The sequence below is a fragment of the Puma concolor genome, chromosome B3 (assembly GCF_028749965.1).
Source record: "Puma concolor isolate L17-30 chromosome B3, mPumCon1.1.hap2, whole genome shotgun sequence".
In the NCBI taxonomy this organism is placed as follows: Eukaryota; Metazoa; Chordata; class Mammalia; order Carnivora; family Felidae; genus Puma; species Puma concolor.
Genome location: NC_141672.1, coordinates 806,863 through 926,674, shown reverse-complemented (window position 1 = coordinate 926,674; position 119,812 = coordinate 806,863). Strand labels below are relative to the sequence as shown.

The following is a 119,812-nucleotide window of genomic DNA, read 5'->3' as shown; positions in this document are numbered from 1 at the left end:
AAATATATGATTTCATTCATATGTAGAATTTAAGAAACTTCAAATGGGAAATGGGACAAAGAAGAGAGAAGAGCTACACCAAGAAATAAACTTTTTTCAATGTTTTTAAATTTATGTTGAGATAGAATGGGGGGAGGAGCAGAGGAAGCGGGAAGGAGAATCCCAAGCAGTCTCTTCGCTGTCAGTGCAGAAACCAAAATGGGGCTTGATCTCAGGATCCATGAAATCAAGACATGAACCCAAATCAAGAGTCTTAGGCTTAACCCATGGAACATATAAACCCAACAAAACAGATTCTTACCTATACAAAACAAACTTATAGGTACCAGAGGTAAGGTGGGAGGAGGTTTGGGGAAGTAGGTGATGGGGTTGCAGGGCCGCAGTCATAATGAGCACTGGGTGTTGTATGGAAATGTTGAATCACTATATTTTACACCTGAAAGTAATACTACATTGAATGTTTACTATGTGGAATATGAATAAAATCTCAAATGATGTATTTACAGTGTCTGCAAATGGCCTTGTTGGCATACAGCCCATGAAGAAACATTTATTCCAGAAACTATACTGACAGACGGAAAAGCTAGAATTTTGAGCTAAGGTATGTGCCTTTCCTTCCCCACCCCAGCTCAGCAAATGGAAACTCCAGTGCAAGGAGCTGGGACTATAAGCATGTGCCACTGAGCCTGGCTGCAACCTCCCCTCCAGACTGTTGCAACCAATACCAGGGTTCCTGGTGACCAGCTCCTGTTCAGAGGACTCTTTCCCAGAGGGACAGGATGTCAGTGACCCTAAGCTGTTTGCTGTTGAGGCCAAGCCCCAGCAGGTGCCACTGAGATGTGGGACTCACTCATTGTTTGCAGCCCCACTCCCAGGATGGAAACTCTGCCCTGGGCACAGTCCACTAGGGATGCTGGGAGCCTGGTCGCCCCAGACCTGACTTGTACGGCAGGGGTCTCATGCCACCAGGACAAGAAAGCCTCAAAGAAGTGCAGCTGCCACTCACCCCTAAACTGAGCCCTTATTTTGTCCCCACCTGCAGCTGCAGAGTGTTGACCAGGGCAGGGGGGAGCTGGAGCAATCCACTAAACCAAGGTGCAGATCTGTTCTGGTACAACTGACTTCATTTACAGTTGAGGGTGAGGAAGTTCTGGGCCTCATATTGTGGGAGAGTCAGGTGCAGGAGACAGATGGTTTCAGTGGAGGATTCCTAACCTACTCCTCCTCACCTGCAGGAGAGAGCCAGAGCCAGGGACAGTGGAGGGAACGGCTCCTGTCAGAACACATGTGAGATTATGGCCTGAACAACTCTCCATTCAGAGGGGTCCGAGGTTGTAGGGTTTAGTCTGTGGAGAGTTGAAACATCTTGGTTACAATATTTAAAATTTCAACGTGACTAGGTTTTAGGTCATTTCTATCTGCAGTAAGGGTTTCCTTCATGTCTCCTATTCTTTTCTCAAGCACAGCAAGTATCCTTATGATAGTTTTGAAAAATTCTATTTCCTTGTGAGAGTTTTTAGAAATTCTGTTTGAGGCATATTAGTTATATGTGCTTTAATAATATCCCTGGCAATGACCTTTTATCGTTTTTTCTTTTGGGATGAATTCCTCCATCATGGTGTATGTCTATGTCTCTGCTTTCTTAAGTGTTTTAGAAAATCCTGTTTTGTTTTCTGCTTCTGGAGTAGTGTCTTTATTGAGACGTGTTCAATTGCTGTTGAGGGCTTGACACTTTAGGAAGCATTTGTTGCATATTCTGTGTGCACTGTGCTGTCGTGTATTGGTTGCTCTGTCCCTCAGCTAAGTCCTCTGCAGAGTTTCTCTTTGTCTCCAGTGATGAGTGTTTAGACATTGTCCACAATGTTGTGAGTTTTAACCAGGTGAGTTTGTTCTGCCTGTTAAAAGAGGCTAATTCCTATTTCCCCCAGAGGTGAAGCTATGCCTCACTATATGGTCAGTAGACTTGGTGCCTTTGTGGGTATATGTCGTCTTTTGAGGGAGGGGCGCGGTGCTGATCTGGTTTCCAGGCCCTCTTTCTCTAGTAAGGAAGCACCTGAGGAAGGCAAGGGGTGGTATAGCTTGGTGTCAGTGGCTCAGCTTCTACTGGGAGGTTCTGTGCTGCTCACTGAATTCTGTGCATGCTGATTGGTGGGAGGTAATATTGGCATCACCTCCCTGTCTAGTCCCTTGAGTTGGAGTTCCCAGCCTCCCCTGCTCAGGAAGCCCTCACACAGAGAGAACACTTGTGGGTCCCAGGCTTCCATCAGAATTTCTTTCACCCTGTCTGCGTCCAAGCCATTGATCCATCTGGTGGCACAGAGCTCTTATGTTTTATCTCAGGAGCTCTAGCTGGGTTTGAAAACTCCAAATTGTGTGAATTCAATATGACAGGGACTCCACTGATCCTCTGGGGAGGGTCTTGATGTGCTGTGCCTGGAGCTGGTTTACCCCAGATGGGCAGTTGCATGAACACTAGGGGCTTGGAGTACATGGTGAAGAACAACCAGAAGGCAGCGTCCAGCTAGCTGCTCTCAGAAGAGGCTCCTATGCTAATGATCAGGGAATTTTAATGGTGCCTGTCAGCTCTCCTGTCCTATGAGAGCCAATGTCCCGTCTCCCAAATGCACTCCATGAAGGGAATTGTCTCTCCCCATGCGACCCAGGGGATACTCAGACCACAGTTCCCCTTATGGGCCTCTGTCCTCCTCCACAGGAGCACTGCTGTGCCCACCAGACTCCACCCCAATGATGGGATCGACTTTTAAATCTTCAGTCTTTGAGCTCCACGTTTACAGGGGGTTGACTTGTCATGATTAACTTCATGGGTTATCTTGACTGCGTCATGGGTGCCCAGATTCACCACTGTTTCTGTGGATGTCTGTGATGTGTTCCAGAAGAGATTGGCATTTCCATCCATGGCTTCTTTCTGCCTGGGCACCACCCATTCCATTAAGGTTGTGACTAGAATCTGATGCAGATGGAGGAGGAATTCCCTCATTTTTACTTCCCATGTGCTTGTTTGAACTGGAATATTGGTCTCCTCTGGCCCTTTTTCTGAGAGTTACATCATCAGCTCTCCACGTTCTGAGACTAGACACTAGTCAGAATCAGACAAGAATTACATCACTGGTTTTCCTGGGTCTTCAGCTTGTGACAGTACATCATGGGACTTCTCAACATATTTAGTTATGGAAACCAATGACCTTTGGGTTGTGTTCCTCAGGGGAATCTTGACTAATACATGGAGATTGTTTGTCTCTCCTTTAGAGTAATTGAATAAAGCTGTAGCTCATTTAAAGTCCTGAGTAGCAAAGGGCTATGAAGAAAGTGTCACGGTGTTTGGCTGGGACAAGGGCTGGGTGATGTTAAGGAGGAGCTGTGGGATCCTGTGGTCCTGGCTGCACAGGGAGCACATCTGGGAATCCTGTAAAGGTGCAGCTGTTGTGCCTCAGGAAATCTGTAATTCACTCATGTTGAGGGACCGGTGTAAGCAAGTGCAAACAACTGTGTCTTTGTGCATGTTAGTCTAGTTTCCCTATGACAACCCAGTTGCTAATTCAGAGAGTTAATAGGTAAACACAGAAGCATATAACCAGGGAGGCTCCCTGGGGAAACTGCTGTGTGGAGAGGAAGCCCCAGACCCTGACAGGAAACCCTCCTGTAACCTCCATCTGCACCTGCGCCTGGGAACACAAAGGAGAATTGTGCATAGTGTGCGCCCCCTGGTGGTGCTGATCCCCTCCTGCAGGGAGGTTTGTGTGTGGGCTCCCAGTGATGTCCCCTCACTGTGTCTCTTGCACAGTAATACGTGGCCGTGTCCTCAGTCTTCAGGTTGTTCATCTGCAGATACAGCGTGTTCTTGGCGTTGTCTCTGGAGATGGTGAATCGGCCCTTCACGGAGTCTGCGTAGTATGTGCTACCTCCACTCCTACTAATTACTGCGACCCACTGCAGCCCCTTCCCTGGAGCCTGGCGGACCCAGTTCATATCATAGCTACTGAAGGTGAATCCAGAGGCTACACAGGTGAGTCTCAGGGACCCCCCAGGCTTCACCAGGTCTCCCCCAGACTCCACCAGCTGCACGTCACACTGGACACCTGCAGACACAAGACATGTTGGTCAGGAAACTGTCACACATCCACTGTTTCACTCATATCCATTCACAGACTCAGTGTCCCTCGTTCACCATGAATTACCTTTTAAAAGAGCAACCAGGAAAACCCAGCCAAGCACAAACTCCATGGTGAGGTGTGTGTGTTCTGTGCTGATCACGGAATGGGAGCACCTGGGACTCCTGGGGCTGGGGCTCGTCTCCCAGCTTCACGGTCGGGCTGGGTTGGTTTTATCAGCACAGAGAGGGCCCCATTTGCATGTCTTCTGACATATATATCAAGCTCCAGACTTAGATTTGATTGTGTAAATGTGAATGACAGGGTTAGGGACGCACTTCTACATTAGTTTGTGTGGATGGCGGTGTGACAATATGAAGAATTCTTTTTTTTAGTTTTGGATTTTTACCTTTATTAATGGAGGCTTCGGCATAATCTTTAAGAAACATTTACCTCAACAGCATGATCACGCATTATTTTCTCTTACAATATTTTAATTTTTTTATTATTAATTAGTATTTATTTTTAGTTTTAAAAATTAACATCCAAATTAGTTAGCATATAGTGCAACAATGATTTCAGGAGTAGATTCCTTAGTGCTCCTTACCAGTTTAGCCCATCCCCCCTCCCAAAACCCCTCCAGCAGCCCTCTGTTTGTTCTTCATATTTATGAGTCTCTTACGCTCTGTCCCCTCCATGTTTTCATATTATTTTGGTTTCCCTTCCCTTATGTTCATCTGTTTTGTCTCTTAAATTCCTCATATGAGTGAACTCATATGAGTTTTGTCTTTCTCTGACTGACTCATTTCACTTAGCATAATACCCTCCAGTTCCATCCACGTAGTTGCAAATGGCAAGATTTCACTCTTTTTGATTGCCAAGTAATACTCCATTGTATATATTTACCCCTTCTTCTTTATACATTCATCCATCGATGGACATTTGGCTCTTTCCATACTTTGGCTATTGTTGATAGTGCTGCTATAAACATGGGGGTGCCTGTGTCCCTTTGAAACAGAACACCTGTGTCCCGTGGATAAATGCCTAGTAGTGCAATTGCTGGGTCATAGGGGAGTTCTATTTTTAGTTTTTTGAGGAATCTCCATACAGTTTTCCAGAGTGGCTGCACCAACTTGCATTGCCCCCAGAATGCAAAAGAGATCCTCTCTCTGCATCCTTGCCAACATCTGTTGTTGCCTGAGTTGTTAAGATAGCCATTCTGACAGGTGTCAGGTGGTATTTCATTAGGGTTTTGATTGGCATTTCCATGATGATGAGTGATGTGGAGCATTTTTTCATGTGTCAGTTGGCCATCTGGGTGTCTTCTTTGGAGAAGTGTCTATTTATGTCTTTTTCCCATTTCTTCACTGGATTGTGTTTTGGGTGTTGAGTTTGATAAATTCTTTATAGATTTTGGATACTAACTCTTTATCTGAGATATCATTTGCAAATATCTTCTCCCATTTTGTCAGTTGAATTTTAGTTTTGCTGATTGTTGCCTTCACTATGCAGAAACTTTTGATTTTGATGAGGTCCCAGTAGTTCATTTTTGCTTTTTTCCCCCTTGACTCTGGGGACGTGTTCAGTAGGAAGTTGGTGTGGCCAATATCAAAGATGTTTTTGCCTGCTTTCTGCTCGAGGATTTTGATGGCTTCCTGACTTACATTGAGGTCTTTCATCCATTTTGAGTTTATTTTTGTGTATGGTGTAAGAAAGTGGTCCAGGTTCATTCTTCTGCACGTCGCGTCCAGTTTTCCCAGCACCACTTGCTGAAGACACTGTCTTTATTCCATTGGATAGTCTTTCCTGCTTTTGAAAGATTATTTGGCCATACATTTGTGGGTCCATTTCTGGATTTTGTGTTCTGTTCCATTGATATGAGTGTCTGTTCTTTTTTTTTTTTTAATTTTTTTGGCATTTATTTATTACTTTTCAGAGACAGAGCATGAGCGGGGGAGTGTCAGAGAGAGAGGAAGACACAGAATTCCAAGCAGGCTTCAGGCTCTGAGCTGTCAGCACACAGCCTGATGTGGGACTCGAACTCACGAACTGCCAGATCATGACCTGAGTCAAAGTCGGATGCGTAACAGACTGATCCACTCAGATGCCCCTGAGTGTCTGTTCTTGTGCCAGTACCATAGTGTCTTGATGATTACAGCTTTGAAGTACAGCTTGACGTCTGGGATTGTGATGCCTCCTGCTTTGGATTTCTTTTTCAAGATTTCTTTGGCTATTCCGTGGCTTTTCTGGTTCCATACAAATTTTAGGATTATTTTTTCTAGCTCTGTGAAGAATGCTGGTGTCACTTTGATCGGGATTGCATTGAATATGTAGATTGCTTTTGGTACTATTGGCATTTTAACAATATTTGTTCTTCCTATTCAGGAGCATGGAATCTTTTTCCCTATTTTGTCTTCTTCAATTTCTTTTATAAGATTTCTATAGATTTCAGTGTAAAGATTTTTCACCTCTTTGGTTAGATTTATTTCTGGGTATTTTATGGTTTTTGTGCTACTGTAAATGGGATAGATTCCTTGATTTCTCTTTCTGTTGCTTCATTGTTAGTGTATAGGAATGCCACCGATTTCTCTGCGTTGATTTTATATCCTGCCACTTTGCTGAATTCATGAATCAATTCTAGCAGTTTTTTGGTGGGGTCTTTTGGGTTTTCCATATAGAGTATCATGTCATCTCTGAAGAGTGAAAGTTTGACCGCCTCTTGGCCAATTTGGATGCCATTTATTTCTTTGTGTTGTCTGATTGCAGAGGCTAAGACTTCCAATACTATGTTGAATAACAGTGGCGAGAGTGGACATCCCTGTCTTGTTCCTGACCTTAGGGAGAAAGCTCTCAGTTTTTCCCCATTGAGGATGATATTAGCATTGGGTCGTTCATAGATGGCTTTTGTGATCTCGAGGTATGGTCCATCTATCCCTACTTTCTTGAGGGTTTTTATCAAGAAAGGATGTTGTATTTTGTCAAATGCTTTCTCTGCATCTATGGAGAGGATCATATTGTTCCTGTGTTGCTTTTATCGATATGATGAATCACGTTAATAGTTTTACACATATTGAGCCAGCCCTGCATCCCAGGTATAAATCCCACTTGGTCGTGGTGAAGAATTTTTTAATGTATTATTGTTTCTCGTTGGATAATATCTTGTTGAGGATTTTGCATCCATGTTCATCAGGGAAATTGGTGTATAGTTCTCATTTTAAGTGTTGTCTCTGTTTTTGGAATGAAGGTAATGCTGGCTTCATAGAAAGAGGTTGGAAGTTTTCCTCCCGTTTCTATTTTTTGAAACACTTTCAAGAGAATAGGTGTTAACTCTTCCTTAAATGTTTGGTAGAATTCCCCTGGAAAGCCATCTGGTCCTGGACTGTTGTCTTTTGGCAGATTTTTGATTACTAATTCGATTTCCTTACTGGTTATGGGTCTGTTCAAATTTTCTATTTCTTCCTGTTTCAGTTTTGGTAGTGTATATGTTTCTAGCAATTTGTCCATTTCTTCCAGATTGCCAATTTTATTGGCATACAATTGCTCATAACTTTCTCTTATTACTGTTTTTATTTCTGTTGTGTTGGTTGTGATCTCTCCTCTGTCATTCTTGATTTTATTCATTTGGGTCCTTTTTCTTTTTGATCAAACTGCAAAGTGATTTATCAATTTTGTTAATTCTTTCAAAGAACCAGCTTTTAGTTTCATCGATCTGTTCTACTGTGTTTTGGTTTCAATAGCACTAATTTCTGCTCTAATCTTTAGTATTTCCTGCCTTCTGCTGGTTTGGGGTTTTATTTGTTGTTCCTTTTGCAGCTCTTTAGTCATAAGGTTAGGTTGTGTATCTGAGATCTTTCTTCCTTCTTTAGGAAGGCCTGATTGCTATATACTTTCCTCTTATGACTGCCTTTGCTGCATCCTAGAAGTTTGCATTGCAGTGTTATCATTTTTATTGACTTCCATATACTTTTAATTTTTTCTTTAACTGCTTGGTTAGCACATTCATTCTTTAGTAGGTTCTTCAGTCTATAATTATTTGTTACCTTTCCAAATTTTTTCTTGGGGTTGATTTTGAGTTCATGGCATTGTGGTCTGAAAATATGCATGGTATGATCTTGATCTTTTTGTACTTACTTAGGGCTGATTTGTGTCCCAGTATATGGTCTATTCTGGAGAAAGCTCCTTGTGCACTGGAGATAATGCATATTCTGTTGCTTTAGGATGAAATGTTCTGAATATATTTGTTAAGTCCTTCTGGTCCTGTGTGTCATTCAAAGCCATTGTGTTCTTGTTGATTTTTTGATAAGGTGATCTGTTCATTATTGTGAGTGGGGTGTTGAAGTCTCCTACTATTATGGTATTCTTCTCGGTGAGTTTCTTTATGTTTGTGATTAATTGATTTCTATATTTGGGTGCTCTCACAATTGGCGCATAAATGTTTACAATCGTTAGGTCTTCTTGGTGGATAGACCCTTTGATTATGAAGGATGTAATGCCATTCTGCATCTCTTGATGCAGTCTTTATTTGAAAGTCTAGATTGTCTGATATCACTATGGCTATTCCGGCTTTCTTTTGTTGAACATTGGCATGATAGATGGTTCTCCATCCTCTTATTTTCAATCTGGAGGCGTCTTTAGGTCTAAAGTGGGTCTCTTGTAAAAAGCATATAGATGGATCTTGTTTTCTTCTCCATTCTGTTACCCTATGTCTTTTGATTGGGGCATTGAGTCCATTGACATTTGGAGTGAGTACTGAAAGATATGAGTTTATTGCTATTATGATGCTTGTAGAGTTGGAGTTTATGGTGGTGTTCTTTGGTCTTTCTAATCTTTGTTGATTTTGGTATTTATTTATTTATACAGATATATTTTCATCTTTTCTCCCCTCAGAGAGTCTCCCTTAAAATTTCTTGCAGGGCTGGTTTAGTGGTCACAAACTCGTTTAATTTTTGTTTGTATGGGAATCTTTTCATCTCGCCTTCTATTGTGAATGACATCCTTGCTGGATACAGAATTCTTGGATGCATATTTTTCTGATTTAGCACACTGAATACATCCCGCCACTCCTTTCTGGCCTGCCAAGTTTCTGTGGATAGGTCTGCTGTAAACCTGGTCTGTCTTCCCTTGTAAGTTATAGACTTTGTTTCCCTGTTGTTTCTATGATTCTCTCCTTGCCTGAGTACTTTGTCAATTTGACTATGATGTGCCTTGTTGATGGTCCGTTTTGGTTGAATCTAATGGGAGTCCTCCGTGTTTCCTGGATTTTGATGTCTGTGTCTTTGCCCAGTCTTAAAAGATTTCCACTATGATTTGCTCACATAACCCTTCCACCCCTGTTTCTCTCTTCCACTTCCGGGACCCCTATGATTCTCATGTTGTTCCTTTTTAATGAGTCACTGATTTCTCTAATTCCTAAATCTTGCTCGTTTGCCTTAATCTCCCTCTTTTTTTCTGCTTCATTATTCTCTATAAGGTTGTCCTCTATAACGCTGATTCTCTGTTCTGCCTCATCTATCCGTGCCACCGCTGCATCCATCGGTGATTGCAGCTCAGTTATAGCATTTAAATTTCATTCTGTCTATTTTTATTTCTTTTATCTCTGCAGTAAGAGATTCTAATCTATTTTTGACTGCAGCTAGTATTCTTCTTATTGTGATTCTAAATTCTGGTTCAGAAATCTTGCTTATATCTGTGTTGGTTAAATCCCTGGCTGTCGTTTCTTCGTGGTCTTTCTTTTGGGGAGAATTCCTTCGTTTTTTCATTTTGAAGGGAGAAAAGGAATTAATGAGGTCGCAAAATTGAAATAAAAAGATAAAATTACAAAAATATTAAAATTAAAAATTAAACAAAAGCAAATTGAATGGAATATGCTAGATCCTAGGTGTGTTTTCTTCTGGGTGTTAAAAGTGGTTTCACAGATTAGAGAAAAAAAATGGGAGGGGGAGAAAAAAAGGAAATAATTTGAGAATTTGAAAACATGAATACACTGAAGTAGACTGAAATGAGATGGTGGGAGTAAAATATAGTTTGAAAAAATATAAAGAAAAGTAAAGAATATAATAGAAAAAATATAGGAAAATATTTTTAATAAAAATTAAAAATAAATGTGATTTTTAAAATTTTTCTGTATTCTATAAAAAATAGAGGAAACAAAAAAGAGAAAAAAGATAAAAAAAGTAAAAAAAGGAAATCATTTGAAAATTCAAAAATTGAATACACCATAGTAGACTACAATAAAATGATGGAAGGAAATTAGAATTTGAGAAAACTTACATAAAAGCAATCAATTTAGTAAAAAAATTAAAGAAAAATATTTTTAATAGAAATTGAAGGTAAAATCAATTTTTTCTCAGTTTGCATTCCAGAAAAACTACAGAAACGAAAAAGAGAAAAAAAGAAAAGGAAAAAATAAAAAGGAAATTGTTTGGAAATTTGATAACGGGAATACACTGAGGTAGAGTAAAATAAAATGATGGAAGTAAAATAGAATTTGAAAAAAAATACAGAAATGTAAAAAATATAGTAATAAAAATTAAAGAAAATATTTTTTAATAATAATTGATAATAAAAATAATTTTTTCTGTTTCTACATTCAAGAAAAAGAAAAGTGTAAAAGAGAAAAAGAAAAAAAGAAAGAAAATTGACCAGATGAATCGGCTAACAGATTGAAGTAGGACTGAAATTACTTCTTTATCCCTTAGACGTCAGTCTATGTAGCTCTTTATAGTCCACAAAGTAAGTGGCAGTGAGACTTGTGTTCCTGAAGAGCCCTCTTGGCCCAGTTGGGCGGGGCTCAGTGTAATGGCTCTGCTGTCCACTAGATGGCGCTTTTAGGCTCCTGGGGTGGATTGTTGCGGTGCTTGTAGGTGCGAATGCACATGCGCAGGAGAGGTGAAAATGGCACCACGCAGGGACCCAGTCTGTTCTCCTGGATCAGCAATTGCGCACCTATCCTCTGTCTTCAGCCCTTGTCCACTCCCCGCTCCTTCACTCTCCGTGACCAGGCCCCAGGCCACACCTCTCTCCCAAGTTTTGTCACAGACACGGCTGTTTTCTCCGGTCCCTTATGTCCAAAGGACCGTGGCTTTGACCTGTTCTGCCCCTCTGTGGGAGGGTCTCACCAAGCAATGGCCGAATGAGCAATGGCCGAATATTGGCTGCACCTAGGAACGCTTGCTGGATCCTGTTCTTGTCGGTGCCCCGAGACTTTGGCCAGGTGCCAGCCCGCCCCAGAAAAAGTTCGCAAGAGAGTGTAGCAGCAGCGTTTCATGGATTATGGAAAATCACAACACACGTCTGGCATCAGGCTTCACCCTAAATGACCTTGTTCCAGCACCAGCGAATGTGGCCGTTTTCCGGGGTCTGCTGGGACCAGATGGCTTTGGCAGTCTCCTCCAAATGTCCTTCCAGCAGTGCAGCTGCCTCTCCCCATGTGGCCTGAGAACATCCCGGACCCCACTCTGTTCCTGGGATTCTCCCTTCCCACCAGAGCACCTCCACGTATCGAGTAGTGGAGTTGCAGCCTTTGCACTCCCCTTGTTTACAGTCTTAGTGGAATTTACACACTCTCCGTTCTCCTCTGTCCCTTTTTAGTTTAGTCCCTGTGGCTATTTCCAATTTTCCACGTTCTCTCCAGCTGCTTTTTGGGAGGGGTGCTTTTCCTTTATTCTCCCCCACTCCCCAGTCTCCTTCCTCTCTCCGCCTACAAAAGCACCTCCCTTCCTGCAGCTTCTTGCTCCCCAAGGTCCCCTCTCCACGCCACGTACTTGTTGAATTCTGTGGTTCAGGTTGTGCAGATTGTTGTGTTAATCCTCAATCAGTTTTCTAGGTGTGTAGGATGGTTTAGTGTTGGTCTGGCTGTATTTCATGGACACGAGACACACAAAAATCTTCCGTGTTGTTCCACCATATTGTCTCCTCCCCCATTGACTGCCTCATTTTCATTTGAACATTTGAGGATATCATGCCACTCCCTTCTTTCCTGCAGGTTTCTGTGGACACTTCTGCCATAATGTTTTATCTTCCTGTATTCGTTAGCAAACTCTTTTGTCTTCATGTTTATAGGTTTTTGTAATCTGTGTATTTTGTGAGTTTTACTATGTTATGTCTCAGAGTCGGCCTGCTTTTTTTTTCTAATTTTAATGGGAGTTCTCTGTGACTCATAGATGTGGATGTCTGTTTCCTTCACCATTTAGTGGAGATTTTCCACTCTAATGCACTCAGACAAAACCTCTCCCCTTTTTCTCCCTTTCTTCTTCTTCTGGGACTCCTTTGAAAAGAATTTTATTACACTTTATGAAGTTGCTGATTCCTTAAGTATATGTATGTGATGCAATGTTTTAATTTTCCTCTTCTTTCCTGCTTCATTTCTCACAAAATTTTATCTTCCATGTCACTTACTCATTCATCTGCTTCTTTCTGCCTTGAGTTCATTATATCCAATCAGGTTCACATCTCGGTTACAGCATTTAAAAAATTTCAGCTTGACTGGGTTTTAGGTCTTTTCCATCCGTAGTCAGGGAATTCTCATGTCTTCTAGGCTTTCTCAAGCATAGCTAGTATCCTTATGATAGTTTTTAAAGGTTCAGTTTGCTCATGATAGGTATTAAATTCTGTTTGAGGCTTATTATTAATATGTGATTTAATTATATCCCTGGCAATGTCATTTATGGTTTTTTCTTTTGGAATGAATTCCTCCATCACTCTGTATGTCCTTGTCTCCGCTTTCTTAAGTGTTTTAGGAAAATCCTGTTATGTTTTTTGCTTCTAGAGTAGTATCTTTTGAGAAATGTTTACATACTGTTGACAACCTGACATTCTGGAAGCATTTCTTGCATGTGCTGGGGGCACTGTGCTGTCATGTATTGGCTGCTCTGTCCCTCAGGTCAGTCCTCTGCAGAGTTCTCCTTGCCTCCAGGGGAGAGTTTTTCAACTTTGTCCATAGTGTTGTGAGTTTTAACAAGGTGAGTTTGGTCTCCTTAATAAAAGAGGATAATTCCTATTTCCCCTAGAGGTGAAGCTATGCCTCACTATATGGTCAGTAGACTTGGTGCCTGTGGGGGTATATGGTGGTCTTTGGAGGGAGGGGTGCAATGGTGGTCTGGGTTCTAGGTACTCTTTCCCTAGTAAGGAAGTACCTGAGGAAGGAAATGTGGGTATAGCTTGGTGTCAGTGGCTCAGTATCTACTGGGGGGTGTTGTGCTGCTCACTGAATTCTGTCCATGATAATTGGTGGGAGAAAATATTAGCATCAACTCCTTCTCTAGTCCCTGCAGTTGGAGTTTCCAGCCACCCCTGCTCAGGAAGCCCTCACAAAGAGAGAATAATCTGTACACATGGGTCCCAGGCTTCCTTCAGAACCCGGCCTTCACCCTGCCTTTGTCCAATGCACTTTCACACCTGGCAGCTCAGGGCTCTTATGTTTTATCTCAGGAGCTCTAGCTGGGTGTGAGTACACCAAATTGTATGAACTCAATGCGACAGGGACCCCACTGATCCTCTGGGACAGTGTCTTGCTGTGATGGGGTTGGAGCTGGTTATCCCAGAAGGGCAGTTGCATGGACACTAGGAGCTTGGATTTAATGGTGAGGAAGAACAAGAAGGGAGCGTTCAGTTAGCTGCTGTCAGCAGAGGCTCCTATGCTAATGACCTGGGCAGTGCAATAGAGCCTGCCAGCTCATTTCATAGCTGCTGAAAATGAATCAAGAGGCTACACAGGTGAGTCTCAGGGACCCCCCCAGGCTACACCAGGTCTCCTCCAGACTCCACCAGCTGCACGTCACACTGGACATCTGCAGACATTAGACATCTTGGTCAGGAAACTGTCACACATCTATTGGTCTCACTCATATCCACTCACATACTCGGCGTCTCTCGTTCACCATGAATTACCTTTTATTTTTTTTTTAATTTTTTTTTTCTTTTTCAACGTTTTATTTATTTTGAGACAGAGAGAGACAGAGCATGAACGGGGGAGGGGCAGAGAGAGAGGGAGACACAGAATCGGAAACAGGCTCCAGGCTCTGAGCCATCAGCCCAGAGCCTGACGCGGGGCTCGAACTCCCGGACCGCGAGATCATGACCTGGCTGAAGTCGGACGCTTAACCGACTGCGCCACCCAGGCGCCCCATGAATTACCTTTTAAAAGAGCAACCAGGAACTCCCAGCCAAGCACAAACTCCATGGTGAGGTGTCTGTTCTGTCCTGATCAGAGAATGGGAACACCTGTGACTCCCGGGCTGGGGGCTCTTCTCCCAGCTGCAGAGTCTGGGATGGGCTGGTTTTATCAACACAGAAATGACCCCATTTGCATGTGCTCTGACATATATATCAAGCTCCAGTGTTAGATTTGATTGTTTAAAAATGAACGACAGGGTTAGGGACGCACTTGTAGTTTAGTTTGTGTAGATGGTGTTGTGACAATTTGAATAATTGTATTCAGTGAGTACAGGTATATTTGCAGTCCTGTGTGCATTTTTACAGGTCTTTCATCCACATAGATCATTTTCACTCTACAAGTATTTTGCATACTGTTTGAAGTTTAACCCAAAATACTTTATTCTGTGCCATTTTCACTTGTATAATTTTGTTATTTATTTTGCATGTATTTTCATGCTGGTGTGTAGAATCACAGGTGGTTTATTTTTATTTATTTTCTTTGTTCATTTGGCATTCTGCTCTTTTCCTCATGAAAAAACTTCTTCTAATATTTTTTGTGGTATCTCTAGGGTTTTGTTATGTTTGAGATCAATGTCACCTGCAAACTACTAATTTTCCTTCCTCCTTACTGATTTAAATGTCTTTTATTTTTTTTATTCCCTATTTTTTTCTGGTTACGTCTTCCAGTTGTAGGAGAAGAAAGCTTTTCCCTTCTTTTCTTCTGGGATTTAGCCAGTGTAAGGATTCAATTGACATAAGACATATCTACAGGAGAGAATAAATTTCATTTTGCAAGTGCCTGGCCTTCCTAATGATATGACACCCAGAGAAAGGACAAAGCAGGTGGCACTTGTGTCTTTCAGAAACAAAACATTGGATTTGGCAAGAGTTAAGTTTGGGGTATTATGTTAGTCACCAAGTAAGTAGGTTTGTTTGCACAGCCTTCTTGTCCCTGTGTTCCTTATTCTGGTGCTAACGGTGGTTCTTCCCTCTTGGTACACGGGAGGGAGATTTATATCCTTTGGTCAAGGGACGATGGCGAGTCTGAGTGTACTTGGACTATTTCTCAAGTGACTTTCATCCAAATAAGCAGTGTGACAAGATGACATAGTTTGAGGTGGAATATGTATTCTTCATGTTACCATGAGGAATACTTATGTTAGGGGTGACCATCATTGCCTGGCTCCTGATTTGACAAGAAAGCCTTCAGCATTTTACCGTTCAATATGCTGTCAGGTGTGGGCTTTTCATAGTGGCCATGAGCATGTGGAGGTAATTTCCTTCAGTTCCTTTTTAATTGGGTTCTTTTTAAATGGTGAACATGTGTTGAATTTTGTCTAATGTTTTTTTGAATCAATTAATGATGGCTTTGATTCAATTATTCCCTCTGTTAATGGAGGACATCACATTTATGCATCTGTGTATGTTGAAGGATCCTTGCATCCCTGGAGTGAATCACCCTGGATTATGTTGTATGATGCTCTCAATGTTCTGTTGAATTCAGTATGCTCAGATTTTGTGAAGGAATTTTGCATGTATGTTCATTTGAGATAGTGACCTGTAGTTTCCCTTCTTGTGGTGTCCTTCTTTGGTTTGGTGTGAGAGCAATGCTGTCCTCACAAATTTTATTTGGGAGTGCTGTTTTTTTTTATCAGTGTTTTGTAATAGTTTGAGAAATATTGGCATTAATTCCTCTTTAAATACTTGGTAGAAGTTTTAATAAAGCCATGGACTCCTATGCAGATTTTTTGGAGGGTGGGGTTTTAGATAGAGAAATCTTATTAATTTTTCTTTTGTTCAGTTTGTATTTTTCCATGAAACAGTCTTGGTGGACTACATTATGGCATAAAATGTGTAATTTGTTCTTGGTGATCTACTTGTTGGTCTATAAATACCTCAGTTTTTCTTTAATGATCCTTTTCATGTCTTTAGTTCAGTTATGTCTCCTCTTTCAATTCTGATTGCATTTGTTTGAGTCTTCCCTATTTCCCCAGGCTACCTATTTGTTTCAAATTTTACTTACTTTTCCAAATACAAGTTTTTATGTAATTGATTTGTTTCTGTATTTGTGATAATCTCTATTTTCTCTCTGCTTTATCTTTTTATGTTATTTTTATGTTTATCTTGTTATGTCAATAAAAATGCCAATGAGTTTTTGAAGGAACCTGAGAAATATACAATTCATATGAAAGCACACAACACATGGAAGCAACAAAACAATCATGACGTCGAGAGAACCTGGAGACATCACACTTCTCTCTTTCTAAAGATATTGCAGAGATGCATTAACCACAACAGTGTGCTGCTGGCATCAAATGAGACATTTAGACCAGTGGAGCTCCTTACAGAGCCCGGAAGTAGAAGTTTGTAGATGCAGTCAGCAAATCCTCCACGAGATTTCCAGCAATGCACAGTGGGGGTAGGATAGTGTCTCTTAAACATGGTGTTGACTAGGGGCACCTGTGTGGCTCGGTAAGTTAAGCATCCCACTTCCCCTCAGGTCATGATCTCACGTTTTGTGGGTTCAAGCCTCACATCAGGCTCCTGCTGAGAGCTCAGGGCCTGGATTCTGTTTCTGCCTCTATCTCTGTGCCTCCCTACTCGTGATCTGTCTCTCTCCCTCAAAAACAAAGTAAAACTTAAAAAATAGTATTGATATATACATGCAAAATAGTAACATTTGGCCATAACCTTGCTTCATACATATACGTCGACACAAAAAAAATCTCAAAATGGATGAAGGATTAAGAAGAACACTTGAACCTAAATGCCTTAAAAGAAAACATGAAAGATAAACGTCATGACATTCACTTGAGAGTGATTGATTTGAGATAAATGCAAAGTCACAGAGAACAAAGCAGGCAAGGGGGGCTATACCATACTAGAAAAGGGGCAAGCAAATATTTGCAGAGATAGAAGGCAGTCTATGGGAGGGTAGACATTACAATAAAAATGTTGAAAAGGAGTTAATATCCAGAATGCAGGAGGGACAATAAGGTATTCTCATATCCCGGCCATCAGACCACTCCTCAAGCTTTTCCCTTTCCCTAATGGAGACCCACCTCCATTCAAAGTGCTCCTCAGAGGATGAGTCTTAAAGATGTGCCCACTAGTGTCTGGGCCTCACATGCACAAGAGGATGGATTGCCCCCAGTGCAGAGCCTGTGCTCAGGGTGCCTGAGAAAGGAGCTGCCCCCACCCATCAGTAGCCAGATGCCCTGTCTTGCTGCAGAGGGAGGACCTGACCCTGTGATAGACTCTGTTACCGCAGGATGTTCTTGCTTTACCTCCTCACCATGTAACACCCCGATCTTGTGAGTAAAGAAAGAACAGAATTTGATTCAGAAGGCAAAGCTACTGATTTGTACAATGTAGGAACCATAAAGTCTTTTGTCATCTATTACCCTCCCTCCCCATCTTTTGTGCCTAACCGGGCTGCTGCTCATGTCTCAATTCCTGGTGATGAAGATGCATTACTGGAATGAACATCTGCTCAACTTTCTTGTCAATACCATTGCACTCTGATTCACAAGTTCTCTTTTCATGTATGCTTGGGGGAGGCAACTAAGTTGGGCTCAATATTACTCCACGTTCTTGAAGCCAACTTACATTCTGTGCCTTCACCCAAGGCTGAACTCTTGTTTAGTATGTCCGTGACTTGTCACTCTATTACCAAAGGAATCAGGGAGCCCTTGCAGACTCGCCACCCTCCTAAAGCACCAGGAAGACAGGGCATACACCCTCCTGTCTTCTTAATGTCCACAGTTGCAAACAGCTACTGCCAACGAGGACTATGTCACAGTGCTTCAAAACTCCCCACAAAGTGTCTTGTCAGTTTTTCACATCCCTCTCACTGGTACAAAAATGCAGTTGCATAACCTTTTAAGGAAACCTGCCTACTGCTTCCCAAGGACCCCTAACTTCACTGCCTTTGCTCTGTCTCTGTGAGCCCCTCACCCCTACCTGATGCTGCCACAGATTTCTTTTCGTGGCTTTCAGAGTCATTAACCTACTGTAAAGTGTTAATATTAGCTCTGTGCACATCCCAAACTCTCAGCTGTCTGAATATCAATAACATGTTTCACCTCTCATTCCATGGAAATGGAGTGGCTGCAGGTATCCTGCGACAACCTGTGCCTCTCAGATATGTCCTATAACTTTCTTCCCATGAAAATTAGACCTTAGGCCATCAGGCCCCACTGCATGCTTGCACCCCCACAACTGCTGTCTGGATACATTAGGATCCCCACTCACCTCTGTATTCCTCTCTGACAAGTTTGTAATTTCCAGGCCCACCACCTACCTACCAGCAGACCACTGACCAACCCCTCCATCATTTTGTGTCATGTTAACAGTTAAAATCGGGCTATACCAATCCCCTCCCTAAAAAGGGAGAACCAGGGCAACTGGGTGGCTCAGTTGGTGGGAATCCTACATCAGCTCAGGTCATGATTTCGTGTTTTGTGAGTTTGAGCCCTGCATCGGACTCTGTGCTGTCAGCTCAGAGGCTGGAGCCTGCTTCAGATTCTGTGTCCCCCTCTCTCTCTGCTCCTCCCAACTCACAATCTTTCTTTCAAAAATAAATAAACATTAAAAACATTTAAAAGGGGAGACCCTACTTCATTCCACACAATTGCCATCAGCTACAGGAATGGTTTCTGGGACATCTGGTGGTCAACCCTGAGTTCTGTTTAAAAAAAATTTTTTTTCTTTAACATTTCTTATTGAGAGACAGAGAGACACAGAGCGTGAGCACGGGAGGGGTAGAGAGAGAGGGGGAGACATAGAATCTGAAGTAGGCTCCAGGCTCTGAGCTGTCAGTCCAGAGCCCTATATGGGGCTTGAACTCACAACCTGCGAGATCATGACCTGAGCTGAGATCCGTAGCTTAATCAACTGAGCCACACAGGTGCCCCGCCCTGACTTCTATTTTGTGACAGCTTCTGTATGTGGGGAAACATAGGAACCACTCAGGCCAGTGTCCCTACTAGACTCCAGGCATCCTCTCTGCCTGCTGTAAAATCAGTCTAAGCCACTGCACTCCCAGGTTTTCCCAAGCTTGCACATCTGCAAAGGGAACGACTGCCACTATTCACAGGCCTTCCAGACGTGCCCTGGAGTCTTCATGGCTGTTGGCACCCTCTGGAAATCCCACAGGTCCTAACCTCATGAGTACCAGAGGACAGAGGACATTTTTCCAGCCTGCCTATAATTGCTGCCCTATTATACGCAACTGATCTTTCTGCTAAAATTGCTAACAGTCACTCTCCAGCCCAAACCGTGAGGAGACTGTCACTATCTCTCCAGCGACTGACAAGCTCACAAGGCTGTCAAATACACAGCCAAGATCAGAGGCCCCTGTCCTTTCCTTCACTTTAGAAGCCTGCCTTTTTCCCTGACTTGGACTATTGTTTATCATGTAAGTTCCTCACAATGGGAAAAGACAGGTGGACAGATAATGATCAGATGGGGTGTACATCGGGGTTGAGTGGGCCTCCTGAGGCCCCTTTCTTCTCTCCTTTGGTCTTGCACCAACCCCATTAGATGGGATAAGTAAGAAACTGAGAGACAGTGGGTTCTTCCCAGGCATCCACTAAACCCCTGACTAAATTATTTCCCAGGGCACTACTTGTAAATCTCTCCAAGATTTGTATAATATCAGCAGGCCCCAGGGAGTCCCTGTAGCCCCTCCCTGCCCACTGGGGCTCTCCAGATGGATTTGACAAATTGGCTTCCTCTTTGGTTAATGGCTGTATGTTTGGTGGATGGACTGATTCTGTCTGACTGGACATGCCAATGCCACGACTGTGGTAAAGAATGTAATGCCTGAGATGGTTCCTGGATTTGCCATTCCATTATGGATTTAGCCAGACCAAGGAACTCACTTCAGCACATAGACAAACTACATACTTGCAAAGACTGGGGGTGATAATTAGAATTTCATACCACACATCATCCTTAATCATCACAGAAGAGGATGATGAGGATATGTGGATTAGGGGAACAGATATGGAACATGAAAAACTAGACACAAAATTCCTTCAGGAAAAATCCGCCTGGAAACTGGCCTGGAACATCCAGAATCATTGTCCTTGGCCCTTAATGAGATTTGGAATGCTCCAAATAGCAGGCAAGGACTGACCCCCTTTGCAACAGTATTTTCGAAAAGAATCCTTAACCCTTTCTTTACTGATTGAGTGAACTTCATGATAACTTATATGACCAAGTTGATGCCATGCATAGCCATGTCCAAGAAGTAACTGGTACACTTGGGTCATATCATCCACAGACAATAAGAACATGGCCTCTGCCACTGACTAGACTTTCCACCCTTTCTAGAGAATATGGGACAGTCATCAGGTCTTCAGAGAGCACCGAGGGCCACCTCACTGAGAAGGACCTTATGACGAACTCCTAACTGACTACACTGCCATCAGAATTAGGGAAAGATTCTTCTGGATTCACGCAAGCTGCCCAAAATAGTTCCAGATCGCCATTGTCAAGACCGTGGATGACCATCCCCATGATGACCATTGGTAAGGATTCCCAGAGCCAATTCCCAGGCTCTGGAAGCACATGGCATCACATAGTAGGTCATGGATCAAAAAACTGCATTTCCACCTAGTTTCATTTTCCGGCTCTTTCCTGTCAGGAAAAAAATTTTTTTTTTTTTAAATAGAGCCTACCCTTTCCCCCACTATTAAAAGACTGACTACATTTCCTGCTCTCCCTCTGTTCCTCTACAACTGTCTGTCTTCAGACTGCATCTGCCCCATTCACCTGTGTAGTTATCTCAGCAGGTCAGACACAGACCCTTACACCAGTTTTCCAAGTCCCATCTACAGTAAATAATCAGTCTGATTGTCAATTGTTTTGACATCAGGATAGCAAGTAAGCCCCCAAAGTAGTGTTATTTCCTGCCAATGCAAGCAGGTGAACGCACCATGTGGATGGACAAATGGAAGGGTGTGGTATCCACAACCAGCACGACAATGTCACTCTCCCTTTCCTTCCACTGCATTGATTGGGACCACAACTTTGATGGAAGCTTCAGGATGGTCCTTTGCTCAGGTGAAGATTGGGAGAGAATATTTCCCTTTGTATGAAGACAGTCATGGTTCTGGGTTCTCTCTCTTGGTGACATAGCAAGGCAATCTGGTGCCAGGTGGTCACTAGGTGCTCTAGCATAACCCCCATGGCACAAGACTTTCCAGATCCCAAAATGTTTCATTGGCACTCAGACTACCCGTGCATCAACTGGCATAGCTCAGCCACTTCCAGGTAAGGCTGCCTAAATGCACAAGTCATGAAAGTAGACCGAAAATCTGGAGTAGCTCAGTCAGGTGACAAAACCCACCTTATAGCTGCTGAAGGGCTGCAGGCCTCCCATGTCTCACAAACGTTCAGGAATGCATGATAATTGACCAGTGACAGTGACCCTCAATTGCCCAGACCAGTGGGAACTCATGACAGGCTCTACATGAGCTGGTCAGCCTAACATCTTGGCACTGTTTGGACTGTTAGGAATTCCCAAGGCAGCAGGATAGAGATGTACAGGTTGAGAGCAGACTGTGGCTGGGACTCCTTGGTCATCGATGCTGAATGGGACATACTGGCTAGCTCAGTCATGACAGAGTCTCCCCTGTGGTCCTTGAGATACCCTCAACTGCCTAGACAGTCTTGGGAATGTGAGCCATCTTATGGACAGCTGGGCATTTACATTTCAGTAGTCAACTGTAAAGTGCCACCTGTTAGGAGGGGGCTTTAATGCTCCTCAAGTGGGCAGACTGAAAGGAGAAATGGTGTGTTTAATGCCCCCGCTCCTTCACTAAATCTTGAATTATGGGGTGCAATTACTCAGCCCTCTATTGCACACAATATTGATGTACATATACTGTCTTAATTGGATGTTGGGGGGGTGCAATTTGCAGTCCTACAGACTCCTGATATGTAGCTCCCCCCAGGAAACCCAGGCACTGGGTTTGTTCCCACTGGCCTTGATGGCATGTGAGGGCATCCACATCATTAACAAGACAATGCAGGGTCAAAGGGGCCACCTTTGCTAAAAGAGATTCAGTAAAGATTCTTCCAATAGTGACATGAAAGGGATGTTGAGACCCTTCTACTATCCCTCCCTTTATACCTGGTAAACTAAAGGACACCACACTTATATTTGGAGGGGTTCCTGGAAAGCACTGTACCTTGGCTTCAGGGTCAATGAGAGAAATAAAGTGTTGTCTGTGTCTGTGTCCTACATGGTAATTACAGAAGTGTAGAAGCAGTTGTCCCAGGAGGAAGGACATACTCCACAAACCTCCGGGTCCCTAGGCAGGGGCCTTGGCATCTCCCCACCCACTGGGATCCCAGCTCCCCACTACCAGGGCTGTCATGTCCAGAGAAGTGATGGCACCCACCCGAAGGGTAGGAACAGCATTCTCTCGAAGATCCCAAAGAGTCTGATCAAAGTTTCTAACTTGTGTTCAGGCTGCCCATGATCAAGTCACTAGGGACCCCTCTTCTCAGAGCTGTGCATAAAGAGAAGTGCGGGCATCATCTCTAGAGCAAGAGATCTGGGTTGAAGTTCCACCCCTTGAATGGGGCACTGCTGGGACCCTCCTGTGGGCTCCTATCTATGGAGGTGGTGATCCCATCAGCATTTGCAGCAAAGAAGTCTTGGGCTTCTTGAAAATTCTCCTTTTCACATCTGACTATGGCATGCATGCTAATGCCTGCTACACTAAAGCTGGTATTTCCATGAATTGTATTGGACAAGGCTTAAGATTAGAGTGGTCCTTCAAGAAGAACTCCTTAGATTCTGATGTCAAGTGCCTCTCCTCCAGATGGAAATGGACAAGGGCTCATGGGCACATGACATAAGGCAAAAACAAAACAAAACAAAACCCAAAACCCACACCCATTGAATTGTCCCCATTCTATCTTAGAGTTGGATTGCATCACGTGGGCTTGACCTCTCCCAGTGGGCCTGTGCTGTCGTGCCATAAAAATCCAAGTCCGGAGAATCAGAGCTTCTTTCTTCCTACCTCTTTGGGCTCTGGGGCCCTAGGGAGCCTCTTCCTAAGAGCCTTCCCCTTTTTCCTTGGTGTGTGTCTCTTGCCATGTGCCTTGGGGTGATTGTCATAGCCTTTTGATACAGTGAAAAGACTGGAAGGTCCGTAGGTTGTCTCTAAGTAAACAGGCCATTGATACCTTGAGCTTTTCAGTGATTTATGAATCTGGAGGACTTGGACCAATCCAGACAGCTGTAGTATGTCAAGCGCTTAAAGCAACAGCTTGGAGCCAATTGTGAGGACCCACTAGAGCCAATCAATGTCCTTGTCTCCCTCCCTTTGGACAAATGATTCCAGGAAACCTTGCATTTTCATGATGGTGTAGTGCCTGTCACCATTTCTCTCTTTCACACTGGTCCGTGGATATATTGGTGTAGTGGTCTTGACAGGGAGAACCTGGGATAGAAGTTAGCTCTTCCCAGACACGTGTGCTGAGGCCTCCCACACTGAGGTGTCCCCCACAACACCTGTTAAATAGAGAGCCATTGTCAGCAGCAGTGAGGAATGCAGCCAGTAGGGGTAGGTTGCCTTGGTCATGTCCTCCGCCCAGGGAGACATGATGCTCCTGGTAGAGTTGCCTCTGTCAGTAGGTAGGCATGGCTAAGCAAACACAACACCAGGGTACTGGTTGCAACACAGTGGACCCAGCAGCTGGCGTCTTCTTCGACACTAATCTAGGGAAATGGTCCTTGGTGTCCAGCAATATCTCACTTGGAGATGAGTAGGAAATACACACCTCTGGAACCCCAGGATGGTGCCTGATTGTTGGTCTCTGCAGGGAGTCTGACCTTTTATGGCACTGATAACTTAGGATGGGGGTTTCTGGCAACACCTGGCATCAGCCCAAAGCAAAGCTACAGACCACCAGCAAGGTCCTGCTCCTTCCCAGAGCAAATGAGATGTGGGGGTGAGGAATGAGTCAGCCATTCTTAGTGTTAACACATTGTTGGAGGGCACCACCTAGGTCCCCAATCCCATCCCTGGGGACAAATATGTTGGGGACCACAGCTGTTGTACAAAATTAAGAACATGTAGACTGTATCCTGCTGAAGGAATAGGCAAGAGCCATTGCTCAGGGGGTGGACAGGCGGCTCCCTAGGCATCTGAGTTCTGGCTTTGGATACATGAGATGCATGGGGCCCTCCTGACTCAAGGTGGCGTTTCAGTGCACCCCCAACAAAGGAAATGGAGGCACAGGATTTATGACTCACAGGGCCCAGAAGCAAGGGTACACAAGGACCTTGGGAAGGGCAGGCCTCCTTTCCACAGTCCAGGTGATCAAGACATAGAAAACAGGGTAGCAAGTACCTGATTACTTGAGAATGGATGGGGTTGAAGTACCTAACTTTTCACAGGCTCACCTCCGTGTGGTTATTCGAGAAGGCTCTCAGAAAACCCAAGTGGGAATCCTAGGCAGATCCTTATCTAAGGTTAAACTCACTGAAAAGTAGGCAAGAGAAAGAGAGCAGGGATTCACATTCATCAGGCTCCAACTGGATGCCAGAGTCATCCATAGGCACTTGTGCCTACCTTTCTGATTCATTTCATTTGGTGCTCCTTAAACCTCATGGTCTCAGTCTCCCACATTTGGGAATTTGCTCTCCAGTGAGGCACAGCTTGTGCTCGGTGGAACCTAATGCCAGTCCCCTTCCCTCACAGCCCACAGACACCCCAGTGTGGAACAGGCAGTTTGGGTGGGTGGTAGCCCTCCATTATCCTGAACCCACATTGGGACTGGGGGAAGACAGATTACCTGGAGAATGAGAAAATGTTCAGTGTGCAACCGCACAGTTTTGGAGACAACTCATGAATTTGTCCCTGAAAGAGCTTGTGTGAACGTCTCTTAATTCTGGAAGCATATACCTCAGTTCAAGGCCCAGATGCTGACTCAGGTCCTCTGCACATAATCTCGGGCTCAGTTTCAGCTCTTGGAAGCTTAGATATATATGTAGAGGCCACAAGCATGCAATTTTTAAGTTTTATTTCAGCGTTCTGGTCAGTGGGCCATGAGAGATGTGTGTCAGAGCCATGATGTGACTGTGGACCCCTGTGTCTCCTGGAGACCCCCGGAAACGTGGTGTCAGCTCTGCAGCCTCATTACTGTATTTTCAAACATGTGCCAGTTGGATTGTCTATAGTTGTCCAGCAGTCAGGAGGCTAATTACAGATTGTCGTCAGCAACAATCAGTCCCTTAACTTTCTTGGGGTTGATAATTTGACATTTGTGGCGACACCACAAGGAATGCAGCTATTATGGCTTAAATGGGACCAAAAACCACTCTGAGATATAACAGGGATTCATGAGTTGCCTGACTGGCCGCATTCTTCTTGGAGGGGTCCACTGTCTGTGCTCCCACCAGTGCCTCATCCACTGCACCATGGAGGATCCCAGCTTATGTGGCAATGGCAGTTCCTGTTATTGTCGCACGACCCTCTGTGACTGCATTTCTCTGGGATACAGTCATAATTCAGCTGAGCCACACTGCCAGTGCAGTAGGTGTCCTGACAGAGCTTTCCAGAAGCGTAGGGGGTACCAGTTCTCACATGACCAATCTCGGTTGTTCCTGTGCTACTATGTGAATTCAGCCGCAAACACCAGAACCATGAGATCTCATATGGATGGAATCCAACATGCTCTTGCGGCTGAGGGAGATGTGTGACAATCTTACTGCAGCCTTCCACATGGCACGTCTGTGTGGGAGCAGGGTTCAGCGTTGAATTACCTGGGATATTCTGCAGTGCCCATGTCGGCTGCTTTTTTGACTTATGGCATAGCAGACATCTTCACCTTTCCAGAATTTTTGCAAATATTTCTTGGCAGTGCATACTGCGGTCAGTGCAGTTCCCATGATAGCAGCGGCCCTCTTCAGTGCACGCGGTTCCATCTTGCATACGGAAGGCATCAGGGCATGACAAGGACACCCCACGGCAGGACTCTGGAAGATCACATATATTTTGGATTGGCCTGCCAAGCGTCCCAGCATCGAAATAGGTGCAGTTTGTATAGCATCTGCCTGTATTACATTTGTCCCCAGGGGTAAAATACAATCACTCATACAGCATAGATTGCTATAGCACTGCTCCAAGGAGCTGCAGTCACAATGCTTGCCTGGGTCAGCTAAGTAGTTTCCGAAATGATTGTGGGTCAGGCTTTTATTTCAATGCACCATTTAGATGGGGCACCTGGGTGGCGCAGTCGGTTAAGCGTCCGACTTCAGCCAGGTCACGATCTCGCGGTCCGGGAGTTCGAGCCCCGCGTCAGGCTCTGGGCTGATGGCTCAGAGCCTGGAGCCTGTTTCCGATTCTGTGTCTCCCTCTCTCTCTGTCCCTCCCCCGTTCATGCTCTGTCTCTCTCTGTCCCAAAAATAAATAAACGTTGAAAAAAAAAATTTAGATGTTGAAGAGGCACTTGCCTAATCTGCCACTGATTATGTAGAGCGTATGAATGAAGGAACACTTCCTGAAAGCTTCAGGTATACAGGAGAATTGGGTCCTAATGCAGTTGGACCTTTTCTGGCAAGCATATTCATCAGTGTAAACCCACAAACCAATATATTTTGTGATCTGATGTGTTGCTATGACAGACAAGAGTAAATAATATCTGCCTAAATAACCCATCATGACGGTGCTTTGTGGATGGCATATAGTACATACAACTGGACTGAAATTAACTTCATGGGATCTATCTCAAATCGCAACTAAGGATGAATGTGGTTTAAGAATTCGAAAACCCTTGGACTCATAGTATCAAAAAAAAAAAAAAAAAAGGACTCTGATGCAACACATATTTGCCCATGTTAGCTAGATCTCTCCCATAAATTATCATGAAACCAATATAGTAACTTACACGAATCCCATGAAACAATGAGTCAATTAAGCTAACTAGCCTTATTAAGAATTGGGCACATTTTGACACCTGGTTGACACGTGGTTGAACACACTGTATATTGTTTAGGGTCTGAGAGCAAAATTCCGTGATGGGATGACTACATCTTACTAAAAATCCTGAACACTGCACTGGTATTTGCTTGAGGAACAGGGGTCCCTATCCTCCTTATATCCCAGGTTATAAGTAGGTCCCGTTGCATTGGTGTCTGCCACTCTCTGAGAAATAATGTGTTCAAATGTTAGGAATCGCTGATGTGTCTGATTTCATAGGCAAGGTCATCCAACTTCATGATACCTTCAAGGCCCTGATAGCACATATCCATGGAGACCATGGAAAGAGGAATCTCCTCCAGATAGCCGAGGTAGTAACAGTCTGGAGGCATGGAGGGATAGTCCATCTGAAAGGCACCTGATCATCTTGAGTCATCATCAGCAGATGTATGGGCCAAAAGGGTGTCTTGTGCCGCATGTGGATAATGTGTCTCTTGGCCCCAAAACACAGGCTACAGGACAGCAAGCCAGGCATCTGAATGCCCTTGCTGTTGTGCAGCTCCTTCTTTGTAATTACCACCTGAAGGAGATGTAGAGCCATGAGGGACGACCTTGAGAACCCTGGACAGGAGCAGCACTGCCCAGAGTGCAAACTGCGAGAGGGACGCCCTCAAGGTGACCTGGCCCTCTGCCACCCTCATGCCCCTGCTCAGAGACATCTGCCAGTGTGAATGGATAAATGGAGGATCCTCAGCAAAATGAGGTCTAGGCCATCTGACAGAACAGAGGGCTGTACCGGGTGGCCAGCACCCTGCACCTGGGATTCACTTGTGGGGTTAGGTAACAGTCCCAGGGTGTGGCATTGTGTGACCCTGCACAACAGTTCAGCTGGGGTGGATGTGAGAGAAGCAGGTGAGCCAGTTCAAGCGTGCTCACATGGACATAGTAAGGACTCGGACCCAGAGACATGGCTCTATTCAACACATTCCATCTTTCCTCCAGCTAGTGAATATGGGATATGAAATTTTAACACCCTGAACTTCTCTACCAATTCCATGTCCTGTGGTACTGCTGGGTCACTTTCTATGGACGACTGCTTTTCCTGATTATGGAGACCAATGCTTCCTACTTCCTTGGGATGTCGAGGTGGACATTTTCAATTTTACCTTTATAGGTGACTCAAAAATTAGCTTTGTCGTTTTCCATGTCTCATTCTGGTTAGACATTAGTTTTCAAGCCATTTGATCCTTTTGGTTTTTGGTTTGAAGCTTCCTCTGAGTTTACCGAGGAAACATTTCCCAGTATTCTGTCATGATTGGTGAAGTACAAGGTTGTATTTTAGTATTTTTTTTATGCCAGCTGGGGAGAACAGAAAGTACTGCTGACCATGTGTGAGCCCCAGGGGTTTTCTGCTCTAATCCCTTATTGGGCTCTTTCCTGGCCTCTGGCAGTCTCCTCCCATGCATGTGTGTTTCCCTCCTCAGCTGGAGATGCCAGGGAGTTGAGGTAACTTTGGCAGCTTGCACCGTGGAGTCTGCACATGATGAAAACACGTTATCAACCATGGAACTCCCTTGTTTGATTAAATATGCTCTACTCCTTAAAACCCCCTGAGTCAGGGAGAAACCTCAGAGTTGGCTTTTGGACAGGAGTCTGCATTCTCACCAGTGGCTGGCCTTGTGCATAAAGCTAAAATTCCTTTCCTACCAAAACTAAAACTTGAACGTTGACCTTTCCAGCAACAGGCAGCTGAATTTGGGTTTTGATAACAATGAAATGGAGAGTGGAGTGGCAGTTGCCAGGGGCTGGCAGCGAGGCGCAATGAGGGTTAGATATCAAGGGGTGTGATTTTCTGTTATGGAAGACGACTAATTTCTAGAGGTCTTCTCCACAACATTACATGTGTAGTTAACAATATTGTACTGTACGGTTAAAATTTAGTGAAGAGTGTGGATCTCAGTTTCAGTGAGATCTTACCGCAATACACGAGTTTTGCTTCAACACAAAGTATGCATGGACACACACTCTGTACTGATAAGTGAAAATAATTTTAAAAAATTTACATACTTTGGATCCTAACCCTGAATATATGCCATTTATAAATATCTTCTTCCATTCCATAGGTTGCCTTTTAGTTTTGTTTATTGTTTCCTTCACTGTGCAGAAGCTTGCTATTTTGAGGTACTCCCAAGATCTCATATATGTATGTATTTAATTTTCTTGTAATATTTTAAATTTAAATACAAGTGTGTTAACCTACAGTGCAGTATTGATATCAGGTGTAGAATTTTGTGATTCATCACGTACATATAACACACAGTTCTTATTTCAACAAGTGCCCTTCTTAATGCCCACCTCCATTTTAGCCCACCTTACCCCCCTCCCCTTGGTTTGTTCTCTGTATTTAAGAGTCTCTTCCAGTTTCCTATTCTTTGTTTTTATCTTATTTTATTTTTCCTTCCCCTATGTTGTGTTTCTTATATTCCACATATGAATGAAATCATATGATATTTGCCTTTTTCTTACTGACTTATTTCACTTAGGTTAATACGTTGTTGTTCTACCCACATTGTTGTAAATGAAAAGGTTTCATTCTTTTTGATGGCTGAGTAATATTCCGTTGTATATATTTACCACCTCTTCTTTATGCATTCATCTCCTGATGGATATTTGGGCTCTCCCACAATTTGCTTATTGTTGATAGGGCTGCTGTAAACATTGGGGTCCATGTGCCCCTTCGAATCAGCATTTTGGTATCCTTTGGATAAATACCTAGTAAATCAATTGCTCGATCACAGGATAGTTCTATTTTTAATTTTTTTCAGGAATCTCCACACTATTTTCCAGAATGGCTGCACCAGCTTGCATTCCCACCATGTTAATTTTAGCCATCCTGACAGGTGTTATCTCATTGTGGTTTTGATTTATGTTCCCTGACGAGGAGTGACAATGAGCCTCATTACACGTGTCTTTTCGCCATCTGGAAGTCTTCTTTGAAAAATGTGTATTCATGTCTTCTGACCATTTTTTCACCAGATTATTTGTTTTTTTCAGTGCCGAGTTTGATAAGTTCTTTATAGATTTTGGATACTAAGCCTTTATCTGATATGCCATTTGCACATATCTTCTCCTATTTTGTCAGTTGCCTTTTGGTTTTGTTGATTGTTTCTTTGCTGTATAGAAGCTTTTTATCTTGAGTCCCAATAGTTCATTTTTGCTTTTGTTTCCCTTGCATCTGGGACATGTCCAGTAACAAGTTGTTCTGACCTTGGTCAAAGAGTTTGGTGCCTGTGTTTTCCTCTAGGATTTTGATGGTTTCCTGTCTCACATTTAGGTCTTTCATCCATTTTGAATTTGTTTTTGTGTATATTGTAAGAACGTGGTCCGGTTCCATTAGAGTTTCCTGTTGCTGTCCAGTTTTCCCAACACCATTTGTTGAAGGGACTGTCATTTTTCCATTTGATACTGTTTCCTGTTTTGTCGAAGATTAGTTGACCTTTTATGGGTTTTCTACTCTGTTCCATTAATCTATGTGTCTCTTTTTGTGTCAGGAGCATACTGTCTTCATGACTACAGCATTGTAATATAGCTTGAAATCCAGAATTGTGATGCCTCCATTTTGTTTCTTTTTTAGGATCGCTTTGGGTGTTCCAGGTCTTTTGTGGTTCCATGATAATTTTACAATTATTTGTTCTAGCTCTGTGAGGAATGCTTGTATTATTTGACAGGGATATTTGCATTGAATTATTTGCATTGAATGTCTAGATTGCTTTGGGTAGTATCAGCATTTTAACAATGTTTTTTGTTTTAATCCATGTGCATGGAATATTTTTCCATTTCTTTGTGTCTTCTTCAATTTGTACCATAAATGTCCCAGGTTTTTCAGAGTAAAGCTCTTGTAACTCTTTAGTGAGGGTTATTTCTAGGTATCTTATGGTTTTTGGTGTAATTGTAAATGGGATAAATTCCTTGATTTCTCTTTCTCCTGCTTCATTGTTGTTGTATCGAAATCCACAAATTTCTGTATGTTGATTTTGTATGCCACAGCTTTACTGGTTTATTATATCAGTTCTAGTGGGGTTTTTTTTGTTGGAGTTTTTCAGGTTTTCTGTATATAGTATAAAATTCACCTCCAAAACTGAATAATCCTATTAAAAAATGAGCAGAAGACATGAATAGACTTTCCAAAATGCAACATACAGATGGGCAATAAACACATGAAAAGATGCTCAACATCACTCATCATCAGGGAAATATAAATCAAAACTACAAGGAAATATCAACTCACTCCTGTCAGAATGACTAAACTCAACTACACAAGGAACAACAGGTGTTTATGAGGATACAGAGAAAGAGGAACACTTTTGCACTGCTTGTGGGAATGGAAACTGGTGCAGCTTGTCTGGAAAACAGCATGGGCGTTCCTCAAAGTGCTAAAAATATAAGTACTTTATGATTGATCAATTGAACTACTAGGTATTTACCCAAGCGATACAAAAATACTAATTTAAAGGGAATTGCAATGCTATGTTTATAGCAGCCCTATCAAAAACAGCCCAGCTATGGAAACAGTCCAAGTAAGCATTGACTCATAAATGGATAAAGTATATGTGGTATATCTACACACACACACACACACACACACACACACACTCATACTCGTAAACTGGAATGTTTCTCATCCCTGAAAGGAATGACATTTGCCATTTGTAATGATATGGATGGAGTTAGAGAGTATTATGCTAACTGAAACAAGTGAGAGAAAGACAAATATATGATTTCATTCATATGTAGAATTTAAGAAATTTCAAATCGGAAATGGGACAAATAAGAGAGAAGAGCTACACCAAGAAATAAAGTTTTTTCAATGTTTTTAAATTTATGTTGAGATAGAATGTGGGGAGGAGCAGAGGAAGCGGGAAGGAGAATCCCAAGCAGTCTCTTTGCTGTCAGTGCAGAAACCAATGGGGCTTGATCTCAGGATCCATGAAATCAAGACATGAACCCAAATCAAGACTCTTGGGCTTAACCCATGGAACATATAAACCCAACAAAACAGATTCTTACCTATACAAAACAAACTTATAGTTACCAGAGGGAAGGTGGGAGGAGGTTTGGGGAAGTAAGTGATGGGGTTGCAGGGCCGCACTCATAATGAGCACTGGGTGTTGTATGGAAATGTTGAATCACTATATTTTACACCTGAAAGTAATACTACATTGAATGTTTACTATGTGGAATATGAATAAAATCTCAAATGATGTATTTACAGTGTCTGCAAATGGCCTTGTTGGCATACAGCCCATGAAGAAACATTTATTCCAGAAAATATACTGACAGACGGAAAAGCTAGAATTTTGAGCTAAGGTATGTGCCTTTCCTTCCCCACCCCAGCTCAGCAAATGGAAACTCCAGTGCAAGGAGCTGGGACTATAGGCATGTGCCACTGAGCCTGGCTGCAACCTCCCCTTCAGACTGTTGCAACCAATACCAGGGTTCCTGGTGACCAGCTCCTGTTCAGAGGACTCTTTCCTAGAGGGACAGGATGTCAGTGACCCTAAGCTGTTTGCTGTTGAGGCCAAGCCCCAGCAGGTGCCACTGAGATGTGGGACTCACTCATTGTTTGCAGCCCCACTCCCAGGATGGAAACTCTGCCCTGGGCACAGTCCACTAGGGATGCTGGGAGCCTGGTCGCCCCAGACCTGACTTGTACGGCAGGGGTCTCATGCCACCAGGACAAGCAAGCCTCAAAGAATGCAGCTGCCACTCACCCCTAAACTGAGCCCTTATTTTGTCCCCACCTGCAGCTGCAGAGTTTTGCCCAGGGCAGGGGGGAGCTGGAGCAATCCACTAAACCAAGGTGCAGATCTTTTCTGGCACAACTGACTTCATTTCCAGCTGAGGGTGAGGAAGGTCTGGGCCTCATGTTGTGGGAGAGTCAGGTGCAGGAGACCGATGGTTTCAGTGGAGGATTCCTAACCTACTCCTCCTCACCTGCAGGAGAGAGCCAGAGCCAGGGACATTGGAGGGAACAGCTCCTGTCAGAACACATTGAGATTATGGCCTGAACAACTCTCCATTCAGAGATGTCTGAGGTTGTAGAGTTTAGCCTGTGGAGAGTTGAAACATCTTGGTTACAACATTTAAAATTTCAACATGACTGGGCTTTAGGTCATTTCTATCTGCAATAAGGGTTTCCTTCATGTCTGCTATGCTTTCCTCAAGCACAGCAAGTATCCTTATGATAGTTTTGAAAAATTCTGTTTCCTTGTGAGAGTTTTTAGAAATTCTGTTTGAGGCATATTAGTTATATGTGCTTTAATAATATCCCTGGCAATGACCTTATATCGTTTTGTCTTTTGGGATGAATTCCTCCATCATGGTGTATGTCTATGTCTCTGCTTTCTTAAGTGTTTTAGAAAATCCTGTTTTGTTTTCTGCTTCTGGAGTAGTGTCTTTATTGAGAAGTGTTCAATTGCTGTTGAGGGCTTGACACTTTAGGAAGCATTTGTTGCATATTCTGTGTGCACTGTGCTGTCGTGTATTGGCTGCTCTGTCCCTCAGCTAAGTCCTCTGCAGAGTTTCTCCTTGTCTCCAGTGATGAGTGTTTAGACATTGTCCACAATGTTGTGAGTTTTAACCAGGTGAGTTTGTTCTGCCTGTTAAAAGAGGCTAATTCCTATTTCCCCTAGAGGTGAAGCTATGCCTCATATATGGTCAGTAGACTTGGTGCCTTTGTGGGTATATGTCGTCTTTTGAGGGAGGGGCGCGGTGCTGATCTGGTTTCCAGGCCCTCTTTCTCTAGTAAGGAAGCACCTGAGGAAGGCAAGCGGGGGTATAGTAGCTTGGTGTCAGTGGCTCGGCTTCTACTGGGAGGTTCTGTGCTGCTCACTGAATTCTGTCCATGCTGATTGGTGGGAGGAAATATTGGCATCAGCTCCCTGTCTAGTCCCTTGAGTTGGAGTTCCCAGCCTCCCCTGTTCAGGAAGCCCTCCCACAGAGAGAACAATCTGTACTTGTGGGTCCCAGGCTTCCATCAGCACCCTGCTTTCACCCTGTCTGTGTCCAAACCATTGGCCCACCTGGTGGCACAGGGCTCTTATGTTTTATCTCAGGAGCTCTAGCTGGGTTTGAAAACTCCAAATTATATGAACGCAATATGACTAGGACCCCACTGATCCTCTAGGAGAGGGTCTCACTGTGCTGTGGCTAGAGCTGTTTATCCCAGGAGAGCAGTTGCATGAACACTAGGGGCTTGGAGTTCATGGTGAGGAAGAACAAGGAGGCAGCATTCAGTTCGCTGCTCTCAGCAGAGGCTCCTATGCTAATGACCATGGCAGTGCAATGGTGCCTGGCAGCTCTCCTGCCCCACGAGAGGCAATACACCCTTTATGAAATGCACCCCGAGAAGGGAACTGTCTCTCCCCAAGTCTCCCAAGGGATTATCAGTCCACAATTCTCCCTATGCGACTCTGCCCTCCTTCTCCACAGAAGCACAGCTATGCCCACCAGGCTCCATGCCAGTCATGGCATGGACTTCTAAATCTTCAGTCTTTGAACTGCACATTTACAGGAGGTTGACTTGTCATGATTACCTTTATGTGTCATCTTGACTGCATCATGGGTGCCCAGACTCCCCACTTTTCTGTGGATGTCTGTGAAGTATTCCAGAAGAGACTGGCATTTCTATCCGTGGTTTCTGTCTGTCTGGGCATCACCCATTCCATTAAGGTTCTGAATAGAAACTGATGCAGAAGGAGGAGGAATTCCCTCAGTTTTACTTCCCATGTGCCTGTTTGAATTGGAACATTGGTCTCCTCTGGCCCTTGTTCTGAGAGTTACATCATCAGCTCTTCACGTTCTGAGACTAGAAAGTAGTTCAGAATCAGATGTAAATTACACCACTGGTTTTCCTGGGTCTCCAGCATGTGAGAGTGGAATGTGGGGCTTATCAATGTATTTAGTCATGGAAACCAATGTGCTTTGGGTTCTCTTCCTCGGGAGAATCCTGACTAATACATGGAGATGAATTATCTCTTCTTTAGAGGAATTGAATAAAGCTGTTGCTCATTTAATGTCCCGAGTAGCAAGTGCCAGGAGGGAAGTGTCACGTTGTTTGGGACAAGTGCTGGGTGAAGATAATGGGGGTCTGGGGGCTCCTGTAGGCCTGGCTGCACAGTGAGTGCATCTTGGACTCCTGTAAAGGTTCAGCTGTTGTGCGCCAGGAAATCTGCAATTCATTCATACTGAGTGACAGGAGTAAGGAATGCAAACAACGGTGTCTTTGTGCATGTTAGGGTAGTTTTCCTATGACAACACAGTTGCTAATTCAGAGAGTTAATAGATAAACACAGAATCCTGTGACCAGAGAGGCTCCCTAGAGAAACTGCTGTGTGGAGAGGAAGCCCCAGACCCTGACAGGAAAGCTGCCTGTAACCTCCATCTGCACCTGCTCTTGGGAACACAAAGCAGAATTGTGCATAGTGTGCGCCCCCTGGTGGTGGTGATCCCCTCCTGCAGGGAGGTTCGTGTCTGGGCTCCCAGTGAGGTCCCCTCACCCTGTCTCTTGCACAGTAATATGTGGCCGTGTCCTCGGTCTTCAGGCTGTTCATCTGCAGATACAGCGTGTTCTTGGAGTTGTCTATGGAGATGGTGAATCGGCCCTTCACGGAGTCTGCATAGTTTGTGCTACTTCCATCATCATAAATGTATGCGACCCACTGCAGCCCCTTCCCTGGAGCCTGGCGGACCCAGCTCATTGCATAGCTACTGAAGGTGAATCCAGAGGCCACACAGGTGAGTCTCAGGGACCCCCCAGGCTTCACCAGGTTTCCCCCAGACTCCACCAGCTGCACGTCACACTGGACACCTGTAGACACAAGACATCTTGGTCAGGAATCTGTCACACATCCACTCTTTCTCAGTCATGTCCACTCACATACTCAGTGTCTCTCGTTCACCATGAATTACCTTTTAAAAGAGCAACAAGGAAAACCCAGCCAAGCACAAACTCCATGGTGATGTGTCTATGTTCTGTGCTGATCACAGAATGGGAACACCTGGGACTCCCGGGGTTGGGGCTCCTCTCCCAGCTGGAGGGTCGGAGCTGGACTGGTTTAATCAGCACAGGGAGGGCCCTATTTGCATATCCTCTGACTATATATCAGGCTCCAGACTTAGATTTGTTTCAAATTTAAAACCAGTGTTTGAGAGGCACTTCTAGATCACTTCTTGCAGAAGGGACTGTGACAGTATAATTCTAATCTGTGAACACAGTTATGTTTTCATCTGTGTTTGCCATTTTACATGTCTTTTTCCCAACAGGTCATGTTTGGTATGTTATTTTACTTTTTAATGAAATTTAATCCTAAATACTTTATTTTGTGTCATATAATTTTAATATGTGTTTATTTTTGTGTGACAGAGAGGAGAGAGAGATCAGAGAGAGAGAAGGGGACAGAGAATCCCAAGCAGGCTGTAAACAATCATTGCAGACCCTGCCTCAGAATTAAACTCAGGAACCATGAGATCATGACCTGAGCCAAAATCAATAGTAGGCACTTAACGGATTGAGCCACACAGGTGCTCCATTTTCTGCCATTTTCAATTGTGTGATTTTGTTAGTTTTTTCATATACTATGTTTTTGGTGTGTGGAAATACAACATATTTGTATGTTGATTTGTATCCTGAACTTTTCCTGAGTTTATTAGTTCTGATACTTTTTTTGTGGAGTTTCTAAGGTTTCACTATATGTAAGTTCGTGTGATTCTCAAATAATTTTCTTCTTACTGATTTACATGTCTTTGTTTCATTTTCTTACCTCATTTTTATGGGTACATCTTCAACTTGTAGGAGCAGAAAGCTTTTTTCTTCTTTGCTTCTGTGTTCTTTGTCTGGTCTAAGGATTCAGTTGACATAAGACAGATCTACAGAAGAGAATAAATTTCATTTTGCATGTGCACAAGCTTCCTAATAATATGACACCCAGAGAATGAAGAAAGCAGGTGGCACTTGTGCCTTTTAGAATAAAAAACAATGGATTTGTGAAGAGTTAACAAGACAGAGTTAACTTGGGTTTGGGCAAGTCAATTAGTGAGGAACTAACAAGGCTTGTTGGCACAGCCTTCTTGGTGCTAAGTTCCCATTTCTGGTGCTAAGGATGGTTCTTCCATTCTGGTATAGGGGAAGAAGTTTCCCAGGAGAGATTTATTTCCAACTCTCAGGGGGACAAAGAAGGGTCACAGTTTCCTTAGACTAGCTGTTACTCAAGTGACTTTCCTCCAAATAAGCAATGTGACACAATGACGTACATTGGGTGCCATATTTTACTGGTCTTCATGTTACCATGTGGAATACCTATGTAGGGAATGAGCATCCTTGCCCGGCTCCTAATGTGACAGGAAAAGCTTCAGTTTTTCACTGTCAAATATGCTGTCAGGTGTGGGCTTTTCATCTATGGCCATGATTTTGTGGACGTTATTTCTTTCTTTCCCTCAGTTGCTGAGATTTTTTAATAATGACAATTTGTTGAATTTTCTCTAGTTTTATATGCATCAATAGATGGTGATATAGATGATCAACAGATGTGACTGCATTGTCACAAATGACCCTTTCATTGTGCTGTTGCTTTCACTATGCTAGGAGTTTTGCATGTATGTCCATCTGAGATATTGGCCTTTAGTTTCTCTTCTTACGGTGTCTTTCGATTTTGCAGCATAGTAAGGTTGGTCCTGTAGATGAATTGGGGCATATTCCTTTCTTTTCAGTTTTTGGTAAGAGTCTGGGAGGTATTGTCATTAAGTCTCTTTTATATTTTGATATGATTCATAGATAAAGCCCTGTGTTACTAAGCTGACTTTTTTCTTTCGGGGTGGTGAATGATTAGATTATAGATTGAATTTTATTTGTTTTCATTCTGTTAATTTTCTATTTATTCATGTACAGTCTTGTGGATTAAATCTAGAAATTGCCTAGTTGCCCTTAGTTATCTAATAATGGGTATATAATTATCTAGGCATTTTTCTGTCACTGTTTTTCACTTCTTTGGTATCAGTTACGTCCCCTCCTTAATTCTGATTGTATCTGTTTGAGTTTTACCCATTTTCCTTTTTTTTTTTTTTTAACTATTTTCCTAATAGAGATGGTTTTTAAAATTTTTTTTAACGTTTATTTATTTTTGAGACAGAGAGAGACAGAGCATGAACGGGGGAGGGTCAGAGAGAGGGAGACACGGAATCTGAAACAGGCTCCAGGCTCTGAGCGGTCAGCACAGAACCCGACGCGGGGCTCAAACTCACGGAGTGTGAGATCGTGACCTGAGCTGAAGTTGGCCGCTTAACCGACTGAGCCACCCAAGCGCCCCTAGAGATGGTTTTTAAATTGCATTTAGCTTTCCAGATATACATTTCAATTTGTTAATTTTTTGTATTATTACACTTTTTATTCCTTTTATCTGTTCTAATAATTTCTAATATTAGTTGAGTTAATAAAAATGCCAATGAATGCATCTGGGAAATTCTTATTTATATGGTACCACAAAGCACACAGAAGTGAGAAAACAATCCTGAGAAAGAAGAACAAACCTGGAGACAGCACACATCCTTCTTTCTAAGTATATTGCAGAGGTACATTGTCTATAACACGGTGCTGGTGGCACAGAGTCAGACACACAGACCAGTGGAGCAGATTACAGAGACCAGAGTGAAATGTGTCTGGATGCAGTCAGCAAATCCTCCATGAGATTTCATAGAATTAAAATTAGGGAAAAAATGGCCTCTTTCACAAATGGTTTTGAATTCCAGTGAGTAAAATAATGACATTTGGTGCTTATCTTATACCATACAGATATGTAGACCCCCATTCAGCCCTGTCCCTGGAGTCTGGCAGACCACCTCATCAATTAGCTACTGAAGGTGAATCTAGAGACTGCACAGGAGAGTGTCAGGGACACCCTCCCCTGCCAGGCTTCTCAGGTCTCCCCCAGACTCACCAGCTGTACGTCACACAAGACATCCACAGATACCAGTCAGGAAACTGTCACACATCCACTGTTTCTCTCACTCATATCCACTAACATAGTCAGTGTTTCTTGTTCACCATGAATTATGGTTTAAAATAGAACCAAGAAAAAGCAAAGTGAACCCTAACTCCATGGTGAGATGTCTGTGTTCCGTTCTGATCACTGAATGTGAACCCTTAGGGGCTGGGGCTCTTCTCCCAGCTACAGTTTCAGGGATGGGAGGGTTTAATCAGCATACAGATGTCCTTTGACAATATAGCAAATTTTGCAATAGAATGCTCAAGAAGCCAGTGGCCCTTGGCAGGTGTAAGGGATGGGGCAGTGTTTGGTGTCACAATATCTTTCAGGACATTGTGATTTATTAATTTGTGATTTTGCTGCAGTGATTATAAGTACCCATGATAATCCTTATTTTCACATATGCACCCAAACACTTGAGGTAAGAATCAGTATACCACCATTGTAATGGTTAACAGATACACTGCAGCAGAGACAGAGTGTGTGAATGTCCAAGATCACGTATGAGGTGAGACTAGTCCCAGTATCTGAACCTGTGCTCCCCATCAGAGGACCCACCGGCCTCCTGAACCACATGCAGGACAAGGCTGGACATCCCAGTGAGGTTTGCAGGTTCCTGACCTTCTAGAAGTCCCAGGAGAGTGATGGATGGAAGCCAGGTCTATTCTGTCACAAATTGGAGAGAGTGAGAAGCCTCGACAGAGACTCACAGAGCTGATGGAAATTCCAGGGGTTTTCTACAAACACAAGGGGTCATTTACACATGAGCTCTATGTGGACATCAATGGAAACCCTCCATATGGAGCCTCTGGGTGGCTCAGTTGGTTAATGTCTGATTTTGACTCAGGTCATGGTCTCACAGTTTATGAGTCTGAGCCTTGTGTCGTGCTCTGTGCTGACAGCCCAGAGCCTGGAGACTGCTTCATATTCTGATACCATGTCTCCTCTCTCTCTCTTCCCCTTGCCCACTCATAGTCTGTCTCTCTCTCTCTCATAAAAATAAATAAACATTAAAAAAGAAAGCTTCAATAATGTTCAAATGGTTGAATTTTATTGAAATATGTTGAAGGCAAAATACCTGAGTTCAGGAAGGATGATGTTAATTAAAAATATTTCTTCATCTATGAAATGGAGATCATTATTCTTCTAAACTCTTGTTAATGTGAGAATGATCAAAGATGTATTTATCCCAGTGTCTGACCCTGGGAAAATTTGTGTATTCCTGTTATCATGGTTTATTTAAACAGGGAGGACACTTGTGTGTTTCCACAGCTTTTCCAAACTCTTTGCTGTGTTCGTGTCAGAATAAGTGTGCAGAGCCTGGATCTGAAAGCCCTTGAGAGGAGACCAGTCCTCAACCAATCTCTTGTCCTGGATCATGAGCTCCCTGGTCTCTGAGTTCCCCCTGGTGGTTGTGATTGCCCCCGATGGTCCCCGTGCTCCTGTTGTTTCACAGACCCCTGCAGAGATACAGTGACTCCTTTATTCCCCTCCCCATTTATGCAACATGCAAAGGTGAGACCCTTCCATCATGAGCACTGCAGACCCTTCTGTTCACAGGATGTCTCCTCCTACATATTTTCCATCTTTGAACCCTTCACTCTGCTTCTTGCCTATAAATATACAGTTATATTTCCTTAAATCACTGGTGAGCAACAATCTTGAATAGTTATCCTTATCAGCTGGCAAGAGTCAGAAGAACTTTTCATTTGATAATCGAGAGAACAAAAGAAAGATTTTTGGGCTCATAAATTCTACTTTCATGAAACTGGGATAAATGTGCTCAGCTTCAGATATGTACCACCTTTAAGAAAAAAGGAAGTGTCAATCCCAGAGACAAGTTGGAGTCTGAGATTCAGAGCATTCTGTCTTTGAACCTAACGGGTTTCCCCAGATTGATAATCAAATTGTTTCTTGTTGGTGATGCACTTCTCAATTACACTGTATTTCTTCTGGCATAGGAATGTCAGTACCTGTTATGTTATGGTTACCATGCAGAAGCATTCAGAAGAACAAAAATGGTTTTCTAGAAATGCAGGTCGGCTGATGGAGAGAGTTTCACCCCCGGATGGAAGGTACCACAGTCTCACCCTACCCAAGCTACATGGTTACATTTGGGGTTTTAGAGGTAGTGAAATTTAGGAACGTTTTGGACTTGACTTAATATTTAATGATTTGACATGTTGGAGGATTTGGGGGCATGGTAATGTGAGTGTCATGTGGGATGGAGGTGAACTTTCCCTGACATCAGTGTGGACTGTGGTCATCTATGTCATTCTTGAACCTGTGTAGAATAACTTATGTGGCCAAAGGGACTTGTCACATGAGATTAATTTTGAGACATTGATATTACTGCCATGTGTATGAGTCTGGGGATGGAGTTCAGGACACAGATGGGCAGTCACCAAATGTCCGTCTCGGGACTGAAGATGAGTGGGTCCTGAAGACAGCACATCTGTGGGAGGGAATACCTTGAGAATTGTGGGATGAAACCCCTCATCACCAGGCACAGACACTTTCTTGCATGAAGTCCATGTCTCCTTCTGGGTCTGAGTGTCTAACCGAACCCAGGTGGATATGCATGGATGTCCCCAAAATACTCTGAGGTGAAGAGAAACGGTAATGAAAGAAACATGAAGAAAGACAGATAACAACAAGGAAAGACACATAAAGGAGTCATTGCCATTGAGAGAGGACTTCTGGGGTTGACATGCATCCTGTTTTCTGCAGCCTTGATCATACGATGTTGAACACTAGCCAGTGGAGGTCGATGGCAGCCATACAAACTGGGCTCTGGGATATAAGACCAGAACCACAGCCACCCTCAAAGCTGACTGTGTTGTAGACAAGTGACATGACTCGGGAGGTCCCTCACCTGAGGGTAAAGAGATGTTCTGGCCACCCTGTGGCCCCTCCACCCTCTGAGGTCAATCCCTCCAGATGTTATACATTCACAGCTTCTATTGTATGTGAAACGTACCCTCTGTCAGTAAGGTGATGGTCCACTGCTGGTTCTCAGAGGATCCGTCCTTGTGACCTTGTCTCTGGTATAAACCTCTTCGCTGTCTTCTAAGAATGAAAGCAAAGTTCCCCTTAACATGCAGCTAAAATCCAATATTGTGCCCTCACTTGGATCCAATTATTTTTTGGTGTAAATCACTAGTGAAATTGTCATCTGTTTGGAAATTCCCTTCAGAAGCAAGTAGTGGAATACATGGGTGGTGTCAGGTGGTGTAGACCAGTGGAACAGCACATGGTAACCATGCATCCTCAAGGCTGAACTTGTTCCCTAGTGAGGAACGGGAAGTACAAGGAATGCCAGCTGACACTAGTCTGTGCTTTCTGAGTACCCAGCAGACCTGGGTGAACGAGGAGCAAGGTGAACCTGGTCCAGGAGCAAGGACGTCTACACACAGGCAATACATAGATGCCAGTTGTCTAGACAGACTGCCCATGAGATGTGGTCACAGAGGAGCTGGGAAGGGCAGCTGGGGTTTGAATTCCAACTCACGTGGCACCAACATTGGGAATCATGAGTATGTTTGTTAATGAATGTCCACTACCAGTTAGGGATAAAATGGGTAAATGCAAGTAGTTAGACTCACTGCCCTAGATCCCATTGGTTATGACCATTTGTAACATAATTTGTCCCCTTCCTTTTTTTCCCCTGTTTTTTAATGTCTGAAGATTTTATTTATTTACATCTTTGTTAGTTAACATATAGTGTAGTTTTAGTTTTGGGAATAAAATTTAGTGATTCATCACATACATTAACACCCAGTGCACGTCACAACAAGTGACCTACATAATCGCCATCACCCGTTTAGCTATTTGAATCAGAATTTTTGTGTCCTTTGTGTAAATACCTTGTAGAGAAATTGGTGGGACATAAGGTAATTCTATTTTAACTTTTTAAAGTCTTCTCCAGTGTGCTCACACCACTTTGCATTCCCACCAAGAGTATAGGAAGGTTCCTCTGTCTCCACATCCTTGCCAATATCTGTTGCTTCCTGAATTGTTCATTTTAGCCATTCTGACAGGTGTGAGGTGGTATCTTATCATGATTTTGAATTATTTTTCCCCAATGATGAGTGGTGTTGAGCATCTTTTCATGTGTCTCTTAGCCATCCAGATGTTTTCTTTGGAAAAGTGTCTGCTCATGTCTTTTGACCATTCACTGGATATTGTTCTTCTGTGTTTGTTAAGTTCTTATAGATTTTGGATACTAACTCTTACCATGTATGTCATTTTCAAATATCTTCACTCCTCTGTCAGTTGCCACTTAATGTTGTTGATTGTTTCCTTCACTGTGCAGAAGCTTTTTATCTGGATGAGGTCCCAATAGTTCATTTTTTGCTTTTGTTTTCCTTGCCTCTAGAGGCATGTCTATTAAGAAGTTGCCGAGGTCAAGGTCAGAGGTTTCTGCCTGTTTTCTCATATAGATGTTGATGCTTTTTGGTCTTACATTTAGGTTTTTCATCCATTTGGAATATATTTTTGTGTTTGCTGTAGTAAAGTGTGCCAGATTCATTCTTCTGCATGTTACTATCCAGTTTTCCCAGCACCATTTGCTGAACAGACTGTTCAGCAAATCTGGTTCTCTATTCTGTCCCATTCACGTATGTGTCTATTTTTGTGCCAGTACCATGTTTTCTTGATGATTACAGCTTCATAATACAGCTTGAAGTCTAGAATTGTGATGCCTCCAGCTTTGGATTTCTTTTTCAACATTGCTCTGCCTATTCGGTGTTTTCTGGTTTTATACAAATTTTAAAATTCTTTGTTCTTTTTGTGTGAAGAATGTTGGTGTTATTTTGGTAAGGATCACATTGAATGTGTAGATTGCTTTGGGTAGTATTGATATTTTAACAATATTTGTTTCCCAATCCATGACCATGGAATGCTCTTCCTTTGTGTCTTGTGTAATTTGCTTCATAGGCTTTCTATAGTTTTTAGCATACAGATCTCTAACATCTTTGGTTAGGTTTATTCCTATGTATGTTATGATTTTTGGGCAATTGTAAATGGGACTGATTCCATAATGCCTCTCTTTTCTGCTTCATTTTTGGTGTATGGAAATAGTGCCAGTTATTTGATGTTGTCTTTGTATCCTACAACTTTTCTGAGTTTTGTTATGGCCCTAGAATTCTTTTGGAGGAATCTTTGGAGTTTCCACATAGAGTACCATGTAATCTGCAAAGAGTGAATGTTTGACTTATTCCTTTCAAATGTCTATGCTTTTTATTTCTTTTCATTGTTTGATTGCAGAGGCTAAGCCTTCTAGTTCTACGTTGAACAAAATTAGTGACAGTGGATATCCCTGTCATGTCCCTGACCATATGTGGAGAGCACTCAGTGTTTCCCCATTGAGGATGATGTTAACAGTGCGTGTTTTTTATATGGACTTCATGTTGTTGAAGAATTTTCCATCTATCTTTACTTGCTTGATGGTTTTTATCAAGAAAAGATAGTGTAGTTTATCAAATGCTTCTCTGCATTTATTGAAAGGGTCATTTGGGTCTTATCCTATTATTGATATGGTGTATAACTTTGATTGATTGTTAATATTGATCCATCCTTGCACCCCAGGAATAAATCTGACTTCATCCTGGTAAATGATTCTTTTAATGTACTGTTGGATTCAAGTTGTAAGTATGTTGTTGATAATTTTTGCATCCGTGTTCACCTGAGCAATTGGTCTGTAATTCTCCTTTTCTAATTCTTCCTGTTGAAATTTTGGTAGTTTACATGTTTCTGGGAATTTATTCATTTCTTCCAGATGGCCTAATTGGTTGGTATATAGTTTTTCATAATATTCTCTTATAATTGATTGTATTTCTGGTGTTGGTTGTGATCTGTCCCATGAAATTCATTATTTTGTCTCTTTCGGTCCTTTTTCTTTTCTGTTTGAATAATCGGGTTCAGGAACATCCATTTTATTCATTCTTTCAGAAAGCAACCTAAAAGTTTTGTTGATCTGTTCTACTGTTTTTGTTTCTTTCTATGCCATTTATAGGTACTCTATGATTGTTTACCCTCCTCGTCTGACTTTAGGCTTCCTTTGCTCTTCCTTTTCTAGCTTCTTTAGGTGTAAAGTGGTTGTGTGTTTAAAATTTTATTTTTATTGTGTTAGGCCTGTACTGCTATATACTTCCATCTTAAATCTGCTTTTGCTGCATCCCACAGGATTTGGACGGTCAACGCTAACATTTTCATTTGCTTCCATGTATTTTTATTTCTTCTTTAGTTTCCTGGTTAACCGCTTTATTCTTCAGTATGATGGTCTTTTACTCCAACTATTACTGGTGTTTCCAAATTTTTCCCTGTCGTTGACTCCAAGTTTCATAGTGTTCTGATCTGAAAATATGCATGCCATAGTCTCAATCTTTGTACTTGTAGGGGCTGATTTATGACCCAGTGTGTGATCTATTCTGGAGAATGTTCCATGTGCACTCGACAAGAATGTATCCTGCTGCTTTAAGATGGAATGTTTTGAATATATCTGTTAAGTCCATCTGGATGTATGTCATTGAAAGCCATTGTTTCCTTCTTGATTTTCTTCTCACATGATCTGTTCATTGTTGTAAGTGGGGTGTGAAAGTCCCCTACTAGTAGTGTATTATTATCAATGAGTTTTTATGTCATTAATTGCTTTACCTTTTTCAGTGCCCCAATTTGTGGTCATAAATATTTACAGTTGTTAGTGCTTCTTGTTGGATAGACCACTTTAGGATATAATGCTCTTCTTCATCTCTTTTTGCAGTCTTTGTATTTTAAATCTAGGTTGCCTGATATGAATATGGTACTACAGCTTTCTTTTTATGTCCAGTAGCATGATAAATTATTCTGCAACACCTCACTTTCAATCAACAGGTATCTCTAGGTCTCAAAGGAGTCTTTTACAGGCAGAATATACATGGATCTTGTTTTTTTAATCCATTCTGATACCCTGTGTCTTTTTACTGGACTTTTTAGTTCATTTACATTCACACAGTGATTACTGAAAGATATGATATTAGTGTAATTGTGTTATCACAGTGTTTCTGTAAAGTAATTTTTTTCTGGAGATTTTCTCTGTTCCTTTCTAGTGTTTGTTCCTTTTGGTCTTTCTTTCCCACTCAAAGAGTCCCCTTTAGTATTTCTTGCAGGGTTGGGTTAGGGGTCACAGACTCCTTTAGATTTTGTTTGTCTGGGAAGCTCTTTATCTCTCCTTCTTCTCAATGACAAACTTCCTGGATAAAGTATTCTTGCCTGCCTATTATTTTCCCATTCTCTTGCTGCCTTTAGGATTTTTCCTTTATCTCTATATTATGTCAATTTTCTATGATTTATCTTTGTAATGGCCTGCTTTTGTTGATTTTGATAGGAGTTCTCTGTGCCTTCTGGTTTGGATGTTCATTTCCTTCCTTGGGTTAGGGCAACTTTCAGCTACAATTTGCACAAATAAACTTTCTGTCCCTTTTTCCCTCTCTTCTTTTGGGACTCCAATGAAAGGAATTTTACTACACTGTACAGAGTGGCTGAGTTCTCTAAGTCTACATCCATAACCCAAGAAGTTAGTTTACCCTCTCTTTTCTGATTCCTTATTTTCCATAATTTTATCTTCTATATCACTTAGTCATTCCTCTGCTGCTTACACCGATTATTATGTGCAGTAAGCATCATGTCTCTTTCATAGCATTTTTAAATTTCACCGTTGACCAGCTTTTATGTCTTTTATCTCTGTGGTATGCATATCCTTGATGTCTTCTTTGCTGTTCTCAAGCCCATCCATTATCCTTGCTATTGTTGTTTTAAGTTCTGTTTTAGGCCTATTCCTTATATCTGTTTTGATTAGATCCCTGGATATGATCCTTTCTTGTTCTCTCTTTGGGGATGGATTCCTCCATATTCTCATATTGTCTAGGTCTCTGTCTTCTTGTGTGTTTTAGAAAACCTGTTATGTTTTCAGCTTCTGAGAGTCATGGCTACATTAAGAAGAGTTCGTATGCTGTACGGAGACTGGCGCTTCGGGAAGGGTTTGTGGTGAGTCCTGTGTGCATTGTGTTCTTGCGTTTTGGTGTCTTGGTAAGTGGGCATCACCCAATCCATTAAGGTTATGAATAGAATAAAAATAAAAGTGAAGCAAATTCTCTCATTTTTACTTCTTGTGTGCCTGCTTGAGCTGTAACATTGGCTTCCTCTTGCCCTTGGAGTGAAAGTTAAACCATCAGGTCCCCACATTCTCAGACTTGACACTAGTTTGGAATCAGATGAGAATTACACCATTGACTTTACTGGGTATCCAGCATGTGATAGTATATCATGGGACTTCTCAGTCTATTTAGTCATGGAAGCCAATGTGCTATGTGTTCTGTTCCTCAGGATTATCCTGACTAATACATGTAGATGCTTTTTCTCTTGTAGTTACAAGTATTTGAAGAAAACTGTAACACATATAAAGTTCTGAGAAGCAAAGTGACATGAATGAAGTGTCATGGTGTTTGACTGGGACAAGAGCAGGGTGACGATAACGAGGAGCTATGGGATCCTTTGGTCCTAGATGCAAAGTGAGCACACCTGGGACTCCTGTAAATGTTCAGTTGATGTGTATCAGGATACGTGTAAACCATTGATATTTAGTACAAGGGTAAGCAATTGTAAGAGACTCTATCTCTTGTTCATGTAAGTATAGTTTTCCTGGTAAAACAAACTTTGTAAACCAGACCCAAGTAGGTAAGCACAGAATCATGTGTCCAGAGAGGCTTCCTGGGGGAAACTGCTGTATGGAGAGGAAGCCCCAGGCCATGGCACAAAACCTTCCAGCAACCCCTACCTGCACCTGCTCCTGGGAACACAAACAGAATGTTGCATAGTGTGCACCCCCTGGTGGTCCTGATCTTCTTGTACAGGGCGGTTTGTGTCTGGGCTCACACTGACAACCCCTCACTGTGTCCTTGCACAGTAATATAGAGACCTCAGACTGCTCAGCTCCATGTAGGCTGTGTTTGTGGATGTGTCTGCTGTCAGGGTGAGTCTGCCCTGGAACTTCTGTGCATAGCTTGTAGCACCATCTTCAGGGTCAATTCTTCCCATCCACTCAAACCCTTGTGCAGGAGCCTGTCGCACCCAGTGCATATAGTAATCAGTGAAGCTGTATCCAGATGCTTTGCAGAAGATCTTCACTGATGCCCCAGGCTTCCTCACTTCAGCCCCAGACTGCACCAGCAAAACCTGGGAGTGCACACCTGTAGAGAGGGGACAAGAGTGGATGAAATCAATGTTGACTGGTCCTGGTCCTCTCCTGTGTCCAGGGACGTGGCTGACCCTTACCTGTAGCCACTGCCACCAGGTAGAGGATTCTCCAGCTCCAGTCCATTGTGAGGGGATGTGTCTCAGGGTCTCCGGTAGAGAATGGTGTTGTATGGTGATGCTCTCAGGGCACAGACACACCCATACTTAACCTGGTGCTCTCAGGACTATTTGCATAGTTATGAGACACAGTATTTCATACACAGGACCAGAACCATCTGGAGACGGTCCCAGAGACCGTGTACATTGGGACTCAGAGAGCACCAGTCTAATCCTTGTTTGAGGACATGGGTCCTTGGCCAGGTTCCTGAACTGTGTGCAGACTGAGCTCCTGCCACTGAGTGATAAGACCTTACAGAAAATTCTCCCCCTTGTGGACCAGTGTTGAATGGGGCAGAGACCACCTGAACCTGTTGTTGGCTCTGATATCTGAACGTCTTATTCCTGGATAAGCGTGACTCCAAACTGCTGCACAAAATGGGGTAATAAATGCATCCTGGCTTCCATCTCTTAGATGAAGATATCTAAAAGCCCTGGACTAGCAGCGTCTTCAAGTGTCTTCTCACTGCCTGAGTTCATTAAATGCTCTGATGGAACAGGATATTTAAACACCCTTTAGCATCCCTCATCTACTGATAGTTTAGATTGCTTTCTGGAAAAGGAAACACTGGCTTCTGACAGGAAAGCCTTCCCCACCCCTTGTGCACCTACTCACCTGGGGTATCAGCCTGATGCTGGGTAGTACTGAAAGGCCCCTGCAGTCTAGGCCCGGCCCTGCAGGGAGGTTCCTGTCAAGACTCACAGGACATTTATTCCAGTGTCTCTACTCCAGCATTACATGGTGGAGGGGAGCAGAATATGCCACCCCAAATATGCCACTGGAATGAAACATGCTTGAGAAACAGCCAGTGCAGAGACACACTGACCATCCTTTGTTCCCTAAACAGAATATAAATCTCCATGTGAAATACACCCTTTTTGTACCAGGAGGGGAGAAGTGTCCTTAGCAGCAGAAAAAGGAATTTAGGCCCTAGAATGCTGTTCAGAGAAACCTTAGTTCTTCACTATTGTAGTAACACTAAGCACATTGAAGCTCTCAGTTTTTCCCCATTGAGGATGATATTAGTGTTGGGTAATTCATATATGGCTTTTATGATCTCGAGGTTTGCTCCTTCTATCCCTACTTTCTTGAGGGTTTTTATCAAGAAAGGATGCCGTATTTTGTCGAATGCTTTCTCTGCATCTATGGAGAGGATCATGTGGTTCTTGTCCTTTCTTTTATTGATGTGATGAATCACGTTAATTGTTTTGCAGATATTGAACCCGCCCTGCATCCCAGGTATAAATCCCACTTGGTCGTGGTGAATAATTTTTTTAATGTATTGTAGGATCCGGTAGGCTAATATCTTGTTGAGGATTTTTGCATCCATGTTCATCAGGGAAATTGGTCTATAGTTCTCCTTTGTAGTGTGGTGTCTGTTTGTTTTGGAATCAAGGTAATTCTGGCTTCAGAAAGAGTCTGGAAGTTTTCCTTCCATTTCTATATTTTGGAACAGCTTCAAGAGCAGAGGTGTTAACTCTTCCTTAAATGTTTGGTAGAATCCCCTGGAAAGCCATCTGGCCCTGGACTCTTGTTTTTGACAGATTTTTGATTACTAATACTATTTCCTTACTGGTTATCATTCTGTTCAAATTTTTATATTTCTTCCTGTTTCAGTTTGGTCGTGTATATGTTTCTAGGAATTTGTCCATTTTTTTCCAGCTTGCCCATTTTATTGGCATATAATTGCTCATAATATTCTCTTATTATTGTTTTTATTTCTGTTGTGTTGGTTGTGATCTTTCCTCTGTCATTCTTGATTTTAGTTATTTGCATCCTTTCCTTTTTCTTTTGATCAAACTGGCTAGTGGTTTATCAATTTTGTTCATTTTTTCAAAGAACCTCCTTCTGGTTTCATTGATTTGCTCTACTGATTTTTTGGTTTCGATAGCATTAATTTCTTTTGTAATCTTTATTATTTCCTGTCTCCGCTGGTTTTGGGTTCTATTTGCTGTTCTTTTTCCAGCTCCTTAAGGTGTAAGGTTAGGTTGTGTATCTGAGATCTTTCTTCCTTCTTTAGGAAGGCCTGGAATGCTATATACTTTCATCTTATGACCACCTTTGCTGCGTCCCAGAGTTTTGGGTTGTGGTGTTATCATTTCAATTGACTTCCATATACTTTTTAACTTCCTGTTAACTGCTTGGTTAGCCCATTCATTCTTTAGTAGGATGTTCTTTAGTCTCCAAGTATTTTTTACCTTTCGAAATTTTTTCTTGTGGTTGATTTTGAGTTTCACAGCATTGTGGTCTGAAAATATGCACAGTATGATCTCAATCTTTTTGTACTTACTTAGGGCTGATTTGTGTCCCAGTATATGGTCTATTCTGGAGAACGTTCCATGTGCACTGAAGAGGAGTGCATATTCTGATGCTTTAGGATGACATATTCTGAATATATCTGTTAAGTCCATCTGGTCCAGTGTGTCATTCAAAGCCATTCTTTCCTTGTCGATTTTTTGTTGAGATGATCTGTCCATTGCTGTGAGTGGGGTGTTGAAGTCTCCTAATATTATGGTATTACTATCGGTGAGTTTCTTTATGTTTGTGATTAATTGATTTATATATTTGTGTGCTCTCCCATTTGGCGCATAAATGTTTACAATTATTAGCTCTTCTTCGTCTATAGACCCCTTGTTCATGATATAATGCCCTTCTGCATCTCTTGATACAGTGTTTTTAAGTCTAGATTGTCTGATATAAGTATGGTTACTCGGGCTTTCTTTTGCTGACCATTAGCATGATAGATGGTTCTCCATCCCCTTATGTTCAATCTGAAGGTGTCTTTAGGTCTAAAGTGGGTCTCTTGTGAACAGCATATAGATGGATCTTGTTTTCTTATCCATTCCGTTACCCTATGTCTTTTGATGGGGGCACTGAGACCACTGAGGTTTAGAGTGAGTACTGAAAGATATGAGTTTATTGCCATGATGATGCTTGTAGGGCTGGAGTTTCTGATGATGTTCTCTGGTCCTTTCTAATCTTTCTTGCTTTTGATACACACACACACACATTATAAATATATAAATATATATATATATATATATATATATATATATATATATATATATTCATCTTTTGTCCCCTCAGAGAGTCCCCCTTAAAATTTTTTGCAGGGCTGGTTTAGTGGTCAAAAACTCTTTTAATTTTTGTTTGTCTGGGAAACTTTTATCTTTCCTTCTATTTTGAATGACAGCCTTCTTGGATAAAGAATTCTTGTCTGCATACTTTTCTGATTCAGCACACTGAATAGACTCCGCCACTTCTTTCTGGCCTGCCAAGATTCTGTGGATAGGTCTGCTGCAAACCTGATCTGTCTTCCCTTGTATGTTAGGGACTTTTTTTCCTTGCTGCTTTCATGATTCTCTCCTTGCCTTAGTATTTTGTGAATTTGACTATGGTATGCCTTGTTGCTGGCCAGTTTTTGTTGAATCTAATGGGGGTCCTCTGTGCTTCCTGGATTTTGACATCTGTGTCTTTCCCCAGGTTAGGGAGTTTTCTGCTATGATCGGCTCACATAACCCTTCTACCCCTATTACTCTCTCTTCCTCTTCTGGGAACCCTATGATTCTGATGTTCCTTTTTAATGAGTCACTGATTTCTCTAATTCTTAAATCATGCTCTTTTGCCTTAATCTCCCTCTTTTTTTCTGCTTCATTATTTTCTATAAGTTTGTCCTCTATATTGCTGATTCTCTGTTCGGCCTCATCCATCCTTACCACAGCTGCATCCATCCGTGATTGCAGTTCAGGTATAACATTCTTAATTTCATTCTGGCTATTTTTTTTACTTCTTTTATCTCTTCAGAAAGGGATTCTAATCTATTTTTGACTCCAGCTAGTATTCTTATTATCGTGATTTTAAATTCTGGTTCAGACATCTTGCTTGTACCTGTGTTGTTTAAATCCGTGGCTGTCGTTTCTTCGTGGTCTTTCTTTTGGGGTGAATTCCTTTGTTTTGTCATTTTGAAGAGAGAAAAGGAATTAATGAAGTAGAAATATTGAAATAAAACAAAATTTCAAAAATATTAAAATTAAAAATTAAACACACACACACATACACACACAAATCTAGTAGTTAATGCTAGATCCTAGGTGTGTTTTGTTTAGGTGTTGAAAGTGGTTTGACAGATTAGGGAAAAAAAGGGGGCCAAGTAAATCATTTGAGAGTTTGAAAAAATGCATACACTGATGTAGAGTAAAATGGGTAGATGGGAGTAAAATAGAATTTGAAAGTAATATAGACAAAAGTAAAGTATATAGTAGAAAAAATTAAATAAAAATATTTTTAATAAAAATTATGAATTTTTTGTTCTGTATTTAAGAAAAAAAGTAATGAAAAAGAGAATAAAGATAAAGAAAAGAAAAAAAGAAATCATTTGATAATTTGAAAAAGTGAATATACTGTAGTAGACTAAAGTAAAATGATGGAAATAAAATGGAATTTGAAAAAATTTACATAAAACTAAAAAAACATAGTAATGACAATTAAATTAGATTATTTTGTAAATATGAAATTTATTGTCAAATAGGTTTCTATACAACACCCAATGCTCATCGCAACAGGTGCCCTCCTCAATACCCATCACCCACCCTCCCCTCCCTTCCACCCCCCATCAACCCTCAGTTTATTCAGTTTTTAAGAGTCTGTGATGGTTTGACTCCCTCCCTCTCTAACTTTTTTTTCTTCCCCTTCCCCATGGTCTTCTGTCAAGTTTCTCAGGATCCAAATAAGAGTGAAAACATACGGTATCTGTCTTTCTCCATATGACTAATTTCACTCAGCACAACACTCTCCAGATCCATCCACGTTGCTACAAAAGGCCACATTTCATTTTTTCTCAATGTCAGGTAGTACTCCATTTTGAATAGATACCACAATTTCTTTATCCATTCATTAGTTGATGGACATTTAGACTCTTTCCATAATTTGGCTATTGTTGAGAGTGCTGCTATAAACATTGGGGTACAAGTGCCCCTATGCATCAGCACTCCTGTATCCTTTGGGTAAATTCCTAGCAGTGCTATTGCTGGCTAATAGGGTAGACCTATTTTCAATTTTTTTAGGAACATCCACACTATTTTCCAGAATGGCTGCACCAGTTTGCATTCCCACCAACAGTGCAAGAGGGCTCCCGTTTCTCCACATCCTCTCCAGCATCTATAGTCTCCTGAATTGTTCATTTTAGCCACTCTGACTGGCATGAAGTGGTATCTCAGTGTGGTTTTCATTTGTATTTCCCTGATGAGGAGAGACGTTGAGCATCTTCTTATGTGCCTGTGGGCCAATTGGATGTCTTCTTTAGAGAAGTGTCTATTCATGTCTTCTGCCCCTTTCTTCACTGGATTATTTGTTTATCAGGTGTGGAGTTTGATGAGTTCTTTATAGATTTTGGATACTAGCCCTTTGTCTGATATGTCATTTGCAAATATCTTTTCCCATTCCGTTGGCTGCCTTTTAATTTGGCTGATTGTTTCCTTTGCAGTGCAGCTTTTTATCTTCATGAAGTCCCAATAGTTCATTTTTGTTCTTAATTCCCTTGCCTCTGGAGATGTGTCAAGTAAGAATTTGCTGTGGCCGAAGTCAAAGAGGTTATTTCCTGCTCTCTCCTCTAGGGTTTTGATGGTTTCCTGTCTCACATTCAGGTCCTTTATCTGTTTTGAGTTTATTTTTGTGAATGGTGTAAGAAAGTGGTCTAGATTAATTCTTCTGCATGTTGCTGTCCAGTTCCTCCAGCACCATTTGTTAAAGAGACTGTCTTTTTTCCATTGGATATTCTTTCCTGCTTTGTCAAAGATTAGTTGGCCATACATTTGTGGGTCCAATTCTGGAGTCTCTATTCTATTCCATTGGTCTATGTGTCTGTTTTTGTGCCAATACCATGCTGTCTTGATGATGACAGCTTTGTAGTAGAGGCTAAAGTCTGGGATTGTGATGCCTCCCACTTTGGTCTTCTTCTTCAATATTTGGCTACTCTGGGTCTTTTGTGGATCCATACAAGTTTTAGGATTGCTTTCTCTAGCTTCGAGAAGAATGCTGGTGCAATTTTGATTGGGATTGCAATTTTATTGTGTAGATTGATTTGGGTAGTATTGACATTTTAACAATATTTTTCTTCCAATCCATGAGCATGGAATGTTTCTCCATTTCTTTGCATCTTCTTCAGTTTCCTTCATAAGCTTTCTATAGTTTTCAGCATACAGATCTTTTACATCTTTGTTTAGGTTTATTCTTAGGTATTTTATGAATCTTGGTGCAATTGTGAATGCGATCAGTTTCTTTATTGGTCTTTCTGTTGCTTCACTGTTAGTGTATAAGAATGCAACTGATTTCTGTACATTGCTTTTGTATCTTGCGACTTTTCTGATTTCATGTATCAGTTCTAGCAGACTTTTGGTGGAGTCTATTGGGTTTTCCATGTGTAGTATCATGTCATCTGCAATAAGTGAAAGCTGACTTCATCTTTGCCAGTTTTGATACCATTGATTTCCTTTTGTTGTCTGGTTGCTGATGCTAGCACTTGCAACACTATGTTAAACAACAGCAGTGAAATATCTCAATTTTTCCCCATTGAGGATGATATTAGCTGTGGGCTTTTCATAAATGGCTTTAATGATGTTCAAGTGTGTTCCTTTTATCCCGAGTGTCTTGAGGGTTTTTACTGAGAAAGGATGCTGAATTTTGTCAAATGCTTTGTCTGCATCGATTGACAAGATCATATGGTTCTTATCTTTTCTTTTATTAATGTGATGTATCACACTGATTGATTTGCGAATGTTGAACCAGGCCTGCAGCCCAGGAATGAATCCCGTTGATCATGGTGAATAATTCTTTTTATATGCTGTTGAATTCGATTTGTTAGTATCTTATTGAGAATATTTGCATCCATATTCATCAGGGATATTGGGCTGTAGTTGTGTTTGTTGCTGGGTCTCTGGTTTAGGAATCGAAGTAAAATGGCTTCATAGAATGAGTCTGGAAGTTTTCCTTCCCTTTCTATTTTTTTGGAACAGCTTGAGAACTAGAGGTATTATCTCTGCTTTAAATGTCTGATAGAATTCCCCAGGGAATCCTGGTCCTGGACTCTTGTGTGTTGGGAGATTTTTAATGACTGATTCAATTTATTTACTGGTTATGGGTCTGTTCAAATTTTCTATTTCTTCCTGTTTGAGTTTTAGAAGTGCATGGGTGCTTAGGAATTTGTCCATTTCTTCCAAGTTGTCCAGTTTGTTGGCATATAATTTTTCATAGTATTCCCTGATAATTGCTTGTATTTCTAAGGGTTTGGTTGTAATAATTCCTTTTTCATTCATGATTTTATCTATTTGGGCCATCTCCCTTTTCTTTTTGAGAAGGCTGGCTAGAGGTTTATCAATTTTGTTTATTTTTTCAAAAAACCAACTCTTGGTTTCATTGATCTGCTCTTCAGTTTTTTAGATTCTATATTGTTTATTTCCACTCTGATCTTTATTATTTCTCTTCTTCTGCTGGGTTTAGTGTGTCTTTGCTGTTCTGCTTCCATATCCTTTATGTGTGCTGTTAGATTTTGTATTTGGGATTTTTCTTGTTTCTTGAGATAGGCTTGGATTACAATGTATTTTCCTGTCAGGACTGCCTTTGCTGCATCCCAAAGCATTTGGATTGTTGTATTTTCTTTTTTTTTAATGTTTATTTATTTTTGAGAGAGACAGAGGCAGAATGCGAGTGGGTTAGGGGCAGAGAGAGAGGGAGGCACAGAATCTAAAGCAGGCTCCAGACTCTGAGCTGTCAGCACAGACCCGGACGTGGGGCTCGGACTCACAACCTGGGAAATTGTGACCTGAGCTGAAGTTGGAATCTCAACCGACTGAGCCACCTAGGCCCCCCTGGAGTGTTGTATTTTCAATTTAATTTGTTTCCATATGTTTTTAAATTTCTCCTCTAATTTCCTGGGTGACCCATTCACTCTGTAGTAGGGTGTTCTTTAACCTCCATGCTTTTGGAAGTGTTCCAGACTTTTTCCTGTGGTTGATTTCAAGTTTCATAGCATTTTGGTCTGAAACTGTGCATGGTATGATCTGAGTTCTTTTGTACTTATGAAGCGTTGTTTTCTGACCCAGTATGTGATCTATCTTGGAGAATGTTCCATGTGCACTCAAGAAGAAAGTATATTCTGTTGCTTTGGGATGCAGAGTTCTAAATATATCTGTTAAGTCCATTTGACCCAATGTATCATTCAGGGCCCTGTTTCTTTATTGATCCTGTGTCTAGATGATCTATCCATTGTTGTATGTGGGGTGTTAAAGTCCCCTGCAATGATCACATTCTTATCAATAAGTTTGCTTATGTTTGTAATTATTTTATATATTTGGGTGGTACCATATCCGGTGCATAGGCATTTATACTTGTTAGCTCTTCCTGATGGGTAGACCCTGTAATTATTATATAATTCCCTTCTTCACCTCTTGTTACAGCCTTTAATTGAAAGTCTAGTTTGTCTGATATACATACGGCTACTCCAGCTTTCTTTTGACTTCCAGTAGCATGATACCTATCCATCCCCTCACTTTCAATCTGAAGGTGTCCTCAGGTCTAAAATGAGTCTCTTATAGACAGCAAATAGATGGGTCTTGTTTTTTTATCCATTCTGATACCCTATATCTTTTGGTTGGAGCATTTAGTCCATTTACATTCAGTCTTATCGAAAGTTATGGGTTTAGAGTCATTGGGATATCTGTAGGTTTCATGCTTGTAGTGATGTCTCTGGTACTTTGTGGTCCTTGCAACATTTCACTTACAGAATCCCCCTTAGGATCTCTTGTAGGGCTGGTTTAGTGGTGATGAATTCCTTCCATTTTTGTTTGTTTGGGAAGACCTTTATCTTTCCTATTCTGAATGACGGACTTGCTGGACAAAGAATTCTTGGCTGCATTTTTCTGTTCATCACATTGAAGATTTCCTGCCATTCCTCTCTGGCCTGCCAAGGTTCAATAGATAGGTCTACCACTACTCTTATGGATCTCACTTTGGAAGTTAGAGCAAGTTTATCTCTAGCTGCTTTCAGAATTTTCTCTTTATCCTTGTATTTTGCCAGTGTCATTATGACATATCGTGCAGAAGATCGATTCAAGTTACATCTGAAGGGAGTTCTCTGTGCCTCTTGATTTCAATGCCTTCTTCCTTCCCCAGATCAGGGGAGTTCTCAGCCATGATTTGTTCAAGTACACCTTCAGCCCCTTTCTCTCTCTCTTCCTCTTCTGGAATTCCTATGATACAGGTATTGTTCCATTTGATTGCATCACTTAGTTCTCTAATTCTCCCCTCATACTCCTGGATTTTTTTTATCTCTTTTTCTCAGCTTCCTCTTTTTCCATAATTTTATCCTCTAATTCACCTATTCTCTCCCTGCCTCTTCAGTCCATGCTACGGCCATCTCCATTTTATTTTTCACCTCATTTACAGTATTTTTTAGCTCCTCATGACTATTTCTTAGTCCCTTGATCTCTGTAGTAATAGATTCTCTGCTTTCTTCTGTGCTTTTTTCAAGCCCAGTGATTACTTTGATGACTATTATTCTAAATTCTTGTTGTGTTATAGTGCTTAAATCGTTTTTGATCAATTCGTTAGGTGTCGCTACTTCCTGGAGTTTCTTTTGAGGCGAGTTCTTCCATTTCATCATTTTTGGTAGTCCCTTTGGTAGCTCCAAACTGCAGGGCTCTTCCCCTGTGCTGTCTGGTGTAACTTGTGTTGGTGGGCGGGGCTGCAGTCAGACCCAATGTCTGCCCCCAGCCCACCGCTGGGGCCACAGTCACACTGGTGTGTACCTTATCTTACCCTCTCCTAGGGGCAAGATTCACTGTGGAGTGGTGTGGCCCCTGTCTGTGCTGCTTGCACACTTCCAGGCTTGGGGTGCTGCTTTGATAGGCTCTGGCATATTAACGAGGGTGGATCTGCAAGGTGCACAGTGGCGGGATGGGTAGGCTTAGCTCGCTTTGCCATCAGTGGTCCCCTGTGGTAGGGGCCCTGAAGCACCAGGAGGGAGGCAGACCCGTCAGAAGGATGGATCCACAGAAGCACAGTGTTGGATGTTTGCGTGATGCAAGCAAGTTTGGTGACAGGAACTGGTTCCTTTTGGGATTTTGGCTGGGGGATGGGAGAGGGAGATGGCGCTGGCCACTGCCTTTGTTCCTGCTGAGCTGAGCTCTGTCTTCCGGGACTCATCAACTCTGCCTCCAGGTGTCCTCTTACTCTCCCCACTATCTGAGAGCAGAGCTGTTGACTGTTAGCATCCCAGATGTTAAGCCCTGCTGGCAGTCAGAACTCACAGAGTCTGGCCCCTCCGCTTTTGCAAGCCAGACTTTGGGGGTTGTGCCTTGCCGGGCTGTCTCCCCCTCCACTGCCCTGGCTCCCTCCCTCCCGTCTGTATAGCATGCGGCACCTCTCTGCCCTTCCTACCCTTTTCTGTAGGCTTCTTGTGTGTTCTTGGCTCTGGAGAGTCCATTCTGCTAGTCTTCTGGAAGTTTTCTGGGTTATTTAGGCAGATGTGGGTGGAATCTAAGCGATCAGCATGATACGATGTTCTCCTAAGCCTCCATCTTCCCCTCTCTCCCCAAATAAGAATATTTTTAATAGAAATTGAAAGTAAAAATGAAGTTTTGTCTCTTGCCCCCCAAACGCAGGCTATAGGACAGCCAGGGAGGCATCTGAACGCCCTTGCTGTGGTTCAGCTCCTTCTTGGGAAATACCACCTCAGAGGAGATGTAGCGCCATGAGGGACGACCTTGAGAAACTTGGACAGGAGCCAGCAATGCCCAGAATGCAAACAGCAAGAGGGATGCACTTAGGGTGACCTGGCCCTCTGCCAGCCTCATGCCTGTGCTCAGGGACATCTGCCAGTGAGAATGGATAAATGGAGGATCCTCAGCAAAGCCAGATCTAGACCATCTGACAGAACAGAGGGCTGTGCTGGGCAGTCAGCACCTTACACCTGGGGACCACCTGTGGGGTTAGGTAACAGTCGCAGGGTGTGGCATTGGGTGACCCTGCACATCAGTTTAGCTGGGGCACATGTGGCAGACGCAGGCAGGCCCTGTCCAAGCATACTCACATGGACATAGTAGGGACTTGGACCCAGAGACATGGCTCTATTCAACACATTCCATCTTTCCTGTAGCTACTTAAATACAGATTATACAATTTTAACACCCTGAACTTCCCTACCACTTCCATGTCCTGTGGTACTGCTGGTTCACTTTCTCTGGATGACTACTTTTCCTCATTATGGAGACCACTGCTTCCTACTTCCTTGGGATGTGGAGGTAGACATCAATTTTACCTGTGTACGTGTTGAAAAACATTGCTTTGTAATTTTAAATGTCTTATTCTGGTTGGCTATTATTTTGCAAGCCATTTGATCCTTTTGGTTGTTACTTTGAAGCTTCCTCTGAGTTTACTGAGGAAACATTTCCCAGTATCTGTGTCCTGATTGGTGAAGTACAAGGTTGTTATTTAGTATTTTCTTATTCCAGCTGGGGAGAAGTGAAACTACTGCTGACCACGTGTGAGCCCCAGGATTTTTTTCCCTCTAATCCTCTATTGTGATTCTTTCCTGGCTTCTGGAAGTCTCCTGCTATGCTACTTCCAGGAGACTGTGGTTCCCTCCTCAGCTGGAGATACAAAGGGGCTGTCTGCTAGTGCCCAAGTTGAGAGGAAGAGTGAATGTCCCCACTAGTTTTAAAATGCCCGCCTTCCTTTTACACAAAAACCAGATAGGGATACCATAACACACCTAAAAACTACATGGGCAAAAATCTCCTTGACCTTGGCCTTGGAAATGATGTTTTGGATATGACTCCAAATGCACAGTCAATGAAGACAAAAATCAGTGAGTGAGAACACATCAAACTAAAAATCTTCTGCTTAGGAAAAGAAACATTCACCAAAGGAAAAGACATTTTACAGGGATGGAAAAAAAATTGTAAAACGTGTGATATGAGGTTCATATCCAAAATTTAAAAAAAGCTTGTTTTGCTGAATATTATAACAAGCAACCCAATTTTTAAAAAAATTGGGGAGTAGAGGACTTGAAAGGGCATATTTCCAAAGTCCATGTACAAACGTCCAGCAAGTGCATTAAAAGGTGCTCAACATCACTCATCAGCAGAGACATGCAAATCAAAGCCACAGTCCCATAACACTTCACACCTGTTATTATGGCTGTTACCATCAGACAAGAGATAACAAATGCTTGTGAGCATGTGGAAATAAGCAAACCTGGTACACTGTCCCTAGGAATGTAAACTGCTGAGGTTACTACTGAAAAGAGTATGGAGAGTTCTCAAAAAATTAGAAACAAAAGTATGGTTGTGCCCAGCGATCCCATTTCCGAGTGATATGTACAGGGGATGAAGTCACTACATCAGAGATATGTGCACCCCATGTTCATTGCAGTATTCTTCTCCATAGCTGAGACACTGAAAAGACCTAACTGCTCATCAAGGGATTAATAGATAAAGAAGATGTGAGATTAGATAGATAGATGGATGGATACAGAGATAGATAGATAGATAGATAGATAGATAGATAGATAGATAGATAGATAGATGATAGATATCATCCATATAAAAGTTAATCGTGCCACTTGTGACTACATGGATGAAGCTTGAAGACATTATGCTAAGTTAAATAAGTCAGACAGAGAAAGACACATTCTGTGTGATCACACTTACATGTGGAGTCTAGAAACATCAAATTCACAGAAACAGAGTGTGCAATGGTGGGTTCCAGGGACTGAGGGGCAGGGAAAATGGGGGGGGGCATTGCTCAGTGTGTCCAAACTTCCAGTTAGAAGATAGACAAAAAGCTTCCATGGGTCTAATGTACAGTAAGATGACAATAATGAATATACATATTGTATATTGCAAGTTGCTTTATGTTCTTACCATAATTAGCTGAAGAATGTATTGACTCACTTCAACTTGGTAAACATTTCGCATTATATACATGTATCAAGGCATCACATTGTACACCTTAACCTTACATAATGTTATATGTCGACTATCTCTCAATAAATCTGGGGTCAAAAAAAAAGGTATTCCTAGAAGACATTCCTATACACATTTGGCTAGTAATAATTTAACTATGCATGGACATGACTGCAAATCATACAATATGTGATATTAACCCTAAAGATGTTTATGCACAGAGAAGATTTCATACAAGTGTGCATGTGTCTGTGTTGGTGGGAATAATTTCATGTGATTCTGTACACTCATAGAAACAACAGCCATAACAACAGGTGTTAGGACACTGGTGCTAAGTAGAGATCGTGGCATTTTTGAAGAAAATTAAAGGCATTATGGCCAGGGGATAGATCATGAGCAATTTGGGATGTAAAACAAAACAAAACAAAACAAAACAAAACAAAACAAAACAAAACAAGAGAGGTGAACACTTTTCCTCATTGTGATTGGAACATAACATAAGATCTGTGTTTTCTTTCTACATCTCACAGCTTTTGTACTCCATTTCCCATATGAATGGCTTCCTTTGTGCTTAGTTGATATTTTGCAGTGACACATTTTCATTTTCTTCTTTGTTCCTTTTGTGCACATTCTTTAGATAGATCCTTTGGGTTTACCATGCCCTTACACAAAAGACTCTAAAGCCATAACAGTCTATTGTCAACTGATAACTACTTAAATTCAATCCCATGGACAAGTACACTTTAACGGCTCCACACCACTCCCCACTCTACTGATGTCCCAGGTCACATCTGTATGTATTGTGTACCCATGAGCATTGATTTATAGTCACACTTGATGCTTTTGTCTTTTGAATCTCACAAAAGAATTGGAAGTGTAGTAGAGGGGTAATGTCAGCCTCATAGCAGCCTAAGATGACCCTGTGTTGTCTCTCACACCCATCCAAAACTTGGCATCCATCCACAAACAAATGTGCATTTTTCGGCCCTGTGGGATCCAGCTCCATATGCCAATGGACCCCTGAAGAGTCTTCCCTACACATGCATAGGTGAACATACCTGAGTGTGGCTATGGACTCTACAGTGACCCCTGAACCTGCTCCACCTTTCTTGTCTGTGGTCGCCGAGGTTCTGGGAAACAGTCTCAGTTGATCACACAGGGACTGGAGTCTTTGTGGAAGTCCAACTTTCCAAAGAAAGTGAAAACTCTAACTTTAAATGATATCTTCATTCCCCCCACCCTTGTGCATTGTAGCATTATTTACAAGAACCAAAACACCCTATGTGTCCGCAGACAGAAGAATGGGTAAAAAGAAGTGTGGCCTGTATGTACAGTGGAATTCTATGATTCGTCCATAAGAAAGAAGGAAAATTTGCCCTTTGTGACAACATGGGTGGATCCTGAGGGCATCAGGATAAGTGAAGTAAGTCAGACATGTGGGAAATCAAATAGGTATGTCCTGGTGTAGGACATTACAGGGAACACATCGCAAAGGAGAACACTGCTTTCTGGCTTTGCTGAAAACAGCAGGCAATGCTTTGTTTGTGTGGTTAATGTGTATCTAGGAGTCACTAACTTCCCTTATCTCGTTAACGTATATCTAGAGAGCACTCATCACCCTTATGTAGTTAATATAGACCTAGGGGGCACTCGCTTTGCTTATCGATTTAATTTAAATCTAGGGGACACTCAGTTCCCTTATGTAGTTAATTTAAGTCTAGTGGGAACACTAAAGTTCACTTATTTAGTTAATATTGATCTAGTGCAACTAGTTAATATAAATCTAGGGGGCACTGCGCTGATTTAGTTGAAATACATTTAGGGGAACTCACTGTGATTATCTAGTTAATGTAAATCTAGGGGGCACTCAGTTCCCTTATGTAGTTAATGTAAATCTAGGCATCATTCACTTATCCAGTAAATTTTTATGTAGTGGGCACTCATTTAACTCACCTAGTTAATGTGAATTTCTGGGGCACTCGTTTCACTTATCTAGTTAATGTAAATCTAGGGGGCACTCATTTCCTTGTCTTGTTAATGAAAATCTATGGGACACATTAGGTAAGCACACTTTGCTTATCTAATTAATGTATATCTAGGGCGCATTCAATTTGCTTATCTAGTTAATGTCAGCATAGCGGGAACTCACTTTAATTATCCAGTTAATTTATGTTTAGTGGGCACTCACTTTGCCTATCTAGTAAATGCAAATCTCAGGGGCAAGCTACACTTCCCATATCTAGTTAATGTCAATCTAGGGGACACACTCACTTTGCTTATGTAGTGAATGTAAATCTAGGGGGCAAGCTACACTTCACCTAGATAGTTAATGTAAATCTAGGGAAACCTCACTTTGCTTATCCAGTATATGTATATCTATGGGCACGCTCTTCGTTATCTAGTTAATATAATTCTAGGGGCACTCACCTCACTTACCTCCTTCATGTATATATAGGGGGCACTCACTTCCCTTATGGGGTTAATGTATATGTAGGTGGCACTCACTTCACTTTTCTAGTTAATATAAATCTAGGGGGCAGGTTAAACTTTGCTTATCTAGTTATGTAAATCTAGGGGTCACTAACTTCACTTATCTAGTTATTCATCTAGGGGCACTCACTTTGCTTCTCTTGTTAACATAAATCTAGAGGGCAGTCACTTTGCCAGTCTAGTTAATGGGTATCTAGGGGGTACTCCACTTTGCTTATTTGGTTAATGTATATCTAGGGGGCACTCAGTTTATGGAGTTAATGTATATGTAGGGGGCAAGCTACACTTCACTTCCCCAGTAATATAAATCTAAGGGGCACTCACCTTGCTTATCCAGTTAATGTAAATTTAGGGGACACTCACTTAGCTTATCTAGTTAATGTAAATCTAGGGGGCATGCTACACTTTACTTATTTAGTCAATATAAATCTAATGGGCACCTGCTTAGCTTATCTAATTTGCATATATCTGTGGGGGCACTCACTTTATCTAGTTAGTAAATCTAGGGGGCACACTACAGTTCACTTATCTAGTTAATATTACTCTAGGGAGCACTCACTTTACTTAGCTCATTAATGTAAGTTTAGGGGGCCCTCACTTCTCTCATCCAGTTAATGTGTATCTAGGGGGACCTCTGTGCACACGCAATGAACTTTGGTTTCTTTCCCCTGTTAATCCAGGTCATGTGAACTTAGTTCTTGGTCCACAAGAACATTTGGTGGAGAATTTCTTCCTCCCCTTCACCTTTCTAGGCTCTAGGTTCAGCCACATTCTGCTTGTCAGCTCAGATCCAGCACTATACTTGAAGCCGACATCGCTGTGTGCTGGTGTGTAGACTTCCATCAATTAGTGGGTGTGGCCTGTGGGAGCTAGATCCTCCACAGGACCCATTCTTACTTTATCCTGAAGGTAAACTCACTTTTCCAGCACATGTATGCTGTTAACTGAATAGGTCTGCATCTGTAACACGTGTGTCCAAACAGACAGAAGGGCTGATGTTACTCCACAGTTCACTTAGCATCCTTCTGTAGTTTACTGAGCAGGTGGCCGGGGCACCTGTTTAGCCCTCCTTCCCAAACTTTCCTGGACGCATTCTTGCTGGGAACATGTATTGTGGCTGCACGGGAATTTCAGGAGGTGCTGGGAAAGTATGATTACCTGTTTGCCTTGGAACGTGGAGAATATGTGTACACATGGCAGTCTAATACTTTGTGTAACCATGTGTCTTTGAGACAAAGTGCATGCATGGGGACACATTGGTACAACTTACAAGACTATCTGCACCAACAAAAGGATTCTAGGTATGAACTGAAGTGAAAATCCTGTTATGTGCTTCATGTGTTTTACATCTATTTGTGAATTATGGGATAAATTCTTATTCCAAAGTAATTTCTGAAACAGTTACTATTCAGTTCTGAAAATTTCCTAATCAATTACTATTAAAAAGTTGTATATTTTCAATTCAGAAGAAAATAAACAGACTTTAATATCACTATTATGATTTAAAATATATTCTAGACAACTGTAAAAGTAGTAAAACATATTTAGAAAAAGGGTCCCTAACTTTCCACAGGCTCAACTCTGCAGGATTTCTAGAAGGTTCTTGGGAGAACCAAAGTGGAAATCCTAGGCAGACCCTCATCTAAGGATGAACTCACTGAAAGATAGAGAAACGAAGGAGAAAAGGGGTTCATACTCATCGGGCTCCCTCGGAATGCCAGAGACGTCCATAGGCACTTGTGCCTACCTTTCTGATTGATTTCACTGGGGGCTACTTTCAGCCTCATAGTCTCAGTCTCCCACATTCGGAAATTTGCTCTCCAGGAAGGCACAGCTTGCACTGGCTGGGATCGAATCCATGTCCCTTTCCCTCACAGCCCACAGACACCCCAGTGCAGGACAGGCAGTATGGGTGGGTGGTAGTCCTCCATCACCCTGAACCCATATTGGGACCAGGAAATGAGAGGTCACCTGAAGAATGAGACAAAGCTCAGTGTGCAAGAGCACAGTTTTGGGGGAAAATTCATGAATTTGTCCCTAAAGGATCTTGTGGCAACTTCTCTTATTTCTGGAACCAGAAACCTCAGCCCAAGACACAGCTGCTGACTCAGGTCTTCTGCACAGAGTCTTAGGCGCCGTTTGGGCTCTTACAGGCTTACCAAAATACATAGAGGCCACAAGAATGCAGTTTTCAAGTTTTATTTCAGAGTTCTGCTCAGTGACGCATCAGAGACCTGGTGTCAGGTCCAAGATGTGCCTGTGGACCCCTGTGTCTCCCGCAGACCCCTGGAAACGTGGATGTTAGCTGTGCCGCCTCATTACTGTATTTTCACATATGAGCCACGTGGCTTGTCTATAGTCGTTTAGGGGTCTGGAGGCTGAATTATGCATTGTCTTGATCAACAGTCTCTTGCGTAACTTTCTGTCTGTTGATAGTTCTGACATTTCCGGCAACACCAAAGAGGAATGCAGCAATTAAGACATAGATTCTAGCAAAGATCACTCTGAGATATACCACGGATTCACGACTTTGCCTGACTGACCTCATTCTTCTTGGAGGGGGTCCACTGTCTGTGCTCCCACCAGTGCCCCGTTCAGTGCACCGTGGATTATCCCAGCCTACGTGGCAATGGCAGTTCCTGTTATTGTTGCATATCCCTCTGTGACTGCATTTCTCCGGGATACAGTCATAGTTCAGCTGAGCCACACTGCCATTGCAGTAGGTATCCTGACAGAACTTTCCAGGAGCACAGGGGGTACCGGTTCTCACATGACCAATATCGGTTGTTCCTGTGCTACGATGCGAATCCAGCCCAAAACACCAGAACCCTGAGATCTCAGACTGGTGAAATCCAACATGCTCTTGCAGCTGAGGGAGATGGGTGATGTTACTACACTGCAGCCTTCCACACTGCATGTCTGTGGGGGAACAGGGTTTAGATTTGAATACCCCTGGGTCTCTTCTGCAGTGTCCATATCAGCTGCCTTTTTGATTTATGGTATAGCAGACATTTTCACCCTTCACAGCATTTCTGCCAAAGATTTCTTGGCAGTGCATAGTGCGGTCAGTGCAGTTTCCATGATAGCAGTAGCCCTCTTCAGTGCACGGGGTTCCATCTTGCATATAGAAGTTATCAGGGCACTCCACGGACACCCCACGGCAGTATTCTGGAAGATCACATATAGTTTGGATTGGCCTGCAGAGTGTCCCAGCATCGGAATAGGTGCAGTTTGTACAGCATCTGCCTGTATTACATTTGCTGCCAGGGGTTAGAATACCGTCACTCGTACAGCAGGGATTGTTGTAGCACTGCTTGAAGGAGCCACAGTCACACTGCTCACCTGGCTCCACTACATAGTTTCCACAACGATCGTGAGTCAGGCTTTTATTGAAATAGGAAAGTCCTGAGTCAAATATGCACTCACAAAAATTAGTCACCACTACATGCTGCATATGAATGAAGGAACAGTTACTGAAAGAATCTGTCATAATAGGGTATTGATTCATAATGCAGGTAGACCGCCTCTGGCATGCACAAAACTGATTGTCATAAAAAATACCAATAGATTTTGCAATTTTTTGGGCTACTAACACAGACAACAATAAAAAATGTCTGCCTAGAGAAGCAAGCGAGATGATGGATTTTGATCTGCATATCGCATATGTGGCTGGCTGAAACTGAAGTTCATAGGGTGCATCTTTGTTCATAAGTAAAGCTGTATGTGGTTTAAAAGCAACAAACAAGTGTCTTTGAAAGTAGATATGAATCGGACTCCCTGGCACCTGAAAATTGTTCCAGACAACTGGATCTTCCAGATTATAAATGACCATGGAGGAAATATAGTGCCTTACATCAATACCTTGAAGCATTGAGTCAGTCATACTAACAAGCCTTATGAGGAATCGGGCACATTTTGCCACCTTGTTGAGCACACTATACATTGTTTTGGAACCGAGAACAAGTCCTTTCAAAATTCCATGATGGGATGAATACAACTTACTAGAGATCCTGGGGGCTGCACTGATATTTGCTTGAGAGAACAGGGGCTTCCTATCCCCCTTATATCCCAGGTTATAAGTAGGTCCCGTTGCATTGGTGTCTGCCACTATCTGAGAAACAACGTGTTCAAACCGTTGGGAATCGCTGAGGGGTCTGATTTCATAGGCAAGGTCATCCAACTTCATGATACCTTCAAGGCCCCCATAGCACGTGTCCATGGTGACCATGGAAAGAGGAATCTCCTCCAGGTAGCCGAGGTAGTAACAGTCTGGAGGGATGAAGGGGTAGTCCATCTGCAAGGCTCCCTGATCATCCTGAGTCATCATCAGCAAATGTCTGGACCAAAAGAGTTTCTTGTGCCTCATGTGGATAACATGGCTCTTGCCCCCAAAATGCAGGCTATAGGACAGCCAGCCAGGCATCTGAATGCCCTTGCCGTGGTGCAACTCCTTCTTGGGAATTATCACCTCAGAAGAGATGTAGCACCATGAGGGATGACCTTGAGAACCTTGGACAGGAGCCAGCAATGCCCAGAGCGCAAACAGCAAGAGGGTTGCCCTCAGGGTGACCTGGTCCTCTGCCAGCCTCATGCCCCTGCTCAGGGACATCTGCCAGTGAGAATGGATAAATGGAGGATCCTCAGCAAAGCCAGGTCTAGACCATCAGAAGAACAGAGGGCTGTACCGTGTGGCCAGCATCCTACACCTCGGGGCCACCTGTGGGGTTAGGTAACAGTCACAGGGCGTGGCATTGGGTGACCCTGCTCATCAGTTCACCTGGGGTGGATGTGGGAGAGTCAGGTGGGCCATGGTCAACAGTGCTCACGTGGACATGGGTAGGGACTTGGACCCAGAAACACGGCTCTATTCAACACATTCCATCTTTTCTCCTACTTGGATATGGGATATGCAATTATAACACACTGAACTTCTCTACCAATTCCATGTCCTGTGGTACTGCTGGGTCACTTTCTCTGGATGACTGCTATTCCTCATTATGGAGACCAATGCTTCCTACTTTCATGCGATATGGAGGTAGACTGTCAATTTTACCTTTGTACGTATTGAAAAACATCGCTTTGTAATTTTACATGTCTTATTCTTGTTGGCTATTAGTTTGCAAGCCATTTGATCCTTTTGGTTGTTGCTTTGAAGCTTCCTCTGAGTTTACTGAGGAAACATTTCCCAGTATTCTGTGTCATGATTGGTGAAGTACAAGGTTGTATTTTAGTTTTTTCTTATGCCGTCTGGTGAGAACAGAAAGTACTGCTGAACATGTGTGAGCCCCAGGGGATTTCCCCTCTAATCCCTTATTGTGGTTCTTTCCTGGCCTCTGGCAGTCTTCTCCCATGCCTGTGAGTTTCTCTCCTCAGGGGGAGATAGATGCAGGGGAGTTGAGGTTACGTTGGCAGCTTGCACCATGGAGGCTGCACATGATCAAAAATGGTATCCACCATGGAACTCCCTTGTTTAAGTAGCGTGTAGTCCTTTAAAATCCCCTGGGTTGGGCAGAAACCCTCAGAGTTGGCTTTTGGAGAAGAGTCTGCCTTTTCTCCGGGTGGCTGGCCTCCTAAATAAAGCTCAACTTCTTTTCCCACCAAAACTAAAACTTTGAACATTGACCTTTCCAGAAATACTCAACTGAATTTTGGATTTGATAACAATACAATGGAGAGTGGAATGGCAGTTGTCAGGGTCTGGCAGGGTGGGGCAATGAGGAGTAGACCTCAAGGGCTATGATTTTCTGTTATGCAAGATGATTAAGTTCTAGAGGGGTCTCCACAACATTACCCCTGTAATTAACAGTACTGTACTGTATGGTTCAAGTTTTGTGAAGAGTGTTGGTCTCATGTTCAGTGAGATCCTAACTCAAAACCAAAGTGGAAGACACGAATTTTGCTTCTCACATGACAGTATGCTGAACGGCATGGACACACTCTCTACTGATAATGTGAAAATAATTTAAAAACATTTGCATAGTTTGAATAGTAACCCTGAGGATATTTCATTTACAAATATCTTCTTCCATTCCATAGGTTGCCTTTTAGTTTTGTTGATTGTTTCCATCACTGTGCAGAAGCGTGCTATTTTGAGGTAGTCCCAATAGTTCATATATGTATGTATTTAATTTTCTTCTTTTATTTTTAATTTAAATTGAAGTCTTCAGTCTTTGAGCTCCACGTTTACAGGAAGTTGACTTGTCATGATTAACTTTATGGGTTATCTTGACTGCATCATGCGTGCCCAGATTCACCACTGTTTCTGTGGATGTCTGTGATGTGTTTCTAGAAGAGACTGGCATTTCCCTCCATGGTTTCTGTCTGGGCATCACCCATTCCATTAAGGTTCTGAATAGAATCTGATGCAGAGGGAGAAAGAATTCCCTCATTTTTACTTCCCATGTGCTTGTTTGAACTGGAACAGTGTCCCCTCTGGCCCTTGTAATGAGAGTTATATCATCAGATCTCTACGTTCTGAGACTAGACCCTAGTTCAGAATCAGACATATTACACCACTGGTTTTCCTGGGTCTCCAGCTTGTGACAGTAGATCATGGGACTTCCCAACCTCTTTAGTCATGGAAACCAATGTGCTTTGGGTTCTGTTCCTCAGGAGAATCCAGACTAATACATGGAGATGATTTATCTCTTCTTTAGAGGAATTGAATAAAGCTGTAGCTCATTTAACGTCCTGAGTAGCAAGTGCCAGGAGGGAGTGTCACGTTGTTTGATTGGGACAAGCGCTGGGTGAAGTTAATGGGGAGCTGTGGAAGCTTGTGGTCCTGGCTGCACAGGGAGTGCATCTGGGACTCATGTAAATGTTCAGCTATTGTGCCTCAGGAAATCTGTAATTCACTCATGTTGAGGGACAGGAGTAAGCAATGCAAACAACTGTGTCTTTTGTGCATGTTAGTGCAGTTTTCCTATGACAACAGGTATCTAATTCAGAGAGTTAATAGGTAAGCACAGAATCCTGTGTCCAGAGAGGCTCCCTGGGGAAACTGCTGTGTGGAGAGGAAGCCCCAGACCCTGACAGGAAACCTGCCTGTAACCTCCATCTGCACCTGCTCCTGGCAACACAAAGCAGAATTGTGCATAGTGTGCGCCCCCTGGTGGTGCTGATCCCCTCCCGCAGGGAGGTTTGCGTGTGAGCTCCCAGCGAGGTCCCCTCACCCTGTTCCTTGCACAGTAATATGTGGCCGTGTCGTCAGACTTCAGGCTGTTCATCTGCAGATACAGCGTGTTCTTGGCGTTGTCTCTGGAGATGGTGAATCGGCCCTTCACGGAGTCTGCGTAGCTTGTGCTACCTCCACTACTACTAATATATGCGACCCACTGCAGCCCCTTCCCTGGAGCCTGGCGGACCCAGTTCATGCTGGAACTACTGAAGGTGAATCCAGAGGCCTCACCGGTGAGTCTCAGGGTCCCCCCAGGCTTCACCAGGTCTCCCCCAGACTCCACCAGCTGCACGTCACACTGGACACCTGCAGACGCAAGACATCTTGGTCAGGAGACTGTCACACATCCACTGTTCTCACTCATATCCACTCACATACTCAGTGTCTCTCATTCACCATGAATTACCTTTTAAAAATGCAACAAGGTAAACCAAGCCAAGCACATGCTCCATGATGAGGTGTCTGTGTTCTGTCCTGATCACAGAATGGGAACACCTGGGACCCCTGGAGCTGGGGCTCCTCTCCCAGCTGCATGGTCGGGCTGGGCTGGTTTTATCAGCACAGAGAGGGCCCAATTTGCATGTCCTCTTACATATATATCACACTGCAGACTTAGATTTGATTCTCTAAAGGTGAATGGCAGGTTTGGAATGCATTTCTACATTAGTTTGTGTGGATGGTGCTGTGACAATATGAATAATTCTTATCAGTGAGCACAGGTATATTTGCGGAACTTGTGCATTTTTACATGTCTTTCATCAACAAAGGTCATTTTCGCTCTACAATTATTTTACATACTTTATGAAATTTAATCCCAAGTACTTTATTCTGTGCCATTTTCAATTGTATAATTTTGTTATTTGTTTTGCATGTATTTCCATGCTGGTGTGTAGAATCATAGGTGGTTTATTTTTATTTATTTTCTTTGTTCATTGTGCTCATTGTGCATCCTGCTCTTTTCCTCATTTTAAAAAACTGGTTCTAATATTTTTTGTGGTATCTCTAGGGTTTTGTTATGTTTAAGATCATGTCATCTGCAAACAAATAATTTTCCTTCCTCCTTACTGATTTAAATGTCTTTTATTTCTTTCTATTGCCAAAGTTTGTGGGTACTTCTTCCAGTTGTAGGTGAAGAATGCTTTTTCCTTCTTTTCTCCTGGGCTTTCACCCTGAGGATTCAATTGACATAAGACTGATCTAAAGGGGAGAATAAATTTCATTTTGCAAGTGCCTGGGCTTCCTCATAATATGACACACAGAATATGAACAAAGCAGGTGGCACTTGTGACTTTCAGACAACAAAACATTGGATTTGGCAAGAGTCAAGGCAAAGGTGTGGTTTTTGGATACTTAATTAGTCAAGTAACTAGGTTTGTTTGCACAACCTTCTTGTCCCTGACTTCCTTATTCTGGTGCTAAGAATGGTTCTCCCCTCCTGGTACAGGGAAGGGAGTTTCCTGAGGGAGACTTATATCCTGCTGTCAAGAGACAAAGGAGGGTCTGAGTGTCCTTGGACTGGGTGTTTCTCCCATGACTTTAATCCAAATAAGGACTGTGACACGATGACATGGTTTGAGGCAGCATAGTTATTCTTCACGTTATCATGTGGAATACTTCTATTGGGGATGACCATCATTGCCTGGCTCCTGATGTGGCAGGAATGGTTTTAATATTTTATGTTCAATATGCTGTCAGGTGTGGGCTCTCATAGTGGCCATGATCATGTGGAGGTAATTTCCTTCTCCTTTTTAATTGAGTTATTTTTACATGATGAACATGTGTTTTTTGTTCATGAAAAAACTGTGTCTAATGATTTTATGAACAAATTAAGGATGGCTTTGATTCAATCATTCCCTCTGTTAATGGAGGACATCACATTTTTGTATTTGTGTATGTGGAAGGATACTTGCATTTCAGGGATGAATCACACTGGATTATCATGTATGATCCTTTCAGTGTGCTGTTGAATTCAGTAGGCTCGGACTTAATCAAGGAATTTTGCATCTATGTGTATGTGAGACACTGGCCTGTAGTTTCCCTTCTTGTGGTGTGTTTCTCTCACATTGTTGTGAGAATAAAGGTGTCCTCATAAAGTGCATCTGGGAGTGGTCTTTTTCATCAGCAATTTGTAATAGTTTGAGAAGTATTGGCATTAATTATTCTTTAAATATTGTAGAATTTTAGTAACGCCTTGTTTCTTTTTGGAGGGTGAAGGTTTTACATTAAGGATATCTTCTTACTAAGTTTTGTTTTGTTCCTTTTGTATTTTGCATGGAAGAGTCTTGGTGGATTACATAATGCTAGAAAATGTGTAATTTGTTCTTGGTGATCTAATTGTTGACTTATAAATATCTAAGTTTTTCCTTCATGATCCTTTTCATGTGTTTATTTCAGTTATGTCTCCTTTTTGAGTTCCGATCGCATTTGTTTGAATCTTACCTATTTCCCTAGGGTACCTATGTTTTTTTAAAATTCACTTATCTTTCCAAATTCAAATTTTAATGAAGTTGATTTGTTTTCTGTATTTGTGATAGTCTTTTTTCTCTGTTGTATCTTTTTATGTTAATTTTATATTTATCTTTTTATCTCAATGAAAATACCAATGCCTTTTTTTTAAAGGAATCTGAAAAATATACTAATTCATATGTAACCACAAAACACATGGAAGTAAAAAACAAAATCCTGAAGAGGAGAGAACCTGGAAGAAGGAGAACACTTCTTCCTTCTAAATATATTGCAGAGGTACATTAACTCCAACAGTGTACTGCTGGCATGAAATGAGTCATATAGACCAGTGGAGCTCATTACGGAGCCCAGAAGTAGAATTGTGCAGATGCAGTCAGCAAATCCTCCATAAGATTTCCAACAATGCACAGTGGGGAAAGGATTGTGTCTCTTAAACATGGTGTTGACTAGGGGCGCCTGGGTGGCTCAGTCAGCTAAGCATCCAACTTCCAGTCACGTATTATTGTCATGATTTGTGGGTTTGAGCCCCACATCAGGCTCTGTGCTGACAGCTCAGAGCCTGGATTCTGTGTCTGCCTCTATCCCTGTGCCTCCCCTGATCATGATCTGTCTCTCTCCCTCAAAAATAAAAGAAACATTAAGAAATGGTGTTGAGATACACATGCAAAATAATGACATTTGGTCGTAATCTTGCATTATACATGTACGTCAACACAAACAAATCTCAAAATGGATTAAAGATTAAGCAGAACACCTGACCCAAAATGCCTTCGAAGAAAAGACACAGGATAAACATGATGACATTCTCTTGACAAAGATTTATTTGATACAAAAGCAAAATCACAGAGAACCATGGCAGACAAGGGGGACTGCATCAAACTAGAAAGGGGGCAAATCAAACAGTAGCAGGGTGAGAAGGCAGTCTATGAAATGGGAGACATTACATTAAAAATATTGAAAAGGAGTTAATATCCAAAATACAGGAGGGACTCCTTAACATCAATAGCAAATATCACAATTATAATCATAACAGTAAGCACATCACCTGATTAAAATTTGGGTCAAACATGTAAATATCCATTTCACTATTAAGGTTGAAAAAATGTCCATCCAGAATATGAATGGTGTTCATCATCACTAATCATCAGAGTATTCCACCCCCGATCCACTGAGATATCACCTCACAACTGATAGCAAGACTATTATAAAATAAGGCAAACACAACGAGAACATCTCAAGTGTTGCTGAGGATGTGGAGAACAGGCAATCCTAGAGTTCACTTGATGGGAGTGCAACACAGTGTAGCTACTATGGAAAACTGCGGTGAAATAACCCACTAAACTGAGTTCCTAATCTGCTCCCATACAGTTGACTTCATGTCCAGCTGAGTGTGAGGAAGGTCTGGGCCTCATGTTCTGTGGAGAGGCAGGTGCAGAGACAGGTGGATCCAGTGGATGATTCCTTAACTCCTTCAGTAGAATGGACCCCTGGCTGACCGTTTTGTAAGACTTGACTCAGTGTGCCTCCCCACTGGTTGTCTCTGGTTTCCTGAACTGGATGGAGAACAAAAAGAGTGAAGGGTAGAAACTACTCTTTTCTCTCACAGGAACGTGTATATACTGAGAATCCTTGAGAGAAAGTCGCGGAGTTGATGAAGATGCTGTGGGGTTTCGACAACCACAAGGGTCTTTCCTCATGGTCTCTCTTCATGGGCATCAAAGGAAAAGCTTAAGGAAAATAAAAGGAGAGAGGAGCTGCTCAAATATATTAAATTTAGATCACTTGAATGAGTCAGTCTCCTCTGTTTGAAAATCACTTACATGTATTTTAAATGGTGGCCCGTGTACTTGTGAGTCACAGGTCTGTATATGAGTTGATTTATCCCCAAGCTTGGTCTCTGTCAAGGTCGGCACTACTATATGACTGTTCACTCTAAATGTTAGAAGACATCTGTGTTTGTAAATGGTTTAGGAAACAGTGTGTGCTGTTTACTGGTCAGCATGAAGTTTCCAGGGCGTGATGAGAAAGATGCTTCACAGGAACCTGACCCTGAAACACTGGTTCTGGATATGAATTCTGAGACCTTGGGTGCCCCCTGGAGACCTGTGAACCTCCAGGTTACCTACGTGGCTCCTGGTGTCCTGTGCGTTCCTGATGACCTGAGTGCCCCCAGGTGAACTGAGTGGCAACTAGTGACCTCAATGCCCCATGGAGACCTGAGCCTCCCCCTGGAGGTCTGAGTGCTCCATGCAGAACTGAGGGACCCTGGTGTCCTCAGCTCCCCCTGGTAACCTGAGCACCCCAGGAGATGTCAGTTACCCCTGGTGTCCTGAATGCCCCCTCGTGCCTTTTAAATAACCTAAGGGAAAATTGCAATTTTTGGGCCCATGCTCAGCTCTCAGAAGTTCTTTGTGGTGTTTGAGCCAGCTCTGTGGCTAGGCCTATCCTGTCCTGTTCACCCTTATAGGTGGTTCTGATTGTGTGGCTGTTAACCCTGGGGGAACCTCCAAGGGTGTGGCCAGCACCTGCTTTATCCCTCTTCCTCTTGCCTAACAGACTGCCTAACTGATGGACATGTGGCTCTTGTGGTCTGGACCCTAATATGTGATATAGAATATATGATAGTATATGAACCATCCACTGCATCCACTGCGGTTGGTGGATCCAATTCCACCAGAAATTACTGGTTGAGATGGAGAACCCCAAGATGCTGCCAGTGAGGTGCAGAGTGTGCAAGGCACTCACCAGTTGGGCACAACCCCTGCAGCTGCACCTGGGACAGGACCCCTGGGGACAAGGAGACTCAGCCTGGGCCAGTCACCAGCAGTCACAACCATTCCCATCATCCCACATCTGACATCTGAAACCCTCACCTTTGGGACCTCTCACCAGGCACAAGGAAGGCCCTACAGTCTCTTCTGTTTCTCGAATACAGTTCTGCCTTCCTTAGGGACTTCAGCTCTCTCTGAGGAGAGAGCTGTGGGCTCCCACACCCTGAGATTGGAGTTTACTCTAGATCTAGAGAAGTTTGCCTGTGTGGGTGGGAGCATGTCCATATAAGTGGACAAAAATTGAGTCAGGCTCCCCTGGTCCTTCCAGGTCCACCTGTGGGCATCTCTTTGTGGATCCTCAGGCTTGTTGGTCCTCGGTCAAGGCAACACTTGGTCTATGAATTGTGTTGGAGGCAGGTCAAGTGATGGCCTCACCTTTCTGATCAGATAGTGAACAAATGAGTGGATCACAATTCACTATACTCTATCTGTCCGAAAGATATTTGAAGGGATCCATATTTTCTACAGAAACCTTTCCAAATCAGTCTTTAAATACAGTCAATTTTAACAGTCATTCCTCACTTAACTGCGTAGGAAAAATCTATATTGATGTGCAGTCTGGTGTAAATATAACAAGCAAAGGACACTTGTTTCCAGGATCACATTTCTTTTAGTTTCCACACTGATGTATTAACCTCACCTGACAACTACCTGCAAAGCCTGGGCACACCTGGAGACTTCTGATCTTGATGGTTCTCTGCTGATGGGGTTTGCTTTTCAGTCATCTGCAAAGCTTCGAAGCAGTGCCGACATCTTTAAGTGCACAGACACCAAGACATGGACACCTTTCTGTCACCTGCAGATATGATTCCCATGCATGGCTGGTGTCTCCATCTCCTGAGAAATCCCCATCCAACACAAGGGGCTGTTAACTCAGGGAGGAGGCACAGACTTCACAGAAAAGTTGGGGACTGTTCACTGATATGGCACAGAGACCATCAGTATCTGAGGTAAAATGTTAATGGCACTAAAACAACCACATTAATGAAAATGGATTGGCTGACCTGGACAACATTGGAATCTAAAAATCCAGAGCCGGGGCGCCTGGGTGGCTCAGTTGGTTAAGCCTCCGACTTCGGCTCAGGTCATGATCTCGCGGTCTGTGAGTTCGAGCCCCGTGTCGGGCTCTGTGCTGATAGCTCGGAGCCTGGAGCCTGTTTCCGATTCTGTGTGTCCCTCTCTCTCTGACCCTCCCACATTCATGCTCTGTCTCTCTCTGTCTCAAAAATAAATAAACGAGGGGCGCCTGGGTGGCTCAGTCGGTTAAGCGTCCGACTTCAGCCAGGTCACGATCTCGCGGTCCGTGAGTTCGAGCCCCGCGTCGGGCTCTGGGCTGATGGCTCAGAGCCTGGAGCCAGTTTCCGATTCTGTGTCTCCCTCTCTCTCTGCCCCTCCCCTGTTCATGCTCTGTCTCTCTCTGTCCCAAAAATAAATAAACGTTGAAAAAAAAATTTTTTTTAATAAAAATAAATAAACGTTAAAAAAAATTTTTTTAAATAAAAATAAAAAAAAATAAAAAGTAAAATAAAAATCCGGAGCCTAAAGAAATTGTAGAAAAAATGTTCATAGTCCTGAAGGCATGTGCTAAGAGGATAACTGCTGAGTTAGCTGAATAGACTTCAAATAGAGATCAGAATGCTAGATACTAGATAGATGATAAGTGGATAGGTGATGGATGATAGAGGGTAGATAGATGATAGGTAGATAATAGATAATTTTATGTTATATTAAAGTCATTATAGAGGAGTCACATCATTATGAATGTATTTGAATGAAATTACCCACTATTGGCAATATTTTTTAAAAGACCATAATTTCATATGGAAAAGAATATTTGACACCAACTTTAGATATACAAAATAAATAATTATGACTTCAATAGTTTCTGAATACAGCTTCCACATAGGGTAGCACATGCCTCTTTGTAGATTCCTCCTCCCTCTGGGGCTTTGGCTTCCACTCCCATTTGTTCCCAGGGTCTCCCTTCCCAGGATGTCCTGAGCTCTGGGATGTGCAGGGACAAGAGCTCTGTCCTGGATCTGCACCATAGTCCCTCTGACCTAACATTTACAGCTCCTTCCAGGCCCTTGCTCAACCACCAGGCTTCTGCCCACCGGGCTCCATCCCTGCATACACCACCTGCCAGCCTCCTTCTGGTCTCTTCCATTCATTTCCTGTGGATTTAACAACAGTTTGTTAGGTTGGCAGGTCTCCTAATAATACTTCACATTGAGGAAAGAACTGTATAGATAAAACGTGACAGACTCTCTCCACAATAGCCTTGAGTTCATTCCATTGATGTTATTATTTTGCACCCCATCTCAGCCCCTTGACCCCACAGGCTTGTATTAGAAACGGTCACTTTCATGAACTGAACTAAATCTGTCCCCCCTACAAAACTGGTCCATCCTATCTATCTACTCTATACGGTCATCAGACAACCACCAAGCTAAGGAGGAACACAATACACAGTGTGAAGACATAAGTATTTATAGAAATAATTTTATAATATTTTATCTAATATTCAAAGTAATGAGATATTTACAGAAGTAACTTAAATATGGTAAATGACCATGTTTATTATAAGATTCTATGAGTTTAGATGAACATAATCAAGTTACAGGACAACCGAGTAACCACAGGTCAAAGAAATGTATCATTCTCAGGTCTATCCAAACCCTTTCCTTTGCACACCAATCAGTTTCCTATCTCTCCCTTTCTCTCTGGGCCTCACGTGTTTTCTGTCTCAAAAATAAATAAACATTACAAAAATAAAGATACATACAGGTCAGTGAGATTTAATGGAGAACCCAGAAATTAGCCCCTTCATCTTTGGTCAACTGAATTTTGACAAGAGCAGACAACATGACATTGGGGAAACAATGGTCTTTTCAATAAAGGGTGCTAGACAGCTGGCTATCCATGTGCAGAGGAATGAAATTGCATCCAGACCTCACACCATATACAAACATCAAATCAAAATGGATCAACAGTTTAAATGTAAAATTATGACCTCTGGAAGCAATATATTGAGATAAATCTTCATGACCATTGGGTTTAGCAATGCTGTTAGAGATGACACCAAAGCACAAGCAAGGAAAGAAAAGTAGATAAATTTAGTTTTCTCAACATTAGAAACCTTTGTACACCAGAAGATGCTATCCCGAAACAGAAAAGACAAAGCCTAATGGAAGACAATATTTGCACAGTATTTGTCTGGTAAGAATCTGTTATGCAGAATGTATAAAGAGTTTTTACAACTCATCAACAAAAAGACAACCCAATTTTTAATATGGACAAAGGATTTGGCTATATCTTTCCCCAGTGCAATCATACAAATGGTGAATACCACTTGAAAAGATATTAAACCTCAATAGTCCTTATGGAAATGAAGATTTAAAGCACAGTGAGATACCCTTTTACACGCACTAAAAATGCTCTAATCAATACAACTACAAGATAACAAATGTTCGTAAAGATGTTGAGAAATTGGAACCCTTCAACCTTGCTTGTGGAAATGTAAAATGGTGGAGACTATATGTAAAATAATTTGGCAATTCCACCCCCCCAAAAAGATAAAAACATAGAATTACCATATGGCCCAACAATACTACTCCTAGATGTATATCTCGAAGAATTGAAAACAGTTGTTTAAACAAAGTGCATGTGCACATACATAGCAGCACTGTTCACAATAGCCAAATTGTAGAAACTATGCAAATGCCTATCGGTGTGTGAATGGATAAACAACCTGGGGCAGACCCTTAAACAGGAATATTATTCTGTCATACAAAGAAATAAAGTAAAATGTTGTGGCTGTAGAGAATACTGGTTTCTCAGAAAGTTATCACAGAACTCCACATCTGCACTTACATCTGGAAATTTAAAGCAAAGCCTTGAGCAGGTATTCATGTTCCCGTATTCATAGCTGCTTCTTCACAACAGCCAAAAGAGGGAAGCAACCCAAGTAACTATTCACAGGTGAGTAAATAAACAAAATGTAGTATATACACACTGGAATATGAGTCAGTCTTAAAAAGAAAGAGAGTTCTGACACACACCTGCACACCGACTGAACTTGGCAGTCATTATGCAGAGTGAAATGAGCCAGTGACAGAAGGAAAATATACTAGGGTTCCACTTAAGTGAGGTGTCCAGAAAAGTCATACTCAGAGACACCAAGTAGAATGTGGCTGTAGGGGCCGAGGGGAAAGGGGAATTGGGATTTAGGGTTTAACAGATACAGAGTTTCCCTCGGGGAACATGACAATGTTCTGGAGATGGATGTACAACAGTGTGAATGCAGTTAATGCCAGACAACTGTATGCCTAAAGTGACTTACGTGGTAAATGTATGTTACGTACATTTAATCAGAATTTAAAAAGGAAGGACTGATACACGTCACAACATGGGTGAATGCAGAAAACATCCTCAGTGACAGAAGCCATCCAGAAAAGGCCACTCAGGAACCATCTTGCTCTTTTCTTTTTTTTTAATGTTTATTATTTATTGCTGAAAAAGAGAGACAGAGACAGGTCATGATAGCGGGAGGGGCAGAGCAAGAGGGAGACACACAATCTGAAGCAATCTGCAGGCTCTGAGCTGTTAGCTCAGAGCCGAAAGCAGGCGCTGGAACCCATCAACTTCGAGATCACGACCTGATGTGAACTCGGCCTTTAGCAGACTGAGACCCCAGGCGCCCCAGGAACCACCTTGCTCTTTAAATCCCCCCAGGTTACACAGATAGGGGAAAGTCTCCGGAACACTTCCCCAAAAGAAACCAGATCAGAATGGGAAAAGACATTTCACAGTGGGGCAGGTGGGGACACTTGAGTGGGCCTGTGGTCTGGGTTCTAATGTGGAAACACAGGGATTTCGTCATTTGGGGTTCTGTGGTGGTTTCTCGGGAGGGCGTCCCCGTTTGGGTTAAAACGCACCAAAGTATCTCATGTGAAGTGGCAAACGAGGCAAAGAAACGAGCGTCCAGGTAAAGTGTATTTGCGCTGCTGTGACACGTTCACTGCACGTCTGAAATCACAGAGTAAGGTACTCCTCCAAACAACAGTGTCAGCCACGCATGACAGAAGCAAGAGAGGGGTCAAACGCTGTGACGTAGGCCCACGCCCAGACCCAGCTCACCCAGGTGGAGAGGCCACGGGCCCTGCAGGAGGCAGCACGTGAGCCAGAGGCACGTGGGAGGGTTCAATTGGTGGCCACGTGATTGGGTGCAGCGGAAGCAGTGGGATTTGGAATTCCGGTTGTCCACAAGACGCCACTAATAAGCTGTTAGAACTGCGAAAACCAATGAAGGGACATCTCACGGAAGTGGACCCGGGAGGCGGGGAGGGGAGGCTGGAAGGCGGAGCCCAGCACCCAGGGTCAGGCTCGGGAACAACCCACCGCTACAGACCCAAGATTAGAACCCTCCGCGGAGAGAAGCCCCAGGCTCAGGCCCCACCAGGGGAAGCTGTGCCCTGCGGCCCCTACAGGAAACCCACCGCGCCTGCAGCCGGGCCCGGGAGGCGCCTGCTCGCCCTGCAGCCCTGCTTTCCTCCTGCGGACCTCGCTTCAAAACCAGCCTCCCAACTTCCTCTTCCCCGGAAACAGCGTTCCTCTCCGTGTGCTCCCCACCCGGCCGCGGTTTTGCCACAGCTTGCTGGGCCCGGATGGCAATTCTCCGCTACTCCTGAATAAACCCGCTTTTGCTGGTAACATAACTGGCGGCGTTATTTCCAAGGGCAACGGAAGGATAAACGAGGACACTCGCAGGATGGGAGATCAGCACACACACACCACGTGCACGTCTGCACGCTCCTGCCGACCCGTCGGAAAGAGAAAGGAAGAGACTGTGCCATTTGCAACCGCCGCAGAAGGAACGACGTGCCCCAGAGGAAATCTGAGCAAGGAGGTGGCAGGCCTGCTGTCCCAGGACAGGGCACTGGGGACAGAAACGGAGGAAGACGCACGGGGGCGGAGAGCGGCTCTGTGCTCCTGGCCGCGGAGGAACCGACCCCGAGAGCACGTCTGTCCTGCCCGGAGCGACCTGCAGCTCCGGGGTGTCGCACCGAACTCCCCACGGCGCCGTCGCAGACTCGGGAGGGACACCCCGCCCCGCGCGGAGGCTGAAGGGACCCGCGAGGCCAGAGCGGCGGGAGTGCAAGCTCCGCCAGGGGACCGACCCCGCTCCTGGACCGCGAACCGCACGAGGAAGCGGCGTGAACCGAGTGGGCGCGGAGCGGGAACACGGCCGCGCTGCCCCGCCGCCCGGCGCCGGTGAGGTAAGCCCCGCGGGGGACACGGTGTCACCGCGCACGACGCCGCGCAGGGTCCTTTCCCCCCAGGGTCTGGGGAACACCGCCCCCCTCAGCCTCCAGGTTCCGGAAGCTCCTCTTCCCGGGGCCTGGCTTTCTCCTCACCTGCTCCTCCCATGGCGGGACCTGAGGAGACCGGGTTCTTGTCTGTGTGGACGCGGGGCCACGTCCCCCTGAATCCTCCACAGTGGGTACTGAGGAGACCGGGTTCTTGTCCGTGTGGACGCGGGGCCACGTCCCCCTGAATCCTCCACAGCGGGTCCTGACCAGACCGGGTTCTTGTCAGTGTGGACGCGGGGCCACGTCCCCCTGAATCCTCCTCAGCGGGTCCTGAGGAGACCGGGTTCTTGTCCGTGTGGACGCGGGGCCACGTCCCCCTGAATCCTCCACAGCGGGTCCTGAGAGGACCGGGTTCTTGTCTGTGTGGACGTGGGCGCTCGTCCACCCGACGTCTCCACAGCGGGACCTGAGGAGACCGATTCTTGTCCATGTGGACGCGGGGCTACGTGCCCCTGAATCCTCCACAGCGGGTCCTGAGTAGACCGGGTTTTTGTCCGTGTGGACACAGGCCTGGTCCTCCCGAATCCTCCACAGCGGGTCCTGACGAAACCGGGTTCTTGTCGGTGGACGCAGGCCCAGGTCCTGCCGAATCCTCCACAGCGGGTCCTGACGAAACCGGGTTCTTGTCCGTGTGGACACGGGCCCTCATCCCCCCGAAGTCTCCACAGAAGGTCCTGTGGAGACCGGGTTCTTGTTGGTGTGGACGCAGGCCCAGGTCCTCCCTAATCCTCCACAGTGGGTCCTGACGAAACCGGGTTCTTGTCGGTGTGGACACGGGCCCTCGTTTCCCTGAAGTCTCCACAGCGGGTCCTGAGGATATCGGGTTCTTGTCGGTTCCGACGTTGGCTCTAGTCCACCCCAAGACTCTAGAGCGGGTCCTGTAGAGACCGGGTTCTTGTCCGTGTGGACGCGGGGCCACGTCCCCCTGAATCCTCCACAGCGGGTCTGAGGAGACCGGGTTGTCAGTGTGGATGCAGGGCCACGTCCCCCTGAATCCTCCACAGCGGGTCCTGAGGAGACCGGGTTCTTCTCAGTGTGGACGTGGGCACTCGTCCACCCGACGTCTCCACAGCGGGTCCTGAGGAGACCGGGTTCTTTTCGGTGTGGACGCAGGCCCAGGTCCTCCCGAATCCTCCACAGCGGGTCAGATGAAACCGGATACTTGTCGGTGTGGACAAAGGCCCTCGTCTCCCCGAAGTCTCCACAGCGGGTCCTGAGGAGACTGGGTTCTTGTCGGTTTGGACGCGGGCCCTTGTCTTCCCGAATCCTCCTCAGCGGGTCCTGTGGAGACCGGGATCTTGTTAGTGTGGACGCGGGGCTATGTCCCCCTGAATTATCTACAGTGGGTCCTGAGGAGACCGGGTCCTTGTCTGTGTGGATGCAGGCCCAGGTCCTCCCGAAGCCTTCACAACGGGTCCTGACGAAACCGGGTTCTTGTCGGTGTGGACCTGGGCCCTAGTCCTCCCGAATCCTCTGCAGGGGGTCCTGTGGAGACCAGGTTCTTCTGGGTTTGGACGTGGGCCCTAGTCCTCTTGAATCCTCCACAACGGGTCCTGACGAAACCAGCTCTGGTCAGCGTGGACGCAGGCCCTCCTCCCCCGGAAGTCTCCACAGGGGGTCCTGAGGAGGCCAGGTTCTTGTCACGTGAACAGGAACCTATGTCGTCCTGTTCCCCCAACTGTGAATGTAATGGCACAGCCTTAAGGTCAGAGTGGTCCTTCATGAAGAGCTCCTTAGATTGTGTTGTCAAGGGTCTGTCCTCCAGGTTGGAAATGGTCAAGGATCTTGGGCGCATGACACAAGGCAAAAACAAAAAACCAAAAACCCACACTCTTTGAATTGTCCCCAGTCTTAGAGTTGGATGGCGTCACCTAGGCTTGACCTCTCCCAGTGGGCCTGTGCTGCCATGCCATAAAAATCCAAGTCCCAGGAATCAGAGCTTCTTTCTTCCTACCTCTGTGGGCTCTGGGGGCTTGGGGAGCGTCTTCCTCAGAGCCTTCCCCCACTTTTTTTTTGTCTGTGTCCCCTGCCCTGTGCCTTGGCGTGCTTATCATGGTCTTTTGATAGAATGAAAAGCCTGGAGGCTCCTCTACGGTGTCTCTGTAAACAGGCTGTGGATACTTTGAATTTTTCAGTGAATGATGAATTTGGCGGTCTTGGACCAATCCAGTCAGCTGCAGCATGTCAAGCGCTGTAAGCAACAGCTCGGAGCCAATGACAAAGACCCACAAAAGCCAATCAATGTCCTTGTCTCCCTCCCTTTGGACAAATGATTCTAGGAAGCCTTGCATTTCCATGATGGTATAGTGCCTGGCACCATTTCTGTCTCTCACGCTGGTCCTTGGACATGTAGGTGTAGTGGATCGTCACAGGGAAAATCTGGGATAGAAGTTATTTCTTCCCAGAGTCGTGTTCTGTGGCCTCCCACACTGAGGTGTCCCACCCAATACCTGACAGGTGGGGAGCCATTGGCGACAGCAGCGAGGATTGCAGCCACTCGGGGGCGCTTGCCTTGGGCAAGTCCTCCACCCTGGGTGCCATGATGCTCCTTGTAGATTTGCCTCCATCACTAGCTAGGCTGGCTAATCAAGCACAACACCACGGTGCTGGCCACAACACAGTGGACCAAGCAGCTGGCGTCTTCTTCGACACTAATCTAGGAACACTGTCCTCGGTGCCCACCTCCTTTGGAGGTGAATAGGAACTACACACCCCTGCAACACCAGACTGGTGCCTGCTTGTTGGTCTCTGCAGGGAGTCTGACCTTTTATGGCACTGATAATTTAGGGTGAGGGTTTCTGGCAACACCTGGCATACCCCAAATCAAAGCTACAGACCACCAGCAAGCACCAGCTCCTTCCCACAGCAGCTGCGATGTGAGGGTGAGGAATGAGTGAGCCATTCTTAGGTTTAAGGCATTGTAGGGGGGGCATCAGCTAGGCTCCCAATCCCATCCTTGGAGATAAATGTATTGTGGGACCTCAGCTTCTGTACTGAATTAAGAACATGTAGACTGTGACCTGCTGAAGGAAGTGGCAACAGCAAGTCACAGTGGGTGACAGGCAGCTCCCGAGTCATCTGAGCTCTCGCTTGGGGTACATGAGATGTGCAGGTCCCTTGTGACTGAAGGTGGGGTTTCAGTACACCCCCAACAAAGGAAATGGAAGCACAGGATTTATGACTTACAGAGCCCAGAACAAGAGGGCACAAGGACCCAGGGAAGGGCAGGCCTCCATCCCACATTCGCAATGATGAGGACAGAGAAAACAGGGTAGCAAGTACAGGATTTCTTGGGAGCGGATGGGGCTGAAATCGCTAACTTTCAAAGGCTCACCGCTGTGTTATTCTAGAAGGTGCTTGGAAAACCAAAGTGGGAACCCTAGGCAGATTCTTATCTAAGGTAAACTCACTGAAAAGTAGGCAAGAGTAAGAGAGCAGGGATTCATATTTACCGGTCTCCCTCTGGATGCCAGAGTCATCCATAGGCACTTGTGCCTACCTTTCTGATTGATTTATGGGGTGCTCCTTTCAGCCTCATGGTCTCAGTCTCCCACATTTGGAAATTTGCTCTCCAGAGAGGCACAGCTTGCACTAGGTGGAACCTAATGCCAGTCCCCTTCCCTCACAGCCTGCAGACACCCCCATGTGGGACACGCAGTATGGGTGGGTGGTAGCCCTCCATTATCCTGAACCCACCTGGGACTGGGGGAAGACAGATTACCTGGAGAATGAGAAACTTTTCAGTCCACAACAGCGCAGTTTTGGAGAAAACTCATGAAGTTGCCAATAAAGGAGCTTGTGTCAACTTCTCTTAATTCTGGAAGCAGACACTTCCGCTCATGACACAGCTGTGACTCAGGTCCTCTTCCCAGAAACTAAGGCTCAGTTTGGGCTCTTACAAGCTTAAAAACTACATAAAGGCCACAAGTATGCAGTTTTCAAGTTTTATTTCAGAGTGCTGGTCGGTGACCCATGAGAGCCCTGGTGTCAGAGCCGTGATGTGCCTGAGGACCCCTGTGTCTCCCGCAGACCCTTGGAAACGTGCATGTCAGCTGTGCCGCCTCAATACTGTATTTTTACAGATGCACCAGATGCATTGTCTATAGTTGTTCAGGGGTATGGAGGCTAAATTATGGATTTTCTTCTCCAAAAATCTCTTCCTTAACTTTCTCTGTGTTTATACTTCTGACATTTCCAGAAACAACAAGGAAGAATGCAGCTATTAGGGCATAAATGTGACCAAAAACCACTCTGAGATATACCATGGATTCATGACTTTGCCTGACTGACTGAATTCTTCTTGGAGGGGTCCACAGTCTGTGCTCCCACCAGTGCCTTGTCCGTGCACCATGGAGGATCCCAGCCTATGTGGCAGTGGCAGTTCCTGTTATGGTTGCACATCCCTCTGTGACTGCATTTCTCTGGGATACAGTCATAATTCAGCTGAGCCCCACTGCCATTGGAGTAGGTATCCTGACAGAACTTTCCAGAAACACAGGAAGTACCAGTTCTCACATGACCAATCTGGGTTGTTCCTGTGCTACAATGTGAATCCAGCCCCAAACATCAGAACCCTGGATCTCAGACAGATGGAATCCAACATGCTCTTGCAGCTGAGGGAGATGTGTGACATTCCTACACTGCAGCCTTCCACACGGCACGCCTGTATGGGAACAGGTTCAGCGTTGAATTCCCCAGGGTCTTCTGCAGTGTCCATGTCAGCTGCCTTTGTGATTTATGGTATAGCAGACCTCTTCACCTTTCCCAGAATTTCTGCCAAAGCTTTCTTGGCAGTGAATAGTGCGGTCAGTGCAGTTTCCATGATAGCAGCAGCCCTCTTCAGTGTACGCGGTTCCATCTTGCATATGGAAGTCATCAGGGTACGCCAAAGACACCCCATGGCAGGACTCTGGAAGATCACGTATATTTTGGATTGGTCTGCAGGGTGTCCAAGCAGCGGAGTTGGTGCAGTCTGTATAGCACCTGCCTGTATTACATTTGCCCCCAGGGGTTCAGATACAATCACGCATACAGCCTAGATTGCTGTAGCACTGCTTGAAGGAGCCGCAGTCACACTGCTTGTCTGGATCCACTATGTAGTTTCCATAATGATAGTGGGTCAGGCTTTTATTTAAATGCGCCATTTCAGTGTTGAACCTGCACTTGCCTGTTCCACAATTCATTATGTGCTGCATATGAATGAAGGAACAGTTACTGAAAGCTTCCATTATACCAGTTAGTTGGGTCCTAAGGCAGCTGGACCTTTTTTGGCAAGCATATTCATCAGTGTCAAGGCACAAGCCACAATTTCTTGCCATCTGATGTGTTGCTATGACAGACGAGTAAATAATGTCTGCCTAAATAACTCAGAATGATGGCATATAACCCATTGGTGGATGGCATTAGAATATACAACTGGAGTGCAATGAACCTCATGGGGCCCATCTCAAATCACATTAAGGGTGAATGTGTTTTAAGAAATCGAAAATACTTTGACTCATACTACTGAAGAGAAAAAAGGACTCTGATGCAACACATAATTGCCCGTGTGAGCTTGATGTCTCTCACTATAAATGACCATGAAACCAATAACTTACATCAATACCATGAAATATTGACTCAATTAAGCTAACTAGCCTTATTAGGAATTGGGCACCTTTTTCCACGTGGTTAACACACTATACATTGTTTTGAAACTGAGAGCAAGTCCTTTGAAAATTCCTTGATGGGATGAACAGAACTTACTAGAGATCCTTGGGGCTGCACTGGCATTTCCTTGAGGAACAGGGGGTCCCCTGTCCTCCTTATATCCTAGGTTATAAGTGGTCCCATTGCACAGATGTCTGCGACTCTCTGAGAAACAAAGTGTTCAAACCATTGGAAATCACCGAGGGGTCTCATTTCATAGGCAGGTTAATCCAACTTCATGATATCTTCAAGGCTGCCATAGCCTGTGTCAATTGTAACCATGGAAAAAGGAATCTCCTGCAGGTAGCCGAGGTAGTAACAGTCTGGAGGCATGAAGGGGTAGTCCATCTGCAAGGCTCCCTGAGCATCCTGAGTCATCATCAGCAGAGTCTGGACCAAAAGAGTTTCTTGTGCCTCATGTGCATAACATGTCTCTTGCCCCAAAACGCAGGCTATAGGACAGACAGCCAGGCATCTGAATGCCCTTGCTGTGGTTCGGCTCCTTCTTGGGAATTACCACCTGAGAGGAGATGTAGCACCATGAGGGAAGCCCTTGAGAACCCTGCACAGGATCCAGCACTGCCCAGAGTGCAAACAGCAAGAGGGGCACCCTCAGGGTGACCTGGCCCTCTGCCAGCCTCATGCCCCTGCTCAGGGACATCTGCCAGTGAGAATGGATAAATGGAGGATCCTCAGCAAAGCCAGGTCTAGACCATCACACAGAGCAGAGGGCTGTGACAGGTGGCCAGCATGCTGCACCTGGGGGCCACCTGTGGGGTTCGGCAACAGTCACAGGGTGTGGCATTGGGTGACCTGCACATAAGTTAAGCTGGGGTGGATGTGGGAGGGGCAGGTGGGCCATGGTCAAGAGTGGTCACATGGACATGGGTAGGGATTTGGACCCAGACACCTGGCTCTAGTCAACACCTTCAATCTTTCCTCCAGCTACTTGCATATGGGCTATGCAGTTATAACACCCTCAACTTCCCTACCAATTCCATGTCCTGTGGTACTGCTGGGTCACTTTCTTTGGATGAGTACTTTTCCTCCTTACAGAGACCACTCTTTTGCTTCCTTGTGATGTGGAGGTAAACATTGTCAATTTTACCTTTATGGGTGATGCAAAAAATCTCTTTGTAGTTTTGTGTGTCTTATTCTCCTTGGCTATTAGTTTGCAAGCCATTTGATCCTTTTGGTTGTTGCTTTGAAGGTTCCTCTGAGTTCACTGAGGAAAACATTTCTCAGTATTCTGAGTGATGATTGGTGAACTACAAGGTTGTATTTTAGTATTTTCTTATGCCAGCTGGGAAGAACAGAAAGTACTGCTGACCATGTGTGAGCCCCAGGGGTTTTCTCCTCTAATCCATTATGGTGGTTCTTTCCTGGCCTCTGGCAGTCTGCTCCCATGTAGTTTGGTTCCCTCTTCAGCTGGAGATGCAGGGAAGTTGAGGTTACTTTGGCAGCTTGTACCATGGAGTCTGCCCACGATCAAAAGATGGTATTGACCGTGGCACTCCCTTGCTTGCTTAAGTACCCTCTACTGCTTTAAAACCCCCTGAGTCAGGGAGAAACCTCAGAGTTGGCATTTGGACAAGAGTTTGCCTTTTCCCCAGTGTGTGGACTTCTGAATATAGCTCAAATTCCTTTCCCACCAAAACTAAAACTTTGAACATTGACCTTTCCAGCAACAGGCACCTGAATTTGGGTTTTGATAACAATGAAATGGAGAGTGAAATGGCAGTTTCCAGGGCTGGCAGGGAGGGTCAATGAGGGGTAGATCTCAAGGGCTATGATTTTGTGTTATGCAAGATGATTAAGTTCTAGAGGGGACTCCACATCATTACCCCTGTAATTAACAATACTGTAATGTATGGTTAAAATTTTGTGAAGAGTGTGGGCCTCATGTTCAGTGAGACCTTACCACAATATAAAAGTGGAAGACATGAGTTTTGCTTCTCACACAACAGTGTCTGAACTGCATGGACACACTCTCTACTGATAATTTGAAAACAATTTACAAAAACTTATATGTTTTAGAAACTAACCCTGAGGATATGTCATTTACAGATATCTTCTTCCATTCCATAGGTTGCTTTTTTGTTTTGTTGATTGTTTCCTTCACTGTGCAGAAGCTTGCTATTTTGAGGTAGTCTCTCTCTATATATAATTTTCTTGTATTATATTAATGTAAATTCAAGTGTGTTGACATACAGTGTAGTACTGATTTTAGGGGTAGAATTTAGAGAACCATCGTATACATGTAACACCCAGTTCTCATTTCACCCAGTGCCCTCCTTAATGGCCACATGCCATTTAGCCCACCTCCCCCACTTCCCCTCAGTTTGTTCTCTGTATTTAAGAGTGTCTTCTGGTTTCCTCCCTCTCTGTTTTGATTTATTTTATTTTTCCTTTCCGTATGTAGTGTTTCTTTTATTCCACTAATGTGTGAAATCATAGGATATTTGACTTTTTCTGACTGACTTGTTCCACTCAGCATAATACACTGTAGTTCCATCCACATTATTGTAATTGGCAAGATGTCATTCTTTTTGATGGCTAAGTAATATTGCATTGTATATATTTACCGCCTCTTCTTTTTTTTTTTTTTTTTAACGTTTATTTATTTTTTTGGGATAGAGAGAGACAGAGCATGAACGGGGGAGGGGCAGAGAGAGAGGGAGACACAGAATCGGAAACAGGCTCCAGGCTCTGAGCCATCAGCCCAGAGCCCGACGCGGGGCTCGAACTCACGGACCGCGAGATCGTGACCTGGCTGAAGTCGGACGCCCAACCGACTGCGCCACCCAGGCGCCCCTACCGCCTCTTCTTTATGCATGTGTTGATGAATATTTGGGTTGTTCCACGATTTGTTTTTTGTTGATAAGGCTGCCATAAAGATTGGGATGCACGTGCCCCTTCGAATCAGCATTTTGGTATCCTTTGGATACCTTTGGTATCCTTGGATAAATGCAATTGCTTGATCACAGGATAGTTCCGTTTTTAATTTTTTGAGGAATCTCCACACTGTTTTCTAGAATGGCTGCACCAGTTTGCATTACCATCAACAGTGCCAAAGGGTTTAGCTTTCTCTGCATCCTTGCTGACACTTCCTGTTTTCTGAATTGTTAATTTTAGTCATTGTGACAGGTGTGAGTTGGTATCTCATTGTGGTTTTGATTTATATATCACTGATGACGAGTGTTGTTGAGCATCTTTATTCGTGTCTTTTTGCCATCTGGATGTCTTCTTTGGAATAATATGTATTCATGTCTTCTGCCCATTCCTTCACTGGATTATTTGTTTTTTGAGTGTTGAGTTTGGTAAGTTCTTTACAGATTTTGAATACTAACCCTTTATCTGAGATGTCATTTACAAATATCTCCCCCCATTTTGTCAGTTGCGTTTTAGTTTTGTTGATTTGTTCTTTGCTGTGCAGAAGCTTTTTATCTTGATGAGATCCCAATAGTTTATTTTTGCTATTGTTTCCCTTGCCTCTGGGGACATGTCTAGTAAGAAATTGTTCTGGCCAAGGTCAAAGAGGTTGGTGCCTGTGTTCTCCTCTAGGATTTTGATGGTTTCCTGTCCACATTTAGGTCTTTCATTCATTTTGTATTTATTTTTGTGTGTACTGTAAGAAAGTGGTCCAGGTTCATTACAAGTTCATGATGCTGTCCAGTTTTCCCAACAGCAGTGGTTGAAGGGACTTTTTCCATTTGATAGTCTTTCCTGCTCTGTCAAAGATTAGTTGATCATATAGTGATGTGTCCATTTCAGGGTTTTCTTATCTTTTCCATTAATCTATGTGTCTATTTTTTGCCAGTATCATCGTGTCTTGATGACTACACCATTATAATATAGCTTGATATCCAGAATTGTGATGCCTCCAGGTTTTTTTCTTTTTCAAGATCTTTGGTTATTTGGGGTCTTTTGTGGTTCCATGATAATTTTAGAGTTATTTGTTCTAGCTCTGTGAAAAATATTGGTATTATTTGACAGGAAATTGAATTATTTGCATTGAATGTCTAGATTGCTTTGGATAGTATTGTCATTCAACAATGATTTTTCTTTTAATCCATGTGCATGGAATATTTTTCCATTTCTTTGTGTTTTCTTCAATTTCTTCCATAAAAATCCCAGACCTTTCAGAGTACAGATCTTTTACCTCTTTACTTAGGTTTATTTCTAGTATATTATGGTTTTGGTGTAATTTTAAATGGGACTGATTCCTTGATTTCTCTTTCTCCTGCTTCATTATTGGTGTATAGAAATGTAACAAATTTCTATATGTTGATTTTGTATGCTGCAAATTTACAGGTTTATTGTACCAGTTCTAGCGGGGTTTTTTTGGTGGAGTCTTTCAGGTTTTCTATATATGGTAGAAAATTCAACTCCAGAACTGAATAATCCTATTAAAAATGGCCAGGAGACGTGAATAAGCATTTTTCCAAATGCGATCTACAGATTGTCAATAAACACATGAAAAGATGGTCAACATCACTCCTCATCAGGGAAATATAAATCCAAACTACAATGAAATATCAACTCACACTGGTCAGAAAGGCTTAACTCAACAGCAGAAGAAACAACAGGTGTTGGTGAGGATGCAGAGAAAGAGGATCCTTTTCGAGGTGCTGGTGGGAATGCACACTGGCACAGCCACTATGGAAAACAGCATGGAGGTTCCTTAGAAGGCTAAAAATATAACTACGTTACGATAGAACAAATGCACTACTAGGTATTTACCCAAAGGATACAAAAATACTAATTTAAGGGAATTGTACCTCTATGTTTATAGCAGCTATGTCACAAACAGCCCAGCTACGGAAACAACCCAGCCCAAGTATGCAGTGATAGATGAATGGATATAGAATACGTGGTATATCTACATAACCCCGTCCACGCACACTGGAATATTTCTCAGCCACAAAAAAAATGACATTAGCCATTTGTAAGGACAGGGATGGGCCTAGAGAGTATTATATTTACTGAAATAAGTCAGAGAAAGACAAATATACGATTTCATCCGTATGTAGAATTTAAGAAACAACAAATGGGCAAAGGGAGAAATAAGAGAGAAGAGGCAAACCAAGAAAAAGGTGATTTTTTCAATCTTCACTTATTTATTTAGAGAGAGAATGGGAGGTGGGGCAGAGGCAGATGGGAAGAGAATCCCAGGGAAACGTCGTGCTGTCAGTTCAGAAATCAAAGTGGGGCTTGATCTCAGGAACGATTAGATCAAGACAAGAGCCCAGATTAAGAGTCATGGGCCTAACCCATGGAACCACGTAAGCAGCACGAAACAGATACTTAACTATAGGGGAAAAACTGATGGTTACCCTGTGGAGGGTGGGTGGAGGGATGGGGAGGTCGTTGATGGAGATTAAAGGGAGTGCTCATAATGAACAGTGGGTGCTGTATTGCAATGTTGAATCACTATACTTTACACCTGAAAGTAATATTCCATTGCATGTTAACTAACTGGAATTTGAAGAAAAACTCAAATAATGTATTTATTGTGCCTGCAAATGGCCATGTTGGCATACAGCCCATGAAGAAGCATTTATTGCAGAAAATATACTACCAGAAAGCATACCTAGAATATTTGAACTAAGGTATGTTCTTTTCCTTTCCCACCCCATATCATCAAGTAGAAACCCCAGTGCAAGTAACTGGGACTATAGGCATGTGCCACTGAGCCTTGCTGCAACCTCCCCTCCAGACTGTTGTAGCCAATACACATGGTTCCTGGTGACCAGCTCCTGTTCAGAGGACTCTTTCCCAGAGGGACAGGATGTCAGTGACCCTAAGCTGTTTGCTGTTGAGACCAAGCCCCAGCAGGTGCCACTGAGATGTGCGACTCACTCATTGTTGGCAGCCCCACTCCCAGGAAGGAAGCCCTGCCCTGGGCACAGTCCACTAGGGATGCTGCGAACCTGATCACCCCAGACCTGACTTGTATGGCAGGAGTCTCATGCCACCAGGACAAGCAAGCCACAAGACAGTGAAGCTGCCAGCCACCCCTAAACAGAGCCCTCAGTTTCCAAACTGTTTGGAATCCTGTTTGTCCCCGACACCCATGCAGCTGCAGACCTTTGCCCAGAGTATTGCCCAGGGTAAGGGGGAGATGGAGCAATCCTCTAAATGAAGGAGAAAATCTGTTCCTATAAACTGACTTCATTTCCAGCTGAGTGTGAGGAAGGTCTGGCCCTCATGTTGTGGGAGAGTCAGGTGCAGGAGACCAATAGTTTCAGTGGAGGGTTCCTAACCTACTCCCCCTCACCTGCAGGAGAGAGCCAGAGGCAGGGACAGTGGAGGGAACAGCTCCTGTCAGAACACATGTCAGATTATGGCCTCAACAACTCTCCATTCAGAGGAGTCTGAGGTTTTAGGGTTCAGTCTGTGGAGACTCCATACATCAGAGGGTGGTTGAACATAGCAGTGCTCTCAAATGAAGCAGAGTATCTCATCATGTGGTTTGGGAAAGAAAGAGATAAGGAATGCCCAACCAAACCACTGTCACCATGGTCTGGCTGTGTGAATGTCCCAGGTCACACCACCTCTGTAATTATGGGACTACCACCCTTCCCTCCACATCATGTCTTTGAGTTTCACCTGGTTTCAGGTGTGCATCAGTAGTGTCACATTTCTCTGGCAAAGCATCCCATTGATGGAAGTTTCGTAGTTGGTTTATTCCTTTATATTTAGAAAGACTTTTGCCTTATTCTGAGCTTCTAACACTAAGAAAGATGCTATAAATATTTACACACCATTTATTTTCTGAGCATGGGATTTCATTCTTCAGGGACAAATACTCGGGAGTGGTATTTCCAGGTTCCTTTTTATACCATCCATGTATAATTTCATAAGCAACAGCCAACGGTTTTCCAGAGCTGGTGTTTGTTTGTCAATCCTTCCTGCATTGTTTGAGGCCCCACGTATGCTGGATGCTCACCTGGATGTTGTTGTCAGTGTTGTTTTCATTCCGGAGCCATTGGGATGTGTGTATAGGGCATCTATTGCGTTCTTGATTTGAATTTCCCTGACAGTCGGTGGTGTGAAGAGTCTTCTCCAGTCAGTAACTAATGTGTCTATAACCTCAAGGATAGGATGTCTACTACACAAGGCTGTGCTTGTTTTATGGAGGTTTGTTTCCTTTCTTCCTATTGACTGTTGAGGGTTCTTAGCATATTCAAGATGCAGGTCCCTTGGTGGTTATGCAGTTTGTGAATGTTGTCTCTTACTCTGTAACTTATCTAACTATTGGTATTCACGTGGGCAGATAAGTGTATTTGATTTTCACAAAGTCTATTGATACCATTTCTTTTTATAGGTGTTGTGTTCTTAGCTATAGTTTTCATTTTCTTGATGATTGATTGCTTGTGGCTAATATTTTTTTAAAGTGTTTATTCTTGATTGAGAGAGAGAGAGACAGAACGTGAGCGGGGAAAAGCAGAGAGAGGAGGAGACACAGAATCTGAAGCAGGCTCCAGGTTCTGAGCTGTCAGCATAGGGCCTGACAACGGGGCTCAAACCCTCAAATCGTGACATCGAGACCTGAGCTGAAGTGAGACACTTAATCGACTGAACCACCCAGGGGCCCCACTGATTTCTTGACTTACAATGTAACTAAAAGTCTTGTTTTTTTCTGGTTTCTCTCAATGTTGACTTGTTCCCTATTTGGTCTCTGGTGACTTAGAGTTTTGTCGTTTGTTTTTAAATTTATAGACTCTAGCAAATCATTTTCGTGGCATGGTATTTCCTAACATATCTAAATTTTGTGGAAATATATGAAATTGAAGTTCAAATTTCACAAGAGTTGCCATTCTGTGTCTCTTTGGCCAGACTTCTCATCAGATTTGATAGATATGCTCCTTGGGTCAAAAAACACGTTTACCTTTTCAGGTGGTGGGCTTTCTATAAGTCTCAGGAGCCATTGAGCTCTGTGCACACAACCGAGTTCTTGACACAATTTTTCCTTCGCAATTCTATATGAAACCCTCAAAATCCATTTTTTTGCATTGCCAAATTTAGACACTTCATGAATAGAAGTGTATTATTTCTTAAAATTATTTTACTCTTGCGTGTTTGGGACTGTAATTTTTCTTCTTCCTTCCAAGGGGAGCTCATATCTGCATTTGTGGAATTCGTCCAGGCTTCTCATCTCTTAATACTTTTCCAACGTGCTGTGCAGTTTTTGACCAAATGAATATTTAGGTTTATTTGTACTCTACCACATTGGGTGATAGGAGCCGCGAGCCAGGCTGCATCATATGGGTTTTTTTTTTTTTTGTCCTCTTGTATGTTATCTGTCATATTGAATGTTTATAGAACATATAGCCCCTCACTTTCATGAACCACTAACAGGGGACATGGTTCTCTTCAAGAGACAGGAAAGGAAGACAAGGGAGCTGAGACAGCAAGTCGGGGAAGGAAACCCAGAGCTTCTCAGGAAGCGTCAACTGTCCACACTTTCCAGTTCTGCAGATGTGGGTCCCTGCTGAGGCCCAACCTGGGTTCTTGTGCAGGTGTCTGGACAAGCTGCCCATGATGTGTGGGCACAGTGGAGTTGGGAAGGGCAGCTGTGGTTTGAATTCCAGCCCACCTGGCACTGCTGTGAAAATTCATGAGTATGTTAATTTATGTCCACCATCAGTTAGGGATATAATGAGTAAATGCAAGACGTTAGACTCACTACCTTAGATTCCATGTTCATGACAATTTGTGACAACAATTCTCCCTTCCTTTTTTCCACTTTTTAAATTTTTTAAGTTTGTGTTTAAATATTTGTTAGTTAACATATTGTTTAATATTAATTTCAGTAGTAGAATTTATTGGTTCATCACTTACATTAACACCCAGTACTCATCACAACACGTGGCCTCCTTAATCCCCAACACCCATTATACCATCCCCCACACACCTGCCCTCCAGCTACCCTCAGTTTGGTCTCTAACCTTAGAGGTTTTTTTTTATGATTTCTTGCTGTTTTTCCCCTTCCCCTAGATCATCTGTTGCGTTTCTTAAATTCCCCATAAGAGGAAATCATATGGTGTTTGTCATCTTTGACGGACTTACTTTGCTTAGCATGATACCCTCTAGCTGCATCAACATCTTTGCAAATGGCAAGATTTCATTCTTTTTTATGACTGAGTAATATACCATTCTATACATATAGCAGATTAATCACATGGTGGACTTTTGGTCTCTTTTCTCAGTTTGGCTGTCATAGTTAATGCTGCTGTAAACATTGGGGTGCATGTACTTCCTCAAATCAGAAGTTTTGTATGCTTTGGATGAATTCCTAGTAGAGAATTGCTGGAGTGTAAGGTTGTTTGATTTTTAGTTTTTAAACTGTTTTCTGGAATGGTCCGGGCACTTGGCATTCCCACCAAGAGTATAAAAGGGTTCCCTTCTCTCCTCATCCTCATCAATATCTGTTGTTTCCTGAGTTGTTAATTGTAGCCATTCTGACAGGTGTGTGGTCATCTCTCATTGTAGTTTTAATTTGTAATTCCCTGATGATGAGTGATGTTGAGCATATGTTTGTGTGTCGGTTAGCCATCTGAATGCTTTGTTTGGAAAAGTATCTCCTCATGTCTTCTGCCCATTTCTCCACTGGATTCTTTGTATTTTGGGTGTTGAGTTTGAGAATTTTTTTTTTTATAGATTTTGGATAGTAAGCCTTTATCAGATATGTGGTTTGCAAATACCTTTTTAATTTCTGTAGAAGGCCTTTTAGATTAGTTCATTGTTTCTTTAGCTGTGCAGAAGGTTTTTATTTTGATGAGGTCCCAGTAGTTCAAGTTTGCTGTTGTTTCCCTTACCTCTCGAGACACGTCTAGTAAGAAGTTGCTATGTCTGATGTCCAGGAGGTTGCTGCCTGTGTTCTCCTCTAGGATTTGATGGTCTCCTGTCTCACATTTAGGTCTTTCACCCATTTGGATTTATTTTTGTGTATGGAATAAGAAAGTGGTTCAGTTTCATTCTTCTGCATGTTCTGGTCCACTTTTCCCAACACCGTTTGTTGACAAAGCTGTCTTTTTTCCATTACATAGTCTTTCCTGCTTCATCCAAGATGAGGTGGCCATACATTTGTGAGTCCATATCTGGGTTTACTATTCTGTTCTCTTGATCTATGTGTCTCTTTTGTGCTTGTAGCTTACTGTCTTGATAAGTACAGCTTTGTAATATAGTATGAAATCCATAATCATGAAGTCTTCCGTTTCTTTCTGTTGCATAGACATTTCAACACTCCTTGCTCCTTAAATCCATGAACATTGAAGGTGTTTCCATTTCTTTGTGTCATCCTCAGTTTCTTTCACCATTTTTAGAGTCTTCAGAGTATAGATATTTTAACTCTTAAGGTATCCTATCATATTTGGTGCAGTTGTAAACGGGATGGATAGTTTTTTTATTTTTCTTTCTGTTTCTTCATTATTGCTGTGTAGAAATGCAGCAGATTTCAGTATGTTGATACTGTATCTTGTGACTTTGCTGAATTTGTGAATCAGTTCTTGCAATATTTTGGTGGAGTCTTGAGTTTTTTATATAGAGTTTATGTTATCTGTGAAGAGGGAATGTTTGACTTCTTTCCTATCTTGAATGCCTTTATTTATTTATTTATTTATTTATTTATTTATTTATTTATTTATTTATTTATTTATTTATTTTGTTGTCTGTTTTTGAGGATAAGACTTCCAGTGCTGTGTTAAGTAGAATGATGGGAGTGGACATCCCTCTTGTGTTCCTGACAGTAAAGGAAAAGTTTTTTTTTTCCTTGCTGAGGATATTAGCTCTGGGGTTTTCATGTACGGACTTTATGATGTTGAGGTGTGTTTCCTCTACCCCTTGTTGAGGGTTTTATCTAGAAAAGATGCTGTACTATGTCAAATTTTTTTTTTTGCATCTATTGAGATGGTCATATCATTCGTATCCTTTCTCTGATTGATGGTATGTATTACATTGATTTATTTGTGACTATTGAACCACCCTTACAACCAAGGAATAAATCCCACCTGGTCACGTTAAAGGATCCTTTTAATGTATTGGTGAATTCAATTTGCAAGTATTCTCTATCTTTTTTTTTTAATGTTTATTTATTTTTGAGACAGAGAGAGACAGAGCATGAATGGGGGAGGGTCAGAGAGAGGGAGACACAGAATCTGAAACAGGCCACAGGCCCTGAGCTCTCAGCACAGTGCCCGACGTGGGACTTGAACTCACAGACTGCGAGATTATGACCTGAGCCAAAGTCGGACGCTTAACCGACTGAGCCACCCAGGCGCCCCTGCACGTATTTTCTTGACAATTGTTGCATTCTTGCTCATTAGGGCTAGTGGCCTGAAAGTCTCATTTTTAGTGGGGTTTACTCTGGTTTGGAACCGTGATCATACTGATCTTATAGAATGAATTTGGAAGTTTTCTTTCCATTTCTATTATTTGGAACAGTTTGTGAAGACAGGAATATTCTATTCTACTTAAATAGAATATTTTACACTCTTCTTAAATATCTGGTAGAATTCACCTGTGAACCTATCTGGCCCTGGCTTTTGTGTGTCAGTAGATTTTTGATTAATGATTCAATTTCTTTGCTCATTATCAGTCTGTTCCTGTTTTCTATTTCTTCCTTTTTCAGTTTAGGTAGTTTACATTATTCTGGGAATTTATCCATTTCTTCCAGATTGCCCAATTTGTTGGCATAAATCTCCAAATTATTTTCTCATAGTTGTATTTCTGTGGTGTCAGTCGCGATGTCTCCTCTCAAATTATATTTACTTTCGTCCTTTCTCTTTTGTTTTTGCCAAGTCTGCCCATGGGTTTATCATTTTTATTTATTCTTACAAAAACCAACTTATAGTTTCATTCATCTGTTCTACTGTTTTTCTTTGTTTCTATATCATTTATTTCTGCTCTAATCTTTTTTGTTTACCTGTCCCTGCTGGCTTTAGGGTTCATTTGTTGTCCTTTTTCTAGCTCCTTTAGTTGTAAAGTGGTTGTGTGTTTGAGACCTTTCTTCTTTCTTGAGTTTGGCCTGTACTGCTATATATTTCACTCTTCCATCAACTTTGCTGCATCCAGATGGTTTGGAACTAGCATGTTTTCATTTTCATTTGCTTCCATGTATTTTTTATTGCTTCTGTAATTTCCTGAAAATCTCATTTCGCTTTTACTACAATGTTCTTTAACCTAATGTATTGATGGTGTTGCCCAAACTTTTCTTGTGGTCGACTTCAAGTTTCATAGTGTTGTGGTTTGAAAATACGCATGGAATGATCTCAGTCTTTTTGTACTTGTAGAGGGCTGATTTGTGACATAGTATGTGGTCTGTTCTGGAGAATGTTCCATGCGCACTCAAAAAGAATGTGTATTCTGGTGCTTTAGGATGGAATGTTGTGAATATATCTGTTAATTCCATTCAGTCCATGTGTCTTTCAAAGCCATTGTTTCCTTATTGATTTTCAGCTTAGATTGTCTTCCCATTGTTGTAAGTGGAGTGTTAACGTTCTCTATTACTACTATTGTCTATTATCAATGAGTTTCTTTATGTTTCTTATTAATTGAGTTATATATTTCAGTGCTTACATTTTTGGGGTATAAATATTTAAAGCTTCAGATCTTCTTGTTGGATAGACCCCTTTATGATGATATACTGCCTTCCTGATCTCTTGTAACAAACTGTGGTTTGAAAACTAGTTAGTGTGATATGAGTGTGGTACTACAACTTTCTTTTGACGTCCATTAGCATGATAAATTGTTCACCCTCCCCTCACTTTCAATCTACAGGTGTTTTAGGTTGAAAATGAGTCAATCGTGTGCAGTGTATAGAAGGATCTTGTATTTGTTTTTATCCATTCTGGTATCCTATGTCTTTTGATTGGAGCATTTTGTCCATTTACATTCACAGTAATTATTGATAGATATAAACTTAGTGCCATATTGTTACCTCCAAAGTCATTGTTTCTGGAGATTTTCTCTGTTTATTTCTAGTCTTTGTTACTTTTAGTCTTCCTTTCCCAGTGAAAGGGTCCCCTTTAATTTCTCACAGGGCTGATTTAGAGGCCTGAACTCCTTTGGTTTTATTTGTCTGGGAAATTCTATCACTCCTTGTATCTGAATGACTGCCTTATGGAGAAAGTGTTCTTAGCTGCATAATTTTCAAATGTGCATGTTGAGGATATGATGCCACTCCCTACTTGCATGAAGGTTTCTGAAGAGACATCTGCCATAGTTTTTTTTTTTTTTAATCTTCCCTTGTTAGTTAGCAACTTCTTTTGTGTTGATGCATTTATGGTTTTTCTTTATCTGGATATTTTGCCATTTTCCTATGATATGTCTCAGTGTTGGCCTGCTTTTTATTTTACTTTTTATTTTAATGGGTGTTCTCTTTGCCTCCTAGATGTGGATGTCTGTTTCCTTCCCCAGCTTGTGGAAATTTTCACTATAATTCACTCAGCTAAAATGTATCCCCCTTTTTCTCCCTCTTATTCTTTTGGGACTCCTTTCAAAAGAATGTTATTACAGTTTATGGCGTTGCTGATTTCCCTAAGTGTACGTTTGTGATGCAATATTTTAAATTTCCTCTCCTTTCCAACTTCATTTCCCCCATAATTTTATCTTCTATGTCCCTTCCTCATTCATCTGCTTCTTTCAGCCTTGAGGTCATTATATCCAATCAGTTTCACATCACGGTTACAACATTTAAAATTTCATGCTGACTAGTTTTTAGGTCTTTTCTGTTTGCAGGAAGGGTATCCCTCATGTCTCATATATTTTCCTCAAGCACAGCTAGTATCCTTATGATACTTTTTGAAAATCCTGTTTCATTATGAGAGTTTTTAGAAATTCTCTTAGAGGCACTTTAGTTTATGTGTTTTAATTATATCCCTCACAGTGACCTTTTATCATTTTTTCTTTTAGGATGAATTCCTCCATCATGTTGTTGTCTATGTATCTGCCTTCTTAAATGTTTTAGAAAATCCTGTTATCTTTTCTGCTTCTAGAAAGTGTGTACATACTTTCTAGAGAAGTGTTCACATACTGTCCAGGGCCTGACACTTCATGAAGCATTTGTTTTATGTTCCGTGGCACTGTGCTGTCGTGTTTTGGCTGCTCTGTCCCTCAGGACAGTCCTCTGCAGATTTTCTCCTTGCCTCCAGTGGGGAGTGTTGGACCTTGTCCCCAGTGTTGTGAGTTTTAACTAGGTGAATTTGGTCTACTTGTTAAAAGAGGCTAATTTCTATCTCCTCTAGAGTTGAGGATATGCCTCACTGTATGATCAGCTGACTTGGTGCGTGTGGGGGTTTACGGTGGTCTTTGGAGGAAGGGGTGCAGTGGTGCTCTGGTTTCCAGGCACTCTTTCCTAGTAAGCAAGCACTTGATGGGGGTTGGAGTAGGTGGAGCTTGGTGTTAGTGGCTCAGCTTCCACTAGGAATGCTGTGTTGCTGAGTGAAATCTGTCCATGCTGATTGGTGGGAGGAAATATTGGCATCAGCTCCCTCTCTAGTCCCAGGAGTTGGAGTTCCCAGCCTCCCCTGTTCAGGAAGCCCTCACACAGAGAGAACACTTGTGGGTCCCAGGCTTCCGTCAGAATTGCTTTCACCCTGTGTGTGTCCAAGCCATTGGCCCATCTGGTGGCACAGGGCTCTTATGTTTTATCTCAGGAGCTCTAGCTGGGTTTGAAAACTCCAAATTGTGTGAACTCAATATGACAGGGACCGCACTGATCCTCTGGGAGAGGGTCTTGATGTGCTGTGCCTGGAGCTGGTTTACCCCAGATGGGCAGTTGCATGAACACTAGGGGCTTGGAGTACATGGTGAAGAACAACCAGAAGGCAGCGTCCAGCTAGCTGCTCTCAGAAGAGGCTCCTATGCTAATGATCAGGGAATTTTAATGGTGCCTGTCAGCTCTCCTGTCCTATGAGAGCCAATGTCCCGTCTCCCAAATGCACTCCACAAAGGGAATTGTCTCTCCCCATGAGACCCAGGGGATACTCAGACCACAGTTCCCCTTATGGGCCTCTGCCCTCCTCCACAGGAGCACTGCTGTGCCCACCAGACTCCACCCCAATGATGGGATCGACTTTTAAATCTTCAGTCTTTGAGCTCTATGTTTACAGGAGGTTGACTTGTCATGATTAACTTTATAGGTTATCTTGACTGTGTCATGGGTGCCCAGATTCACCACTGTTTCTGTGGATGTCTGTGATGTGTTCCAGAAGAGATTGGCATTTCCATCCATGGTTTCTTTCTGCCTGAGCACCACCCATTCCATTAAGTTTGTGAATAGAATCTGATGCAGATGGAGGACGAATTCCCTCATTTTTCCTTCCCATGTGCTTGTTTGAATTGGAATATTGGTCTCCTCCGGCCCTTTTTCTGAGAGTTACATCATCATCTCTCCACGTTCTGAGACTAGACACTAGTCAGAATCAGACAAGAATTACATCACTGGTTTTCCTGGGTCTTCAGCTTGTGACAGTAGATCATGGGACTTCTCAACATATTTAGTTATGGAAACCAATGACCTTTGGGTTATATTCCTCAGGGGAATCTTGACTAATACATGGAGAGTGTTTGTCTCTCATTTAGAGTAATTGGATAAAGTTGTAGCTCATTTAAAGTCCTGAGTAGCAAAGGGCTATGAAGAAAGTGTCACGTTGGTTGACTGGGACAAGGGCTGGAGGAGGATAAGGAGGAGCTGTGGGATCCTGTGGTCCTGGCTGCACAGGGAGCGCATCTGGGAATCCTGTAAAGGTGCAGCTGTTGTGCCTCAGGAAATCTGTAATTCACTCATGTTGAGGGACCGGTGTAAGCAAGTGCAAACAACTGTGTTTTGTGCATGTTAGTATAGTTTCCCTATGACAACCCAGTTGCTAATTCAGAGAGTTAATAGGTAAACATAGAATCATATAACCAGGGAGGCTCACGGGGGAAACTGCTGGGTGGAGAGGAAGCCCCAGACCCTGACAGGAAACCTGCCTGTAACCTCCATCTGCAACTGCGCCTGGGAACAAAGCAAAATTGTGCGTAGTGTGCGCCCCCTGGTGGTGCTGATCCCCTCCTGCAGGGAGGTTTGTGTCTGGGCTCCCAGTGGTGTCCCCTCACTGTGCCTTTCGCACAGTAATATGTGGCCGTGTCCTCGGTCTTCAGGCTGTTCATCTGCAGATACAGCGTGTTCTTGGCGTTGTCTCTGGAGATGGTGAATCGGCCCTTCACGGAGTCTGCGTAGCCTGTGCTACCTCCACTACCAGTAATTCCTGTGACCCACTGCAGCCCCTTCCCGGGAGCCTGGCGGACCCAGCTCATTCCATAGCTACTGAAGGTGAAGGTGAATCCAGAGGCCACACAGGTGAGTCTCAGGGACCCCCCAGGCTTCACCAGTTCTCCCCCAGACTCCACCAGTTGCTCATCACACTGGACACCTGCAGACACAAGACATGTTGGTCAGGAAACTGTCACACATTCACTGTTTCACTCATATCCATTCACAGACTCAGTGTCCCTCGTTCACCATGAATTACCTTTTAAAAGAGCAACCAGGAACACCCAGCCCAGCACAAACTCCATGGTGAGGTGTGTGTGTTCTGTGCTGATCACAGAATGGGAACACCTGGGACTCCTGGGGCTGGGGCTCGTCTCCCAGCTGCAGGGTCGTGGCTGGGCTGGTTTTATCAGCACAGAGAGAGCCCCATTTGCATGTCCTCTGACATATGTATCAAGCTCCAGACTTAGATTTGATTCTGTAAAAGTGAATGACAGGCTTAGGGACGCACTTCTACATTAGTTTGTGTGGATGGCGGTGTGACAATATGAAGAATTCTTTTTTTTTCAGTTTTGGATTTTTACCTTTATTAATGGAGGCTTCGGCATAATCTTTAAGAAATATTTACCTCAACAGCATGATTACACATTATTTTCTCTTACAATATTTTAATTTTTAATTAGTATTTATTTTTAGTTTTAAAAATTAACATCCAAATGAGTTAGCATATAGTGCAACAATGATTTCAGGAGTAGATTCCTTAGTGCCCCTTACCAGTTTAGCCCATCCCCCTTCCACAACCCCTCCAGTAGCTTTCTGTTTTTTCTCCATATCTATGAGTCTCTTATGCTCTGTCCCCTCCATGTTTTCATGTTATTTTTGTTTGCCTTCCCTTATGTTCATCTGTTTTGTCTCTTAAAGTCCTCATATGAGTGAAGTCATATGAGTTTTATCTTTCTCTGACTGACTCATTTCACTTAGCATAATACCCTGTAGTTCCATCCACATAGTTGCAAATGGCAAGATTTCACTCTTTTTGATTGCCGAGTAATACTCCATTGTATATATTTACCACTTCTTTATCCATTCATCCATCGATGGACATTTGGCTCTTTCCATACTTTGGCTATTGTTGATAGTGCTGGTATAAACATGGCGGTGCATGTGTCCCTTTGAAACAGAACACCTGTGTCCCCTGGATAAATGCCTAGTAGTGCAATTGCTGGGTCATAGAGGAGTTCTATTTTTAGGTTTTTGAGAAGTCTCCATACAGTTTTCCAGAGTGGCTGCACCAACTTGCATTGCACCCCAAAATGCAAAAGAGATCCTCTCTCTGCATCCTCGCCAACATCTGTTGTTGCCTGAGTTGTTAAGGTAGCCATTCTGACAGGTGTCAGGTGGTATCTCATTAGGGTTTTGATTGGCATTTCCGTGATGATGAGTGATGTGGAGCATTTTTTCATGTGTCGGTTGACCATCTGGATGTCTTCTTTGGAGAAGTGTCTATTCATGTCTTTTGCCCATTTCATCACTGGATTGTGTTTTGGGTGTTGAGTTTGATAAATACTTTATAGATTTTGGATACTAACTCTTTATCTGAGATGGCATTTGCAAATATCTTTTCCCATTCTGTCAGTTGAATTTTAGTTTTGCTGATTGTTGCCTTCACTATGCAGAAACTTTTGATTTTGATGAGGTCCCAGTAGTTCATTTTTGCTTTTTTCCCCCTTGCCTCCGGGGACGTGTTCAGTAGGAAGTTGGTGTGGCCAAGATCAAAGGTGTTTTTGCCTGCTTTCTGCTCGAGGATTTTGATGGCTTCCTGACTTACAATGAGGTCTTTCATCCATTTTGAGTTTATTTTTGTGTATGGTGTAAGAAAGTGGTCCAGGTTCATTCTTCTGCACGTCGCGTCCAGGTTTCCCAGCACCACTTGCTGAAGACACTGTCTTTATTCCATTGGATAGTCTTTCCTGCTTTTGAAAGATTATTTGGCCATACATTTGTGGGTCCATTTCTGGATTTTGTATTCTGTTCCATTGATCTGAGTGTCTGTTCTTGTTTTTTTTTAATTTTTTTGGCATTTATTTATTACTTTTCAGAGACAGAGACAGAGCATGAGTGGGGGAGAGTCAGAGAGAGAGGAAGACATAGAATTCCAAGCAGGCTTCAGGCTCTGAGCTGTCAGCACACAGCCTGATGTGGGACTCTAACTCACGAACTGCCAGATCGTGACCTGAGTCAAAGTTGGATGCATAACAGACTGATCCACTCAGATGCCCCTGAGTGTCTGTTCTTGTGCCAGTACCATAGTGTCTTGATGATTACAGCTTTGAAGTACAGCTTGAAGTCTGGGATTGTGATGCCTCCTGCTTTGGATTTCTTTTTCAAGATTTCTTTGGCTATTCCGTGGCTTTTCTGGTTCCATAGAAATTTTCGTGTTATTTTTTCTAGCTCTGTGAAGAATGCTGGTGTCACTTTGATCGGGATTGCATTGAATATGTTGATTGCTTTTGGTACTATTGGCATTTTAACAATATTTGTTCTTCCTATTCAGGAGCATGGAATCTTTTTCCATATTTTGTCTTCTTCAATTTCTTTTATAAGATTTCTATAGATTTCAGTGTAAAGATTTTTCACCTCTTTGGTTAGATTTATTCCTGGGTGTTTTATGGTTTTTGGTGCTACTGTAAATGGGATAGATTCCTTGATTTCTCTTTCTGTTGCTTCATTGTTGGTGTAGGAATGCAACTGATTTCTCTGCGTTGATTGTATATCCTGCCACTTTGCTGAATTCATGAGTCAATTCTAGCAGTTTTTTGGTGGGGTCTTTTGGGTTTTCCATATAGAGTATCATGTCATCTGTGAAGAGTGAAAGTTTGACCGCCTCCTGGCCGATTTGGATGCCTTTTATTTCTTTGTGTTGTCTGATTGCAGTGGCTAAGACTTCCAATACTATGTTGAATAACAGTGGCGAGAGTGAACATCCCTGTCTTGTTCCTGACCTTAGGGAGAAAGCTCTCAGTTTTTCCCCATTGAGGATGATATTAGCATTGGGTCGTTCATAGATGGCTTTTATGATCTCGAGGTATGGTCCTTCTATCCCTACTTTCTTGAGGGTTTTTATCAAGAAAGGATGTTGTATTTTGTCAAATGCTTTCTCTGCATCTATGGAGAGGGTCATATGGTTCCTGTCCTTTCTTTTACTGATGTGATGAATCACGTTAATTGTTTTACAGATATTGAGCCAGCCCTGCATCCCAGGTATAAATCCCACTTGGTCGTGCTGAAGAATTTTTTCATGTATTATTGTTTCTGGTTGGATAATATCTTGTTGAGGATTTTGCATCCATGTTCATCAGGGAAATTGGTGTATAGTTCTCTTTTTAAGTGTTGTCTCTGTCTGTTTTTGGAATCAAGGTAATGCTGGCTTCATAGAGTTTGGAAGTTTTCCTCCCGTTTCTATTTTTTGGAACACTTTCAAGAGAATAGGTGTTAACTCTTCCTTAAATGTTTGGTAGAATTCCCCTGGAAAGCCATCTGGTCCTGGACTGTTGTCTTTTGGCAGATTTTTGATTACTAATTCGATTTCCTTACTTGTTAGGTGTCTGTTCAAATTTTCTATTTCTTCCTGTTTCAGTTTTGGTAGTGTATATGTTTCTAGGAATTTGTCCATTTCTTCCAGATTGCCCATTTTATTGGCATATAATTGCTCATAACATTCTCTTATTACTGTTTTTATTTCTGTTGTGTTGTTTGTGATCTCTCCTCTGTCATTCTTGATTTTATTCATTTGGGTCCTTTCCTTTTTCTTTTTGATCAAACTGAAAAGTGGTTTATCAATTTTGTTAATTCTTTCAAAGAACCAGCTTTTAGTTTCATTGACCTGTTCTACTGTGTTTTGGTTTTGATAGCACTAATTTCTTCTCTAATCCTTAGTATTTCCTTCCTTCTGCTGCTTTTGGGTTTTATTTGCTGTTCCTTTTCCAGCTCTTTAGTCAGAAGGTTAGGTTGTGTATCTGAGATCATTCTTCCTTCTTTAGGAAGGCCTGGATTGCTATATACTTTCCTCTTAAGGCTGCCTTTGCTGCATCCTAGAGGTTTGCATTGTGGTGTTATCATTTTCATTGACTTCCATATATTTTTAATTTCTTCTTTAACTGCTTGGTTAGCCCATTCATTCTTTAGTAGGTTCTTCAGTCTCTAATTATTTGTTACCTTTCCAAATTTTTTCTTGGGGTTGATTTTGAGTTCATGGCATTGTGGTCTGAAAATATGCATGGTATGATCTCGATCTTTTTGTACTTACTTAGGGCTGATTTGTGTCCCAGTATATGGTCTATTCTGGAGAACGTTCCATGTGCACTGGAGAGAATGCATATTCTGTTGCTTTAGGATGAAATGTTCTGAATATATTTGTTAAGTCCTTCTGGTCCAGTGTGTCATTGAAAGCCATTGTTTTCTTGTTGATTTTTTGATCAGGTGATCTGTTCATTGTTGTGAGTTCGGTGTTGAACTCTCCTATTATTATGGTATTCTTATCGATGAGTTTCTTTATGTTTGTTATTAATTGATTTCTATATTTGGGTGCTCTCACAATTGGCGCATAAATGTTTACAATCGTTAGGTCTTCTTGGTGGATAGACCCTTTGATTATGAATGATATAATGCCATTCTGCATCTCTTGATGCAGTCTTTATTTTAAAGTCTAGATTGTCTGATATCAGTATGGCTACTCCGGCTTTCTTTTGTTGAACATTAGCATGATAGATGGTTCTCCATCCCCTTATTTTCAATCTGGAGGCGTCTTTAGGTCTAAAGTGGGTCTCTTGTAAAAAGCATATAGATGGATCTTGTTTTCTTCTCCATTCTGTTACCCTTGTCTTTTGATTGGGGCATTGAGTCCATTGACGTTTAGAGTGAGTACTGAAAGATATGAGTTTATTGCTATTATGATGCTTGTAGAGTTGGAGTTTATGGTGGTGTTCTTTGGTCTTTCTAATCTTTGTTGATTTTGGTATTTATGTATTTATTTATACAGATATATTTTCATCTTTTCTCCCCTCAGAGAGTCTCCCTTAAAATTTCTTGCAGGGCTGGTTTAATGGTCACAAACCTGTTTAATTTTTGTTTGTATGGGAATCTTTTTATCTCGCCTTCTATTGTGAATGACATCCTTGCTGGATACAGAATTCTTGGCTGCATATTTTTCTGTTTTGACACACTGAATACATCCCACCACTCCTTTCTGGGCTGCCAAGTGTCTGTGGATAGGTCTGCTGTAAACCTGGTCTGTCTTCCCATGTAAGTTATGGACTTTGTTTCCCTGTTGGTTTTATGATTCTCTCCTTGCCTGAGTACTTTGTCAATTTGACTATCATGTGCCTTGTTGATGGTCGGTTTTGGTGGAATCTAATGGGAGTCCTCCGTGTTTCCTGGATTTTGATGTCTGTGTCTTTGCCCAGGTTACGTAAGTTTTCCGCTATGATTTGCTCACATAACCCTTCCACCCCTATTTCTCTCTTCCACTTCTGGGACCCCTATGATTCTCATGTTGTTCCTTTTTAATGAGTCACTGAATTCTCTAATTCTTAAATCTTGCTCTTTTGCCTTAATCTCCCTCTTTTTTTCTGCTTCATTATTCTCTATAAGGTTGTCCTCTATAACGCTGCTTCTCTGTTCTGCCTCATCCGTCCATCCACCTCTGCATCTATCCGTGATTGCACCTCAGTTATAGCATTTTAAATTTCATCCTGGCTATATTTTACTTCTTTTATCTCTGCAGAAATGGATTCTAATCTATTTTTGGCTGCAGCTAGTATTCTTATTATTGTGATTTTAAATTCTGGTAAAGACATCTTGCTTGTATCTGTGTTGGTTAAATCCCTGGCTGTCGTTTCTTCGTGATCTTTCTTTTGGGGTGAATTCCTTCGTTTTGTCATTTTGAGGGGGGAAAAGGAATTAATGAAGTCGCATAATTGAAATTAAAAGAAAAAATTACAGAAATATTAAAATTAAAAACTAATCACACACACACACACACATTGAATGGAATATGCTAGATCCTAGGTGTGTTTTGCTCTGGGTGTTGAAAGTGGTTTGACAGATAAGAGAAAAAAATGGGAGGGGGAGAAAAAAAAGGAAATAATTTGAGATTTTGAAAAAATGAATACACTGAAGTAGACTAAAATGAGAGGATGGGAGTAAAATAGAGTTTGAAAAAATATACAGAAAAGTAAAGAATATAGTAGAAAAAATAAAGAAAAATATTTAAAAATTTTTTTTCAACGTTTATTTATTTTTGGGACAGAGAGAGACAGAGCATGAACGGGGGAGGGGCAGAGAGAGAGGGAGACACAGAATCGGAAACAGGCTCCAGGCTCTGAGCCATCAGCCCAGAGCCCGACGAGGGGCTCGAACTCACGGACCGCGAGACCGTGACCCGGCTGAAGTCGGACGCTTAACCGACTGCGCCACCCAGGCGCCCCAAGAAAAATATTTTTAATAAAAATTAAAAATAAATGTGATTTTTTCTTTTTCTGTATTCTAGAAAAAAGTGAGGAAACAAAAAAGAGAAGGAAAATACAAAAAGGAAAAAGAAATCATTTGAAAATTCAAAAAGTGAATACACTGTAGAAGACTAAAATAAAATGATGGAAGTAAAATAGAATTTGAAAAAATTTACATAAAGCAATCAATATAGTAAAAAAATTAAAGAAAAATATTTTTAATAGAAATTGAAAGTGAAATGAAGTTTTTCTCATTCTGCATTCCAGAAAATCTACAGAAACGAAGAAAGAAGATAAAAAAGAAAAAGAAAGAAAAAATAAAAAGGAAACTGTTTGGAAATTTCAAAATGGGAATACACTGAAGTAGAGTAAAATAAAATGATGGAAGTAAAATAGAATTTGAAAAAAAATTACAGAAATGTAAAAAATATAGTAGTAAAAGTTAAAGAAAAATATTTTTAATAATAATTGATAATGAAAATAATTTTTTCTCTTTCTGCATTCAAGAAACAGAAAAGAAGTTTAAAAGAGAATAAGAAAAAAAAGAAAGAAAATTGACTAGATGAACCTGCTAACAGATTGAAGTAGGACTGAAATTACTTTGTTATCCCCTAGATCTCAGTCTATGTAGCTCTTTATAGTCCATAAAGTAAGCGGCAGTGAGACTTGTGTTCCTGAAGAGCCTAGTTGGCCCAGTTGGGCGGGGCTCAGTGTAATGGCTCTGCTGTCCACTAGATGGTGCTTTTAGGCTCCTGGGGTGGATTGTTGCGGTGCTTGTAGGTGCGAATGCACATGCGCAGGAGAGGTGAAAATGGCGCCACCCAGGTACCCAGTCTGTTCTCCTGGATCAGCAATCGCGCACCCATCCTCTGTCTTGAGCCCTTGTCCACTCCCCGCTCCTTCACTCTCTGTGACCCGGCCCCAGGCCACACCTCTCTCCCAAGTTTTGTCACAGACAGGGCTGTTTTCCCCGGTCCCTTACGTACAAAGGACCGCGGCTTTGACCTGTTCTGCCCCTCTGTGGGAGGGTCTCACCAAGCAATGGCCGAATGAGCAATGGCCGAATATCAGCTCCACCTAGGAACGCTTGCTGGATCCTGTTCTTGTCGGTGCCCCGAGACTTTTGCCAGCCCGCCCCAGAAAAAGTTCGCAAGAGAGTGTAGCAGCAGCGTTTCATGGATTATGGAAAATCACAACACACGTCTGGCACCAGGCTTCACCCTAAACGACCTTGTTGCAGCACCAGCAAATGTGGCCATTTTCCGGGGTCTGATGGGACCAGATGGCTTTGGCAGTCTCCTCCAAATGTCCTTCCAGCAGTGCAGCTGCCTCTCCCCGTGTGGCCTGAGAACATCCCGGACCCCACTCTGTTCCTGGGATTCTCCCTTCCCACCAGAGCACCTCCAGGTATCGAGCTGTGGAGTTGCAGCCTTGGCTCTCCCCTTGTTTATAGTCTTAGTGGAATTTACATACTCTCCTGTCTCCCTTTTTAGTTTAGTCCCTGTGGCTGTTTCCAATTTTCCACTTTCTCTCCAGCTGCTTTTGGGGAGGGGTGCTTTTCCTTTATTCTCCCCCACTCCCCAGTCTCCGTCCTCTCTCTGCCTGCAAAAGCACCTCCCATCCTGCAGCTTCTTGCTCCCCAAGGTCCCCTCTCCACGCCACGTACTTGTTGAATTCTGTGGTTCAGGTTGTGCAGATTGTTGTGTTAATCCTCAATCAGTTTTCTAGGTGTGTAGGATGGTTTAGTGTTGGTCTGGCTGTATTTCATGGACACGAGACACACAAAAATCTTCCATGTTGTTCTGCCATCTTGTCTCCTCCCCCATTGACTGCCTTATTTTCAATTGAACATTTGAGGATATCATGCCACTGCCTTCTTTCCTACAGGTTTCTGTGGACACTTTTGCTCTAATCTTTTTTTATCTTCCCGTATTCGTTAGCAAACTCTTCTGTATTCATGCTTATAGGGTTTTTTTAATCTGTGAATTTTGTGAATTTTACTGTTATGTCTCAGAGTCGGCCTGCTTTCTTTTTTAATTTTAGTGGGAGTTCTCTGTGACTCATAGATGTGGACGTCTGTTTCCTTCACCATTTAGTGGAGATTTTCCACTCTAATGCACTCAGACAAAACTTCCCCCCTTTTTTCTCCCTCTTCTTATTCTTCTGGGACTCCTTTGAAAAGAATTTTATTACACTTTATGGAGTTGCTGATTCCGTAAGTATACGTTTGTGATGCAATATTTTAATTTTCCTCTTGTTTCCTGCTTCATTTCTCACAAAATTTTATCTTCCATGTCACTTACTCATTCATCTGCTTCTTTCTGCCTTGAGTTCATTATATCCAATCAGGTTCACATCTCGGTTACAGCATTTTAAAAGTTTCAGCCTGACCTGGTGTTAGGTCTTTTCCATCTGTAGTCAGGGTATACTCATGCCTTTTAGACTTTCTCAAGCACAGCTAGTATTCTTATGATAGTTTTTAAAAGTTCTATTTCCTTATGATAGGTATTAAATTTTGTTTGAGGCTTCTTATTATATGTGTTTTAATTATATCCCTGGCAATGTCCTTTTATGGTTTTTTCTTTTGGAATGAATTCCTCCATCACTCTGTATGTCCATGTCTCCGCTTTCTTAAGTGTTTTAGGAAAATCCTGTTATGTTTTCTGCTTCTAGAGTAGTGTCTTTTTTGAGAAATATTTACATACTGTTGACAACCTGACATTCTGGAAGCATTTCTTGCATGTGCTGTGTGCACTGTGCTGTCATGTATTGGCTGCTCTGTCCCTCAGGTCAGTCCTCTGCAGAGTTCTCCTTGCCTCCAGGGGAGAGTTTTTCAACTTTGTCCATAGTGTTGTGAGTTTTAACTAGGTGAGTTTGGTCTCCTTATTAAAAGAGGATAATTCCTGGGGCGCCTGGGTGGCGCAGTCGGTTGAGCGTCCGACTTCAACCAGGTCACGATCTCGCGGTCCGGGAGTTCGAGCCCCGCGTCAGGCTCTGGGCTGATGGCTGATGGCTCAGAGCCTGGAGCCTGTTTCTGATTCTGTCTCCCTCTCTCTCTCTGCCACTCCCCCGTTCATGCTCTGTCTCTGTCCCAAAAATAAATAAACGTTGAAAGAAAAAATTTAAAAGAGGATAATTCCTATTTCCCTAGAGGTGAAGCTTTGAAGTCTATGGTCAGTAGACTTGGTGCCTGTGGGGGTATATGGTGGTCTTTGGAAGGAAGGGTGCAATGGTGGTCTGTGTTCTAGGCACTCGTTCCTTAGTAAGGAAGCACCTGAGGAAGGAAAGGTGGGTATGGCTTGGTGTCAGTGGCTCAGTATCTACTGGGGGGTGTTGTCCTGCTCACTGAATTCTGTCCATGATAATTGGTGGGAGGAATATTGGCATCAGCTCCTTCTCTAGTCCCTGAAGTTGGAGTTTCCAGCCACCCCTGTTCAGGAAGCCCTCACATAGAGAGAACAATCTGTACTCATGGGTCCCAGGCTTCCTTCAGAACCCAGCCTTCACCCTGCCTTTGTCCAATCCATTTTCACACCTGGCAGCTCAGGGCTCTTATGTTTTATCTCAGGAGCTCTAGCTGGGTTTGAATACACCAAATAGTTGAACTCAATGTGACAGGGACCCCACTGATCCTCTGGGACAGTGTCTTGCTGTGATGGGGTTGGAGCTGGTTATCCCAGAAGGGCAGTTGCATGAACACTAGGAGCTTGGAATTCATCGTGAGGAAGAACAAGAAGGGAGCGTTCAGTTTGCTCTCAGCAGAGGCTCCTATGCTAATGACCAGGGCAGTGCAATGGTGCCTATCAGCTCTCCTGCCCCATGAGGGGCAATGCCCTGTCCCCAAATGCACTCCAAGAAGGTAACTGTCTCACCCGATATGACCCAGGGGATCCTCAAACCACAGCAGTCCCTATGGGCCTCGGGGCTCCTTCTCCACAGGAGCACTGCTATGCCCACCAGGGTCCACCCCAGTGATGGCATGGACTTCATATCTTCAGGCTTTGAACTCGACATTACAGCAGTTTGACTTGTCATGATTACCTTTATGTGTCATCTTGACTGCGTCATGGGTGTCCAGATTCACGACTGTTTCTGTGTATGTCTGTGATGAGTTTCCAGAAGAGATTGGCATTTCCATCCATGGTTTCTTTCTGCCTGGGCATCACCCATTCCATCACAGTTCTGAGTAGAATCCGATGCAGAGGGAGGAAGAATTCCCTCATTTTTACTTCCCATGTGCTTGTTTGAACTGGAACATTGGTCTCCTCCTGCCCTTGTTCTTAGAGTTACATCATAGGCTCTGCAGGTTCTGAGACTGGACACTAGTTCAGAATCAGGCGAGAATTATACCACTGGTTTTCCTGGCTCCCCAACTTGTGACAGTAGGTCATGGGACTTCTCAACCTATTTTGTCATGGAAAACAATGTGCTTTGGGTTCTGTTGCTCGAGGGAATCCTGACTAATACATGCAGATGATTTATCTCTTGTTTAGAGGAATTGAATAAAGCTGTAGCTCATTTCAAGTCCTGAATAGCAAAGTGCCATGAAGGAAGTGTCACGTTGTTTGATTGGGACAAGGGCTGGGTGAAGATAATGGGGAGCTGTGGGAGCTTGTGGTCCTGGCTGTACAGGGAGTGCATGTGGGACTCATGTAAATGTTCAGCTATTGTGCCTCAGGAAAACTGCAATTCACTCATACTGAGTGACAGAGTAAGCAATGTAAACAACTGTGTCTTTGTGCATGTTAGGGTAGTTTTCCTATGACAACACAGTTGTTAATTCAGAGAGTTAATAGATAAACTCAGAATCCTGTGACCACAGAGGCTCCCTGGAGAAACTGCTGTGTGGACAGGAAGCCCCGGACCCTGAGAGGAAACCTGCCTGTAACCTCCATCTTCACCTGCTCCTGGCAACACAAAGCAGAATTGTGCATAGTGTGCGCCCCCTGGTGGTGCTGATCCCCTCCTGCAGGGAGGTTTGCGTGTGGGCTCCCAGCGAGGTCCCCTCACCCTGTCTCTTGCACAGTAATATGTGGCCTTGTCCTCGGCCCGCAGGTTGTTCATCTGCAGATACAGCGTGTTCTTGGCGTTGTCTCTGGAGATGGGGAATCGACCCTTAATGGAGTCTGCATATCTTGTGCTACTTCCATCATCATAAATATATGCGAGCCACTGCAGCCCCTTCCCTGGAGACTGGCGAACCCAGCTCATTCCATAGCTACTGAAGGTGAATCCAGAGGCTACACAGGTGAGTCTCAGGGACCCCCCAGGCTGCACCAGGTCTCCCCCAGACTCCACCAGCTGCACGTCCCACTGGACACCTGCAGACATAAGACATCTTGGTCAGGAAACTGTCACACATCTACTGGTCTCACTCATATCCACTCACATACTCGGCGTCTCTCGTTCACCATGAATTACCTTTTGAAAGAGCAACCAGGAACCCCCAGCCCAGCACAAACTCCATGGTGAGGTGTCTGTTCTGTCCTGATCTAGAATGGGAACACCTGGGACTCCCGGGGCTGGGGCTCCTCTCCCTGCTGCAGGGTCTGGGATGGGCTGGTTGTATCACCATAGAGAGCACCCCATTTGCAGGTGCTCTGACATGTATATGAAGCTCCAGTCTTAGCTTTGATTCCTTAAAAGTGAACAACAGGGTTAGGGACGCACTTGTAGTTTAGTTTGTGTAGATGGTGCTGTGACAATTTGAATGCAGTCCTGTGTGCATTTTTACAGGTCTTTCATCCACATAGATCATTTTCACTCTACAAGTATTTTACATTCTTTTTGAAGTTTAACCCAAAATACTTTATTCTGTGCCATTTTCACTTGTATAATTTTGTTATTTATTTTGCATGTATTTTCATGCTGGTGTGTAGAATCACAGATGGTTTATTTTTATTTATTTTTTTTGTTCATTTTGCATTCTGCTCTTTCCTCATTTACAAAAACTGGTTCTAATATTTTTTGTGGTATCTCTAGGGTTTTGTTATGTTCGAGATCAATGTCACCTGCAAACTACTAATTTTCCTTCCTCCTTACTGATTTAAATGTCTTTTATTTTTTTTTTTATTCCCTATTTTTTTCTGGTTACGTCTTCCAGTTGTAGGAGAAGAAAGCTTTTCCCTTCTTTTCTTCTGGGATTTAGCCAGTGTAAGGATTCAATTGACATAAGACATATCTACAGGAGAGAATAAATTTCATTTTGCAAGTGCCTGGCCTTCCTAATGATATGGTACCCAGAGAAAGGACAAAGCAGGTGGCACTTGTGATTTTCAGACAACAAAACATTGGATTTGGCAAGAGTTAAGTTTGGGGTATTATGTTAGTCACCAAGTAAGTAGGTTTGTTTGCATAGCCTTCTTGTCCCTGTGTTCCTTATTCTGGTGCTAACGATGGTCTTCCCTCTTGGTACACGGGAGGGAGATTTATATCCTTTTGTCAAGGGACGATGGCAAGTCTGAGTGTACTTGGACTATTTCTCAAGTGACTTTCATCCAAATAAGCAGTGTGACAAGATGACATAGTTTGAGGTGGAATATGTATTCTTCACATTACCATGGGGAATGTTTTGTTAGGGGTGACCATCATTGCCTGGCTCCTGATTTGACAGGAAAGCCTTCAGCATTTTACCGTTCAATATGCTGTCAGGTGTGGGATTTCATAGTGGCCACGATCATGTGGAGGTAATTCCTTCAGTTCCCTTTTAATTGGGTTCTTTTTAAATGATGAACAGGTGTTGAATTTAGTTTAATTTTTTTGAATCAATCAATGATGGCTTTGATTCAATCATTCCCTCTTGTAATGGAGGACATCACATTTATGCATCTGTGTATGTTGAAGGATCCTTGCATCATCCCTGGAGTGAATCACCCGGGATTATGTTGTATGATCCTCTCAATGTTCTGTTGAATTCAGTATGCTCAGATTTTGTGAAGGAATTTTGCATGTATGTTCATTTGAGATAGTGACCTGTAGTTTCCCTTCTTGTGGTGTCTTTCTTTGGTTTTGGTGTGAAAACAATGCTGTCCTCACAAATTTCATTTGGGAGTGCTGTTTTTTTTATCAGTGTTTTGTAATAGTTTGAGAAATATTGGCATTAATTCCTCCTTAAATACTTAGTAGAAGTTTTAATAAAGCCATGGACTCCTATGCAGATTTTTGGAGGGTGAGGTTTTAGATAGAGAAATCTTATTAATTTTTCTTTTGTTCATTTTGTATTTTTCCATGAAACAGTCTTGGTGGACTACATTATGGCATAAAATGTGTAATTTGTTCTTGGTGATCTAATTGTTGGCCTATAAATACTCAGTTTTTCTTTAATGATCCTTTTTATGACTTTAGTTCAGTTATGTCTCCTTTTTCAATTCTGATTGCATTCGTTTGAGTCTTCCCTATTTCCCTAGGCTACCTATTTGTTTCAAATTTAGTTACTTTTCCAAATACAAATTTTTATGTAATTGATTTGTTTTCTGTATTTGTGATAATCTCTATTTTCTGTCTGCTTCATCTTTTTATGTTATTTTTTTTTTAACGTTTATTTATTTTTGGGACAGAGAGAGACAGAGCATGAACGGGGGAGGGGTAGAGAGAGAGGGAGACACAGAATCGGAAACAGGCTCCAGGCTCTGATCCATCAGCCCAGAGCCTGACGCGGGGCTCAAACTCATGGACCGCGAGATCGTGACCTGGCTGAAGCCGGACGCTTAACCGACTGCGCCACCCAGGCGCCCCTCTTTTTATGTTATTTTTATGTGTATCTTGTTATGTCAACATAAATGCCAATGAGTTTTTTAAGGAATCTGAAAAATATACAATTCATATGAAAGCACATAACACACGGAAGCAACAAAACAATCATGACGTCGAGAGAACCTGGAGACATCACACTTGTCTCTTTCTAAAGATATTGCAGAGGTACATTAACCACAACAGTGTGCTGCTGGCATCAAATGAGACATTTAGGCCAGTGGAGCTCATCACGGAGCCCAGAAGTAGAAGTTTGCAGATGCAGTGAGCAAATCCTCCACGAGATTTCCAACAATGCACAGTGGGGGTAGGGTAGTGTCTCTTAAACATGGTGTTGACTAGGGGCACCTGTGTGGCTCGGTAAGTTAAGCATCCCACTTCCACTCAGGTCATGATCTCATGGTTGGCGGGTTTGAGCCTCACATCAGTCTCCTGCTGACAGCTCAGGGCCTGGATTCTGTTTCTGCCTCTATCTCTGTGCCTTCCTTCTCATGATCTGTGTCTCTCCCTCAAAAACAAAGTAAACATTAAAAAATAGTACTGATATATACATGCAAAATAATAACATTTGGCCATAATCTTGCTTCATACATATACATCGACACAAAAAAATCTCAAAATGGATGAAGGATTAAGAAGAACACTTGAACCTAAATGCCTTCAAAGAAAACATG

The 119,812-nt window shown here is 42.9% G+C and overlaps 1 protein-coding gene, 2 long non-coding RNA genes and 4 pseudogenes across 4 annotated transcripts; 2 read left to right on the top strand and 5 right to left on the bottom strand.

Annotated features, from left to right (window-relative positions):
• Nucleotides 1-11,027: 11,027 nt before the first annotated feature.
• Nucleotides 11,028-112,796, top strand: LOC147579598 (uncharacterized). The gene is made up of 2 exons (XR_015251961.1): nucleotides 11,028-11,606; nucleotides 111,657-112,796. It is a non-coding gene; the product is annotated as an uncharacterized LOC147579598 (long non-coding RNA).
• LOC147579603 (disintegrin and metalloproteinase domain-containing protein 21-like) lies at nucleotides 66,273-68,680 on the bottom strand. The gene is given in 1 exon segment (XM_086708442.1): nucleotides 66,273-68,680. A coding segment is annotated over 1 exon segment (2,208 nt). The 3' UTR covers nucleotides 66,273-66,472.
• On the top strand, nucleotides 74,904-75,513 carry LOC147579602 (uncharacterized). Its single transcript, XR_015251786.1, has 2 exons — nucleotides 74,904-75,234; nucleotides 75,339-75,513. It is a non-coding gene; the product is annotated as an uncharacterized LOC147579602 (long non-coding RNA).
• LOC147579601 (disintegrin and metalloproteinase domain-containing protein 29-like) lies at nucleotides 87,065-88,370 on the bottom strand (annotated as a pseudogene).
• On the bottom strand, nucleotides 88,502-89,265 carry LOC147579600 (disintegrin and metalloproteinase domain-containing protein 20-like; annotated as a pseudogene).
• LOC147579599 (immunoglobulin heavy variable 3-23 pseudogene) lies at nucleotides 104,508-105,252 on the bottom strand (annotated as a pseudogene). The gene is made up of 2 exons (XR_015251781.1): nucleotides 105,143-105,252; nucleotides 104,508-105,043 (listed from the first exon to the last, which is right to left on the bottom strand). The product of XR_015251781.1 is annotated as an immunoglobulin heavy variable 3-23 pseudogene (transcript).
• Nucleotides 112,797-115,904: 3,108 nt separating the features above from the next.
• Nucleotides 115,905-116,856, bottom strand: LOC147579597 (immunoglobulin heavy variable 3-74 pseudogene; annotated as a pseudogene).
• Between the last annotated feature and the right edge of the window lie 2,956 nt (nucleotides 116,857-119,812).